This window comes from Schistocerca serialis, chromosome 4 (assembly GCF_023864345.2).
Source record: "Schistocerca serialis cubense isolate TAMUIC-IGC-003099 chromosome 4, iqSchSeri2.2, whole genome shotgun sequence".
NCBI classification, from domain to species: Eukaryota; Metazoa; Arthropoda; class Insecta; order Orthoptera; family Acrididae; genus Schistocerca; species Schistocerca serialis.
Window position 1 is genome coordinate 34,125,065 of NC_064641.1, and position 144,179 is coordinate 34,269,243.

General features: G+C 39.5%; 2 protein-coding genes across 2 annotated transcripts; one reads left to right on the plus strand and one right to left on the minus strand.

The window, feature by feature from the left end:
• Positions 1–266: 266 nt before the first annotated feature.
• LOC126473956 (E3 SUMO-protein ligase NSE2-like) lies at positions 267–57,792 on the minus strand. Its single transcript, XM_050101326.1, has 5 exons — positions 57,585–57,792; positions 49,724–49,887; positions 24,397–24,502; positions 17,711–17,870; positions 267–767 (listed from the first exon to the last, which is right to left on the minus strand). The coding sequence occupies exons 1-5, from the start codon at positions 57,688–57,690 to the stop codon at positions 653–655; spliced, it is 651 nt and encodes a 216-aa protein (XP_049957283.1). The 5' UTR covers positions 57,691–57,792; the 3' UTR covers positions 267–652.
• Positions 57,793–57,866: 74 nt separating this feature from the next.
• On the plus strand, positions 57,867–95,809 carry LOC126473957 (protein LSM12 homolog). Its single transcript, XM_050101327.1, has 5 exons — positions 57,867–58,024; positions 66,566–66,699; positions 67,347–67,456; positions 72,186–72,315; positions 95,140–95,809. Exons 1-5 carry the CDS (start codon positions 57,892–57,894, stop codon positions 95,212–95,214), a joined length of 582 nt encoding a protein of 193 aa, XP_049957284.1. The 5' UTR covers positions 57,867–57,891; the 3' UTR covers positions 95,215–95,809.
• Positions 95,810–144,179: the final 48,370 nt, after the last annotated feature.

A 144,179-nucleotide genomic window follows, 5' to 3' on the forward strand; every position in this document is an offset into this window, starting at 1 on the left:
ATCTGCAGTGAGGATAAAATATGAAAATCTCTTCACTATTGCTAGTATCTTCATCTGTAGCAGAGTTTTATATAGCAGTGGTCACAGTTCTCCATATGACACTATAAAAAAGTCTAGCTTTTGTAAAATCATGTGTTCAACCACCACCATTCTAGGAGACACTGCTAATTTTACAGTATAGCCCACAGCAAGACTGAATGAAATATTGAACAGGACTGAAAGAATGTAAATAGGTTGAAGGGACAAGGGTTGTAATGGATAGTAGACTTATTCAAACATTTTATGGAAACTCAAACACACATCATGTTTACAACCTGGTGCATATTCACATCAGTTATTTTAAAACAATATGTCACACTGAACTCAATCTCACTATGTACACTGATCTGTAGTCACTTCTGATGACTATTTCATCTATTTTAATGAAAGTTTAATCTTTATTAATAAATATGCAACTGAAAAATAAACACCAGTACAAAAATAGATACTTATGAAAGTCACAAAGACTTAACAAATTTGTGATCAGCTGCATCCACTTTCGTGCACTGCACAGCCACTTGGAAATACTGATCACTATATTAGGCCTATGAAATAAGTAAATGTGGGCACAGAATTTACAGAAAACAGCCAACATGGATAGTCCAGAAAAACATCATTTTTTTCCACCAGCAGACTTAATCTTGTTGATATGCTCCTCTAACTCATGATCAGACTCCAAATCATCCATGGTGAATGTTGTTCTGATAGGGCACCCTACCACTGGACACCTATAAAGGCACATATTTGTAATATTAGGCTGAGTCTATAATGTTATTACAAATTAAAAGTACTAATTTCTTAAGCATCAGAAGTCATATTATTAAAAAGACATTTTTTATACAAATTAAAAGTACTAATTTCTTAAGCATCAGAAGAGTCATATTATTAAAGAGACACATTTTTTAAAAGTATAAGTCATCATTTTTAAAGTATAAGTGATCATCATATTTATTACATTACCAGACATGTTAATTCACTAATTCTTATGCCAAGAATGTTAACCTAACACCGAAAATTAAACATCACAAATAAAACAAACACCAGAGCTATTGCAATAATTCTGATGGACATGAACAAAAATAGCCAATCACAAAGTGGCACTTGCTAGAACTCTTCAAAAATGAAGATGCAGAAAATTTTGTGAACAGACAAATGTAATTTTTACGTAAGGCCACATAAGTTATAATGCACATGAGAGTGAATCAAAAAGCATTTCCAGGACACAGACAGCCACTACTGTTCATTGTCGTATTGCTGGGATATGAGCTGCTGCACTATAAACAGCAAATTGAGGTAGACCCAGACTGATTATGTCCCTGACCAAGAAGAATGCATTTTGTAGACCGCCGAGAAAATCCACATTGTTGTAGCACTTGATACATCTCATACTACCATATGGAGAGTACTTTATAAAAAGTTCTTGTATTTATATAATCTTCAACTACTGCGGGCCTTTCACTGGCCAATAACAGGCCATGGAATAATATTTCCCAATGGTTTGTTGCACAAATTGCCAAAGGATAGTTTGTATCTTCAGTCTTGCTTACACAAAAGACGTCATTTTCTCAAACATTCTGTGTGGGTGAGCTAGTCCTCATGCTGCCAGATTGAAAAGATGTTGGGTAGACCTACCAGTGTGTTGCAGAATGTTTTAATTCCATATCAACATACTGAGCAGTGCAGCTACCACTTTTGAATTGGAGAATATCAACTTCTACTGCAGGGAATGACATGTTTAACATTTGAAACGTGCCACAGATGAAAGTAAGATTGTTTCATAAAATGAAACTTTCAGCATGTGCCAAAATAGCTCTGCCACGTAAAACAAATCTATAGTCTGATTTAAAGTAGTTGTCACTTGACGTCTGCGCTGCGAAGTTGCGGCGTTGTCACGTCAAGCACTGGCTGGAGGCAGCCGCCTCAGCGCATCGCTACCCCCGGCGATAGAAAGTAGTTTTAAAGCCTGTATCTACTACAAAAAGTCAGTAAAAAATTTCAAACCCACATACGATGTATATCTCTACAATGTCTCTCAATCTGTCAAATATCTATTCTTAATTTTAATTAGGACAAGAGTTACGTTAATTTGTTTGAAACCATTTAAATTCTCGATTTCGCAAACAGCTTCTAACTTATCACGTCATTACTGAAAAACTATTGGTGTCACAGCAAAATATTTTTTTCCATTCATTACCAAAATAATACACTCAGCAAAGAATCCTTAAAAGTTTTCGTAGTGCATCACGTTTCCTGTATATAAATTTCTAAAAACAGCGTTTTTAAGCACCCCTGTCAGTACTGAACTCTAAACAAGTATGACTTTTAAAATCTCTTATCTCCTATAAATATTATGTAAATATTTTGAAACTTACGTACAGTATCGGTATCAGTGGTATCTATAAGCACATCAAATATATTTTCTTAATTTTAATTTGGGCCGTTAATACATTAATTATTGTTGTTGTTGTGGTCTTCAGTCCTGAGACTGGTTTGATGCAGCTCTCCATGCTACTCTATCCTGTGCAAGCTTCTTCATCTCCCAGTACTTACTGCAACCTACATCCTTCTGAGTCTGCTTAGTGTATTCATCTCTTGGTCTCCCTCTACGATTTTTACCCTCCACGCTGCCCTCCAATACTAAATTTGTGATCCCTTGATGCCTCAAAACATGTCCTACCAACCGATCCCTTCTTCTAGTCAAGCTGTGCCACAAACTTCTCTTCTCCCCAATCCTATTCAATACCTCCTCATTAGTTACGTGATCTACCCACCTTATCTTCAGCATTCTTCTGTAGCACCACATTTCGAAAGCTTCTATTCTCTTCTTGTCCAAACTGGTTATCGTCCATGTTTCACTACCATACATGGCTACACTCCATACAAATACTTTCAGAAACGACTCCCTAACACTTAAATCTATACTCGATGTTAACAAATTTCTCTTCTTCAGAAACGATTTCCTTGCCATTGCCAGTCTACATTTTATATCCTCTCTACTTCGACCATCATCAGTTATTTTACTCCCAAAATAGCAAAACTCCTTTACTACTTTAAGTGTCTCATTTCCTAATCTAATCCCCTCAGCATCACCCGATTTAATTTGACTACATTCCATTATCCTCGTTTTGCTTTTGTTGATGTTCATCTTATGTCCTCCCTTCAAGACACTGTCCATTCCGTTCAACTGCTCTTCCAAGTCCTTTGCTGTCTCTGACAGAATTACAATGTCATCGGCGAACCTCAAAGTTTTTATTTCTTCTCCATGAATTTTAATACCTACTCCAAATTTTTCTTTTGTTTCCTTTACTGCTTGCTCAATATACAGATTGAATAACATCGGGGAGAGGCTACAACCCTGTCTCACTCCTTTCCCAACCACTGCTTCCCTTTCATGCCCCTCGACTCTTATAACTGCCATCTGGTTTCTGTACAAATTGTAAATAGCCTTTCGCTCCCTGTATTTTACCCCTGCAACCTTCAGAATTTGAAAGAGAGTATTCCAGTTAACATTGTCAAAAGCTTTCTCTAAGTCTACAAATGCTAGAAACGTAGGTTTGCCTTTCCTTAATCTTTCTTCTAAGATAAGTCATGAGGTTAGTATTGCCTCACGTGTTCCAACATTTCTGCGGAATCCAAACTGATCTTCCCCGAGGTTCGCTTCTACCAGTTTTCCATTCGTCTGTAAAGAATTCGCGTTAGTATTTTGCAGCTGTGACTTATTAAACTGATAGTTCGGTAATTTTCACATCTGTCAACACCTGCTTTCTTTGGGATTGGAATTATTATATTCTTCTTGAAGTCTGTGGGTATTTCGCCTGTCTCATACATCTTGCTCACCAGATGGTAGAGTTTTGTCATGACTGGCTCTCCCAAGGCTATCAGTAGTTCTAATGGAATGTTGTCTACTCCCGGGGCCTTGTTTCGACTCAGGTCTTTCAGTGCTCTGTCAAACTCTTCACGCAGTATCTTATCTCCCATTTCATCTTCATCTACATCCTCTTCCATTTCCATAATATTGTCCTCAAGTAAATCGCCCTTGTATAAACCCTCTATATACTCCTTCCACCTTTCTGCCTTCCCTTCTTTGCTTAGAACTGGGTTGCCATCTGAGCTCTTGATATTCATACAAGTGGTTCTCTTCTCTCCAAAGGTCTCTTTAATTTTCCTGTAGGCAGTATCTATCTTACCCCTAGTGAGACAAGCCTCTACTTCCTTACATTTGTCCTCTAGCCATCCCTGCTTAGCCATTTTGCACTTCCTGTCGATCTCATTTTTCAGACGTTTGTATTCCTTTTTGCCTGCTTCATTTACTGCATTTTTATATTTTCTCCTTTCATCAATTAAATTCAATATTTCTTCTGTTACCCAAGGATTTCTATTAGCCCTCGTCTTTTTACCTACTTGATCGTCTGCTGCCTTCACTACTTCATCCCTCAGAGCTACCCATTCTTCTTCTACTGTATTTCTTTCCCCCATTCCTGTCAATTGTTCCCTTATGCTCTCCCTGAAACTCTGTACAACCTCTGGTTCTTTCAGTTTATCCAGGTCCCATCTCCTTAAATTCCCACCTTTTTGCAGTTTCTTCAGTTTCAATCTGCAGTTCATAACCAATAGGTTGTGGTCAGAATCCACATCTGCCCCTGGAAATGTCTTGCAATTTAAAACCTGGTTCCTAAATCTCTGTCTTATCATTATATAATCTATCTGATACCTTTTAGTATCTCCAGGATTGTTCCAGGTATACAACCTTCTTTTATGATTCTTGAACCAAGTGTTAGCTATGATTAAGTTATGCTCTGTGCAAAATTCTACAAGGCGGCTTCCTCTTTCATTTCTTCCCCCCAATCCATATTCACCTACTATGTTTCCTTCTCTCCCTTTTCCTACTGACGAATTCCAGTCACCCATGACTATTAAATTTTCGTCTCCCTTCACTACCTGAATAATTTCTTTTATCTCGTCATACATTTCATCAATTTCTTCATCATCTGCAGAGCTAGTTGGCATATAAACTTGTACTACTGTAGTAGGCATGGGCTTTGTGTCTATCTTGGCCACAATAATGCGTTCACTATGCTGTTTGTAGTAGCTAACCCGCACTCCTATTTTTTTATTCATTATTAAACCTACTCCTGCATTACCCCTATTTGATTTTGTATTTATAACCCTGTAATCACCTGACCAGAAGTCTTGTTCCTCCTGCCACCGAACTTCACTAATTCCCACTATATCTAACTTTAACCTATCCATTTCCCTTTTTAAATTTTCTAACCTACCTGCCCGATTAAGGGATCTGACATTCCACGCTCCGATCCATAGAACGCCAGTTTTCTTTCTCCTGATAACAACGTCCTCTTGAGTAGTCCCCGCCCGGAGATCCGAATGGGGAACTATTTTACCTCCGGAATATTTTACCCACGAGGACACCATCATTTAATCATACAGTAAAGTAACGATTGAAGTGTGAGAAATTTTCGCGTCCGGAAAAGTTTTCTTCTTTAGATTGCAAATCTCGAAAACTATTACACACATTGAATAACATCTTGGTGTATATACAAAATGAAATAGAATTAAAATTCAGTCTAACTTACCGTAAGGAGATGATGAGAGCTGGCCAAACAATGTTTCTTAGTCTCACAACAAAAATAAGAATTAATCGAAATAAATTCACAAACACAATATTTAATGGCAGTAAGTACACTACACACTAATCAGACAATGCGAAAACACCGCTTAATTCAGAGTCAGAGTCAGTGGAACTATCCGTCTCGCTGCTCGTATTGACAGATATAATCAAGTCTTCGACACTTTGTTGTAAGATAACTTCATTGTTCCATGCATCCTGTATCACTCCTTTCATGTGATGTACTGCCTTCTGCCAGTCTTCCGAGGTCACAATTTCAACTGCCTCTTTTAAAAGGCGTTCCACTTCGGTTAAGGTGAATTTCTTATTTTCTGCAGCAATATGCCGTTTAACCTTAGCCCAAATCAGCTATATTGCGCTGAAATGGCAATGGTAAGGAGGCAATCTGAGCACTTGATGCCCATATTTTTTTGCTACTTCATCCACAATGTAAATCGGGTTCTTTGGCTTGTGTTGCGATACAAGTTCTAATAATTCTGCCCTTGTAAAATTACTGTCGAACTGCACCTTATGTTTCTGTAACCAGCTAACAATGTCGTTTTTCCTCGTTGCCTTTGTGGGTGCTTTGTCTTGTATTACTGAATGATAAGGAGCGTTATCCATAACAATGATAGAGTTTTTTGTTAAGTTCTGGAGCACACAGTCTTCAAACCATTTCACAAAAGTATTGTGGTTCATCTCTTCGTGGTAGTTGGAGGTCTTATTTGAACTGAATAGCAGCAGACAATTTGGAATGAAACGTTTTGAATTTCCGGCATGTGCTACAATTATCCTTTTTCCTCTGCCGATTGGAGCTGCCATACTTCTGCTGATGGTACAGTCTGTCCAGCCTTTTTTTAAACTGTGTCCTGCATTCACCCATGTTTCATCAACCCAAACGATATCATCAAAATTTGTCCCCACTAATTCTCTAAGAAAGCGGCATTGCCAGGCTGCAATATCTTGGCGTTCCATTAGTAACTTTCTGCCAGAGATGGATTTATAGCGGAATCCTAACATTTTCACGACTCGTAACAAAGACGATTTACTACCCCGAAACAGGTCAGCTGCTGTGAGGGTAGCATGTAGTTTTTCGAGTGTTGGATACTCCTTCCTCGAATAAAATGCGTATATTTGACGATGAATGGCATCTTCCTGAAAAGAGTCAAGTTTTGTGACCCTCTTCTCTAGTCGCCTCTTTTTCCCAGGTGTATCCAATTTAGATGATTCACTTGAGCCTTCTTTCGTAAATTTCTCCTTGCAGATTCTTATTACTGATCGCTCGCTAACTTGTAGAGCAGCTGCGGTTCGCTCCACCACCTTATCCAAAGGAACGAGAGGCCCTCCTGCATCCCTCTCTCTCTCAAAATACTCCCTTAAGGAACACACGTATTCACGCGCGTAACTGCGTATAACGACGCCATGTCTGCCACTTTTTGGAGCTTTCCGAGGAGTGTGCAGCCTCGGCCTCCCTCTCTTGTGACTGCTTTCATCAGACATCGTAAGCACGTGAAGCTAGAAATCACTCAAATCTCTCACCCGCACGTCTACAACGGCTCGCTGAGGACTGGCTGGCACAATGCCTTAGTCGGCTCAGCAGAGCAAAGTGGCAACGCAGTGGCAGCCGACAGCGCCGGCTGCCAATGGTTTATTGGTGGCGGGAGACCCGCAGCCCGTTGCCTGTCAAGTGACAACTACTTTAAATCAGACTATAGTCTCAAGCATCCCTCTCTCTCTCAAAATACCCCCTCCCCATGAACCATGGACCTTGCCGTTGGTGGGGAGGCTTGCGTGCCTCAGCGATACAGATAGCCGTACCGTAGGTACAACCACAACGGAGGGGTATCTGTTGAGAGGCCAGACAAACGTGTGGTTCCTGAAGAGGGGCAGCAGCCTTTTCAGTAGTTGCAAGGGCAACAGTCTGGATGATTGACTGATCTGGCCTTGTAACAATGACCAAAACGGCCTTGCTGTGCTGGTACTGCGAACGGCTGAAAGCAAGGGGAAACTACGGCCGTAATTTTTCCCGAGGGCATGCAGCTTTACTGTATGATTAAATGATGATGGCGTCCTCTTGGGTAAAATATTCCGGAGGTAAAATAGTCCCCCATTCGGATCTCCGGGCGGGGACTACTCAAGAGGATGTCGTTATCAGGAGAAAGAAAACTGGCGTTCTACGGATCGGAGCGTGGAATGTCAGATCCCTTAATCGGGCAGGTAGGTTAGAAAATTTAAAAAGGGAAATGGATAGGTTAAAGTTAGATATAGTGGGAATTAGTGAAGTTCGGTGGCTGGAGGAACAAGACTTTTGGTCAGGTGACTACAGGGTTATAAACACAAAGTCAAATAGGGGTAATGCAGGAGTAGGTTTAATAATGAATAGCAAAATAGGAATGCGGGTAAGCTACTACAAACAGTATAGTGAACGCATTATTGTGGCCAAGATAGATACGAAGCCCACACCTACTACAGTAGTACAAGTTTATATGCCAACTAGCTCTGCAGATGACGAAGAAAATGAAGAAATGTATGATGAAATAAAAGAAATTATTCAGATAGTGAAGGGAGACGAAAATTTAATAGTCATGGGTGACTGGAATTCGAGTGTAGGAAAAGGGAGAGAAGGAAACGTAGTACGTGAATATGGATTGGGTCTAAGGAATGAAAGAGGAAGCCGCCTGATAGAATTTTGCACAGAGCACAACTTAATCATAGCTAACACTTGGTTTAAGAATCATGATAGAAGGTTGTATACATGGAAGAACCCTGGAGATACTAAAAGGTATCAGATAGATTATATAATGGTAAGACAGAGATTTAGGAACCAGGTTTTAAATTGTAAGACATTTCCAGGGGCAGATGTGGACTCTGACCACAATCTATTGGTTATGACCTGTAGATTAAAACTGAAGAAACTGCAAAAAGGTGGGATTTTAAGGAGATGGGACCTGGATAAACTGAAAGAACCAGAGGATGTACAGAGTTTCAGGGAGAGCATAAGGGAACAATTGAAAGGAATGGGGGAAAGAAATACAGTAGAAGAAGAATGGGTAGCTCTGAGGGATGAAGTAGTGAAGGCAGCAGACGATCAAGTAGGTAAAAAGAAGAGGGTTAGTAGAAATCCTTGGGTAACAGAAGAAATATTGAATTTAATTGATGAAAGGAGAAAATATAAAAATGCAGTAAATGAAGCAGGCAAAAAGGAATACAAACGTCTGAAAAATGAGATCGACAGGAAGTGCAAAATGGCTAAGCAGGGATGGCTAGAGGACAAATGTAAGGATGTAGAGGCTTATCTCACTAGGGGTAAGATAGATACTGCCTACAGGAAAATTAAAGAGACCTTTGGAGATGAGAGAACCACATGTATGAACATCAAGAGCTCAGATGGAAACCCAGTTCTAAGCAAAGAAGGGAAAGCAGAAAGGTGGAAGGAGTATATAGAGGGTCTATACAAGGGCGATGCACTTGAGGACAATATTATGGAAATGGAAGAGGATGTAGATGAAGATGAAATGGGAGATACGATACTGCGTGAAGAGTTTGACGGAGCACTGAAGGACCTGAGTCAAAACAAGGCCTCGGAGTAGACAAAATTCCATTAGAACTACTGACGGCCTTGGGAGAGCCAGTCCTGACAAAACTCTACCATCTGGTGAGCAAGATGTATGAGACAGGCGAAATACCCTCAGACTTCAAGAAGAATATAATAATTCCAATCCCAAAGAAAGCAGGTGTTGACAGATGTGAAAATTACCGAACCATCAGTTTAATAAGCCACAGCTGCAAAGTACTAACACGAATTCTTTACAGACGAATGGAAAAACTAGTAGAAGCCGACCTCGGGGAAGATCAGTTGGATTCTGTAGAAATACTGGAACACGTGAGGCAATACTGACCTTACGACTTATCTTAGAAGAAAGATTAAGGAAAGGCAAACCTACGTTTCTAGCATTTGTAGACTTAAAGAAAGCTTTTGACAATGTTGACTGGAATACTCTCTTTCAAATTCTAAAGGTGGCAGGGGTAAAATACAGGGAGCGAAAGGCTATTTACAACTTGTACAGAAACCAGATGGCAGTTATAAGAGTTGATGGACATGAAAGGGAAGCAGTGGTTGGGAAGGGAGTAAGACAGGGTTGTAGCCTCTCCCCGATGTTATTCAATCTCTATATTGAGCAAGCAGTAAAGGAAACAAAAGAAAAATTTGGAGTAGGTATTAAAATCCATGGAGAAGAAATAAAAACTTTGAGGTTCGCCGATGACATTGTAATTCTGTCAGAGACAGCAAAGGACTTGGAAGAGCAGTTGAACGGAATGGATGGTGTCTTGAAGGGAGGATATAAGATGAACATCAACAAAAGCAAAACGAGGAGAATGGAATGTAGTCGAGTTAAGTCGGGTGGTGCTGAGGGTATTAGATTAGGAAATGAGACACTTAAAGTAGTAAAGGAGTTTCGCTATTTGGGGAGCAAAATAACTGATGATGGACGAAGTAGAGAGGATATAAAATGTAGACTGGCAATGGCAAGGAAAGCGTTTCTGAAGAAGAGAAATTTGTTAACATCGAGTATAGATTTAAGTGTCAGGAAGTCGTTTCTGAAAGTATTTGTATGGAGTGTAGCCATGTATGGAAGTGAAACATGGACGATAAATAGTTTGGACAAGAAGAGAATAGAAGCTTTTGAAATGTGGTGCTACAGAAGAATGCTGAAGATTAGATGGGTAGATCACGTAACTAATGAGGAAGTATTGAATAGGATTGGGGAGAAGAGAAGTTTGTGGCACAACTTGACCAGAAGAAGGGATCGGTTGGTAGGACATGTTCTGAGGCATCAAGGGATCACCAATTTAGTATTGGAGGGCAGCGTGGAGGGTAAAAATCATAGGGGGAGACCAAGAGATGAATACACTAAGCAGATTCAGAAGGATGTAAGTTGCAGTAGGTACTGGGAGATGAAGAAGCTTGCACAGGATAGAGTAGCATGGAGAGCTGCATCAAACCAGTCTCAGGACTGAAGACCACAACAACAACAACAACAACAATAGTCTCAAGCAAGCTGCAACACATCTAAGAAAGTGTATGGACAAAAGTTAAACTGCTGCGCTGATTAGCACGTGCAGAATGGGTGTGGATGCCCTTTTAAGGGATATGGCAGTGGATATCATTGACCTATACTACGGCCATACTTATGTTGGGCTGTTGAGGAAAGAGAGAGGTCCGAAGGGAATTGGTGACTATTTTCAGGAGTCAGCTTGATAAGGCCGTGTAAAAGGCAGTGACAGAGCAGTCCACACCTGACTTCACTGTAGGGTGGCACTGACATCACTGTTAAGCCAAAGGAAATGGCAGAGTTTGCACTGACTTCAAGACCAGTAACAAACTTTCAATGACTACAAAGAACACTATATTTTCCAATCACTGCGGGTATACCCTAAAGCTGCAGTATTATTTAATTGGATAGATAAAAAAATCTATTCACCAAGTGGTGGCAGAACACACACTTACAACACTGTTGTGATAGGCAAGCTTTCGGAGCCAGTGGCTCCTTCTTCAGGTAGAAGGGTTGAAGGGGAAAGAAGAAGGGTGAAGGAAAAGGACTGAAGAGGTCTAGGAAAAGGGTTAGATTTTGTGAAAGTCACCCAGAACTGCGGATCAGGGGAGTCTTACTGTACGGGATGAGAAGGAAAGACACTTTCCGCTTAGTGGGTAGATTTTTTTATCTATACAATTAAATAATTTTATCAATAATTGATTGGTTTTGTTGTTACCTGAAGTATGGTAGAATCACAGATCATCATTTCAACAATTTTATTCTATAAATGAATCATAAGTGTATGTTCCATTCTATGTGCACAGATACTTATGTGTATTATCCAACTTGCATGACACAAAAGTACTAATACAACTGCAACCTAGTAAGAGTACAAACTTGCCATTGTTTCTCTTCTCAGATAGTGTTTTGCATCAATGTGAGCTCATTTGCAGTGGACCACAAGATCAGTTGCACAAGGACTACAAAAGAAACTGCGTATGATTTTGTTGAAAAAATCTTGGCACCTGGTTCACAAGTGGTGCTGAAAACATGCATCAAATCTAATAAAAACAGCCAGCCAGAGATTTAAATTCCATCTTTCCCAAATAAACTGGGAGCTGATTCCATTAATCCTCACTAACATGTGATTTGGGGCTCTCTCCTAGTTCTTAGTAGTCATCTTATTACTAATACAGGGCGTATACATGGACAAGGAAAAAAAATTCCTGGATTTCCCGGTTAAAAAAAAAAATACAATTTCTCCTGGGTGAAAATACACAAAAAAAGGGGTTTTGGAAGGATCTTTCATTTACAGCAACATGTACACTGCATATTTTCGTATTACAAAAGTATATAGTCGAACCACCAAACAAAGAACGTTAAATTTCTGAAGCATTGAAATCATGATCATCATGCGCTTTTGTAAGCCTAGTCATAGCTCATGTCACGTTATATCGCGAGCCGATGATAGCAGGTATTCATTGTGTTTACATGGGGCTCCCAAAACCGGATTCTGTAAGCCGATGTCTCAATACCTCTCCTGGGTGGTCACGTAAACACTTCAAAATCGATTCTGGAAATACGTTTCTGGTTGCCAGTTTTCCAGTCCCTCAATCGATTTTCGCTGCATGTAAACACAGCTGGTATTGAAACGTGCTTGGGCTGTCATGTTTCGTCTTGTTTTTAAAAATTTCAGCTAGTACTGACGGAGTGGCTTTATGTACAGCGAAGGATACGTAGAAATATTAGACTGAAGCTGTTTGCACCTCGTCTAACTACAGAGAAATAGCGATTGTGTTGACTAAATCAAATTACATCTGCTGTTTTCCAGGCGCCGTAGTTAACTGGGCTAGCAAATCCGCTTCAGACCTTGACCTGTAAACATGACAGCGAAAAACTTTTTCAGGAATTCAGTTTCCGTCTTTCGGAAAGATGTGTCGCATGTAAAAGTAGTGATTCAGAGCATAGGGCACATGATGTAGTCAGCCTATAATAACATCACTGTTATGTAGCACAAACACACAAATAGGAAAATTAATGTACGAGGGTCACTCCAAAAGAAATGCACACCTTTTTTTAAAAATCCGTCTTTTATTCTACATGTTTGAAAGTTTTACAGTGTGTAGATACATCCTTTAGGAACAATGTTTTCATTTCTCCACATAATTTCCATCCCTCTCAACTGCCTTACGCCATCTTGGAGCTACGAGTACGGGGCGTGAGTCGTGCTTGGGTAGCTCAGTTGATAGACCACTTGCCCGCGAAAGGCAAAGGTCCCGAATTCGAGTCTCACACTCCACTGCAGAATGAAAATCTCATTCTGGTATTCAAAACTTGTTTGGCTCATCTTTTTACCCATCCCCCAATGACTTTTAAACAACAAATGTTGAAATCAGTGGGCACATCTACCAAGGCAGTGGCACTCGTAATGTTCTTGAGCACCTAGAGCACCGTTCCTGTTCAGACTGCTGCCTGGCGGAGCTCCTCCGTGAGCAACAGCCATGTACGCTCCTCCACCTCCTGGTACCACCACAGCCCTTGGAACGTAGGATCCGACATGCTGGAAAATACTCCCCAGGCTCAGTGGTCCGGGCATGTTCCTATGGAGCAAAACTTTCATGGATGCTGGCTATGATGGTGGCCATCCATGGGCGGCATCTTATGACAGTTGATACTCCTCGGAGTTTGTAGCATCAACACACCTATCAACTCCGCTTGTATCTACAGACAGGAGTGCCAACCCTTGCAAACCCCTCAACCACATGGGAGGGGGAGGGGGGGGAATCTGGTATACCCTTCTCCAACAAGTTCAAAAGCCATCGGGATGCATGGGCCTGGATGACAGCTGCTAGGCAGTGCTACCAATACTTGCAAATGCTGCTATCACTGCTTCAGCACTATGCGTGGGCCATACCCCAATCGCCATCTGATCGGTGCCCGCAGCCACACTGTAAAACTAGCACTGCAGAGGTGCAAACCTCAGTCGTGTTTCTACTACACTCTCATATCATTCCTTGTACAAATTAGTATCAGATTTCAGCCAGATTTCTGTCTTAATATTATGTGCGCATTGTTAATACTTATAAGTGAGACTAGTTCTGGGACATTTCCTGCAGTTAACTAATACTGTATAAACATTTTCTTTCTCTGATCTACTATGATGAATGCTACCCTGTCTGTAATCAGGAAGTATCTTATCAGGCTTGTGGGGAGATGTCTGTATTCTAAAAAACACACACATGAACACCACATGTACTCCGCGACCCTAGTAGATACTTCCTGTGTGAAGTGCATTTGTGACCTATTAACAGTGGGGAGGAGTCCTACATTTCTCCACCCGATAGCGGAGATAGAGAAATCTGTGTCCAAGATCATCACAGAATCATCTGAGCTTCCAGTTTAGTGCTTCCACTCAGCTCCAAATTAGAGGACTGTGATCGATTCTGGGAACAATGTTTCAAGATACTAGTTCTGGTTCCACCCTGTGAACACAGCTAGCAGTCTTCACCAAATCAGCCAGTTGCTTACAGGATGTGAGAGTGGCATCTGTAACCAGGTAGCAGGCATCATCTGTGCCAACATGAGCTATGATTTTCAGCTAGATGCAGCCAGTGTGCTCAATCGCTGCCGAAAGAGCCCCCTCCACATCTCAGATGAGATGCCCCTGACAAGCAAACGGAGTGGACATTGCCCTTCTTTCCCGACCTACCCGCCATTTCCCTGTGGGGTTGCAGTAATTTTGGAGGTCCTAATGTCAAGTAATCATATCCTCTGTGTTCGGCTGGCCTTCTCAGACGATCAGCCACAGCCCCCAAAGGAGAGTCTGGCTCGTGTGAACTATCAGCAGTATGTAATACCTCAATCCTGTTTTTGAGGAGTAAGGAGGAGCCATGTGGTTGATACCCACCTTTGCCTACTACCCAGAGATCCACGAACCCACCACTGTTCCCCAATCACAGTCAGGTAAGTGTCAATCGACCGAGTACTGATGGACTAAAAATGTCACAAAAAACTTAAAAGTAAGTTAGTAAATACTAGACTACATAGAAAAATACATACAAAAAATTCACTTCTTTGCATTACATGAAAAAAAAATTAAACTGAATTATTGCGTATAAAAAGAAACTGCTACAGCTCCAGATGTATTCACTAGGCTATGTAACAGGTGCCATGCATATACAGTAATATACAGTGCAATTCTTAGTTAGTTATTAACATTTAAACCCCAGAACCATTTAAAAATCTATCTCCGAAGTAATGTAGATGATGATGAAACAATTAATTTAATGAAAGACACATGGGGCCATAAATGTTGGGAAATACTCCAATATTGGATGATGAATACTGAACATGTGCAGCAGTTGGACTTGTTGATCCTTTCGTGCCAGTAGGGGAAGTAATGCACATTGCTTCTGTTAGGGTGTAGTGCTCAAGGTAGTGGCAATACAAGACTATGATGAATCTGTTTACATTTGCAAAAGCGGAGTAGCTAGCAGAGCGATGTGTAGCACTACCCCTTACCAGCGAGAGTAGGATTGACAAGCCCAGCTGCTGCATGCGCAACGAGGTACGTCATCTGCTGATGTCACAGGTTCAACATTTGTCATTCACTTTTGCAGTATCTCCCAACATTTGTGGCCCCATGTATCTTATATTAAAATTACATGTCTCAGTGTCATCTACGTCACTTTGGAGTTTTTTTAAAAATGTTAATAAGAATCATCCTGTAGATTACAACCCACAAATATGAAAAAGGGTGATGGCACAATGTAGAGTTTTGTGAAAGTAGGGCAAAGAAAATATAGCAGATGCAGATGATTGTCACCAGGAGAGAAAGACACTTGTTGACATCCATGTCCAGGTATGGTTTGATCAAGGAATGACAAAATAAAGTTCATCAAAATACGGCTTTGAAACTCATTTTGCAACATACACATTCTCGTCAACAACAGTTGAGTTTTTCGGGTGTGTCATACAATGTGATAAAAGCCTTTCAAAACTTTCCAGGACAAATTTACTACACCCATACAAAGTTTCCTAGGGTACTTTAACAAGCTTATATTATATTACTCTACAATTACAAAACTAAGTGATTAACTGAGGGATAATCAGGAGCATAAATTTGAAGAAGTGCAGAAGCAAAACTTCAAGATCTACAAATATATCTCTTCCTCAGATCCTGTTTCAAAAACCTAGCATAAAAGATAGAAGGCTGAATTAACACAAAGATGCAAGCAAAGAGAGCTTTGAAACTGTGTTATTACAAAAATCATCAGATGATGGCAAGTTACATCCAGTCTGTTACATAGGTAAAGAAATAACATCTCAAGAAGAAAACTGCAGTAGTTTCAACTGATGTTGGAGGAAGGCTTTCATGTACAGAGATGATGATCTTGAGGCAATAAAATGAACACAAACTGAATCAAAATTAAAGCTGAAGACCAAGAATCTTGGTATCTACCAAGTTTGAAAGTTAAAACTAATGATATGTATGACATTTACTGAGAAGGTGATAAACATGAGGATCCCAGAACTATGAGAATGTGTTCCAAATTTATGCAATCCTTGCCAAGTGACCATGCCTACTCATCATTCAAGCTAGATGATTGTCAGGACAGCTGGATGTGGGATTTGGAGGGCGGATTTGAATGTTTTTCTGTCAAAAAGAATAGTGAGACACCAAAGAAGCCAAATACTGCTGAGTAGTTTTTGTACATGCTTAAAAAAGTTATGTTAATGGAGAAGAGACAAGCTGTATTGTTATATACTGGTACTACATACAAAATTCTGACACTTTTCCTGCATTTGCATTGAAGTAATGGAAAGTGGACCTGCAAGCCCAGAAACCACTACGCAATGATGAAGAACTCCAAGGTTGACTAGTGTGCTGCAGGCATTCCCTTGTGTGATGACTTACAAATAGTTGTTCTCCAAAGCAGAATTTTGTGGAGTGAACTGTAACAAAATAACTCAATACATATCAATCTTACCCAACAAACAATTGAAAATCCCATGCAGACTTTTAGGCGTCTCTGAGACTTCCTAGCCATTTCAAGTAACTTACATTTCTCAACACTGTTGAAAGATTTTTCACAGGAATAAATGAAGATAGAAGTGAACAGATGAAAGATAGAATGCAAGATAAATTGCTACGAAACATCATGACCACTGTTGCCCCCAATAAGGATTATAGTGATGCTCTAAGAGAAGAAAGAATAAATATGTATACTGAAGTTCATGGTGGAAATTTCTTGTGAACTGTTTAAAACTGGTAACTGCTGTAAATTTATTGTCAACTGCTGTAAATATAATGCACAGATTTCAAAAAGTATTACGAACTGCTCTGAATTTGAAATATGTCAAACAATTAGTAACAACATACAAACCTATGTGAGAAAATAAATTCATAATGACATTACACACCTGCAAATGCTTATCTATGTAATCATTAGAAATGCAACATTCGAAACTCCAGGTAGGAATATCAACAATGTAGGAAACACAGAGTGCTACTTACTGTAAAGAACACAAATTATGTTGCAGGAAGGCACAATTAAGGCATGTTTTTGCTTCAATCAACAATTTTTATAATTTCCTACAATAATGATCTTTCTTTCAATAGCTATTTTAAAAATTGAATGGACCAATGCAGTAAGAAACATAGATGTGCTAGAAAGAATAAGGATGACCTACAGTCTATGGAAAAGCATTACCAGAAGAAGGGCTAAATTAGTGGAAGATCTTCTGCAGCTTCCAGAAACCACAAACCTGAATTAGCAAATTGTAGAGAGGAAAGAAGAAAGCATTGCAAGAGCAGAAATGGATTAAAATAAGCAAATAGATTATGCAGAATGTTGGGTGTAATCGGTATGCACAGGTGAAAAGATCAGCACAGAATAGAAGAGATGAAGGATTGCACCCATTCATTTTGAAGTAGCAGAAATAATATTTCATCCACTTGTAGAATAAGTACTTCTAGTGACAATATAAATGAGCTGTGCAGCACACTTACTTGAGTTGTTTGGGTTTTTTCAACAAACTTTGGATGCTCTTCTTACTATATACATGATTACACAGACGGTTGCGAACTGGATTCTCAAGCACTGTCATTGTTATAGGATCTATGATGTTGATCTGTGCATCTGTCATGACTATATCATCCTTTTCACTCACTGAAAGGAAAAAAAGAAAGGAAATTTAACAGTGATAAGAATTCCTAACTGCAGTATGATATACTATATCAATTATGAAATAGTCCATACATTGTGTACAATCTACTGCTGAGCATTTAGAAGTTTGGTGATATCTTGTGGTAAGAACAACCTACTAACTACAATTTACATAAAATTTCACATTTGACGCTTTCAGATCATCATCCAGAAAAAAACACAGATGTGGTCAGCCTTTCTGGAAGCTCACTGCAATGTGATTTCACAGGCCATTACCTTAATGTTTATTCTGTGTGTATTATAATGCTTCAAACACAACAGTGACTCTTAGTACACACTGTATTGCAAGTATAGATCACTGGAAGGTGCGAGCACGTTTAAGAGGTGCGTGTATTTTTTCTTTTTGTGGATCTTTGGAGTGCACTGTTTCTGTCATGAAATTAATCAGAGTCATATCTTGATTTAGAGTATTTTGCCACTGATTTTTCAGAATATGATGTTGTAGACGACTCTGGGGATGATGTGAACTATAAATAAATTCCAGAGAGTTGTTGCAAAGAATGTTTGGAATGAAGCACATGGCATGCTTTTTCAGATTTCAGTTAAAGGTACTTTCAGAATGTAATTCCAACATGGTTTTATTTATAAGTGAGGATTTTTGTGGTAGAATCATTTGATAAATATGGACATCATGCCACATCAAGGGTAAGCGGTGGCATTATTCCCCTGGATATCATACCTCAAGAGAGCAGAAGACAAAAGTGAGGACAGGATATGAAGAAATTTGGAAACTGCCACTGATTCAGGACAATAAGGACAGTGTAAAATAAAGATTTTTTTGTGAATTCTAATAAATGCTTTGGCAAAACAGGAAGAAACCAACTAATTTGCATGCCCCACAGAGTGCAAGGAAGTTATAAAACATGAACTCCTTTTCTTCTTTCAGTGTGCTATCAAAATAGAAGTGTGTGATCTGAGGTTTTCCCAGCATACAGAAATCTTGAAAATTTCTCAGGTATTCAGCCGGGTAGCGTCATCCAAAAGGCCCGATATTTCGGCAAGCCGACTTCTTGCCATCTTCAGGCATTCTCGGTGTCTGATTGATCTCTGATGGATGCCGACTTTATATAATCTCCACCCCTCTCCCGCAGCCTCCGTCTGGGCAGTTCCGAGTGGTCCGCAGCTGGTGGTGGGGGAAGGGCGGCACTGTTCATGTCATGTCCATGTGAGATGCAGTGCTCTGCCACAGCAGATTTGGTCGGCTGTGCGATTTTTTTTTTAAGTGGCGTTTTAGCGTGCAGAACATCTAAGGTCATAACGCCCAGTACAGAACCATAGAATGCTGGGACTGCGAGGGCAAAAAGCCTTTTCGAGGTCCAATACAGAAAGGAAGAAAAAACAAATCTAAAATGGCAATGTTGTAACTGCGACCGGGATGGTCGCGGGACTGAAATGACGGAAAGCACGGCGGGACCCGCGGAGACGCCCGCGAACAACAAGACAACGGGAGAGGACGGACACGACCGACGAACGACAGAACAAACAACAACAAGTTTGAACAATGGAGTCACAGGAAACCTAACAAACACGTCCACTCGTACAGAACAAGTAAGTAAGCTGTCTAACACGAGGCGATGTGTCCACAGACGTACACGAGATTAGACTGACTGGCTGAGCGAGAGGCAGGCGCTTAAGTACTCTATTGGGGGCGCCACTATTGGCCGCTGGAACCACGTGTTCCACTGTGGAAGCGGGCCAGGAGGTGCACGTCGCCACAGCTTACGGCGCAATGGTGCAGAGACCTCTAGGGTCTTTGACGTCTGTGACGTCTGGCGCGGATTCAAATTCTGTGGCGCGTGGTACCAGAGGCAAAACATTAAGAAAGAGTATCTAAAAGACAGCGACAAGACACTGGAGTCACCAGGTAGAATTCAAATCTCTTTGTCATATTACTGCTTTTAAAAAAACTTAAAACGCGAGCCACAGCTCTCATGTCATCCGCTAAAATGTCAAAGCGGCTAAAATAGGGGCAGAGGATCAGGAAATGCCTGACTGTTCATGGCTGGCTACAGTAAGGACAGCTGGGTGCAGGGTTACCATTCAACAAGTGGCGGTGACTGAAGCGTCAGTGCCCTATTCGCAAACGAGCTAACATTACTTCCTCACGGTGAGACGGCTGGGAGGAAGTCGACCAGGCTGTGGGGAGAGGTTTGACTTCTCTGAGTTTGTTCCCATGAAGGGAGCACCATCATCACGCCAAAGTGATGTAATATGATGATAGAGAAAAGTACGAATATCTTGCAAGGGAATAGAAGACTGAGATGGACTGCGGCCTTGGCTGCAGCATCATTCCCAGGCACACCAACATGGCCAGGAACCCACATGAACATCACTTGGGCTCCCCCATCCATGAACAAATGGAGGCAGTCCTGGATCTGTCAAATGATGGGGTGGACTGGATCTGGATCATTCAGACGTTGAAGGGCACTGAGGGAGTCAGAGCTTATCACACAGCGAGTGAGCTGGTGCCTCCGGATGTAGTGAATAGCCTGATAGAGTGCATAAAGCCCTGCGGTAAAAAGTGTGCACTGGTCGAAAAGCCGGTATTGAAACTTATCATCCCCGGCGACAAAAGCACAGCCAACACTGTGGGCGGACTTGGAACCCATCAGTTTACAAAAATATGCTATCGGCAAGTTGTGAGCAAAGTTCGAGAAATTTGCAGTGATAGGTCAGCTCGGGAGTCAAATCCTTCAGGAACGAGCTGAGGTCAAAATGAACACAAACCTGTGCCAGAAGCCAAGGTGGTGAAGGGCTTTCACCCATTCGGAAAATGGCAGGAAGTGTGAACTGCAGCTGCTGAAGCAGGTGACGAAACGGATGCTGGGAGGCCACAGAGAAGAAACGTACATCTCGTATTGGCAGTCAAGAATGTCATCAAGAAAAGGGTGGCCTGGCATGGAAGAATGCCGTCATGCATACCTACCGAGTAGGATGTCGTGCCAGTATGACTGTCGTAGTTCACCGGTTTCTGTGTAGAGACTCTGAACTGGGCTAGTATGGAAGGCACCAGTGGCGAGACGGATCCCCAAATGGTGTATTGAATTTAGACAGCATAAGATAGACCGCTGTGCAGAGGAGTAGACAATTCAGCTTGGGGCGTACAAGAGATAGATAGAGGCAGAGGACAGTCCAGTCAGACCCCAGAGGTACCACTCAATACACGAAGGACATTGAGGGACCGGGTGCAGCGTGCAGCCGGGTAGGACACGTGGGGAGACCAACTGAGTTTCCTATCGAACGTAAGCTCTAAGAACTTCGTTGCATCCACGAATGGGAGTGCATTTTGGCCCAATCACAAGGATGGTGGAAGAAATGCCTTGTACTGTTAGAAGTTGACACAAATGGATTTGGTAGCAGAAAAGCGTAAACCTTTTGTGACACTCCACGAACAGAGACGATCCAGACAATGCTGAAGACAGTGTTGCAGGAGACACATCTGCTGGGAGCTGCAATAAATAGCAAAGTTGTCAACTAAAAGAGAGCCCGAAATGCCAGCTGGAAGGCAGTCCATAATTGGGTTGATGGCTATGGCGAAGAGGATGACACTCACTACGGAGCCCTGAGGCACCCCGTTCTCCTGTGAAAAGGTGTGGGATAAGGAGGAACCCACACATACCTGGAAAACTCGGTCTGTTAAAAATTCCTGGATGAAAGTGGGAAGAAGACCGCGAAGGCCCCATGTGTGCATAGTACGCAGAATGTCTGCCAACAGATATCATAGGCTTTGTCCACATCAAAAAGGCCGGCCACTTTTTGTCGCTTCTGCAGAAAATTATTCATGATGAACATCGACAGGGTGACGAGATGATCAACCGCTGAGCAGTGCGTTCGGAACCCACACTGACCATTAGTGAGAAGATGGTGTAACTCCAGCCACCACAATAATCGGCCATTAATCATGCATTCCATCACCTTACAAACGGCGCTGGTAAGGGAAATTGGATGATAGTTGAAAGTAAAAGATTTATCTTTACCAGGCTTAGGTGGGGAACAATAATAGGTTCACGTCAAAGCGTGGGAAACACACCGTCAGTCCAAATATGGGTGTAGGTATCAAGGAGAAAGCGTTTTCCCACAGGAGGAAGTTTCTGCAGCATGAGGATGTTGACTGTATTGGACCCAGGAGCAGATGACTTGGATGAGGAGAGCTCCCTCATAGTAAAAGGAGTATTCTAGCATTCTCGATTCAATGAGAGAAAAGAAATCGCACGAGGAAAGAGGGCAGGATGGTAGTGGGTGGAGCCTGAAACCTCAGCAAAGTACTGGCCCAAAGCGTTGGAAACATCGACAGGGTCGACTATGATGTTTCCTGCCACAGTCAGACCAGGGATCGGGGAGTGGGCGGTAGTTCCGGAAATCCGGTGCAGGCCAAATGAGAGAGGACAGAGTAAAAGTGTTGAACGAGCTGATGAAGGGAACCCAGTACGCTTTCTTGCTTTCCTTAATAGTGCGAAGATCACAGAAGGAATTCTGTTGTTAAACACAGAGGAGAGGGTAGATAGGTGGAAAGAATACTCTGAACATCACTACAAGGGGGAGGAACAGTCTTCAGACTTGATAGAAGAGGTAATGGGAGGTGACACGGAAGACATAGGGGAACTAATATTACAGTCACAGTTCAACAAAGCTTTGGAAGACTTGAAATAAAATAAGGCAGAAAGCATAGATAACATTCCTCTGGAATTTCTACTATCGCTGGGAGGGGGGGATGGCAACTATATGATTATTCAAGTTGTTGTATAGAATCTGTGAGAGTGGAACGTGCCATTGGACTTTTGCAAAAATATCATCCACACAATTCTGCAGATACTAAGGCCAGGTAAGAATTATTGCATAATCAGCCTTACAGTTCAAGCACTCATGCTGCTGACAAAAACAATATACAAAGCAATGGAAAAGAAAACTGAAGATCTCTTAGGTGTTGATCAGTGTGGTTTTAGGAATGTTAAAGGCACCAAAGAGGCAGTTCTGATGTTGCATTTGATAATGAAAGCAGATGTGATCTTTCTCAAGACGCCTCATTGGATCCATCGACCCAGAAAAAGTGTTCAACAATGTAAAATTATGCAAGATGTTAAAAATTATTACGTACGAAAATAGTTGTGAGTTATAGGGAAAGATGAGAGGTCTACAATATGTATATAAATCAAGAAACAGCAATAAGAATGAAAGATCAAGAACAAAGTACTTGGATTAAAAAGGGTGTAAGACAGCGATGTAGTCTTTCACCCGTAACGTTCAATCTGTACATCAAAGAAACAATGACAAAAATAAAGGAAAGGTTTAGGAGTGGAGTTAAAATTCAGGGTGAATGAATGTCAACAATAAGATTCTCCGATAACACTGCTATCCTCAGAGAAATTGAGGAAGAATTAAAGAACATACTGAATAGAATGAACAGTCTACTGAGCACAGAATATGGATTGAGGATAAATTGATCGAAGACAAAAGTAATGAGGGCTACCTTGTATGAGATTGTGATAAACTTACCATCAAAACTGGAAACCATGAAATAGAAGAAAAGAAGAAATTCTGCTACCTTGGGAGCAAAATAAAGCATCAAGGACGAAGCATGGAGGTGATAAAAAGCAACTAGCGCTGGAAAAAGAGGACATTCTGGGTCAAAAGAAGTCTACTAATGTAAAACACCAGCCTTCATTTGAGGAAGTAATTTCTGAGAATGTATGTTTTGAGTACAGCATTGTACGGAAGTGAATCATGGACTGTGGGAAACTGAAGAGCAAGATAAGCGAAGCATTTGAGATGTGATATTATAGAAGACTGTTGAAAGTTAGGTGGAAGTGTTTGAGGCATGATATTATAGAAGGATGCTGAAAACTGGGTGGACTGACAAGATAGGAAATAAGGAGGTTCTCCACAGAATCGGTGTGGAAAACACCGACAAAAAGGAGGAACAGGATGATACAACAAGTGTTAAGACATCAGGAAATAACTTACATGGTATTACAGGAAGCTGTAGAGGTTAAAGACTGTTCAGTAAGACAGAGACTGGAAAATATGCAATAAATAATGAAGAATGTTTGGTGCAAGTGATACTCTGATATGAAGTGGTTGGCACAAGAGGGAAAATCATACTGGGCCATATCAGACCTGTCAGTGGGCTGGTGGTGGTGGTGGTGGTGGTGGTGGTGGTGGTGAAGAGGGAGGATGAGGAAAAAAAGACCATGTTGTGAATCAGAATAATATATATAGGACTTATTAATCTTCCAGATTAAATTAACACTTAATGTACAGAATGAAATACACAGTTATATTCAAGCCTTCTGCATCATAAATAGTTACACAAAAGTATATCAGTTTCTATTGCACGAACTTAAAAAATTACATATTTACATCAAAATATGAAGTCACAAGGAAACTGATCTGCTCTTATTAATACATTCAATTTGACACAACTACAATGAAATACACACATAAAAATAAAAAATATAAATTAGTTACATGCCTCTGTCCACAGAATCCTTAATGGTTTTTTCTAACCTGGAATACATCTGATGTCTTTTAGGATTTTGTCTGTTAGCTGCTTCTTCATTTAGAAGTCTTTCATACAACTGGAAACAAAATCAGAATATTTTATTTTTCTGTGTTAACTAGTAACACTTATACCACAGAGATAGTCACTTTGTAAATTGAATTTATTTTCCAATCACATCACATCATCAAATGCTCAAATAGTGAGCAGAGTAAAGTAAGTGGAAGGGGGTGTGTCATGTGTTTGGAAAAGGGGGAGGGGCAAGAACAACGGAAAAAGAAGCCTATGGCTTGCTATAATGGTGCCACTTTATCAAATTAAGCTATTGCTCGACATCAAAAAAGTTGAAAGTGCTCATTTCTAGGCCATCTCACCCTATACAAAACAGAGGATGAGTGATATCAAGTTGAAGATTTATAACAATTCTCAAGGATGTAAAGGAAATTAAAAAAAGAGACAGTTACTATGACTGTAAATGTTTTACTGAAGATTACATTTACCTATGAAAGTAATGTTTGTCTAGCTCCTAAAATCACATAATTTGTCCGTCTCCTACAAGATGTGTTAGAGGAAACTTCACTGTAGTTCAAAATGTATCGGAGTGGTACAGAGTATGATCAATACTGATCTGATACTTGCAAACAGTCAGGATACTCTATGGTTAAAAATGTGCAAACTGGCATGAATGGTAAAACAATATTTTTTAAATTCAAGCTCATATTGTAGTGAATGTTCTATCTTTGTTTCCATATGACAATGCATGAGCTACTTTTGAAGCACTGGAGGAACTGTGTAACTTCAACTGTCACTGGTAAACCTAAGTGTCTTAATTTGCAAAGATTTCAGTGCCTTGCCAGAGTCCAGTCAGTGCTTGTGGCAATAAAATAATGCTGGTTGAAAAATAGACTATATTATTTGGCAACAGTAAACAGCACATTACTGCACCAATAGTGTAATGATGATGACATCAATATGATAGACATAAAAGCCTCAATAGTTATCATGCACCCTTCTCTCCGAAGCAAACCACAAAGACTCAATAATATTGAGATCTCAATGATACTGAGATTGTGGTGGCAAGGAGAGATGTGACAATTCATTATCATGCTCAAAAAACTAGCCCTGGACAATGGGAGCTGTGTGAACACGGATACTGGTCATCTTGGAACACACCATCACAACTGGGAAACAAACATTGAACCATGGGTGCACCCGATCAGCTTAAAATGGTCACATTGGGAATAATGTGACATTACAGAGTAACCATTTGGCCCACAGAATGCTATGGTACAGCTGCCCAAACCATCACCAAACACCTGTCATATTTCATTCTTAGAATGTAAATGCGGCCAGAAGTTAGAAACAGTGTGAACAAGACTCATCCAATCAAATTCTTCCACTGCTCCATAGTCCAGGTTTTATGGCTTTGGCACCATGTTTTCCAGTTCTCCAATTATGAACATTTGCAACACTCATGGGTGGTTTTGGAATTCCAGCGCACCCTGTAATTCCCTGCTTGTGGAACTCTCTTTATGCTGCTCTGGTGTTGACAGGGTTAGTAAATGTCACATTCAGGTCTGCAGTGACTTTTGCAACTGTTGTCCCCTTTATTTTCTGTCACAATACTCTTCAATAACTGTCCACCACAATCACTCCACACAAACTTTCATCCGGGTTGTAACTGTGCAGATGATGTTTTTCCACTTTCCCAGTACGTGGTATAAATCTTTGATAGGTGCCTCTTGAAACACCAAACACTTCAACTCCCTTGGTTATGTAAGCACCCACCATACAGGCACCATCAATTTGCCCACATTTGAATTCATTTAGCTTTGATACAATGCTCTCACAACCACACAGAATACTATTTGGACCGAACAGACACTTGCAATGTATTGAGGACATTGTGAAAGTGCCATTTGTGGTTAAATACAACAGTGCAACCTGTAGGCTTGGCTAGCATCAACATTTATGTTCAAGCATGCACATTTTGTGGTGTTTCCACATTTGTGCCCAGACCTTGTAAGTAAGTCCGGTAAACAATATGATTCAAGCAAAACTGAAGTTAAGCCTTTGTCTAAAGGAGGAGATAAAGATATGCTGGCAAATTTTACTTTTGCTGGCGAAAATTTTAGTGAAGGGAAATATACAATTGGTTTATTAATAATATCATTGGAAATAATATGTTACCAAAGTCACAGTTCAGACCTCTAGGGTTCTGATATTGAGGAGCCTTATAATGTATGCAGCAAGAACTTATTTAATTCATTACATAACAAGTTACACACTATTTGTATATTCTGTGGCCTGTCAAGGGCAATTTACTTTGTAAATCACAACATCCTTTTAACTAAATTAGATGAAACAATGATAATGATTAGTGGTTTAGAGTACTAGGCCGCGAGGTCATAGGCACCCGAGTAAAATTAGAATATTAAGGTACTTTTATGATGCACCCTCGCTCCTCGCCAGGAGTAATTACCCTGCAACTGTTACATGGCACTGTTTCAGTGACCTTGAAGCAGCCAATCAAGATTCAAGTCTCAGGAGATATGGTGATGGTCAGGGTACAAAAAACAAACAAGACAGAGATAATCATCTAGCGAGGATCGGAGCAAGCAACAGGGGAAGCAGTGATGGTGCAGGTTAAATGGTCCAGTAAGACTCAGTGGCTTTGTTTCATCACTGCTCGGCCATGGTGGTGAGAAGAGAGCAGTGAGGTAGCAGCACAAATGCACCCTGTATCACTTTTCCCCCATAACGTTACCAGAAGCCAGGATTGTTTTGTCTGCAGGTGATACAAACATCGGAATAAATAGCAAATCCAGTATAGTTTTAGAAAGAGTAGTTACTGAAATTTTCTTTGACTTTAATAAATGGTTGCTAACCAATTCCTTGATTTAAACTTTGAAAATATGCATCTGCATACATGCTCCACAAGACATTGTATGGTGCATGGCAGAGAGTTTTGTATGCTTGCTGTAGTGTCCGTTCTTGTCACACAACTGAATATTAGCATCCCAGCAGAGCTTGTTCTTGAAAAAACTTGTTCTTTAGTTGAAGTCTCGATAATCGCAATATAATCCGAAATTTTGCGTGACATAAACACAAAAAATTCTAATCAGGTTTTCTTGATAGTGTAAAATTTGTTTAAAAAAAGACAGCTAAAAGTTTCATCAGTGTCTACTGTTGCAATAAAAGTGTAATTAAAAGTTTCTAAATTGTATTTAACTAACACATTTCGTATTGTTTACTAGTTAGATATGTGTGATCTAGGCTTAAATTTTCCGAGTTATAAACATTTAAAAACTTGACCAAATACTGCTGATAACATAAATTGTCTAAAAGCAAAGAGAACCCCTTGCTGAGACAGCAAATGAAACTCTCAAGGAAGTAGCTCTAAAACAGTACAAAAACAACAACCACCGCACATAAGGCCTTTGTGTCGTTTTTTGTTTACACACAGCCAATCTTGCTTCCTTGACAAATTTAAAACATTCTTTAAACTTAATTATTCCTTCCAAACTGATCATGAGTGAGAAATGTGGGAGCTGTTATAGAGTAGTGAGTAGAGGGGAACATTTTCACTGGGAGGGGGGGGGGGAGGGGGGGGGATGCAGTGGGGAGAATGTTGGGAGAACAGAAGAGGCTCTCTCCTGGAACTGCAAAGTAATATGCAGTAGGAACATTTTGATTGGGGAACAGGAAAGGAAAATCTGTACTCTTCAGGCACAGTTGGAGGAAGCAAGGAAGGAATTCATAAGGATCAAGGGAAATAGGGGGGGAGGAGGTGGCTGGGAACTGGCAGCTCATAAGAGGATAGGAAGAAAGAGAATGCGATCTGACAGTTTTATCATCAACACCAAAAACAGGTATCTACCACTGCCAGAGTTAAGTGCAGAAGAGCTTCAGGTAGAATGAGGAGCAGGAAATGCGCAGCACACTTCAACCACGGCCAAGAAGCCTAGGAATGTACAAAGTGTTAGGAAGAAGAAAGTGCTGCTGCTAGGTAGTAGCCATGGGCGAGGTGTAGGCCCACAGTTACAGGAAAGTTTAGGGGCAGCATACCAGACCACCAGTATCTTCAAGCCAAATGCAGGGCTAAGTCATGTGATAGAGGACCTAGGGTCTTTATGTAAGGACTTTACAAAAGAAGACCATGTAGTGATAGTGGGTGGGGCAGGAAACAGTTTGGACACGGATGGGGCATATGATATAGGTGGTGACGTGGACAAGATAGCTTTCCTGACTCATGGCACCAACGTACACTTTGTTGAGCTGTTCCGGCGTCATTATCGACCACAACTTGATGGAGCTGTGAGGCAAATCAATGTGGGGTTAGGGGTTGGTCTGAGGATAGCCAACTTTGCTCATGTTTATCTTGTGCCCGTCGGGACTATCAACAGATGACATGGACAAGATAGCTTTCCTGACTCATGGCACCAGCGTACACTTTGTTGAGCTGTTCCGGCGTCATTATCGACCACAACTTGATGGAGCTGTGAGGCAAATCAATGTGGGGTTAGGGATTGGTCTGAGGATAGCCAACTTTGCTCATGTTTATCTGGTGCCCGTCGGGACTATCAACAGATGGGGTTTCACTAGGCATGGCCTACACCTACACAGGACTAGGATGGGAAGACTGGTACAGCTGATTCATGAAAGTATAGGGGGTGGATCTCGGGCCACACATGGTCAAATACCTGTTGTCATATGTAGGTAAAGTACGTCTTTTTTGGGATAAATCCAGACAACAGGTTCCCCTACTTAAAGAGTATCTCCAGTAGTTTAAAAAATACTGAAACAATCACTCACAAGACAGATTTTAACACTGCAGATATCACACATACCAGATGCCACTAAGAAAAACAAACCATTGGAAAGAGTAACATGGGACATTTCACAACAGAGTTAACAATCCTCCCTCAAAACATGCAATCAATAAAAAATAAAATACAACTATTAGAAGTTGAGCTCCATTCTTTGAACCGCACAGTAGTTTGTATTACTGAGCACTGGTGTAGAGACACAGAAATCCAACATATAGTATTATCATTATATGAAAGGGCAAACTCTTACTGCAGAACTACTTCAAGGGGTGGAGGACCATGCATTTATTTCAGAAAAGGAACACAGTTCAAATCAAGACATGACCTCAGTTCAGTAAGTGAAGACAAACACTTTGAAATATCAGCTATTGAATTAACAGGGCTTGATATCACCAAGAAATTAATCATTTTGTGTGTGTATAGATCTCCCAGTGGTAGTGTGGGCACTTTTTGCAATAAATTAACAGAAGTTTTAGATAAAGTCTCAAGTACAAAGGTCAACATAATTCTGTGTGGGGACATTAACATCAACACTAATATCATAAATGAATCCAGCAGCACCTTCATAAACATCCTTCAAAGTTTTGTCATGTCCCTACTGGTCAATAGCGCAACAAGGGTTACTACAATGACTGCATCAGTAATTGACCATGTGGCCACAAATATGGACAGGCAAAAATATGATGTAGCTGTAAAAGATCTCGGACTATCAGACCATCTCTGTCAAATAACAAAAGTAAAATCAGGCACTGAATCATTCCCTAAACTACAAGCCTTCAAACGACACCTATCAGAAATGAAAATAAAAGATTTTTCAAAATAACTAGAATAACAAAGCTTGGATGAAGTGTATAAGGAAATCAATGAGAATATGAAATTCTCTAAATTCTCCACATTGTTTAAATTGAACTTCAAAAAGGCATTTCCAAAAGCATGCATGTCTGTATCAACATCTCACAAAAACAGATGGATAACAGCAGGTATTAAGAAGTCCTCCCAAACACTTAAACACTTCAGTTCCATGAAAAAGATTCGTAATGATCCACAATTCTTAAATTTCTATCATAGATCCAAAAAGATCTATAGGAAGGTGCTGATTGCTGCAAAAAAGTCATTTAATGACAAAATAATATATAATGCAGACAATAAAAGCAAAGCAGTCTGGTACGTTATACAAAAGGAAACGGCGAGAGACAAACACAGAATAACATACTGCTAAGGGGGAGGGGGATCAGGAAATAAATGATCCTCAACACTTAGCAAACTATGTAAACGAGCATTTTTCAAGTATTGCAGAGAAGTTACAGCAAAAATTCCCCCAAACAAATATAACACCTATAAATAATGTTGCACTAAATACAATGATGTTACTTCCAATCACAGAGAATGAAGTCAATAAAAATGTTCAAAATCTAAAAAATAAAAAGTCAGTAGGCTTAGATGAAGTACTGTGTGTACTGAATCAATGCATAAGGATTATACAAGCCCCCTTAACAAATATAATAAATTAATCCTTCACATAGGTGACATTTCAAGAGCAGTTAAAACAGGCAAGAGTTGTACCTTTGTTTAAGAAAGGTAATGCAAAAGATATAGAAAATTACCAGCCCATTTCCCTGCTGTCACCATTCTCAAACATAATAGAAGCAATTATGAAAGACAGATTAACAAATTAACTGAATAAATACAATCTTTTAAGCGAATCACAGTTCAGTTTCCAAAGTGGCAGAAATACGGAATCAGCCACAGTAGAATTCACAAAAGTTGTACTTGATGCTCTTGATAAAGATGAGTGTGTCACAGGCATACTTTTAGATCTTTCTAAGGCCTTTGATACAGTTGACCACATGATTCTATTAAATAAATTAGAAGCATTACGAATAAGAGGGGTAGCTAATGACTGGTTTCAATCATACCTAGCAGATAGGGTACAAACAGTAGAGATAACACATACTTCAAATAGATCTAAACATTTAGTAAAACACTTATCAGAACCAAAATACATCAATATAGGGGATCCGCAACGTCGCATATTAGGACCAATACTATTCCTGATATACATCAATGACTTTCCCAGTAATGTTACTCATGGTGAAAAAATTCTCTTCGCTGATGACAGCAATATTATAGTCCCTGAGGAAACAAGAGAACCCCTTGCTGAGACAGCAAATGAAACTCTCAAGGAAGTTTATGATTGGTCAATAAGCAATAAAGTGACATTGAATATAAAGAAACCTGATGCCACGAATTTCAGTTTGAAGAGTAAAAATGACAATGTTAAATTAAATGTAGATGACACCTCTATAGGCAGTATAACAAATGCAAAATTTCTAGGAATGAACATTGTTTCTCAGCTGAAGTGGTGTGAACACACAAAGGTACGTGCAAACAGAATGTCATCACCATGTTATGCCCTTAGAATCCTATCATCAGTGTGTAACATGCAATGTCTTTTAGTTACATATTATTCATATGTACACTCAAATTCTTAGCTATGGCATTCTTTTTGGGGAACAAACGCACAAAATATGAACACAATTTTCAAACTCCAGGAAAGAGCCTTAAGAATAATAACCAAAAATACTAGTCGAGCTCATTGTAAAGATCTGTTCAGAACACTGGGGATTTTAACTGCTCCATGTGAATACATTTACCAGTCAGTTGTACACACCAAAAATAACACTGGTAATTACTACACAAACAGCTCTGTCCATGACCATGCAACAAGAGAGAGACTCAACTTACATTTACCAAGAAAAAATAAACATAAAACTCAAAACAGCATTTTCTACCACAGAATAAAACTGTACAATAAATTACCACAAGAGATTAAAGAAATTGCAAAAATACACTTATTTAAAAAGGCAGCTAAAAAGTACCTGTTATGCAATACATTTTATACAATGATGTATTACTTAGATAAAACAGAGTAGGGGTTTGATAAAAAAATGTTATACAAATAAATAATAATAATAATAATAATAATAATAATAATGATTATAAAACATCCAACATTCCACATAACACCTTCACTTTATGTTTTTTTCCTTTTTAGAAATACTTACCCCCAAGCTACGCGTAGCACAATACTAACACCTCTTCCACTTTCTGAGCTCAACAACTCACTCATTATGGAGGAATGCTGACTCAGTTTTTCAGGATGGCAAGTGGGAAGTTGCGGTACAGAAAATGGCCCAGAGATCACCAGTGTGTGTGTGTGTGTGTGTGTGTGTGTGTGTGTGTGTGTGTGTGCAGTGACTGATAGTGAGATATGAGTGAAAAGTGTGGCAATACATTATTTAATAAGTTATCTGTAAAAAAAGTATTGTATACCAGGAGTAAATCTAATGATTGTCTCTAACTCGAAGTCTGTAAATAAATGTGTATACAAATTAGGTTATTTTAAATTGGTCTAAATTTGTAAATACTTTGAAATGTCCTATATCCTTGTAAAAAGAGATCTACGGATGAATAAAGTTGTTGCTGCTGCTGCTACAACTACTACTATCAGTGCAACAATCTTTGCTTCCTCAGCATTTTCTGAATTTTGTTATCAAACCATGGTGGATCTTTTCCAGTCTTAATCCATTGACTCGGTACATACTGCTCCTGAGCAGGGTTCACAATCTGTTTAAATTTTTTCCACAATTCCTCTACTTTCATCCCACTGGAACTTCATGATGTCCATTCATTGTCAAAGTGGGATGCTTGCACCTGCTTATTTGCTCTTTGAGCAAAAATACTCTCCTAACCTTCTTGACCGATTTGCTAACTTTAGTACCCATTGTCACTATAAAGACATCATGCTCACTCATTCCTGTCGCTATACTGATACCATCAGCAAGGTCAGGACTGTTTGTAGCTAGAAGGTCTAAAATATTTGCACTGCATGTGCATTGTTGACTTAGGTGCCAAGACAGTTTTCAGACAACTGTGTTCAGAAGCACTTCGCAAGACTGCCTGTCCATACCTGCTGCAATGAATCCATTGATGTCTCAGTCTATAATCAGTAGGTTAATGTCAGCTCCAACTAATATTGCATGATCTGGATATTTCCACACTACTGAGTATAGACTTTCTTCGAATGACTTTAAAACTGTCATGGAAGAATTGTTATACATGCCCAGTGGCATTCTACGGATCGGAGGGTGGAATGTCAGAGCCCTTAATCGGGCAGGTAGGTTAGAAAATTTAAAAAGGGAAATGGATAGGTTAAAGTTAGATATAGTGGGAATTAGGGAAGTTCGGTGGCAGGAGGAACAAGACTTCTGGTCAGGTGAATACAGGGTTATAAATACAAAATCAAATAGGGGTAATGCAGGAGTAGGTTTAACAATGAATAAAAAAATAGGAGTGCGGGTAAGCTACTACAAACAGCATAATGAACACATTATTGTGGCCAAGATAGACACGAAGCCCACGCCTACTACAGTAGTACAAGTTTATATGCCAACTAGCTCTGCAGATGACGAAGAAATTGAAGAAATGTATGATGAGATAAAAGAAATTATTCAGGTAGTGAAGGGAGACGAAAATTTAATACTCATGGGTGACTGGAATTCGACAGTAGGAAAAGGGAGAGAAGGAAACATAGTAGGTGAATATGGATTGGGGCTAAGAAATGAAAGAGGAAGCCGTCTGGTAGAATTTTGCACAGAGCATAACTTAATCATAGCTAACACTTGGTTCAAGAATCATAAAAGAAGGTTGTATACATGGAAGAATCCTGGAGATACTAAAAGGTATCACATAGATTATATAATGGTAAGACAGAGATTTAGGAACCAGGTTTTAAATTGTAGGACATTTCCAGGGGCAGATGTGGACTCTGACCACAATCTATTGGTTATGAACTGTAGATTAAAACTGAAGAAATTGCAAAAAGGTGGGAATTTAAGGAGATGGGACCTGGATAAACTGACTAAACCAGAGGTTGTACAGAGTTTCAGGGACGGTATAAGGGAACAATTGACAGGAATGGGGGAAAGAAATACAGTAGAAGACGAATGGGTAGCTCTGAGGGATGAAGTAGTGAAGGCAGGTAAAAAGACGAGGGCTAGTAGAAATCCTTGGGTAACAGAAGAAATATTGAATTTAATTGATGAAAGGAGAAAATATAAAAATGCAGTAAATGAAGCAGGCAAAAAGGAATACAAACGTCTCAAAAATGATATCGACAGGAAGTGCAAAATGGCTAAGCAGGCATGGCTAGAGGACAAATGTAAGGATGTAGAGGCTTATCTCACTAGGGGTAAGATAGATACAGCCTACAGGAAAATTAAAGAGACCTTTGGAGAAAAGAGAGTCACTTGTATAAATATCAAGAGCTCAGATGGAAACCCAGTTCTGAGCAAAGAGGGAAAAGCAGAAAGGTGGAAGGAGTATATAGAGGGTCTATACAAGGGTGATGTACTTGAGGACAATATTATTGAAATGGAAGAGGATGTAGATGAAGATGAAATGGGACATACGATACTGCGTGAAGAGTTTGACTGAGCACTGAATGACCTGAGTCAAAACAAGGCCCCGGGAGTAGACAACATTCCGTTAGAACAACTGACGGCCTTGAGAGAGCCAATCCTGACAAAACTCTACCATCTGGTGAGCAAGATGTACGAGACAGGCGAAATACCCTCCGACTTCAAGAAGAATATAATAATTCCAATCCCAAAGAAAACAGGTGTTGACAGATGTGAAAATTACCGAACAATCAGTTTAATAATTCACAGCTGTAAAATACTAACGCGAATTATTTACAGACAAATGGAAAAACTGGTAGAAGCCGACCTCGGGGAAGATCAGTTTGGATTGCGTAGAAATGTTGGAACACGTGAGGCAATACTGATGTTACGACTTATCTTAGAAGAAAGATTAAGGAAAGGCAAACCTACGTTTCTAGCATTTGTAGACTTAGAGAAAGCTTTTGACAATGTTGACTGGAATACTCTCTTTCAAATTCTAAAGGTGGCAGGGGTAAAATACAGGAAGCGAAAGGCTATTTACAATTTGTACAGAAACCAGATGGTAGTTATAAGAGTCGAGGGACATGAATGGGAAGCAGTGGTTGTGAAGGGAGTGAGACAGGGTTGTAGCCTCTCCCCGATGTTATTCAATCTGTATATTGAGCAAGCAGTTAAGGAAGCAAAAGAAAAATTCTGAGTAGGTATTAAAATCCAGGGAGAAGAAATAAAAACTTTGAGGTCCGCTGATGACATTGTAATTCTGTCAGAGACAGCAAAGCACTTGGAAGAGCAGTTGAACGGAATGGACAGTGTCTTGAAAGGAGGATATAAGATGAACATCAACAAAAGCAAACAGAGGATAATGGAATGTAGTTGAATTAAGTCGGGTGATGCTGAGGGAATTAGATTAGGAAATGAGACACTTAAAGTAGTAAAGGAGTTTGCTATTTTGGGAGCAAAATAACTGATGATGGTCGAAGTAGAGAGGATATAAAATGTAGACTGGCAATGGCAAGGAAAGCGTTTCTGAAGAAGAGAAACTTGTTAACATCGAGTATAGATTTAAGTGTCAGGAAGTCGTTTCTGAAGGTATTTGTATGGAGTGTAGCCATGTATGGAAGTGAAACATGGATAATAAATAGTTTGGACAAGAAGATAATAGAAGCTTTCAAAACGTGGTGCTACAGAAGAATGCTGAAGATTAGATGGGTAGATCACACAACTAATGAGGAAGTATTGAATAGGATTGGGGAGAAGATGGGTTTGTGGCACAACTTAACTAGAAGAGGGGATCGGTTGGTAGGACATGTCCTGAGGCATCAAGGGATCACAAATTTAGTATTGGAGGGCAGCGTGGAGGGTAAAACTCGTAGAGGGAGACCAAGAGATGAATACACTAAGCAGATTCAGAAGGACACTCTGATTCTTCCTTGTTTACATTGTGTACTGAGTGTTTAAGATGCCTCCAGTAATTGTGAGTCCCGCCGACTGTGAAGTATGGGCTGTTATTAGATTTCTTAGTGCTAAAGGCCTAAAAGCGATCAACATTCATCGTGAGATGTGTGCAGTTTACGGAAAAAAACATTATGAGTGATGGAATGGTAAGAAGTGGGTGAGAGGATTTAAAGATGGCCGCACAAATGTGCACGATGAACGACGGAGTGGGTGTCCTTCGGTCGTTAATGAAAGTTTGGTGCAGGAAGTGGACAATAAGGTGAAAGAAAACAGACGTTTTACGATTTCCTCTTTACAGGATAACTTTCCTAATGTTCCTCGTAGTGTTTTGTATGGCTCTGTGACTGAGCACTTGAATGACCAAAAATTGTGCGCACGTTGGGTACCGAAAATGTTGACGAATGTGCACCAAACCAAACATTTAGACAGTGCATTGACTTTCCTTGAGCAGTACCACAACGACGGTGATGATTTCTTATGCCAAATTGCTACGGGCGATGAAACATGGGTGGCCTACGTGACACCAGAATCAAAGCAACAGTCCACGGAAGTTGAGCAAGGGCATCATTTTGCTGCAAGACAATGCCCGTCCGCATGTGGCGAATCAGACCAAAGATCTCATCACATCTTTTCCATGGGAAACTGATCTTGCGTCCAGTGACTACCATCTGTTCCTGCACTTGGAGAAACACCTGGGCGGTCAGCGTCTTCAAGACGATGATGAAGTCAAAAAAGTGGTGATGCAGTGGTTAACAAGTCAGGCGCCAGACTTCTACGAGGAGGGTATTCAAAAACTGGTACAACGTTATGACAAGTGCCTCAATATTGACAGAAATTATGTATGAAAGTAGATTAAGGTACAGGCTTTCATGTAAAAATAAAATTATTGAGATATCTTAGCACGTCTTTTTTTAATTTCAAAACGGTACTTACTTAAAAAACACGCCTCGTATTAAGAATCGTCCTGTATATTTGAGCTAATCTCAAGTACTAATGTGAAGATTTTGATATGGATTTCACAAATAGATGGACTCATTCATGAGGCAGGTTCGTGTATATAATTTGTAAATATTTCATGCAAATTGGCTGAACTGTGATGAATGTCATGTCGGGCTGGCACAAGCTACCCCAACCTGGAAGCTGGTGTAAGTTACCACTGGCTTCTAAAAGGACATGTGATACAAGACATATAAGTGGCACATATACAAAATCCACTATATGCACTATTAAGAAAGTTTTGGGTGCTGATTAAAAACTTGCACAAACTATCAGAAACGTAGTTGACAACTGATTACTTTTAATAAAAATAGTTTATTAATCTATGTGGCAGCCCATAATCACATGAACATTGGTAATCAAACACTGGAAAATCCAGGACAGTGAGTAACATTGGTAATCAGCTATTCAAACATTTCTTGAACACATAGTGGGTTTTGTTAATGCACAATGCATTTACTGGGTTTTGCTTGACAATGGGTAGCCATTTTTTTGTTTTTATTTTTACTATTATTTTAATGAAATGTTCCTGCCAGCTTAACATCCATCTATAGGTAAACTACTAACAGTTCACAAGTACTAACTGAAAAATCAAATAATATTGTCCTATTATAGTATGACCCACCAACGTGGAGACATGTAAGTCACCTGATATCCTTCAGTTTTGGTGTCCTTATTTGAAACCCCTTTTCAACACTTTCAATGCAACTATTTTGCCCAAAGGAGATGCTTAGTCACAGATAGGCACAGAAAAAAGGCTGTCACAAAAAAGCTTCCAGAGAGTGTGGTTTCAGTTGCCTGAGACTGCAGTCGTGTGTGTGAGTTGTGTTTGCATGAGTGTGTCTGTCTGTGTCTGTGTTCCGTATTTTTGATGAAGGCCGTACTGGCCTAAAGTTTTTTTGAGACAGTGTTTTTGTTGTGCCTATGTGCAGCTCAGTGTCTCCACTGTATGACGAGTAGTAACTTTCCTTTTCATAACAATGTTACATTCCATCCTGGATTTTCCATAGTGTGATTGTTCTGCCCAAAGGTTTTGTTTCTTTTATTGAACAGACTTTTAGGTTCACTTATGCCAATGTTGATCACCTCGAACTAAAGTCACCTCCTTGTTATTGCTACACCTGATTGTAGCTTTCTTTGACTTCTGGAATTTGACATGCCATTGGCCTGGCTGTTTGAGGACTCCATTGGAACAGGATTTCTTGGCTGCACAGCTTTGCACAAGTAGATTACCATACTGTACCTTTATATCAGATTTCTGTACTCTTCTGGGCACTCAATCAGATCCCTGTGCTTGAACTGTCTTTCCAGTTTACCGAAAATGCTGTCTGGTGGAATGAATGAGTGTCCTACAATGGGAAACCACATTTCAACAGTTTTAACATTTTGAGTAGCTTCGGAAAATAGCCAGTGAGACAATGTTCCCAACATGCCTTCTTTATTCTTACTCTGACCACCAAAACATTCTAAAAGAAACATACTATTAACAGATCCTCTAAAGCAAATCTGCATAACTGTTACTGCACCCTATGGTACACTAAATTTTTCTTCTTCTAATACTACTGAAGGTTCTTCTGCTTCTGCAAGTGGCTTTTCATTCTACCACAAACCATATCTCTAGCAAATAAAATCAGATAAACAACTCTATCAACACCAGAGCAGAATGGCTGCATTGTCAAGCATGTGTATTGGTGGACTCTGCAGAAAACAAATTACAACCTGACAAGCTATTTCCTTGACAGAGTAAAGAAAAATTCCATCTTCTCTCCCTGCCTACTGCCCTTGCTGACTGCAGCATAAAGATTAATTTTTATTTCCAGATAGAAGAGATCAATAGAGTGATAGGAAAATTAGCTGATTTTGCATCTGTTAAACTCAGTGACAAGGCTGTGGCAATATAGGTACGGTAAATACAATGGATTTTGCACTTCTGCAGGAATATAGCAGGCTTTGCAACTGCATGACTGAGCCACATAGCACACTTAAACTCAGATTACAGCAAAATCTGTTGGTCAAAGGTAAAGAAGGCTGCGGGATGAAAACCCTAAAATAGAATTTTCTATCATATAGTGTGTTTTGCGAATGGGCTACTCATGTCAGGTATTAACCTGACAAGAAAATTTTTTGTATAGAATTAATGTTTAAATGATGTGAAAGGAAAAGTAGGCAAAGGACACACAGAAAACGTGGCTTGCGCAATCTAGTGCTGGAGTTGGAAGGCCAACCTAGGCAGTATGACATATTGCAGCCCCCGTCACTGCCACAAAATGTCACTTCAGTGCAACTTAAATATGGAACAGATAACATTCGTCCCACCTGAAAAAATTTCTGGAGTGTGCTGCTTAAATTGTTTAAGTTAACTGGAAGTGATTATAAAATTACAATAACTATTGAGATTTAAACTATTCTATTTTATCAATGGCACTTTCTTATCAGAAACCCAGGTCATTCCAATGCTTCAGTGGTAAGGTCATGGACATCTTGTAACCTCTTTGGCTTCACACTGGGTGCACTCTAAATCTCTCCACTGAGTGAGACTCTCATTGCAGGTACTGTGGTTTGTGAGAAACCTATTGATGTTGCACCACTGTCTTCTGGGAAGAGAAAATCCTTGTATCTTGAAAGTTAGATTTGTCATGAGGTTCGTGACATTCTGATCTTGCCAATGGAATGTACAGTGATTGCTGATATTGAAACTGTTGAGTTAGTTGGCAATTGCTACTGGTTGATGTCTTGACTTCACTCTCTGTTGCTGCCATTTAACACTTCTGAGGCCACGCCCAAGCATAGCTTAACTACAGGTCGGGCCGTGATTTTCTCAGCACATGAGCCACCTGTCACTCAACAACTGGATTCATTTCATACGAGAACAACATACGCGTGTCTTGCTATCGAATGGTTGAACCAATATGATCACACTGGCAATTTTGTGTGTGTACTCCTTAATTTTGCAGTTTTCTGTGATTCTGCAACAAATACATCACGTTTTTTGTGAGCAAGAAATTGCTCAGCAACTCATATCACACTTTTTTCTTGGAAGGATAATTATACTTTCTGTAATCATTATTTTAAAATTTGTTATCTATCAAAGAACTACAGAAAATATGAAAAATAAATCTTGAACCTTGGTCCTATTTTAGTATGTATTGCCCTGGAAGATATATCAATTAAATATGTGCTACTAATACTTTAAATAATGGCATAAATGTAGTTTTCCTAGGTGTGATATACTTCTAAGTGGACAGTTTCCAAAGTCTTAAGGAACTGTGCATTGACATGTGTAGGAAGGGGTGGGATGGCATAACATTTCTCCAATTTTGATTTGAGGGTTGCCAGTCATCTAGTTTGGGAAGGTGTTATATTACTCAGTACTAGAAATACTGCAGTGGAGTTTTTCCAATAATTCCAGTTAAGGTTTGCATTGCTGGTTTAGCTGTGTGTGTGTTTTTTGGTACACACACACACACACACACACACACACACACACACACACACACATATACACTCTTTTTACAGTATTTATTTATAGACTAAGGATTTTGTGCGATACTACAGTTGCTTCGCAATTGCTAAGTATATACTGGAATTGGACATACATCCTAAACTCCTCCACCTCCCTCTCTGACCATCTCTTCCACCTTTCTCCTCCCTCTCTGTTCATCATCATCTTTACCCCTCTCTCAGCCCTTGAGCTTTGTTTATTGTTACTGCAAACAGAACTGAAGTCGCTTAAAATGAATAGGTAAGTTTGTTGGGATAATTGGTACATAGGGTATGACTGAGACCTCTCATGCTGATGCATCTGTGAGGCTAGTAGCTTCAATAAAAGTATTTTGCATAGTTTTATTCTGTGAATGTGAAGGATTACAAAGTTTTGGATGATTCAGATTCTGTAGTAGTATTCTAATCATAACCAAACGTAAGTAAATAAGCCATAAATACACCATTCCTGTTTTCTGTAAAACTGACAGCAAGGAAGAAAACAAAGCAGCCATTTTTGCCAAATAGGGTCATGCGTAACAACTTCAATTCCTCTTCTTTCCTTGTTGTTTTTCTATTTTTCCAGCACACTTTCATCTTCTCCCTGTGCTGTCTTTTCCTTTCTTCTGTTCATGTTGTTCGCAATTTCTTATTTCTTTTACACTGAAAGCCTTCTAAATTTAATATTTTATTCTTCAAAAGATTTCTGTCTGTTATTTCTGATTCGTTGATGTTGTTTCTTGCGAGACCTTTCCTTATTTCTGTAATCCAAGCTATTGTCGAGTTCTTCTTCGAGAAGTACAGAAATATTTGCTTTATGAGCCTTTTATCATTCATTCGGCAGAGGAGTTCAAAAAAATATTAAGCTTTTTTAAGTGATTACTTCTGATATTTTCGTAGATCCCCTCATTACTTCTCATTTTCCAACCATCTGTAGTTTGCATTTAACCATCTGTAGTTTGCATCGCACCCATTATTTTTCTAACTATCCATCCTTCAAGTATCTCTATTCTGTCCAGCTTATACTTCATTGTTAGGCATTCACATGCACGTAAAAGTTCTGGTCATACCGCTGTGGTATAGTGTTTCAGTTTGGTTTTTCTAGATATGCATTTCTTGTTGTAAATACTCTTTTTTTCAAATTATATGCTCTCTCTATTTTGATAAATCTTACATCTACTGCAAATTTTTCTAGTCCACTCTGTTGTATAGTTTCTATAAGATATCTGAATTTACTTACTCACTCTATTTTTACCTATTTGTGTTTCTATGAATTTTGGTGCAATTTTTATATTTGCCATTTTTTTTTCAGCTGAAATTTTGAGACTAGTTCTATATGCCATTTCTTTGAGAAGATTTATTTGAATAACTGCTGTCAGATTTTCCAAAAGTACTGATTCCAAAATAGTCTGCAAAAGCCAGGCAGTTTACCTTAATTCCATTTGCTTTCCTCCCTAGAATTATTGGTTCAAGTTTGTGATTCTTTAGCTGCAAATTACACCATCCCCTTGTCTAACACCAGTTTTTATTTAAAATGCCTGAGACAGTTCTCTGATAAATTTAACTTTAGATATTGTCTTTGTTAGAGTTTCATGAATTATATTTGCTAATTTTGCTTTAACACCAAATTCTCTAATGATTTTATCTACTGCCTCTCTGTCTACCTCATCAAATGCTTTTTGAAATCAATAAACGATACCTACTGTAGTGAATTATTGATTTTAGGTTAAAAACTGTTCTGTGCAGGATCTTCCCTTTAGAAAACCTCTGTGATATTCTCCCAACTGGTTGTCTAAAGTTTCTACCTCTCTGACCAGGAGAATTTCTGGCAATGTTTTGCATGCCGCTTGGAGAAGTGACGCTCCTCCGTAACTGTTAACACTTTGTTTGTCTCCCTTTTTGTATAGTGGGTGGTAATGCTAGTTTCCACTCTGCTGGAATCTTTTCAGTTTTCAAAGTGTTCTCAAAAAGTAGTTGTAGACCTATAGTTCTGACTAATTTAATAATTTGCAGTAATGGAGTCTCCACCATTTGATTTGTTGTTTTTGAGTGATTTTATGAATTTCTTGCTTTGTTGGTGGTAAATCTTCCTCCAAATTTTGTGGTATTGCTTGAAATTTCAATTTAAATGTTGCAACTGGACAGTTAAGAGCCTGTAAAAAAATTTTGCTAGTATTTCTCAATTGTCTTTGTTATTTAATTTTATTTTGGCATTTTCATCTTTGAAACAAGTACTTGCTCCTTGATACACTTAAGTACATGTTTAAAAGTCTGATAAAAATTTCTAGGGTTATGTTTGGTAAAATTTTCTTGTATTTCTATAAGCTAAGTTTTTCAAATGTTCTTTTGATTTTCCAGATTATTTTTGATGTTTCTTACATATTATGTGTGAACAATTTCTGTTTGAAATTATATATAAGGAGAAACAATAAATATATCTGAGAAACAATTTGTCTAATGATTCGCGTCTTGCTGTTGTAGCCGAAAGTGACTGCGAGGAAAACAAAAAACTGCACATTTTCACAATGCAGTGTTTTCTTTCTTACAGTCGGTATTAACAGAAAATCCACGTTGTTGTTTAAAAAAGCTACAGCCTTTGTCCATCTGAATTTTTATTACTGTACCACGTAAAAATCTGAAGCAAATAGGCCAAAAACTTTTTGAGACTTGTGGTAACAACATTTCTCTGTTGTATATTGCACATATATTTATTTATTACATTTATTTAAAAAAATATATGGCCTTTGTGTGTCTGAATGTTCATTATTGTGTAAAAATCTGTAGAAAAATGGTAAATCGCTTTCCGAGATTTTTGGTAACAATTTTAAACAATGACCTGTCTTTATACAGTAGTATAGATACTGATACACAGATACTTTGCTTTGTTTTTTGTGTGAACAGTAATACTTCCTAAGGCTTTTGGGATGATTTACCACAATCTATGAATATTTACAAATTATGTAACTAACTATTCTGAAAGTCTAGAAGAATATTTTTGGTTTTCTATTTTTAAATATATTTTATACCAAAAAATGAGGAGGTATTGAATAGGATTGGGGAGAAGAGAAGTTTGTGGCACAGCTTGACTAGAAGAAGGGATCGGTTGGTAGGACATGTTTTGAGGCATCAAGGGATCACAAATTTAGCATTGGAGGGCAGCATGGAGGGTAAAAATCGTAGAGGGAGACCAAAAGATGAATACACTAAGCAGATTCAGAAGGATGTAGGTTGCAGTAGGTACTGGGAGATGAAGAAGCTTGCACAGGATAGAGTAGCATGGAGAGCTGCATCAAACCAGTCTCAGGACTGAAGACCACAACAACAACCAAAAAATTAAAATTTCTGCTAGGGGAGATGTAAAATATGTAATATCCATAATTGTAATATAGCACTGGACAGCATGTTCACTTGTATCAACAATGTAAGAAGTAACTGTTGCATGTCAACAAAGCAAGAGTTTGTAGGTGGCAAGTGGCACTGCATGTCAGCGTCACTTCTCTTTGGGCTGCCTTATGTGAATTTCTGCTGACTGTTGTCTTGGGCTGGCACGCTCGAGTTCTAGCGTTAGAATCACTCTCCCTCTAGTGTTCTCCTTCTAAATATACATAGAAAAGTTGCTTTGCTTTAAGCATTTGTTTAGAGGCACACAATGTGGAACTGTGTGATGAAAAAGTGCTAATAAATATAACAAGTTTTTGCAGTTGTTGGTCAACCAAGGAGTCCTCAAAATTCAAGTGATAGATACTACACATCAACTTGCTGTGGTATACTACAGATCATCTTGCTGTGGTACCCCTCTCAATGTGCTCAATATATTTTGTAGGATAAGGATGTGTTGTATTGTCAACAACTTTTCTGGAGTCATCTAAGTTTACATCAAAATACAGCAATCTTCTCCTCCTGTGACATTATCATGGTATCTATTACACTGGCAAATGGCCTTGATGCAGTGATAACACTGGTTCTCATCAGATCATTGAAGATAACTGTTATCAGGTTTGGCTTGCACTTGGATGGGTGACCGTTTGGGTCTACTGAGTGCTGTTGGAAACTGGTGTTTACTCAGCCCTTGTGAAGTCAACTGAGGAGCTATGTGACTGAGTAGTAGTGGCTCCATTCATAAAACCTGGCAGCAGCTGGGAGAACAGTGTGCTGACCATACGCACCTCCCTATCCTCGCCCAATGACACCTACTGGCTGAGGATGACAAGGCGGTCGGTCTGTACTGTGGGTCTTCCACGGCCTGTTTGGATGGAGCATATCACACGAGCTTCATTTTTCTTTCTCCCATTATCCAACCCTACACACACACACACACACACACACACACACACACACACACACACACACACACACCTCAATTAAAAAAAAAACACCTATAATAACTATCACATCAAAAGTAGAGCCCAGTATCTTACAATAAGTCAAGCACTTCCCATTCATAGTACACTATAGTAATGTCCAATAATAAATTAATGAATTACTGCCTAAATAAAAGAACTTGCTTTCAAAATTATGCCTAAACTCCTGAGCAAATTTGTTGAATCAGAAGAATGATACCTCTTGGCAGATTAAAACTGTGTGCCGGACCAAGACTCGAACTCGGGACCTTTAACTTTCGTGGGCAAGTGCTCTACCAGGTAGAGCAGTTGCCCGCGAAAGGCAAAGGTCCCAAGTTCGAGTCTCGGTCTGGCACACAGTTTTAATCTGCCACGAAGTTTCATACCAGCGCACACTCCGCTGCAGAGAGAAAATTTCATTCCAGAAAAATGATGTTCACATTATCTCCTGTAAATATGTACAAGATAATATAGGAATATACAGCATGACTACCTTGATCCTAAGCTTTCAATATGTCATGTGAGAAGAGTGCGAGTTAGGTTTCACATGATCGATGCTTCCAGAATTCATGCTGGTTGGCATGGGGAAAGTCATTCTGTTTGAGATATCTCATGATGTTTGAGCTCAGAATACAAGGTGTGATTCAGAAATTTCAAGACCGATTCATTTCTGAGTAGGGGAGCGCGCGCGGACCGGTTCCGCCAGGTGGGGGACGTAGTGGGGGGTCTCAGGGTATGAACTGACACTGCGGCAGTTGCCTCCGGAATCCTGGAGAGTGCGCATCCCTTGCAGCATGAGTGCACGTCATTGACCTCGGTCGAAAAGTGGGAGAGGCGAAAATGGAGCAGCACTTGGAGCAGTATTATGTGATTAAGTTTTGCATGCGACTGAACAAAACCACCACGGAGACTTTCGGTATGATTCAAGAGGCCTTTAAGGAAGAAACCATGTCCTGTGTAATGGTTTTCATGTGGCACAAACGTTTCAAAGATGGACATGGAAATGTTGAAGATGACGACCGCTCTGGGAGACCATCATCAAGCCACATGAATCAAAATGTGGCGAGAGTGCGGGAACTTTTAAACAACGACCGACGTCTTAGTAATAGATTAACTGCCGATGAACTGGGACTCAGTCAGAGTATGGTGTGGAGGACTGTGATGGAGAATTTGATGATGCGAAAAGTGTGTGCCAAACTGGTGCGAAAAGTTTTGTAGGTGGATCAGAAGAAACGGCATATGACTGTTTGCCAGGAAATGCTCCAACGGTTGAATGTTGATCCGAACCTTCTGGAGAAAGTGGTTACTGGTGATGAGACCTGGGTCTACAAATATGACCCTGAGTCGAAGCGTCAAAGCTCAGAATGGCACACTGCTTCATCGCCGAAGCTCAAGAAGGCTTGCATGAGCAAGTCGTGTGTGAAACGCATGCTGGTTTTTTCTTTTTTTTTTTTTATGGTAAAGGAGTGATTCACAAGAAGTTTGTTGCTTGTGGACAGACTGTCAGAGGTGACTTTTATGCTGGAGTGCTCTGCCGCTTGAGGGATCGAGTTCGCCGCGTCCGCCCGGCGATCGAGGGCGATTGGATTCTCCATCACGACAACGCGCCCGCTCACACGTCGCGCACCACCGCCAAAGATTTGGTCAAGTTCAACGTGACAACACTGCCGCAGCCACCCTACAGCCCCGACTTGGCTACAAGTGACTTTTTCCTCTTCTCCCGAATTAAGTCAGGCCTAAAAGGGAAGCAATTCGACTCTATCGATACCATCCACCAGGCTTCGACAGCATGACGCCAGAGGCCTTCCAGAAGGGCTATGAACGCTGGAAGACACACTAGCAGCACTTTATTGATGCTGAAGGATCATATTTTGAAGAATTTTAGTCTGTTGTACTTAAAAGTCCAATAAATTTCTAGTTCTGAGTTAAGTGTTGAAACTTTTGAATCACACCCGGTATGTCCTAAGATTCTACAATAAATTGATGTCAAGGATATTAGATAGTACTTTTGTGAATCACTTCCACTACCCTTCTTGTAGATGGGTGTGACCTGTGCTTTCTTCCAAGAACTGGGCATGGTTTTTTGTTTGAAGGCTCTATGATAGATTATAGTTAGAAGTGGGGCCGCAAATTTAGTACAGAATCTGATAGGGTTTCCATCAGGTCTTGGAGCTTTGTTCAATTTCAATGATTTCACCTGTTTCTCAATACCACTGACACTAATACTCATTTCTCTCGTTGGGGCAATTCTCCTACGTTTTCTTTTGTAAAGGAACATTTCAAAATGGAATTAAGTATTTCAGCTTTTGCTTTGCTACCCTCAATTCAGTTCCTGTCTCATTCGCTAGAGACTGGACACTAACTTTGATGTCACTACCAGCCTTAACATAAGACCAGAATTTCTTTGGGTTTTGTGAATGATCATTTGACAATATTCTGCTATGAATGTCACTGCCCTCTTGACTGCCAAACTCAGCATCTCTCTGTCAATAGTCCTACACTTGGTTTTACACCTATTACGCAATAATCTCTATTTCTTTTCTGTGACTGTGTACCATGGAGGGTCCCTCCCATTATGAACTGTTCTATCGGGTAAGATATCAATCCATGGTCAACTATTCTTTTAAATTTCAGCCATAGTTCCTCTACATGCTCCTGCCCTGTGCTGAAGGTTTCAAGTTCCTCACTGAGATATGACTCTACTGATTTTTTTATCTAGTTTACTGAACATATATATTTTTTTCTCGTTTTAGTTGTCCTTTGTATTTTGGTAATCACTGTTGCCACAACTGCATTATGGCCACTGTCACTAGTTTCGATGTTGAGATCCTCAAAGAGGTTAGGTCTCTTTGTTGCCATTAGGTTCAATATATTTCTACCACGAGTGGGGTTTGGAACTATCTGATCTACGTAGATAGTTTTCAGCGAAGGCATTTCGTAATGTTTCACAGGATGTCTTATCACACTCAACACTAACAAAAATGTAATTTTCACAATTGATTGTTGGATGATTAAACTCTCCACTGATGGTTACAGTATGATTGGGGATCATACGTACAAGTGAACTGAAAGGTTATTTAAGGTTTTCAGTTACATTGGAGACGAGTCTGGTGCATGACAGAAGGACCCAGTTATCATTCTATGTCCACCCCTGGTACTGTGTCTTGCCCAAACAGTCTCACATGCAACTTCATTCAAACTCTGGTTCTTCGTTGCAAATGTTTCAGCAATTAACTACTAGTGGGAGGCACTTCTTTTGATCATACACCGATACTTCTGGGTTTCCTAAAGCTATTGTTACCTGGACTGGATGGAGAGTCGCCTAATATAAAAAGCCCTTGTGTGCACCCCACAATCACAGTCAGCTACCTGATTAGCAGCCTCTTACATATAGTGCACACCTATGGTTCTCAACCCTATGGCGTAAGTTCAGGAACTTGCAGGCTAGCTTGTCACAGAACCTTCGAAGTCTCTGGTTCAATCCTTCCACTGAACTCAGAACCAAAGGGCCACGATTCGTTCTGGGGAAATATTGCAAATTGTGGGCTTGGTTCAAACTCCACATGCAAGGCTGGTCTTCTCTGCCTTCTCTGCCAATTGCTGGAATGACCCTACTATGACATTGGAGTGCAAACAACAGACATCATTTGTTCCAGCATGTGCCACAATCTGCAGCTGGTTGCAACTCATTTCCTCAATGGTTGCTGGAGTAGCTTCTTCAATATGTTGAATAAGGCCCCGAGGCATACACACTGAGTACACCTGGTGTCCTTTCCTGTTACTTGCTGCCATTTCCCTAAGGGCATCATCCACTGTATGTTTAACTTGTCGACGATTAATAGACCCCTACCTGTTTGAGTTTACCTTCTCTTGACACCGGACAAAACGGTTTCCCCCAAAATAGGGGAAGTGAGTCCCACTGGCTTAGTTTCAGGTTCAGTGAAAGACAGCACCTCGAACTTCTGGTATAGGAAGATCAGTATAATACCCCAAGTCCTCCCCAGTCCCTGACGACCCTGTAAAGGATACCTAACTCTTCCACTGAAATGCCACTCACAGTCAAGTGAACGTGTAGCAACAGATCTCATACTTTCTGCAGAGGAGTTAGGTTTACAGGAGCAGATAGTACTCGAGGTACCTTTGGTACCAGTACCACAGGTACATGACTCTCAGTAGCTCTTCCAACACGATGACTTGCAGCAGCTGACAATCATTTGACAGCAGTCAGGGTGATTTCCAGCTGCTTACAAATGTCGACCAATTCATTCCGTGTTTTCGAGAACAGAATTCACATTGGGGCTGCATTTTAGCTTGTGTGATGTAATTCCATCAATGATTTACAATAAATAACTTCTCTCTCTCTCTCTCTCTCTCTCTCTCTCTCTCTCTCTCTCTCTCTGTGTGTGTGTGTGTGTGTGTGTGTGTGTGTGTGTGTGTGTGTGAGACAGAGAGAGGGGGGGCGCACACACACACACACACACACACACACACACACACACACACACACACACACAGACACAGAGAGAGAGAGAGAGAGAGAGAGAGAGAGAGAGGAGGGGGGGGGGGGGGGGGGGGGAGGTCAAAAAATACAATTACTGCAGTGAAACAGTTAGCCAGTAAACAACAATAATTAGGCACAAGCTAGAAAATTATTAAGTCAGTAAGACAAAACAGCAAAATATAAGAATTATACAAATGAATTTACAAGGAGACCATATACTTAATTTGAAATACTGACTTTCTTGAAAGATTCTACTTCAGAAGAGTCTCCTGTAGTAGCTTTCTTCTTCTTACTTTCAATTCTCTTAGTAGTTCGAATCATTTCATCATGCCTTATATCTAATTCGCAAGTGTCCTCCACCATTTGTCGCATTTTATTCAGTAGTTCATCTCTCTCTTCCCCTGTAAGTAGATTTGAGTTTATGTTTAAACAGGTTACTTGAGAAGTTTTACATATTAGAGAAATTTAAGTACTTAATAATGTAACTGGATAGTTTTAAAAAATCTTTTAACCAAGCAGCGGCAGGAACAAACACATAGAAAAGTTAAGGAAATGTGCAAGCTTTTGTAGTTCGTGACTTATTCTTTTACCAGAAAGGTCTAAGTGAAGGAAAAGGGATGAAAGAAGTGACCTGGTGAGGTTTAGGAAATAAGGAGATTGATGGAAAAGTTGCCTACAGCCCCGAGTCAGGGAAGACTTAATGGACAGATTGAGAAGGACAGACTGATTGTTGGGACTGCACAAAAGCTAAGTACATTATACGTGGTAGAGGTAGGGGGGGGGGGGGGATAGACAGGTGAAAAAATAAGGATGTAGAAAACTAAGAGAGATTGAAGAAAGGAACAGCTACAGAGAAGGAATGCTGAGTGCGAAGAAATTAACATAAACTTAGGCCAGGTGGGTGGTGAGAACAGAGGACATGTAACGCCAGTTCACACTTGTGGAGTTCTGGGAAACTGGAGTCAGGTAGGAGAATCTAGAATTCATGTGTGGTGAAAAAAGCACTGAGATCAAGACTAATGTTACAGAGCATGCACATTTTACCACTAAGTTAGTTAGGATGAATGGACAGAGTGTACACTGGCAACACAATATCCCGTTGTACCACATGCTCTACCACAAGACATTTGTGACCTCAATGCCCATTTCACCACACGTGCTATCTGGATTCTTCCTCCTGACACAAGTTTCTCAGAACTCTGCAGGTGAGAACTAGCATTACAACATGTCCTTGGTTCTTGCCACCTACGTGGTCTTAATTTATATTATTTTCTTCAGACTCAGGACTTCTTCTCAGTGACTGGTCCTTTCACTGCTCCCTTTCAATTTTCTATATCTTTTATTTTCTTGCCTCTCTCTCTTTTCTCATCCCCTATCCCTACCATGAATAATGTACTTAGCTTTCCACTCTTATTGACTGTTGCACGATGCTTGGTCAGTAATCTCTGTCTTGCTTATTACCCTATCTTCCACCTTTAAGATATAGGGTTTTCAAATTTCTTCCAGTCCAGTCTCCAACAATCTGCTTTCCTTCTCATCCTGTCCAGTAAGTCTTCCCTATCACTGGGTTGTGGGTAACTTTTCCATAAATTTCCCCATTTCCTAAACCTCACCAATCCTTTTCCTTCACCCCTCTTTCTAATACCTTCCGCCGCGGAAGTCGAACACACACCAGAACAAATGTCAGCCCATAGAGGGCTCCGCCTCCGCTATTCCGCGCAGCAGCTCTCGGGCAGCGAGGGCGCCACCGCTACGCCACGTGCAGACAGCGGCCAATAGCCACTCCCTCTGGTTTCGTATATAGGGACCCGCTCTGCCCTAGTCCAGTCAGTCTGGTACTCACTCTGGATTTCATTTCTATATCGGCGGTACTGCGTTCTGGTCGTTGCTCGTTGTTGACATATGCCTGGCTCTGGTTTCGAATGGATTTACTGTTGGTGTTTGGTGTTGTGGTTTCCACAAGCCTCCGTTGTTTATCTCTTCCTTGTTGTGTCAGTCATAGTCGGTCGTGGTCGGCTGTTGTCAGTTGTTGTTGGTCTGTCGCCCGACTCGTCCTGTGTTTACCCGGTGGTGCGTGCTCCACCGCCGGCGGCTTCCCCGCCTGGCGGCTCCGATCCGCAGCCCAAGGCGTTCCCGCAGCTGGTTTGGTTACTACACTCTTATTCCCTTCCACTCTTCTGGTAGAAGAAGGAGCCACCGACTCCGAAAGCTTGCATAGTTCCTTAACTCTGTTCATCCTATCATTGCTTGGTGAGTAGATTTTTTATCTATCCCATTATATTATATTTAGAAAAACTGATTACTTTATATATATATATCCACCAGCTTAGAAACTATGCTATGAACAGAGTGACAGAGATTGTAATTCAGCTTCTGGAGTATTTGAAAATTTGCTTTTAGGTATGGTACTGTTCGAAGTTTCTACCTGCTCACTGCCACTAGTGTAGTTTTCGTGTAACCCAATCCCTATAACTCACATTAGGCACATCCATCACTCATCCATAAACACTGTTCTGCAGGTATCATTATGAAGGAGAATTCTCAGGGATGTGAAAGACTACACATACACTCAGTCCTTTTAAAAAAAAAAAAAAAAAAAAAAAAAAAAAAACTGAAGTCCCATAGTTGCTGCTCACTGTTATTTAAACAGATTTATTAGGTTTGATATGTGCAGATTTCTATTTTGGTCAATACCAATGTTAAAATTTTAACATTTCTATTTTGTTACAGTGAAGCTGTATGATCAGACATACAAAGGTGTAAGCGCAGCTTTGTGCTCCTGTCATCCATTCTCAGTATTCTAAGCATAAATGAACAAATGTTTCATTCGTTGATGACAAGTACGAAGAAAAAGTTGGAGGATAAAGGCTGGGACAGATAGCACCAAAGTATAAAATATTTTCCGTTCTTGCTACATCACATTAGAGATTTTGACAGTCACCCCCACTGGCTTTATCAAAAACAGTTGGCCGCTGTCATGCTGCCCAAGATCATCTTGATACCTGTTGGACATGTGAATTTTCCTGTTGTTTCTTAAAGCTGAGAGCTCAATTTGTGAGGCTGTGGTTAGCAACCATAGATTTTTCTAAATTATGATTTTTAATGCACAGTTGGTGTTCTGCACAATGTTAGGGAACTGTACAGACAATGTGAACAATGTAGTCACTTCTGGACTGAGAAGGGATTATGTAAATTCTGTGGACCCTGAAGTAAAGATTGCCTTTAACAAGGTGCAGGTCCTCTTTAACCTTCTTTGGTGGTAGTAAAATAGGAATAATGTCTTGTCTGCCCAGCAACGTATCTATTTTGCTAGAGGCAATCCACAGAGAGGAAGAAGTGGTGGATATTTTTGTAATTTCTGAAGATCTTCATGTGTGTTTCTTGAAAAGGATTAACTTAGTACCTTGATCTCTTCAGTGGTATTTTATGATAGCATACTTTAATTATTTTATCTCATAATCCACATTGTCTTTCTCAGAATTAGTTATAGATCGCCCTTTTCTGAGATGTATGGTTGGAAGCTCTGGGCACTGAGATATAAGTCAGTGTTCACTGACTTATGGTATACCGAGTGGCCGAGTTGCCTGGATCTGGTTTATATTCTACCAAAATCTCTAATTGCAGCAGCTTGCCTTCTGTCTCCATTACAAAGTGAAGTGGATGTTAGTGTGCATGCTACTCATATGAGTGAGAAACTGAAGAGCTTTAACAGCGTGTGGCGATCAACAGAATTATACAATGAAGACGAGCAAAGGGGACCAGAATTAGGTCACATTCCTCAAAATGTTCCATAACGAGAATAGACACTTTTGAAAACACTGTAGGGCCCGTGGGCATTTCATAATTCATTTCATAAAATTTAGCACTACACAGATAGCAAACCAGGTTGGATCCTAGGCAGATAAAAGATAAAACTTGCTTCCCATTTACCCAAGAAGAAAGACATTCTGCATCTGATTGTCTTTTATTGGTTACGCACAGTCTTGAAAGCAGCGTTCCTTAAAAAGGGTAGAAACAATAATAATGAATCAATGCATACCGTTTCTTAACTTTATGTAGAGTACCAATGGCACATTAATAAAAATCCTGATACAGAAAAATACTTGGTTGCTGAAATCAGCCTATTAAATAAACATAAAACTACATTTGATGAAACAAAAAAATAGTGTTCCATGTAGAAATCTGAATGCATGATAACAACTTTAAATGGGGCAGGTGCACAGAATGGCTCTCAACTGTTCTGATGCCAGACAAATTAAAGGAAACAGATCACTTAGGAAGAAAATGTGGCAAAAAAAAAATAATGACACTTCAAGGAGTTGCTGGCATGGGAAACTAATAGAATAACCTCAAAAGAGGTGTAGTAAATGCAGCAGAAAAAGTATAAGGACCAATAAGGAAAGCCATTCAAAGTAGATGCCAACAAGGAATTAACAAACAACTAAAATTCAATAATGCTGTAAGTGAACAGCAATAACATAAATCACGAGAAGTGAAATTATTGAGAAATAAATATTGTGCACATTGTGTCAGAATCATGGCCAGTGACTGACATGTGTTCCCTTTGCTAAAGTGGAAACAAAACAGCAGTGAATGGTTAGGGTTGTACTACCTTAATATATCACAGAAGTATGCCAAAATCTGCCAACCATAAAGGTTGGCAACTATTTTTTGGGACAATAAGGGAACCTTGTTTGTGGGTGTTGTGCTGCGGAAGGATAATTAATTCTCAAGCCTACTATGAGACATTCAGAAAAAAGAGAGGATCCATTCAAAACAAGTGCCATGGTTTCTCAACTACTGGTGGGTTGTTTTGCAAGACACTATCTGGCGAACACTAAAGTATTGTGCCAGTTCAAATGACATGTTTTTGGACGTATGCCCTACAGATCCTAGTTGGCTCCCAGTGATTTCCACTTTCTTATGCGCATGAGAAAATGGCTTGGCTCTTAACACTTTGGCTCCGAGGAACAATTCCTAGGTTTTTCATGGGTTGGCTGCAATTTCAAGTGGCACAATTTTATGCAGAGAAAATTTGTCAACTAATTAAAAAGGTATAGCAAAAGTTTAAATCCAAATGGTGACATTGTACTAAAATGATATACAGAAATAAAGGCATTGTTTTCAGATTTTTACAATACATTTCCTTCAACTATTGTTATTTTTCATTCACAGCCTAACAAAGATTACTTTCTGGATGGCCTCCCTAGAATAGCTAATAATGAAAAGCTGGAAATACATCATGAGATGAAAAAAAAATTGAAACACAGTAACCCAGATGCTGTACACAGACTTATGAACAAACATTTTTAGAAGCACAGCAATTAAAAATAAGAAAGATGAAACAGAAACAAAATAGCATAAAGTGTGAGAAAATGGAAAAAGTGTCCACAAAAGATTCATAGTTGCCCAGGGGAAATTATTACACTGCACTAGAGGATGACAGAGGCAGTGAATTCATATTTATGAATTTCAAAAATCTTTGCACTAAATATGAAGTTATAGAGCTTCAAGTTTTGATGAACCACAATCTGCACTCTCATGGACACTAGAGCAAGAATTACACAAGCTCATGAAGGGAAGAGTTCCAGCATGTTTTGGGGGAGTAGAGGCTTAATACACTTCCTAAGAAAGCAAGAGCAGATATATGCGAAAACTATCCCAGAATTAATCTGGTACAACATGCGTCAAGAACGATTACCAGAGTACTTTATCAAAGACAGCAATATGATACTGAAAGTAGATAAAGAGGGGAATAACTTTGTTCCAGTAGAAGTAGGAGCATTCAAGATATAATTTCAGTACTATGGCTAACAATAACGGGCAGATTTAGAGAAACACAGAAACAAACACTGTATTCATATATATGGAGCTGGCTTTTGAAAATGTGGACTGGAATAAAACGATTCCCATTCTTGGGCACTGCAGCATCAACTACAGAGAAAGAAGGTGGATCCATCCTCTGCGAATGGAGCAAATCAAAATAGTATCTCCGAGATGGTCAAGAGACCTATTCAATTCTAGTCATCGGCTTTGGCCACTGATGTTAATGGCTGCTTTGATGTCACCTGTTGATACATATTTTCAGTCTGGTTGTTAGTTGGCGAAGCCATTAAATATAAAAGGAAAAAAACCTTGTGGTGAGAGACTTATCTGTAATTAACCCTTAAGTCTATTTTAGGTAGGAAAGTGCCTGTTTGGCAGTGAATTGGCAAAGCTAATGGACGCGAAAGCAAAAAGCCTGTTGCGGTGATAGGCTGATTTGTACCTTAGCCCAATATCAATATTGGGTTGAGGGTGAAAATTTCATTGCAAGTTGGCGAAACCAACAAAAAGCAGACAACTTGGTTCTTGTGACAGACTGATCTGTAGCTTAGCCTGCTTGGGGAGGGAGGGGGATCACCTTTTAATCACATTATAGTCCCCACTTTCTTTACAATGTTTGTCATGTTGCTTTGTCACTGGTCAAAGCCAACGACTAGTACTAAATAATCCTCTTTATCTCTCTAACAAAGGGGTGCAACATGACACTATTAGGGAAGGAGTAAGGCTGGAGCACTTAACACCACCACTGATATTTAACTTGCATACTGAAGAAGCAACAACTGAAGAACTAATTCAATTAAAGAATTGTTTGTCACAGGCAGCAAAACTGCACGACATAACGGACTGATAATGTGACATGTTCAAAAGTGAAAAGGAATCAAGTTGATTGGTTGACTTAAATCGAATGTGTGCTAGCAGAAGTTTATAATACGCACATAAAGAAAAGGCAAACTACTCTCATGGTGCACTCTGCAGATGGACATGCCGAATGGCTAAATGTTAAATTTATGCACAAGAGGATACACGAAAGATGTAATAGCTAGGTTTTCCTCAAACGAAACCAGTTGCTAAAATCCAATAATGCTGCTTGTCCACCAATAAAATGGGGGCACAAAAGAAAATGATGCAGCATTGTGGATTATTAATATTTTTGAAGACAGCAGGTGCTTTAAAGAAATACATAATGACTACACCTATTATCAAAATGACAAATCCTAATTTTACTGAGAGAGTCAGAAGGGAGGAGGAAGATGTATATATTTTAATAAGTTTATGTGAGACGCTTCTATGATTTCAGAAGTTGTTAACTTTTAACTGGAAACATGTACCATATAATGATGAGTGAATGTAAAAAAAACTTACTTTACACATACCTATTTGAGAAGGTGTGAAAGAGGAAAATTACAGGGCAGAACTTGTTGACAAGTTAGTAAACAGGTTGTATGCCATTGCCACTAAAAAAATGAATATGTGACATGAGAATTTAACCTTCTTAAGCTGTTACTAATCTGAGAGAAGAGATTTGTTAACACTTTTATGGAATCATTGACTTGGAATGTATGTTTTACAGCAACTATTGAGTTAACTTGAAAAATAGTACCCAACAGAGCTTGCAAAAGGGATACTGAATATGGATGGGAACTACTGATGGTATATAAAAAAAATAAAAAAAAAACACATGGAACGGAATGTTATGTGCATGGTGATACAAAAATCATAACACTTAAATCTTATGCCGTCACAGAATGTGTTGTGTGATTTCATCAATGATTTTCGCTGCTAATTACACCTAATACAAAAACTGACGCGTATAAAGATGTAGAACTATACCATATTGGTCTGATGATTGCTGACTTTTATTTTTGTTGTTGGTCTTCCACTTAAACATACGCAACCTACATAGTGTATGTGGAGAGGGGGGGGGGGGGGGGGGGGGGCGCTAGTTCGTTAACTCGCATTTGGACTGGTATAATTTTCAAGAACGCAGGAGGAATTGCGAAAATGTTCCACGACTACGTTTCGACTGGTATTTTAACCTATGTGAAGATCTGAGTTCCTGAGACGAATCTACTAGCATGATTATCTCGACTAAAACCGTGTATTGGAGCAATACACTGTGCCGGTGTCATACATTTAGGGCAGACCGTAAACACAAGGTATAATTAGCAACTGACAGCCCACATGCTTGTTTCACACCAGATTCTCAATTTTATATACCGCAAGGGCTTATGACACTTGAAACAATGGGTTTCCGAAAAATGAGTAACATTACCTTGAAAGTAAACAGGGACGGGTTCGCTTAAAGTAATCAAATATTCCATAAACCGATTCTTGTGTGTCTGCCATTCTTCTTCGAATTCCTTCAAGTATGCCGCCATTATTAGCTTATGCCTTATTGCTTCCTTATCCTTTGTTTACATACTGAGCGCTTGCATTCAAAACACGAAACTCGCCATAGATATTGCACCAAATCGTAACATCATCTTCCGTATTTGTAGATTCGTAATGGTAGCCCTGGAAAGCTTTCTAGTACTCAACAGTTAACAACACTGTAGCGACGTGATAGCAAACAAGAGAAGATGAGACAGAATATGGCAGGAGTGAATGAATGGTTCGGTATTGGGAGTATAGTGGTCTGTAAAACATGTTACAACAAAGAAATAGAAGGAGAAGTGCTGGCATTTGATCCAACAACAAAAATGTTAATTCTGAGTATCCTTTTAGTGATTTAAGAGCGCGTTAATTGAGAATGATAGTTTTTCTCATACTGTTACTGTTCTCTGCAGTTGATCGCGCGTGTTTATTGAATGTTTGTAGGCTAGTTTGTATTGTACACAAAACGGAAATGTTTGTTACTGTGCGCCAGATAGTTGTGCTGTGGATAGTGTCGAAATCTGTGGGTTCCCTCTTTTGTTGCTTGCTGCTGCTGTGTTTATTACGGTGCGATTTAATCAGAGTAATAGCAGAAGATAATATTCTCGAATAACAAAAGAAATAAAATCAGCCCTGCAGCAAAATCACTGGTAAATACAGACATAGTAACAGGATTTGATAAAAGAATATGTTTTTGTTTGTCTGCTGATGCTTTACGAACCACTTTATATGTTGATTTGCATTTTTTCCTTGTGTCTTTAAAGGAGGTCATATGAAACATTAATTTTTATCGTTAATCATACAGTAACTCATCAGAGACACGACACGCGTCGTTCCTGTAGTCGCTTCAGAATAATACAAGTCAAGGTTTAGTTTGTATTTGGCTAGAGTGCTGTGTAAACACGGATGCCTTTTATGTATGGATGAATTGAAATGGAAATTACTTTTCTGTAAACTCTGGTAAACTGCTGTAAGCTGTTGGTAGTGGTACCTGTAGGTGTTCAGATGTTGCAGAGTAATGTTTCAATAGAAATAGTAGTGTTTTTATCTTAGTACATACATCTTTCGGGCTACTTTAAAGCATTTGATTTAATGACTTCATAATTAAGTCCTAGATAATAGAATTAGGCAAATTATATTACGACCTCTGTCGTTTTAACATCTCACAGAATAATATTATAATAGTTAGAAGTGGGTGTATATTCTCATTTTCTGAATGTAGTATTATTTCATTTACATTCTTACTTTGATTGGTGAAATGTATACTGTTATCAAGCTTTCAAGTTTACCTGTACATTATCTCAGTAACATTTAATACTGATAATGTTCTGCTGTCTTAATATGGGGTCAGTTCATCCCCATACTTTTATTCTGCATTCCTCATATCCTACCCAGTGATCTCTGTCATTATTTTAGACCATTTCCTCCCTCAGTCTTATGTTGCCATGGATTTCATTCTTATTTCTGTACTTTGTGTGTACATTGTATTTGTATACACACACACATATTGGCTATATATATGAGATGGCTTCTGTGTTTAGTCTGTACTTTTTATTTTTGTTGTGATCTTCTCATTTGTATGCCTGTTGGGCTATATTTTTTGCTATTTTGACAAGCAGTTAGGTGACTGTGTGTAAGCCTACCTTGAATCCACATACTATTATGATGTGGAACATGCCAGTTGAGTCACAAAAACTACATATTTTTGTAATCTTTATGTGGCAGTGAGTATGGGTTCCAACTCTAATCCATATTTGGATTGCAGGTAACATTTTCATGTGATACATTTGCTTTCCCTCAAGCCATTTTCTCAGTATATGAAACAGAACTATATCAACATGAGAGGAAATAGTGGCTGGTGAAATGTTTAGGAGTACTTACAAAGCACTTTTACTTTGCATTAGTCTTTATGTGAGAGGTATAGTGTCATGTGTAAGAACACAGGTTTTTTTTTTACATTCATCTTCAGCAACAGCACACAATGCGAGTGGTACTGTAATATTGTCTTATAAGACTTTATTGTATTGCCACTATTCAAATAGTAAAATATGATGAAACACTTATCTGACTTATCAGCTATCAACACTATTCCTCTTAGCAAAATAGTTTTGGTACTGTATATGTGCACTCCCTGTGTTGCCGCCATTCTGCTTTAACTGCAGTTGTGTTTCTCAATGGGAAGGTTATTTTTGAATTATTTATTTGCACAGTAAAATAGCATTGCTGGAGAAACACTATTTAATGAGTGCACAGCTGAACAAATATTTTTGTTTGCTGACAGCAATCTTGAACACACCACCACTTCAAAGCACTATGCATGGAACTTTATTTTGTTAAGTCATTCAGTTTCTGGAATTTATTTTTAATGAGAGACTTGTTCGATAAACATTTATTCAGTACACAAATAGTTTACCGTAATGTCCTCTTGTTTTATATGGTACCTAATAAAATGGTGCCTCATATTAATGAACTTGGATTGCACACTTGTTATTTGGTTCTGAGCTGATTTCGTAGTGCTCTTGTTGTTGTAAAATACATGGGTCAGCACAATAATTGTATGTGGCTCAGTTTCACCTATTGGAGTCCTTGAAAATAGCACTTTTTGTATGGTGAAAGACAATGCATATACTCAGTGTCATCAGGAATCAAAGGCACTATTCTTTGCTCCTTGCAAGACTAGGGTATTGGTATTCCCATCAACTTGAAACAGGTATTTGTAATAGAATGCCAGTTATACAGTTAATTTCCCAATCTGCACCACTGTAACACTCCAGATTCTAGGTTCTTGTCTTACATTACCTTAATTTGTAATCAACAATTTTTTTTAAATATCTGAATGTTCTTTTAACAGCAACCCAATGTTTAATTTTAGGGTCTTTGTAAAATTTGCTGACAATATTAGTTGCAAAGGCAGTATCTGACCTGGAAGTTTGAGCTAATTATAAAAGACTTCTCACTGCCTCCAAGTAAGATACTGGACTTCCTTTGTGCACCTTTTATCATCTCTACTACTAACATCTTCACTGTCAGTTCCACAGGTGTGGAAACTGGCTTACAATTCTTCATTCCAAATTTTTGTCACGTAGTCTCTTTGTGTAGGCTACATTGATTGGTCAATTGACAATACTTCTCCATTGTCACTTCTAATGGTCTTCATAGAGAGATACTGTTTCACTTCACCTAAAACATGCATATCGAATTCAGACTGAAGTTGTTTCTGGAAACAGTTTATTGAGCTTCCACTTTTTGTCAGAATAAAAATATCATGAACCAATATGGCCAAAATTACAGTTTGTTTTCCATTTCTTCTGTGATACGCACCAGGATCAGCTGCTCACTGATTGTTGTTCATCGTTGCTAATGTTTTATGTAAGCACTGATTGCAACAGTATTCTCTCTGTTGAAGATCTTACATGCTCCTTTTCAGACGCCAAATTTTATTCTCTTCTTGAGGAGTTTTCTTGGCTTCCTCAGGTGGAATCATAAAAAATGTCTTCCTCCAGTTCTCCATCAAGAAATGCGGTCTTGGCGTCCATGTGGTGGATTAATAAATTTTATTTTACAGCAGCAGGAGATATGTTACAAAGCATATTTCACTGCGAGTGAGAATGTTTCTTTATAGCCTATGCCTTCTGTCTGAGACTAGCATTAAACTAACAGATGAGCTTTAAAATGTGGTTTTACTTCTGGGATTTTAGTACTAAAGACCCATCTCACACAGAATGGTTTCTTTCCTTGTGGTGCATCAATCAATTCAGAAATATCATTTTGGGAAAAAGAGTTTAATTCCTTTTCTATGGCTTTCTTCCAGTTACGTGCATTTGGGCAGGCCAAGGCTTCTTCAACAGTAAGAGGTTCATTGTTGAATGTTTTAGCGGCCTTGTACATCTCATAACCTGAATACAGCTTAAGTTTTATTATTTGTGATAAAGACCATAAAGTTACCTCCTCTGCTGCTGGAGTTTCCTGGATCTCATTATCCATTTCAGTGTTGATAAACATATCTAATAGTTCTTGAACAACTTCTTCAGTTTCTCCAGTTTCTAAATTTAGTGGTTCCTTTGCATGTCCATGCATGGCTTCATCTGTAACCTTTGGAAACTTCACAGTGTCCAAAATATATGATTTAGAGACTTTTTCTTCCAAGTTTTACAGCAACTTGTATATGGCCATATATCATAAAAATCCTTTAGATTGTCAAGGTCAGGGTTCTTTCCAGTCCAAACTTCGTATGGAGTCTAGTTTGGAACAGCTTTAGCAGATGATCTGTTACTTAGAAACACTGCAGTTGATACTGCTTCTGCCCAAGAACATTTTGGTAAAGCTGCATCCTTTAACACACTCTTTGCTCCCTCTGCAGTTGTTCTGTTATCCTGTTCTGCTACTCTGTTTTGAGCAGAATTACAGCAAATTATAGATTGCTGTCAGATTTCATATTCATTCAATTGTTGCCTGAACTGTTTATTGACATGTTCGGTATCAGTGACTGATCTGATAACTTTTATCTTCTTACCAGTCTGTCTTTCAACCATAGTGCAAAAACCGGCAAATATTTTGCTCAATTTGTGGTTCTAAGAATATGAGTGTGGGTGTATCTCAAAAAGTTGCCAATCAAGGTAAGGAAATAAAAACTGTATCCTATAGATTCTTCTTCCATGTGCCCACAAACGTCTGTCTGTATTAGCTGTTAAAGCTTGGCAGATCTATTTTTAATTATTTTTAAACAGTAATCTTACTTGAAGCCATGTCTCCGCAATATTCTTTCTTTCAGGAGTGCTAGTTCTGCAAGGTTCGCAGGAGAGCTTCTGTAAAGTTTGGAGGGTAGGAGACGAGGTACTGGCAGAAGTAAAGCTGTGAGGACGGGGTGTGAGTCGTGCTTGGGTAGCTCAGTTGTTAGAGCAGTTCCCCGCGAAAGGCAAAGGTCCCGAGTTCGAGTCTCAGTCCGGCACACAGTTTTAATCTGCCAGGAAGTTTCAGTAATCTTACTTGTTTTCCTTGTACGCAAATTTCACAAGGTAAGTTAACAACTGTTACATTCCTTTACCCCCATTGCCATACTTTTTAACAAGGTCATACTTTTCCCATTAAGATGTCGGAGTCTTCAGTGCCATAAAAAGTTTTTGTTGAATATACTGAATAACTATTTCCAACTCGAAGAATGTTTAATTTATGTATACCCCTTTCTTTACTTGCTGTGGCTATCCTGCTGCTGCTCTGATCGATTATTTTTGCACCATTTAAATCAGACGTTACCTTGTTGCCCTTATTCACTATTTCACTAACTGAAAGCAAATTTGTAGCAACATATTTCACATAATGTGCATCAAGTGCTGTAACATCTTGTGATTCTCCTTTGACTTTTCAGTTAAAGTTTACCTTTCCTGCCAGTTTACATTGTAACAGAGAACCATCCACTGCTGAAACACCAATATTTGTTTTTGGGAATCCAGGGACCAGACTGTACTCTTAATTTCAGTTTTACCATAAGAAAAATATGCAGTACGTGCCTTACCTTTATTGCTTGGATTGCTTGCCTTCCCTTCTGGGTTTTTTGAAAACTCACTTTTTTCTTGTGTAGCCTACTTATTTTTTCTATGCAGTACAATGCAAAATGTCCCATTCCTTGGCATTTATAACATCAAGTACATATATTCTGTTTGTACTTTCAACATAAAGTGGTTTCCTTGTCCTGGATAGGATATTCTTGTACATTTGTAACTTCTTGTAATTCTTGACTATTATACTGTCACCTGTATTTGGTAGCCCTGAACTGTCTAAGCCCATTATCATGGGGGAATGCATATCAGTTAATCCCACTAGAAACAAGGTACTAGTCTTTTTTTAGCAATATCGAATCCAATATTTCTTACACTACTTGAAGAATAGATTATTTTGCTTACGTAATCAACAACATTTTTATATTCATCTAAATGTGTGGTAGTGAGCTCTCTTAGCAAACCCACTGTCCTAATTAAACCTCAGCCTTCAAAAGCTCTTCTTAGATTGTCTCACACTTCCTCTGCTGTGCTGTCCATTTCCATATGAACGTAATTTACAGGATCGACTAGAATAATTAATTTGCATTTTGCCTCGTGATCTTTGTCTGGAAATCTAAATCTGTGACTTTAAGGATTCATCAATGATATCTCAAAGATCATCCAACTGTAGGTAAGCTTCTACTGCGCAAACATCCAAATTGCATAATTCTCTCAACCCATGAGCTTCTCAATCTGCGGTATTTGGGCATAAGCCATGTATGCAGTTGCAATATAATTACTGTAAATTACAAGCTACTCACAAACAATATTAAGTTTTCACCATTTACTAGTCAAACTTTTTCAACTCAATCTTTCCGGACCCATAACTTGTTGGATTTGATCAGTAACATAATGTTGATCAAGAAAAACTATTCAGGAACATATCTTTTATAATATTTAATGTGTTCTCAGCAGTACTCAAAGGCATATTACACAGAACATGTAGCATATATATCTGAGAATGCATGTAATAGGTGAAGAGATTGTACACGATAGCTCATTGCTGACATAACAAGTATTTCACTATTAAGTGCCAACATTTGTGCTTCAACTTTTTAAAACCTGGGTTCGCAGATTCCTCAAAGGTAAACACCCACTGTGTACTCAATTTTTTTTATAATGTGCGGAAGGTAAATCAGAATATAAGTTATCCAATTATATAACTTGCCTACCATTTCACCAATCCTTTGAATCTTAACGTGAGTGTCTTCTGACAAAATGCTATTGATTATTATCAACAATTTCGTCAGAAAAAAATATACATGGGTATCAAGCAACCCAAATCAGCAGTGCTCATACAGCCACACTTACATTTATTTTGTTGAACAGAAAGGTCTTGAGTGTGGGTGCAATACCCCCCCACCCTGAATTAACTTGTTACATATCAGTTTGCATCTCGGACACACTGTAATATTTTTTAAAATACAATTGCTTTTCTCATTTCATAGTACTAGTCTGTATCCATCTCAGTTACCTATGTGACACTGACAACCTGATTCAGCCATTATAAGTATTTTATTCTTTGTAAGGTGGATTGGGGTTGAGGAATTTGATAAGAGTTATCATCTGTGATCACTGACACAATGTTAATGGCTGCTGTGACATCACTTTTTGGTTGTTTATATTCACAGTTTTGTTGTTACTTGACAAAGCCAATAGGGGGGGGGGGCTGACTCATCAGTAGCTTAGCCCATTTGAAAAAATTTGCACCAATATAGCATTGTAATCACCACGTTGTTTATGACGTTCTTCGCGTGTTTCCTACGGCAGTTGTCAGCGGTGATGACTTATATCGAATATTGCTGTTTATCTTCAGTTTGAGTGTTAGTTTCTGTTCATGCTGTGATTAGGTCAGTAAACAGTGATGTGGAAATGGAACAGCTGGTAAACATTCTGCGGGTGATGTAGGCAATAACGTAGTGATTAGAAATATGTACATTTAGTATTAAGATTTAGAAGTACAAAATAAAATGTGAAGTGAGAAAAAATTTTGAAATAAAATAAGAGCATAGGCGTCAAAGTAAAATTAAAAGAGAGGAAGGAAAAAAGAAAAGAAAAGAAAGGGCCAACAAATAATGATAAATATATTGTTAGTTAGCTAACTTTTTTATTTATTACAAATGGTTCAAATGGCTCTGAGCACTATGGGACTTAACATCTGAGGTCATCAGTCCCCTAGACTTCGAACTACTTAAACCTAACTACCCTAAAGACATCACACACATCCATGCCCGAGGCAGGATTCGAACCTGCGACCGTAGCAGCAGCGCGGTTCCGGACTGAAGCACCTAGAACGGCTCGGCAACAGAGGCCAGCTATTACAAATGGAGCATAAAGACTGTGATGCGTAGTATCTACAGTACAGAGGATAAATTTATATAAAAAATTTTGGGCTGTGCATTTAATAATATTACTTTTGTTTTCACTGTGTCATAAAGTAGCAGTACGCTTGATTTTTTAGAATTTACCTGCCCACACATTCTTTCTCCCCATAATATTAGTTTTCTTCTTTGAATTTTCCTTTTGGAACAAAAGTTATTTGAATGCCAAAAGTGAAATTAGGGTGTCAAAAGATATTGCATCATGTGCCAATGTTTGTAACATCATGCATGTTGAACAATGGGAACTGAATACAGTGAATTGTGAGGTGGTTGTCGGTAGCCAATCAGAATGCTCATTCACAATTTCCTGTGGTTTGTAAATAAATTTAGCTGGTGTTGTGTTCCATTAGGTTACAATTTAACCAGTTTGTTGAAATTTTTGGTAAAATTGCAAATAAGACGCACAGGTAAGTATAGCAACGATGAATGTATGTCTTGCGGCTGTACTACACATCATTTTGTTATGGCAGTAGTATTTTTATGTTGAGATTTGTTGGCTGTGCCATCTCCCAACCAAACTGTCACATTCCAACCTAACGCAGGGCTCAGTCTTCATTACATGTCAGTTGTCCCAGCTCATCTAGTTTTCTTCCAGTCAGCAATAAAATATGAAAATAAGTAACCAACTTTAACATGTATAATAACCAGATCAGTGTTCTGGCACCCTCCATATCATAAACAGATATAATCAACTCGTTATCTTCTGTCGAAAGGAATCATTAGATTCAACGATTCTTATTGACTAGTGTATACCATCACCTGATTGACTATGACCAGCGTCGGTGAATTGCCATCAGAACCCCACGCAAGAGCTGCTAACACCGTAATTGCACTTTAACCATGTAAAATCTCACATGAAAGAAATGTAGGTAAATTTCAGTAGAATATACATTATAGATGAGCATGCAAACTCAGTTAATTTTATACTAAACAGTTTTAGTTTTCCTTAACACAGTATTTAGAATGTCCTGCTTCAAGTGGACGTGCGTCATTGAATGATGTTCATATTGTGAACTTGGCTCTTGTCAGTGATGTTCAAGTGAAGAAAGAAGTGAACTCGGTACCAGAAGCTCCAGCTTCACTTAATTTGCAAAGAGTAAGTGTTTTTGTTAAATTAATATAACTATATTTTTACAGAATGAGATTTTCACTCTGCAGCGGAGTGTGCGCTGATATGAAACTTCCTGGCAGATTAAAACTGTGTGCCCGACCGAGACTCGAACTCGGGACCTTTGCCTTTCGCGGGCAAGTGCTCTACCAACTGAGCTACCGAAGCACGACTCACGCCCGGTACTCACAGCTTTACTTCTGCCAGTACCTCGTCTCCTACCTTCCAAACTTTACAGAAGCTCTCCTGCGAACCTTGCAGTTCTGCAAGGTTCGCAGGAGAGCTTCTGTAAAGTTTGGAAGGTAGGAGACGAGGTACTGGCAGAAGTAAAGCTGTGAGTACCGGGCGTGAGTCGTGCTTCGGTAGCTCAGTTGGTAGAGCACTTGCCCGCGAAAGGCAAAGGTCCCGAGTTCGAGTCTCGGTCGGGCACACAGTTTTAATCTGCCAGGAAGTTTTATATTTTTACAGCTTGTTGAATGAAAACAAGTATCTAATTAAGAAGTACCTTTTTTCTTCTATTAATAAACTAAAATTTGGTTTGTTTAATAATCTAAATATGGCTTAAATTGATACATACTGTTTTAAGCTGCTTTTCACACTAGATCATCAGTACTCAAATATGTGATTTTACCTAGCTAAATTCGAGGGTACGGAAGCAGATAGAAGAGAAGAGAAGGCTTGTAGCATCACTAGCAGCAGGTGTATCTCCAGAGGGACAAAAGCTTTTTCTGGCAATCTCAAGGACGTAAGTTTTAGAAGTATAAAATGAAACAATGGAAAGTCCAGTAAATAGAAGTATAAGATGAATATTTAAGTACTAATGATGAGCTACCTTCATTTTTTAAAAGTTTAAAATAATCAAGCTGTGTTAAGATGGAGATCTTAGAATACACAAAATGTAGTATTTGCAACACTGAATAATTTTGACCGCTGGTATCCTTTAATTAAATGATTAAAACGAGAGAAATTCACCAGTACCTTAAATTTTATAAGTAGCAATCACAATAAGAGCTACATAGTGACATCCCCACCCCAAACTCAGCTGTCTTGCATTTTTCATATTTGATGTACGATATTTTTAGATAATATGCACCAAAATATCTGTTGGAACTTTGTCCGTTAAGTAAAAAAGCTTTTTGAATTTACCTCACAGTTTATCAGATATGGAGCAAACATAGATCTCAGGCTGTGCTATAGACAAATATTTCTCCGCAGCCTAAATGGGCAAAAACATCTGACATTGTTGACAGTTAGATCACTGATCTATCATGGGATATAGTCTTACCCATCATATGTAAAGCACTGATTGAGAAGGATTTAGGACAGAGAGACAATATAATTGTGGGCATGGCAAATAGCAGATTGTGATTCATTGAAAGAAATAAGGACATGGAAGTCTTCCATGAAGGTGATAATATACAAAATTGTCACCTAATGGCTTTGTGTGTATTGTGGCACCTGAGTTTCTCTTAATGTGTACAGGTTACAGTTATTGAACTATATGAAAAAAAGTAAATTAATTACAAACTACAGCATGCACACACTCTATTCAACATGTAAACATCACTACAGATACTCGGATTTAGGTTATGACATGTTCTATCTGCATGGCCCTCTGAAGTGTCAAAACATTGATGCTGTTGATGACCTGAGTGGCTGTTTTCAGCTCAGCAGTAGTTTTGTGGTTATTGCTGTACTCATTGCTTTAATATAGCCCCACAAAAAGAAGTTGTATGTGTTTAGATCTGGAGAATGTGGCATCCCATCAAGGCCCATGCCAGTGGCCCTTAGGTACCCAAGAGCCAGAATATGGTCCCTAAAGTGCTCCTCCAGGACCTCAAACATTCTCCTGCTTCAATGGGCTCAAGCTCCGCCTTGCATGAACCACATCATGTCAAAATCATGGTCACTTTGGATAATGGGTATGAAATCGTATTCCAGAACCTTCATGTCCCGTTCGGTAGTCACTGTGCCATCAAGGAACCTCACACAGATTATTACATGACTGGAAATTGCACACCACACAGTCACTCATTGAGGTGAAGAGACTTCTTGGTGACAAAATGCAGGTTCTCAGTCCCCAAATGCTCCAATTTTGCTTATTGATGAACCCATCCAAATGAAAGTGGGCTTCATCTCTAAACCATGGTGAAACACAACCACTGTTCTATGGCCTTGGGACTGTACAAATTGCAAATAGCCTTTCACTCCCTGTATTTTACCCCTGCCACCTTCAGAATTTGAAAGAGAACATTCCACTCAACATTGTCAAAAGCTTTCTCTAAGAAACGTGGGTTTGCTTTTCCTTAATCTATTTTCTAAGGTAAGTCGTAGGGTCAGTATTGTCTCACGTGTTCCAACATTTCTGCGGAATCCAAACTGATCTTCCCCGAGCTCGGCTTCTACCAGTTTTTCCATTCGTCTGTAAAGGATTTGTGTTAGTATTTTGCAGCTGTGGCTTATTAAACTGATAGTTCGGCAATTTTCGCATCTGTCAACACCTGCTTACTTTGGGATTGGAATTATTATATTCTTCTTGAAGTCTGAGGGTATTTTGCCTGTCTTATACATCTTGCTCACTAAATGGTAGAGTTTTGTTAGGCATGGTTCTCCCAAGGCAGTCATTAGTTCTAACGGGATCTTGTCTACTCCTGGGGCCTTGTTTCGACTTAGATCTTTCAGTGCTTTGTCAAACTCTTCAAGCAGTATCATATCTCCCATTTCATCTTCATCTACATTCTCTTCCACTTCTATAATAGTGTCCTCAAGAACATCACCCTTGTATAGACCCTCTATATACTCCTTCCACCTTTCTGCTTTCCCTTCTTTGCTTAGAACTGGGTTCCATCAAAGCTCTTGATATTCATGCAAGTGGTTCTCCTTTCTCCAAATGTCTCTTTAATTTTCTTGTAGGCAGTACCTATCTTACCCTTAGTGATATGTGCGTCTACATCCTTACGTTTGTCTTCTAGCCATCCTTTTGAGACGTTTGTATTCCTTTTTGCCTGCTTCATTTAGTGCATTTTTGTATTTTCTCCTTTTATCAGTTAAATTCATTATCTCTTCTGTTACCCAAAGATTTTTGTTAGCCCTCGTCTTTTTACCTACTTGATCCTCTGCTCACTATTTCATCTCTCAAAGCTACCCATTCTTCTTCTACTGTATTTCTTTCCCCCATTCTTGTCAATCGTTCCCCAATGCTCTCCCTGAAGCTCTCTACAACTTCTGGTTCTTTCAGTTTATCCAGGTCCCATCTCCTCAATTTCCAACCTTTTTGCAAATTCTTCAGTTTTAATCTACAGTTCATAACCAATAGATTGTGGTCAGAGTCCACATCTGCCCCTGGAAATGTCTTACAATTTAAAACCTGGTTCCTGAATCTCGGTCTTATTATATAATCTATCTGATACCTTCCAGTATCTCCAGGCTTCTTCCATGTATACAACCTTCTTTTATGATTCTTGAACGAAGTGTTAGCTATGATTAACTTATGCTCATTCTACCAGGCGGCTTCCTCTTTCATTTCTTAGCCCAATCCATATTCACCTACTATATTTCCTTCTCTCCCTTCTCCTACAACGAATTCCAGTCAACCATGACTATTAAATTTTCGTCTCCCTTCACTATCTGAATAATTTCTTTTATCTCTTCATACATTTCATCAATTTCATCATCATCTGCAGAGCTAGTTGGCATATAAACTTGTACTATTGTGGTAGGTGTGGGCTTCGTATCTATCTTGCCCACAATAATGCGTTCACTGTGCGGTTTGTAGTAGCTTACCCTCATTCCTATTTTCCTATTCATTATTAAACCTACTCCTGCATTACCCCTATTGGATTTTGTATTTATAACCCTGTATTCACCTGACCAAAAGTCTTGTTACTCCTGCCACCGAACTTCACTAATTCCCACTATATCTAACTTTAACCTATCCACTTCCCTTTTTAAATTTTCTAACCTACCTGCCCGATTAATGGATCTGACATTCCACGCTCCGATCCGTAGAACACCAGTTTTCTTTCTCCTGATAATAACGTCCTCCTGAATAGTCCCCACCCGGAGATCCAAATGGGGGCTATTTTACCTCCGGAATATTTTACCCAAGAGGATGCCATCATCATTTAACCGTACAGTAAAGCTGCGTGCCTTCGGGAAAAAATTACGGGCGTAGTTTCCCCTTGCTTTCAGCCATTTGCAGTACCAGCACAGCAAGACCGTTTTGGTTAGTGTTACAAGGCCAGATCTGTCAATCATCCAGACTGTTGCCCCTGCAACTACTGAAAAGGCTGCTGCCCCTCTTCAGGAACCACACGTTTGTCTGGCCTCTCAACAGATACCCCTCCGTTGTGGTTGCACCTATGGTACGGCTATCTGTATCGCTGAGGCATGCAAGCCTCCCCACCACTGGCAAGGTCCGTGGTTCATGGGGGGAAATTATACTAGCAAGTGATTTTATACATAGAGATGGAGGTTTCGCTTGCTTATTCTCTGTGGAATTCTGCTCTCTCATTGTCAGAGGGATGGAGTTAATGCTATTTCATCTTCTGGCTATTAATTTTCAATATTGATAACATCTGACATTAGTCATCTTTGGTTTGGGGTGGCACTATTGTTTACAGTGTGTGTGTGTGTGTGTGTGTGTGTGTGTGTGTGTGTGTGTGTGTGTTTGTATGCACTTGTCCTCATCATTTCATCATCATTCATGAAAGTGGCGATATTGGACTGAGCAAAGGTTGGGAATTTGTACGGGTGCTGATAACCGAGCTGTTGAGTGCCCCACAAACCATTAGTCATCGTCATCATCATCATCAATTATACTACATGTTGGAAAATATTGTTGCAACTTCTCCGTAATAACAGATAAGTGACCTTTTACAAAATTTACCAGTTCCTGCTGATACCTACGCATGGGCAACGTGCACTGCACATTTCCTGGTCCTACGCCATCTTGAGACTTGTTTCCCTTCAACTCTGGCAGCTGGAACCTGTTGTTAATAGCGTTCCTGCCAGGTGCGAACCATTCTTCCTCATCATTGCCTTCTCTTGTCATCACTAGCTCTCTCCAACCTGCCTACAGATGTGTCTGAAGGGCACAAATCTCTTTCCTGATTCGCTGTTTGCCTTTTTTGCTGCAGATTTTACATTATTATTTGTATTAGTAACACTGTCACAGGAGTATTCCACAAACTACATTGGGAAACTCTACAAGCAAGACATTACACATTCTTATTTGAATGTGTACTGGTGTGCCGGTGGGGCATTAATGTCTGGCAATATTCTTTACATACTTTGTACAGTTTGTCGGTTTCCAGTATATCAGGTGATTTTATTTTTGATCTCTCAGATGTTGACTGAAGTTACTGTTGTGTTTCATGGAACAATTTAGCTCTGCCCAGCATTTTTAACTCATGTATTTGCAGAAAATTTTGTTAAATAAAGTGTTTAATACAGCTTTTTGGATATATTTTCAGAATTAAGGATGTTACCTGGCAAGGCCCCAATATTTTGGTGTTTGAGCAAATAACCATCACTCCACCATATAAATTAGAAAATATTCGGGGTGATTCAGAGAGTAAAGCTTTTCTCCATATCCGAAAAGTGGTAAGCAAATGCATAATAACATTATAGTTGCTTAAGCTAGGTGCCTTTGCTTCTTTGTTATTATTTACTTCTTTAGGAAAGTATTGATAACCTAAAATGAATAATACTTATTTTGTATGAATGGTTTATATTTACGCATAAGTTTGATACATGTTTTCTATGTGAATATATAGTAGCTGAATGAAATTTGTTAAATGAAGCCATCAACATCCAGTTTTTTAAGCTCTCAGTTTTAGTATGTATGTCTCTTTATCATCATTTCTCTAGCTAAATGTGAAACGGGAAGTAATTTCAGTATTTTTCCTCTCTTGCATTTTGAAAAACAAGTAGCTTTCGTTGGTGGTATTGGCAACTAAGAATAGTGAGTTTGGAAACACAAGTTTTGGGAAGTCCAGGTCTTTATTGTTGAAACATAAATTTTTATTTATGCACTGTCAGTGCATGGACACTGAATGGCGTGTGAGAATTACCTTAAAATATGGCTACTATTTGAAGAATAAATCTGCATCTACATCTACATGGATACTCTGCAAATCACATTCAAGGGCCTGGCAGCGGGTTCATTGAACCACCTTCACAATTCTCTATTATTCCAATCTCGTATAGTGTGCAGAAAGAATGAACACCTATTTCTTCCCGTACAAGCTCTGATTTCCCTTATTTTATCTTAGCGATCATTCCTCCCTATGTAGGTTCATGTCAACAAAATATTTTCGCATTCGGAGGAGGAAGTTGGTGATTTGAATTTCATGAGAAGATTCCATAGCAACGAAAAATGCCTTTCTTTTACTTATTTCCAGCCCAAATCCTGTATCATTTCTGTGACTCTCTCTCCCATATTTCACGATAATATAAAAGATGCTGCCTTTCTTTGAACTTTTTCGATTTACTCCGTCAGTCCTATCTGGTAAGGATCCCACACCGCGCAGCAGTATTCTAAAAGAGGACAGACAAGCATAGTGTAGGCAGTCTCCTTAGTAGGTCTGTTACATTTTCTAAGTGTTCTGCCAATAAAATGCATTCTTTGATTAGCCTTCCCCACAACATTTTCTGTGTTCCTTCCAATTTAAGTTGTTCGTAATTGTAATACATAGGTATTTAGTTGAATTTACGGCTTTTAGATTAGACTGATTTATTGTGTAACTGAAATTTAACGAGTTCCTTTTAGCACTCATGTGGATGACCTCACACTTTTCATTATTTAGGGTCAACTGCCACTTTTTGCATCATTCAGATATCTTTTCTAAATCATTTTGCAGTTTGTTTTGATCTTCTGATGACTTTATTAGTCGATAAACGACAGCATCATCTGCAAACAACTGAAGATGGCTGCTCAGATTGTCTCCAAAATCGTTAATATAGATTAGGAACAGCAAAAGGCCTATAACACTACCTTGGGGAACGCCAGAAATCACTTCTGTTTTACTCGATGACTTTCTGTCAATTACTACGAACTGTGTCCTCTCTGACAGGAAATCACAAATCCAGTCACATAACTGAGACAATATTCCATAAGCATGCAATTTCACTACGAGCCGCTTGTGTGGTACAGTGTCAAAAGCCTTCCAGAAATACGGAATTGATCTGAAATCCCTTGTCAATAGCAGAAGTGAACATTGATTACAGAGCTTCCAAAAATTTTGTCTCACTGCATTTGACACTCCTGAAGCAGGAAAAAAGGAAACGGGTTGTGGCAACATTAGCTGCATACCCATTAATAAACCTACAAAGAGCACCAGGGAAAAATTCTTGATGCACACAGTACATATTTTTGTCCTTTGAAACCAGTTCTCATATTGTTTTTGCAAGTTTTTTGAAAAAGCATATCTGTGACATTAGCTGTGCAATTGTATATTTATTCTCTGCTGCTTTCTGTTGTAACAACCATCTTCACAGGAAAAAAATAGTGTGCATCAGTTGGTCAAAAACACGTTTTCGTCAAGTGCGATGTGTGCTTGATATGTTGATGTATACTGCTTTTCTGCTATGAAGATGGTTGTTATGACTGAAACCAGCCTCAGCTTATACATATTTCCTTTGGACAATAAAATCTGTGTGTGGAATGAAACTTCTTGAAGGTCATTGCATATAAACTTCTGCAGCATTATTGGTCCTTCTCCTCATACTTGCAGTTTGTGATTTGTCATGATGAAACATCATCCATCAGCAGTTCACCTTCATGAAAAGACAAGAATTGACTGCAACATCTCAGATTGATACTTAAAATGCTGTGCTCTCCTCAGAATTACACAAGGGTCACTCCAAAAGAAATGCACACTATTTTTGTAAAAATACAGTTTTCATTCAGCATGTGTGAAAGTTTTACAATGTGTAGATACATCCTTCCCGCTTGTTTTCAAACTTAGTTCAACTTGTTCCCGTTAGTGGCACCGTCAGAGCATGTCTTCAAGATGGCTGCTACACTTGTGACTTTCATCAGAAGCAATGTGCTGTTGTAGAATTCCTGTGCTGTGAAAACGAGACAGTGGGAAACATCCACAAGAGGTTGAAAAAGGTGTATGGATATGCTGCTGTCGATCGCAGTACAGTTAGTCGGTGGGCAAGCGGGTTACGTGATGAAAGCGGGCACGGCAATATTGAGGATTGTCCTCGCAGCAGCAGGCCTCGTACTGCACACACTCCAGACATTGTGCAGAGAGTTAACGAATTGGTGACTGCTGACAGACGCATCACAGTGAACGAATTGTCACGCTACGTTGGGACAGGGGAAGGAAGTGTTTGCAGAATACTGAAAGTGCTGGCGTTAAAAAAGTTTTGTGCCAGGTGGGTTCCCAGGATGTTAACAGTGGCTCACAAAGAAACAAGAAAAACGGTATGCAGCGATCTTTTGGGACAGTACGAGAATGGTGGAGATGAATTTCTTGGAAGAATTGTGACAGGTGATGAAACATGGCTCCATCATTTTTCACCAGAGACGAAGAGGCAATCAGTGGAGCGGCATCATGCAAATTCACCCAAGGAAAAAAATTCATGAACCACACCTTCTGCTGGAAAAGTTATGGCTACGGTGTTTTCCGATTCCGAAGGACTCTTGCTTGTGGACATTATGCCAAGTGGAACCACCATAAATTCTGATGCATATGTGATGACACTGAAGAAACTTAAAGCTCGACTGAGTCGTGTTTGACTACCGTATTTACTCGAATCTAAGCCGCACTTTTTTTCCGGTTTTTGTAATCCAAAAAACCACCTGCGGCTTAGAATCGAGTGCAAAGCAAGCGGAAGTTCTTAAAAATGTCAGTGGGTGCCGCCACAACTTAGTTCTGCCGTCGAATATATGTAGCGCTACACAGGCATGCTTTGTAGGCACAAAGATAAATACTGGCGCCAAAACCTCTGCGTCAGTAAATAAATAAAAAAAAAAAAAAAAAAAAAAAGGTGGAAGACAAGCTTTTTTTTCTCCGCGCCGAGTTTCGACCACTGCATTTTCATACATTATCCAACAAAGTAAATACAAATTCCGTATTGTTCATCTTCGAATGTAGCAGCATTTCAATGTACTACGAAAACCCGACTGGCAAGAATGTTTAGGATGTTTGTCAATATGGCCGACTCTACGTTCTGAATTTTTTCCTATCTGTGAGAAGAGATGGTTGCTAATAGGAACTTTTATAAATTGTGAATCACATGCAGTATTCTCATCACCATAAGAATAATATGAATATGAGCATTTTGTCATGAATTGTTTCGTGTTTGCTGCTATCTCATTTAAATCCTGTGTGCGTAATAAACCACAAAACTAGAATGAGACAACAGCAAACACGGAAGAATATACATATTATGTCATGAGACCTGAGTTTCTCCTGGCGTATACAACTTTCAAATAACTTCCGGGAATTCAGCCAGGTAACACTTTCAGCGACTGCCGATATTTCGGCGGGAGAACACCCCGCCATTTTCAAGGCAAACTGCAACGGACAGGCGGCGTACATGCAAATTTAATACCTCGGTTCTCGGACCCAAGCAGGAAAGATAACACACACACACTGAACACTAGTGCCACCAAAGATGGCCAAAGTCAGAGCTATCGATAGTGAGACTATGAATTCGCAGGTGAGGTAGCGTTGAGTCTGTCCCTCTGTTTCTTGACAAGGGAGAGAGCCGGATTCCAAACAGAGTTTAAACAGAAACCTCCATCCCTGTTAACAAGGTTGCTCGCTAATTTAATCTCAACTGCCTCCCGAATCACACTGTCCCAATAGCTGGACGTGCATGCCAATATCTCGGTGTTATTATATAACATGGGGTGACCAGTATCCAAGTAATGTTCGGCAATAGCAGATCTATTTGGCTGCTGTAATCGTGTGTGCCGTTTATGCTCAGTACATCTGTCCTCCACGGTCCTGATAGTTTGACCAATATATGCCATGCCGCAGCTACAAGGGACACGATATACACCCGCCTTACGCAGTCCAAGATCATCCTTAACGGAACTCAAAAGTGCTCTAATTTTAGATGGAGGTCGGAAAACACATTTCACATCGTATTTCCGTAAAATACGACCGATCTTATTGGACGTGTTTCCTACGTAAGGCAAGAAGGCAGTAGACTTAGGTGTTGACTCAGAATTATCATCAATCACCTGATGTACAGTTGGTCGATAGCGCAACGCACGTTCAATCTGTCTATCACTGTAACCATTTTGACGAAATGTAACTTCAAGATGGGACAGCTCAGCTGGCAAAGTCTCAGCGTCAGAAACGATATGTGCCCTGTGTACCAAGGTACGAAGTACCCCTTCACGCTGAGCCGGATGGTGACAACTATTAGCTTGTAAGTACAAGTCGGTGTGAGTACGTTTCCTGTAGACTGCATGTCCCAATGATCCATCATCCTTCCTCCTAACCAACACGTCGAGAAAGGGAAGGCAACCATCCTTTTCCACCTCCATCGTAAAACGAATGTTCGGGTGGATCGAGTTCAGATGTTCTAGAAAGACATTCAAATTCTCCCTACCGTGAGGCCAAACAACGAAGGTATCGTCAACGTATCTATAGAAACAGGCTATTGGGACAGTGTGATTCGGGAGGCAGTTGAGATTAAATTAGCGAGCAACCTTGTTAACAGGGATGGAGGTTTCTGTTTAAACTCTGTTTGGAATCCGGCTCTCTCCCTTGTCAAGAAACAGAGGGACAGACTCAACGCTACCTCACCTGCGAATTCATAGTCTCACTATCGATAGCTCTGACTTTGGCCACCTTTGGTGGCACTAGTGTTCAGTGTGTGTGTGTTATCTTTCCTGCTTGGGTCCGAGAACCGAGGTATTAAATTTGCATGTACGCCGCCTGTCCATTGCAGTTTGCCTTGAAAATGGCGGGGTGTTCTCCCGCCGAAATATCGGCGGTCGCGAAAGTGTTACCTGGCTGAATTCCCGGAAGTTATTTGAAATATTATGTCATGTTTGTATTCGTATTATTCTTATGCTAAACAGTGGTACAGTCAGAAATGAAGCACGACAAGTCACTAGATTTTTAAATCTAAAATGACTTTAATTTCTGTGCAGAATGTAATGTACTCTTTAGTACATTACAGGCGTCTGCAAAGATTTTCAAACGAAGAAAAATTTTCGCTAAACTCTCATTCACAACATCTTCTATCACACGCAGTCTATTATTTGGTTCTTGTTGATTATTATCAAAGAAAGCAGCAGTGTAAGTAACAACAAATAGCAGTCTCTTGCCATTGTTTCGCTAATGAGACGATTCCTCTTTTTTTTTTTTTAATTGGAAGCGGCGGTAGCTCGCACAAAAGCAAGACATGCCGCGAGCGGCGACAGGTCGTAAACACTCATTATCAAAATGCGACAAACAACGCATGACATAGTACAATAATGCATTTTCAGCTTAGAGTGACGTTAACACCTATAACAAAGAGAACGGCACTTATCAGATCAAAGAAAAACAAGCAATCAATTCAAACCAGACGAAGCACGTGAAAAAGGAAGGGTACCCATATAAATACGGACGGAGCGACTGACGCATAGCAATGGCTACCTGGTAAAGCTTAACTGCTAAGCTTACGACTCGAACCAAACTACTGTAGCTGTATCGTCATTCATTCGACCTAAATTGTCTCATATTACAGTGGACCAACTTTGTTTCGATTTGGAGATGCGGCCTAAAACTTTTCTCTCCCCTTGAAATTCGAGTCTCAAATTTCAGGTGCGGCTTAGTTTCGGGAAATTTTTTTTCCTTGATTTCGAGCCTCATTTTTCAGGTGCGGCTTAGATTCGAGTGCGACTTAGTCTCGAGTAAATACGGTACATCTGCAAAAGCAGGACGTTTTGCTGTTGCACGACAATGCACGGCCACATGTCAGTCAAAAAACCATGGAAGCGATCACAAAACTCAGATGGACAACACTGAAACACCCGCCTTACAGTCCTGACCTGGCTCCATGTAACTATCATCTCTTTGGGAAACTGAAAGACTCTCTTCGTGGAACAAGGTTTGAAGATTATGACTCCCTTGTGCACGCTGCCAAACAGTGGCTCCAACAGGTTGGTCCAGAATTTTACTGTGCGGGTATACAGGCGCTGGTTGCAAGACGGCGTAATACAGTTGAGAGGGATGGAAATTATGTGGAGAAATGAAAATATTGTTCATAAAGGATGTATCTACACACTGTAAAACTTTCAAACATGTAGAATAAAAGATGGATTTAAAAAAAATAGTGTGCATTTCTTTTCGAGTGACCCTCGTACCATAAACATCTGCCCAAAAGGTCATCTACATCCTTAATCGTAATTCACTTTTGATTCATTGGTCTTTTACACCAGGCCTGCTCAGGAGGCAGGTTGTGTAAGCCGAAAACACTTGTTTGTAGTTTGGTAACAAGAAACTTGTCTTGTAATCTCTGATCATGTGTTCCTGTTGTTGTAACCAGTATAAAAAGAAAGCCTATTCTCAGTGCAGTGATGGAAGCACAAATTTTCTATTTTATGTTAAGGACAAGTGACACAATTCCTCTGTCAGACAACTCATTGGAAAGGTTCGTATCCATTAATGACATGACTTTTGAAGATACATATCAGGTTTCAAAATTTTAAGTATCACACATTTCAGTTTTCATTGGCTTTAAAAATTCTTATAATTAGATTACTAGTCCTTAGAGCGTGAAGAGCAGGATGCTGGTATGGAGACATTAAATAAAACTTCGTTCAGCAACATCAATATGTAAAAGATGCATTGAGAGGCAGACAGGCACAATGAAAACCAAGACTGATAGACATTATTAGCTATCAGACTAAGTCCAAAACATACACACACACACACACACACACACACACACACACACACACACACACACACACACACACACACACCAAACACAAATGCGCATGTCGTGTGGGGCAGCTAAGACAGGCCACCCAAAATATACCCATAATGAGTAAATGTACTGAGGTGCAGTTTTCACTAAGTCTTAACAGGCAGTGTGACTAATTTTCTGATACATATAGCTGCTGAATTATGACACTAATTTTTTTTATGAAACTAATTAATTTTTTATGTGAAATTCGAAAGAGTCTACAGAGGACATGTTTGTGTAGTTTCATACACGAAGTGCAAGTTTGTGTGGCAGGGATGTGAGCCAGACCTGGATTAAATCCAACAGTCATTGGTCTGTTATATCGTCCATTCTGAATGTAAATTTTAGGTTATTTCCCATGCTTGTTTTGGCAAATGCTGGAATGGTCCGCTATTTCTGCCTTAGGAAATACACTGTGTGAACTGTTAAAACAAGAGTACACAAAGAACTAAGTTCCCATGATTCATAAATGGATGACACAACCTCTCTCCTTAATTTAATTGGTAAGAGTGGTGACAAGAAGAGTATCTGGCCACAAAATTGAAATAAAAATTAGCCATATCATTAAAAGCATCATACATTGCAAATGAATATGAGGAAAGAGAGTTTGGAAAGAGACTTCAAAGAGTACTTCTCCAATGTAATATGGGTGGAACTTGATAAAATAGTAACAAGGTAACAGTACCTCAAATCACTGTTCCGCTCTCAGGAGAAGAGGTTCCTGATTAACCTATCTGTATGGAATGGACCTGACATCTGCCGTGCTGATAGCACATTGATTGCTTTACTTACAGCACACTGTCTTTCAACAACTATGGCAAGATGTGTCAGAAGCTGTTGGTATTTGTGGTTTCACGAGTCCCAGCAGTAAAATGGGTAGCCATGGTGAGCCTTGAAAACTCCGCAGTACTTGTTGCAGAAAATGATCTGTGTTTATCCAGTTCTCTTTGATTTTCAACTGAATAGTAGTGCATATTTTGAAAATTGATTATACACTTCTCCCTACCAGAATGGGTTTTCAACTGATTAGTACTGCGTATTTTGAAGATTGATTTTGTAAATGATGCTTCTCCCATAAACAAAACCTGATGTAGAAATACCATTTACCTTTGCAGTTTTTGTAGGTGTTAATTGGAGATCTGCAATCAGTGTTGTATGTCATTGTCATCAAGTTATTGGAGTAACATATGTATAGAATGAAATATGTGGGAATGTAGTGCTCACAAAACACTACTTTGATTGATTCCACCTGCACATCTGCCTTGTAATGAAATAGGGGTTGTTTTTTTATTACTGTTAAAACATTAGCTACATTTCTCTCATCATTTGCTGTTCTTTTTCATTGGCTTATTTTATTGTTCACATTTCCAGTTTCTTGAAAATTTTTTGTAGTGTTTACAAAGACAGAGTGTGAGTACTTGGTACAATCTGGACACCTTTCATTGTACAACCCCACCGCTACTCTAACAGTTTGGCAACATTTCCCCAAAACAAAAACCACATCAGCGAATTCATCTGTTTCTGTTTTTTATATTATAAAAGTGTGATTGCTCCAACTTCCGAGAAAATACTGATGGAGTTCAGTCGCACAGGTGAATAGTGCTATAGTTACTTGATTCCTTACTTTTACTATAGTACAGCAAATGTTTGTGGGATTCATTTTCTTCACAGCGGAACACTAGTTTGTGAGGCTGTTAACTTATTATTTTGTCTAGTTCCGTGTACGTTTTGTCATTGAAATCCTCTTCAAATTTTTGTTTCAGTGCCACAGAAAAATTACATAATTCGATTTAAAACAAACACAGTCAGTATCATTAGAAATTATTTTCATGTGAGGTGCGTTAAAAAAAAACACAATTTTTTGTTATGAATTTTATTTACTTGCCTACATCAAGAGTATCCCCTTCAAATTAGTTCTCATTAGATATTATACATTAATTTTCCAATCTCAGAACCACTCTTGAACTCAATCTGTGAGATGGCTTTTAGCCACAAATCTGTTTCCACAATTCCATCAGTTGATGACGTGCTGGGGAATGCAGGGTGCTGATATCTTCAAATTCATCATGGCCTTCTTCAAAATACTTATAACAATCCCAAATCCTATAGTTTTAATCATAGTGGGCTCACCAAAAGCAGTATGTAACTTTTCTAAAAATTTGCGCTGATCTTTATATTGTTCTTACAGCAAAATATACTAAAAATTCTCTGATCCATTTTTATATGCAATACCAAAAGATAAGTAATCTTTTTGATAATTTATGATGGACTACATGTTTGCTAATGCTGTACATATACTTCCCAGACATGTTACGAACTCAACAATGAAAAAATCACGCCAATTAGACTAATATGTAGGCAGTATTACAAAATTCCCGTTACTATCTGAACACATCTCGTATGTCAGATTATTTGTCACATTGTCCGCTATAACTTAGCAAAAAATGTACCTCTGTATAATTACTTTTTCTTGATATATTTGTAGTGATTGTGTGTGTGTGTGTGTGTGTGTGTGTGTGTGTGTGAGAGAGAGAGAGAGAGAGAGAGAGAGAGAGAGTGAGTGTTTGTGTCCATAAACCAGCTGTTGGTTTGCCACTGTAGATGTGTGAGCCAGCTGGCATGAGCAGATCAGTGTCTGCTTCCCAAAGCTTCATAGGTGAATTTACTTCTTTTACGTCTGAGTCACACAAGGTAACCTTAATTGCACTAACACTAACAAAATATCCTAACTTCACACTACTTAATCTTTCTTGCATCTGTTCTCATGTTACTGCCTCTTCCTTGCACTTCCAGTTCCTTGGATTTCCATTTCCTTTCATCTGTTCCAGTGCAAAGATTTTTCTAGAATTAGGTAACACATGCTGTCACCTGATAAATAAATGAACTATTAGCTCGGTGCTCTCAAAACATTATGCAATAACTGCAGGCAGTAAAACACATAAACATTACTATCTCTTCACATACACATGTAGAAAACAGACTGCTGCTTTCTTTTTCTTTTTTGATACCTTGTAATATTGCTTCCAACAACCTTTTACTTTTTCTTTCATTATAATACCAGCAAATTACTTGGTGTTGCCAAGTTAAAATCTCATATCGTCTTTTCACCCTCCAGTGGTTTTCCAACAGTAACATTTGAACCAAGTGTGTTTGAAATTGCACAATACATATCTAATTATACTTTCTATTTCACCCTGTGCTCACACATACCCCTAGGGGTCAATTGTTTTCAGGGTTGTTGGTAATCAGCTTAGCAACACGGAATTCAGTAATAACAATCTTGTTTGATTGTTCTTAAATCATCTCCTTTCATCCCGTGTTCCCCTTCCTCTCACCGTACTCTGCAGAACAATTCTGCTGCAACCATCATACATTTTGCTTAAGGACCACAAAGGCAAGATTAGAGAAATTAGCACTTGTATGGAGGCTTAGAGAGAGTTTTTTTCCCTTGCACCAATTGTGAGGGAAACAGGAAAGGGAATTACTGGTAGTGGTACCAAGTACCCTCCGCCATGCAACTTATGGTGGCTTGCCAGGACTGTTATGAATCATCTTAACAGTGGCAAAAACTGGTTATTTGACACTAATATTTTTAAATTATTAACTTGTGTCTTCTTCTCATGCCCACAAATAACGAGTGCTAGCAGTGTCTTACACACTGTATTTTTTCCTAGATAGTAAGCTGCATTTGTATTAAGTTTGGTTGAAATTTCTCGTTGTGTTCTGGGATTATGTTTCAGATCAAGTCACTCCCTCCTCACAACCAAATCCACAACTAGGGATTATATATGATTGGAGCTCTCTCCATTCACCCTGGCATCTCTAGAAGATGTGGATTCAGCATTGATATAGTTTGCTTTCAAATAGCGTATAATCCAGGATGAATTAACAGTAATATGACAGGGGTTAGGTTCCTAATAGCTACATACAGAAGGCATTGAATGGCAGACTGACACATTTAATGTACATTTAAGAGTGGGCTAAGCTACTGGACAAAATCCTCCTCCTTAGGACACACACACACACACACACACACACACACACACACACACACACACACACATCTCCTGATATTAGGGCCTAACTGCGGTGAGCTGAGGAATCTCTGTTGGGATGGGTGGTTATGGTATAGATGATGTGTGAGGAAGGGATCGGGAGGGTAGGAGTGGTGGAAAATACTGTAGTACTGCTTGTGGGGGGTGTGGCTGGACGTCGTGAGGGTGGATAATGTTTTTTTTTTCCCAGGGTTAATTTCAGTCATCAGTTGCAAATAACTTTTATTACCTTTACCAGTATCAACAAATTAATTTGTCCTCCTCAAAATCTTACTTTAGGAGTCAGTCAATATTTTCTTCATGTACGTGTTACTGTTGTTGTTGTCTTCAGTCCTGAGACTGGTTTGATGCAGCTGTCCATGCTACTCTATCCTGTGCGAGCTTCTTCATCTGCCAATACGTACTGCAGCCTACATCCTTCTGAATCTGTTTAGTGTATTCATCTCTTGGTCTCCCTCTACGATTTTTACCCTCCACGCTGCCCTTCAATACTAAATTGGTGATCCCTTGATGCCTCAGAACATGTCCTACCAACCGATCCCTTCTTCTTGTCAAGTTGTGCTACAAACTCCTCTTCTCCCCAATCCTATTCAATACCTCCTTATTAGTTATGTGACCTACCCATTTAATCTTCAGCATTCTTCTGTAGCACCACATTTCTGAAGCTTCTATTCTCTTCTTGTCTAAACTATTTATCGCCTATGTTTCACTTCCGTACATGGCTACACTCCCTACAAATACTTTCAGAAACGACTTCCTGACACCTAAGTCTATACTCGATGTTAACAAGTTTCTCTTCTTAAGAAACGCTTTCCTTATCATTGCCAGTCTACATTTTATATCCTCCCTACTTCGACCATCGTCAGTTATTTTGCTCCCCAAATAGCAAAACTCATTTACTACTTTAAGTGTCTCATTTCCTAATCTAATTCCCTCAGCATCACCCGACTTAATTCAACTACATTCCATTATCCTTGTTTTGCTTTTGTTCATTTATCCTCCCTTCAAGACACTAAAACTGACATTTTACAATAACTGAATCACATCTATGTATCTGTTGTACTAGCACAACAGATATGTGGATGTGCTTCAGTTACCGCAAATTGTCGAATTGTTGAATTGAACTAGCACAGCAGATACATTGATGTGATTCAGTTATTGTAAATTGTCAAATAGTGTTTAAAATAACCACATACAATATGTAAATTTCTGAACATACCATAGTATTATCCTTTTATGAAGATGTTGACTGTCTACTAAACTAAGCTTCTGAAAATGAGAAATTAATGTGTCGAAACTGATAAAGATAATAAAATTTATTTGCAACTGATCACTGAAATTAATCCTGTAAAAGGTGATATTAAAGTTGCTGAAAATTACAGCCATGAATAAAGTGATAGGTAGCAGCTATGTGTGAGGCTGCAATGGTATATTCATTTTATTCATGGCTGTAATTTTCAGCAACTGTAATATTACCTGCATAGTCCTATTTCTTTCTGTGCTTCTTTCTTCTCCATGGCCCCCCCCCCCCACCCCACCTCACCCCACCCATCCCGCCCCCTTTCCCTGAGCACAGTTTGCTGCTCCTAACAGCTCACTATCTTATTCCCATTCCCACAGGCAGTACTACAGAATATTCTCCTACACACCCCATGCTATCCCTTTCCCTCCCCACTCCACTCCATACTTCTTCTGTACCTCCACTACCCATCTCAGCCAAGATCACTGCTCACAGCAGTTGGGCCTTTGTGTCCAGAAAACAGTGGCTGCTTGTTGTGTTTGTGAGTTGTACTTTTTTTGCTTTTGTGTGTGTGTGTGTGTGTGTGTGTGTGTGTGTGTGTGTGTGAGTGTGAATTTGGGGTGGGGGGGGGGGAGGGGGGGGTGCTTCTGCCTCTAGAGAAGTACTTTTTCCAGTAGCTTAGTCTACTTTTAAATGTGCCTGTATGCCCCTTGATGCTTCCTCTATGTGGTGAATAGAAATTCGTCTCATTTAATATTATAGCTAGTTTTCATTTGTTTTGGTGTTCCCTCTTTGGATCCACTATCTGTACCTATTGTGTTTTGGATTGTCATTCCAAAACTATAGATATATATATATATATATATATATATATATATATATATATATATATATATATATATAGTTAAGTGAGTCCTGTATGTACAGAGTTTGATTGAAATTGTTCTGGGAACTAATCATAAATACGAGGTGCATTCAAGTTCTAAGGCCTCCGATTTTTTTTTCTCCGGATTGGAAAGAGATAGAAACATGCGCATTGTTTTAAAATGAGGCCGCGTTCATTGTCAATACGTCCCAGAGATGGCAGCACCATACGGCAGATGGAATTTTACCGCCAGCGGCGAGAATGAGAACTGTTTTAAATCCTTAAAATGGCGACGTTTTCCTTGCTTGAACAGCGTGCAATCATTCGTTTTCTGAATTTGCGTGGTGTGAAACCAATTGAAATTCATCGACAGTTGGAGATATGTGGTGATGGAGTTATGTATGTGTCGAAAGTGCGTTCGTGGGTGCGACAGTTTAATAAAGGGAGAACATCATGTGACAACAAACCGAAACAACCTCGGGCTGGCACAAGCCGGTCTGACGACATGATCAAGAAAGTGGAGAGAATTGTTTTGGGGGATTGCCGAATGACTGTTGAACAGATCGTCTCCAGAGTTGGCATTTCTGTGGGTTCTGTGCACACAATCCTGCATGACGACCTGAAAATGCGAAAAGTGTCATCCAGGTGGGTGCCACGAATGCTGACGGGCGACCACATGGCTGCCCGTGTGGCATGTTGCCAAGCAATGTTGACGCGCAACGACCGCATGAATGGGACTTTCTTTTCTTCGGTTGTGACAATGGATGAGACGTGGATGCCATTTTTCAATCCAGAAACAAAGCGCCAGTCAGCTCAATGGAAGCACACAGATTCACCGCCACCAAAAAAATTTCGGGTAACCGCCAGTGCTGAAAAAATGATGGTGTCCATGTTCTGGGACAGCGAGGGTGTAATCCTTACCCATTGCATTCCAAAGGGCACTACGGTAACAGGTGCATCCTACGAAAATGTTTTGAAGAACAAATTCCTTCCTGCACTGCAACAAAAACGTCTGGGAAGGGCTGCGCGTGTGCTGTTTCACCAAGACAACGCACCCGCACATCGAGCTAACGTTATGCAACAGTTTCTTCGTGATAACAACTTTGAAGTGATTCCTCATGCTTCCTACTCACCTGACCTGGCTCCTAGTGACTTTTGGCTTTTTCCAACAATGAAAGACTCTCGATGGTCGCACATTCACTAGCCGTGCTGCTATTGCCTCAGTGATTTTCCAGTGGTCAAAACAGACTCCTAAAGAAGCCTTCGCCGCTGGCATGGAATCATGGCGTCAGCGTTGTGAAAAATGTGTACGTCTGCAGGACGATTATGTTGAGAAGTAACGCCAGTTTCATTGATTTCAGGTGAGTAGTTAATTAAAAAAAAATCGGAGGCCTTGGAACTTGAATGCACCTCGTATTACCACATTCTTACCTCCCACGTCTGCCACAGTCATATTCATGAAAAAGTTCAACTGAAATTGCTCCAGGTGTTTCAGAATTATTGCAATACTATAAACCTTAACAGCTGAACCAAGCAAAGAAAATGTCCTTAAACAGCATGCACTGTTCCTTCAGAAGAGGGAAAAAAAGTTAATTTTCTCTCGAGTTATAGTATCTCAGTATATCACTCTCACACCTCTGCTGGGTGTCACTTTTCGATGACTAATCAGTGGAACTATTGTTACTTTTCCTCCTATTACGTAGACATTTCCATTCCTTTCTTCTGTGTCAGTAAACATCACTGATGTGATAAAAACCAAAATAATGTTTACGCAGACCTTAATACATTGCTCAAAATAATTAGGGGAGCATGACTTTGAGTGTCTACCATACTCCATTGAGCAATAATTGAGGAATGGATATATTAGCAAATTATGCCTCCATGTTTCACAAATTAAGCACACAAAAAACATTATATCCTCATTCATTTACATAACAAGGACTGAAATGTCTGACAGGTGTCGAAAAAAGAAAAGTGAAAACATTCGTCCTGTCATCCTGGGTGGTTTTCATTGGACTTGGGAGTTTCAATAATGTGTATGCTCTCCATGAACGAACGTTTTATCACCACCTGAGACCTATGTGGCATGCTCCATAGGTCTACAAAGGTCACCCAGTGGCATCTGTTTCTATTCCTCAGATCTGTGGAGAGTTCTTGAAGAGTCTGTGGTGGAATTGGATGACCACGAACACATCTGTGAAGCATGTCCCACACATTTGATGTGGTTTAGGTCGGGACACACTGCTGGCCACTTCATTACATCAGCATCCACACCCCTTGTACATGAGATGGGATTCAGGGCCACCATCATATGCAGCAGCCACCATGTGGTCCAACAGGATCTGTACCATGTACTTCCTGGCAGTAAGATGACAGAATCTGTACGGCTACCTACGCAGATGTCTCCCTACACCACCACAGAATGTGGGTTGAATCTGTCAATTTCCTTTACAACAGTTGGCAGACAGTGCTCACTGTGGCATCTTTGCATCCAAACATGGCTGTCAGCTTTCATCAGAGTAAGTCTGGACTTGTTTTGCCAGCGATGAAGTTGCCAATTGACATGGGAACTGCAGACTTGAAGGTGAACTGCGAGGTGTTTTCGTATCAGGTGGTGTACTCAAACTGGGGCTTCTAGGCTCATCTCTGTCCATTACTAGAAAACACTGGTACACAAGTACTCACTTCCTTCTGAAGGGTCATAGTACAACCGATAGATGGCGAATGATTTTAGTTGTTGCATACATTTAAAGTGAAGATCTCAAGCTGCTCAGTCAGAAGGTATTGTACGTATCAAAATAGATTTAGCATACTAGATGTGATACACTTGTGCAGTATCATATAAGCCTTTCTCATGTTCCACCTACTGTACATTATGCCATTAGCTACTTGATATATAACTAATTACTGATAATGCCACAAGTAATCCCCCTGTAGAAAATATGACCAATGTAACATTGTAAATACCAGGTGATCAAAAATCAGTATAAATTTGGAAACTTAATAAACCAAGGAATAATGTAGATAGAGAGGTAAAAATTGACACACATGCTTGGAATGAAATGGGGTTTTATTAGAACAAAAAACAAAACAAAAAAAAATTCACAAAATGTCCAACAGATGGCACTGGACAGCAAAACGTCAGTGACTGCCCATGAAAATCATGTATAAAAGAAGCTGTAAAGAGAGAGAGAATCAGATGTGCCAGCAGTCGCAGCATGTTGACATTACCTGAAAAGGCACTTTTAGTGAAGCTGTATTATCAGAATGGGGAATGTGCTAGTTCAGTGTTACGATCCTATCGCCATAGGAAGGGGATTCGAACGGGTAAAGGTCTGTTAACAAATGCAGCTGTGGCGAGAATGATTTCGAAGTTCGAAGCCACGGGTTGTTTAGACGATGGACCCTGTAGTGGCCGACCGAGCACAAGGCGTAATGCTGCTGAGACAGTTCAGAAAGAAATGGAGACTGTAGTGGGTTCGTCTATACACGGGGAAGTCAGCGCTCGTGCAGTCGCATGTCGCACAGGCATTCCATACACTACTGTTTGGTTGGCAGTTAGGCGTACCGTCCAATGCTATCTGTACAAAATCCATCGGCATCGTGAACTGTTACATGGCGATTTAGTGAAGGGGAGGGCATTTGCGATGTGGGCGTTTCAAAAGATGGCGGAAGATGACGATTGGTTGAGTAACCTTTTGTGGACTGACAAAGCTCATTTCACTCTCCGAGGGTCTGTCAATGCCCACAACTGCAGAATTAAGGCTACTGAAAATCCTAGAACTGTTGTGGAAACTCCATTGCACGACAACAAAGTCACGGTGTGGATTGGATTTACCACATCTACCATTATCGGGCCTTTTTTCTTCGAGGAAATGCGTGATTCTGGTTTTGTAACTGCTGCCGTGACAGGTGAGAGGTACGCCGATATGTTACAGAATCGCATGGTCCCCAGCCTGGCTGATAAACACCTGCTGGAACGTACGATGTTTATGCAGGATGGCGCTCTACCCCATATTTCTAGACGCATGAAAGATCTCTTGTGCGCGTCGTTTGGTGATGATTGTGTGCTTAGCGGCCACTTTTGTAATGCTTGGCCTCCCTGGTCCCCAGACCTCAGTCCGTGCGATTATTGGCTTTGGGGTTACCTGAAGTCGCATGTGTATCATGATCGACCGACATCTCTATGGATGCTGAAAGACAACATTTGACGCCAATGCCTCACCATAACTTTGGAACATGCTTTACAGTGCTGTTCACAACATTATTCCTCGACTACAGCTATTGTTGAGGAATAATGGTGGACATATTGAGCATTTCCTGTAAAGAACATCATCTTTGCTTTGTCTTACTTTGTTATGCTAATTATTGCTATTCTGATCAGATGAAGTGCCATCTGTCAAACATTTTTTGAAGTTTTTTTTTTTTTTTTTTTTTTTTTTTTTTTTGTTGTAATAAAACCCCATGTCATTCCAAGCATGTGTGTCAATTTGTACCTCTCTATCTACATTATTCCATGATTTATTCAATTTTCAAATTTATACCAACTTTTTGATCACCCGGTACTTATAAATTTACGGTACACCTTCCTTGCCTCCTCTGGCAACCACAAATTGTGAGTTGAAATTTCTCAGTTGTTAGTTAACTGCTTCCTGCTGCAGATTGTTGTGATTACTGGCCAATTGCTCATGGGATGTTTTCTATTCTTCATTATTCATTTGTGTCTCTGTTTCCATTTCATCATGTGTGCTGTTATTGTGACTATCTGGAGTAGTAATAAACTTCTTTACAAGGTTCTTTGTGTACACTCATAACATGAAAATTAGCCACCATTTCCATGTACAAAACCGCAGTCTTTACCTGTTATTTTATTTGTTGTTATTGGGATTGTTGTATGCTCTACCAAATTGCTCATGCTGTATTGTTCATGATATAGGGTGAAATGGTCCTCTGCAGAATGATTGTATGTACTTTCCTCACTGACATTACTGAACTGAAAGCAGTTTATTCCCAGTATATCTTTTCTATTCTGCTGCTGCACTAACTCGTTATAGATGATGTCGGTCTAGCTTTTCCTCTGCTAACCTTAACAGGGGTACACATCTACACTTAAAATATTTTCTCCTCAGTCTCAAACTAATTTATCCATAACCCCCCTTAAAAGCATGACTTGTGTAATTAAATAACGATTCCATATGGATGCTCAAAGCATTGTTTGTGTCACGTTTAATCCATAGTGTACCTTAATAGTACTGCTTTTAATGAATCAAAATTAAATGTAGATGATAAAAAAAATATGGACATGGTTGCCTTTGGATAAGATGTCAGTCTCCACTACAGTCACTGCTTTGAAAATTAATTATTAAGGAAAATCTTCTTTTTGTTGTAAGCAAAAAGAAATTCTGGAAAAATTATTTCTTTTTACACTATCTATCCAGAGTCATGACTTGAAATCCACCACCTCCTTAATTATACACCAGACAAACTGCATCCTTACACAAACTGCTGCTCCTTTGAGAGGAAGATGTACAAACAAATCTGTTTCATGGTCAAGGGGACCTACATGACACCTTCCTAAGTGGCTGTTTATGGGTCAACTCGAGGAAACTTTGCTGGGCACCCAAGATTTCAAACCTTGTCTTGTGTTTTTGTAATCTAATTGCTGGGCCAAAAGTACACTGCTGAAAGCTTAGCAACATTTTGAGTCTTCTTTATGCTCATATTGACTAGTTAACACTTCAACCATACAATGTTTTGATACCTTTGCTGTTCTTACTCAGTTTGGTACGACCTGGTGTCTTACCTGTTCCCCAATAATTTTATTCTTCAAGCCTGTAATCTTCTTCTTCCTTCCTACTTAAGCTATTGTCCACAATTAGTAAAGTCTTTTCTGAAGATTTGAGAAGAGTGAAGATTATAATATACTTTCTGGTTTACTTAGCTTCTTATGTAGAGTAGTCTCCAGGTCTTCTTGTCTAGGGGGTCTGAGTCTTGAAGCTGAAAATGTAACATTTTAGGTCCTCACTGTTGGATTGATCTAAATAAATTTGGAGATTGTTGTTGCAGAATTTTAGTTTTTACATTAATATATTTTATCACATTTTAGTATATCATACAGCTTTTTGATTTCTCACATTAACAAAGCCAAAATTACATTGTTCGCACAAAATGCAAAAAATATCCAGTCACATCGAGGGAATGCCTACTACTGGCTCACTCAGCAAAAATAACAATATCCCAAAGGGCTTATCAATTTTTCTTGACAAATGAATTTCTATTAGTTTCTGTTACATTAATATTTTTGATTATTATTTCATAAGTGAAGTCAGAAATAAACATAGTAACCAGACAGTATTGCGTAACTAATAGTAGAAATTTTAAATGTGCCAGTAGTCTGCAATTTCAAATGTTTCTGAAAAATAATTTTAACTGTACATTCAGAACTAGTGCTTATTGATTGTAACATTGAAAATAAAGTAATTCCTTTTCATAAATTTTGTTGAGGAAAAGTAATGTTAGAGGAAGATATCCCGGTACAAGCTGCATACATAAACCTACTTTAGCAGTAATTTGACAACCATACTTCCAACGACCTTCTCCAAAGTTAAAATAAATAAATAAATAAAAAATGAAATTCAATACACTCACTAATTGTGGCATTACTGGCTTGCTGTTGTTTACTGGATGTGGCTGTGTGATGTGAATGCGGAGGAGGAGCAATATGAATGTGAATGTTGTTTGTGGGTAAACTCAGTTACAGTGGCTTCAGTCTTGGACAACATTCCTTCTGGAAGATTACTGGTCCTTATTCTTCAGACAAGTGACCGTACATTTCAGTACACTACTTCGCTGTCTTTGGGATGTTTATATGCTGACTGAAGTGATGAATGAAAATTTGTACCAAAGCTGGTATTGAAACCCGGATCTCCTTCTCACTATGCAGATGCGCTAACTAGTAAGCCACCCTGGCGCAGTAGCTTTGCACAACTGCGTGGACTATCCAAGCACACCTCCCTCCTCAATCCAAATTTCCATTCATGCCTCACCCCACTTGGTATTCCCCCTAAACTCGAACAGCATTGCCGGGACTCTCCAACTGTATTCAGGGTGTATACGACCCGGGACATCCGGGAGATCTGGGAAAAACCCGGGAATTTTTTCGTCCGGGAGAAAACCGGGAATTTTTTAGAATTCTGGGAACTTTTCCTTGTCTTAGTTACCAGTTAATTTTTTGTGATTTTGACCGATAAGAACCAATACTATAATGAAGGATATTACTGTATCCCACTTTTGCATAATAATGTTGCAGCAAAAAAACATGAACGAGAGAAAAAAAACGAAAATAAAACTTAAGTCGCAAAGGAAATGCGCCATATACAACAACAAAACACAGTGCTCATACAAGCGTCTGCCAACCAAAGTGTGTCAAAGGCTGTGGGAAGAATATGCAGTGCTTCCTAACAACAAATTGCCTCCGATGAGCGTGACATGTCAGCTGTTTACATTTGATTCATTTGAGCAGTTGCGGGCGGGCTCTTGCGCATCCGCAGTTGAGTCGCCTATGAGTAGTACCTTCTCCCGTTTCTGACTACAGATGTGTGGCTGGGTGCCACTATCTAAATTGCTCCGGTTCGTAAATGTCGTAGATCCAGGGCTGATGCACAGAGCAGTCTGAGTTGTAGTGGGGAGTTGGTTAGTCTCCATGTGACCTGTGCTTACGTTTAGTGATTTTGCTGTTTCCTCTTCATTTATTGCTCTCACATTAAATGAAAACAAAATGGATTTCTGTGGCCGGGAGCTACCAAATGAATTAAAATACGTTCGCATAATTACGGAAGGCTAAAATATGTTGTTAGTTTCAGGTTTTATTTCCACCTTTCTGACAGTCAAGCATTAATCACCTTGCAGAATGATGAAGTTATTTTTGTCGGTTTGCTAAAGAGATTTGGCTTTTATTAATATTTTGCGCTGAGGCAGTCAATTTTTTTGAAACGAAGTGTTTAATTTCACACTGTTGGCTAGTTTACACTGTTCGCAGCATTTCAAGTGCACGTTTTCCATCTTCTAGCTTGTATGGCATTATGCCATAATAAAGAACCAAACATGAGACAATACAGTACTGGTACTCAAGAAAACTTACATCCGAATCTGGACATACGATTGTGCACTTTAAGCCGAGTTATGCATTTTAGTATAGTTCACGAAATTCCGATGCTCCTGAAGTATCCTTTGATGTCTTGTTTCTTTTACGACAAAATGAAAGATCTTTTAATATTTTACACGTACGAACTTACGGGCCTCCTGCGTCATCGTAGCTGCGCAGGCGCAGTGACATCTGTTATGTGGCGCTATCTGGCAACTGCTGAAACGAACCAATTTCTAATGCGAGAATGTACGATGAATTTCTCAAATCACAGAGCGTTTGACTCTTATTTAAAAATCAACTCTTTGAGGACGACCATCTAGAAGAATTTCGAGCCCATAAGATTAGACGTTTACGTTGTTATTAAAAATTTTAGTGGCACATTTGTGTGATGTATCTTAAAGTGTAACACGTGCAAAATGATCAGCATTATATGTGAAAGCTTAGCTTCTCTTGCAGCTTATGTCAGTTACTGATGGGAAAAATTTTTGTATACGAACTTAAGAGTTATAAAAGCTATTCTGTACAAATTTGTAAGGTATATGGTATTCAAATTCTCAGTAATTCTAATTGTAAAACATGCTATAAACACAGACACACCACCACCACCATCACCCAAATGCTTGTTAGAGCTATGAATTCATCTCCAGCATGTATAATTTTTGTGGTAAGACTGCTGTTGTGAGCAGGAAACATGCACACGCCCAACTATGTGCATGCATGCCCACCCCCACCCCATTCCTCGTTCTCTCTCTCTCTCTCTCTCTCTCTCTCTCTCTCTCTCTCTCACACACACACACACACACACACACACACACACACAAACTGCACACATGCATATGGGGAGAAGGGGGTTGGGGTTCTATAAAATGGAGCAAATCAATTATGGGATGTTACTTGTTTATGCTAATCTCATGCTTTCATATGTTTCATCGCCATGTTTTTCTCTGTTTGTTGGCGAAGTATCTTGATTTACTTACAGTTCAGGTGCTTGAATCTATGGAAAGCCGAATATGTTACAAGTAATATAAACTACTTCGTTTACGTGCTAGTTGATCATTGGTTTGGGAACCTGCACAATGACTTGTTGGGTAGGTAATCACTCAGAGTGTGCATTAATTTAACATCCTTTCCCCAACAGTAGGATTGTAATTTTAAGTGTTCTGTATTACAGATTTCTTTCTTGTTTCAGATGGAGAAACATGCGAAAGACCAGGCAGCTGTTGCAGCAGCCGAAGCTGCGGGGGCTCACTCGTCACCGCAGTAGCAACTATTGGCGTACTGCAGAAAAACACACACACACACACACACACACACACACACACACACACACACACACACACACACACACACACTTGTTTACCTGTTTCTGTGTTTTGAGTCCCTCCTCAGCTGGCACAAATCATTCTTTCATTTCTTTTGCATCATTTTGTGAACTGTTTTTTGTTTTTTCTTTACTGCCGAGGAACAGTGGAGAAGAAATGCCTTTCTCCCATGAATGATGTGTACAATCCGGTAAATGTATTACATTCAGTGTTCCCTACAATAAGCGTAAGCATTTTTGTCAAAAAGTGCAACTTGTTTATTGAATTTTACACTACTTTTACAGTGGCAAACATGTTTGAAAGTTGAATATTCAGTTTTTTACAATTTTTGAAATTGTCATATTGAAGAAGTCAGTTTACAGTTGTACACGGTGGACGCCAAATAGTATCTGAAAGTACCGAGTACCAAATGTATTTAGTTTCGAAATATATAATATATTGCTGTATGATCCTGTTATGTACTAAATTTGTTGTAGTTTTCTCATATAACATTCCATTAGTGAATGTACAGCAATACACCATTCTTGTTATGTTGTCTGGCTGCCTTTATTTTTTCTATCCCTCCCATTTTCCATGCCAGATTAAATCAGGCAGTTTAACAAACCATGTTGAACATTAATGACATAGAAAAGATTTTGATATGCAGTAGCTTTTCATACCAAATTCTTGTATTACACAAAAGTGCGTTTGTCTTTAAAAGCTTAAGACATTGATAATTTTACCTTGCTCAGGGAGAATGTACAGTATGGTGGAAAAGAGAGAAGAAAGAAACTGTGAATAGGGGTTTTTTAGTAAGAATTTTTTATGGTTAATAAATTTGAAAAGAAATGCACAATAATATTAGGGTATGTTTCTTTTGTTTTAATAACTCTAGAATTTGCAGAACTTCTATATGACTTGAAAGTAAATCACAGATTCGTGGGTCACCATAGATCAGTTACTGCTGCTATAATGGCAGTTTATCGAGATTTAAGTTAGTTTGAACATGGTGCTATAGTCGGCACATGAGCGATGGGACACAGAGTCTCCGAGGTAGCGATGAAGGGGGGCTTTCCTATATGATCATCTAGCGTGTGTATCGTGAGTATCAGGAATCTGGCAAAATATCAAATCTCCAACATTGCTGTGGCCAGAAAAAGATCTTACAAGAATGGTACCAATGAAAACTGAAGAGAAATGCTCAACGTGACTGAAGTGCAACCCGTCTTCAAATTGCTGCAGATTTCAGTGCTGCACCATCAACAAGTATCAGTGTGTGAACAATTCAACAAAACATCATCAATATGGGCTTTCGGAGTTGAAGGCCCGCTCATGTACCCTTAATCACTGCATGACACCCAGTTTTGTGCCTCACCAGAATCCATCAGCACTGACATTGGACTGTTGATGCCTGGAAACATGTTACTTGCTCGGATGAATCACATTTAAAATTGTATCGAGCAGATGGACCTGTACAGATATGAGACAGCCTCATGAATCCATGTACCCTGTATGTCAGCAGGGGACTGTTCAAGCCAGTGAAAGCTCTGTAATGGTGTGGGCCATGAGCAATTGGAGTGATATGGGACTCCTGATACGTCTAGATTCAACTCTGACATGTGACACGTACGTAAGCATCCTTTCTGATCACCTGCATCCATTCATGTCCATTGTGCATTTCGACGGACTTTGGCAATTCCAGCAGGACCAAGTGATACCTAACACATCCAGAATTGTTATAGAGTGGCTCCAGGAACACTGGTCTGAGTTTAAACACTTCCGCCGCTGGCCACCAAACTCCCCAGTCATGAACATTATTCAGCATATATGTGATGCATGGCAACATAATGTTCAGAAGACATCTCCCCCCCCCCCCCCCTTCATACTCTTACGGATTTATAGATGACCCTGCAGGATTAATGGCGTCAATTCCCTCCAGAACTACTTGAGACATTAGTCAAGTCCATGCCACGTTGTGTTGCGGCATTTCTGCATGCTCGCGGAGCCCTACACGATATTAGGCAGGTGTACCAGTTTCTTTGCCTCTTCAGTGTATAACCTGATAGAAAGAAGATAAAAAGTCTGAAGACCTCCTGCTTTTGACTTTCATAATCCACTATGGCACATGGATTGCAATCTTAATTGATTTGGGAGATGTGCTTAAATGGAGTGGGGATGAGGGACACTCAGATTATTACTACCTAGTTCATGGTGTGCTTGTGGCATAAGTGTGTGTGATCTATTCCAGATCTATTGGGTAAAAGAGTAATAGTAATTTACCAAGAATGTGGTTATTTCTACATTTGTATTTGCAATTAACTAATTGGTAGCAGTGTTCACTGATCAGGTTCATGCAAGAAGCAAGATATTCTCATTTTGCATTACGCCATAGATACCTCATTCCATTAGGCTATCACAGTAATGGTCATGAATGGGCTTGTTACACATTGTTAGTTTGTTGTAAATGTACTGATTACGTGAGCCAATAAATTACTATTACTCTTCCACCTAGAAGATTTGAGAGGGGATCACATATCATTATGTGTGCATTTGTAGTACAGATATTACACATCTTTAGACAGGAGGTTGCTATCAGATTGTTATTTAACTAGCACACACTAATTTCCAGGGAGTTTTTGAAAGGAATTGAAAAAAAAAAATCTTTTGTCTCTTAATAAAGTATTTAGTAATGTATATATTGGCAGAGAAGAATCTATGTTTCAGCTTCAGAAACAGGAACTGCTGCAATATATTTAAAACCATAGTTGAATTTTATACTTACATACTTCTGGAATTTTTATGTGGCTATAGAGATGTAGAGGCCACCTCAGTGGTTGAATGGCCAGCATAGGTGGCTGCCATGTGAAGACCCTGGGGTCGAGTCCTGGTAACGCTAAGGATTTTTCCGTGGTGAGAGGACTGGTGTAAGTGCGCTCAACCTCATGGAGCTAGTTGGAGATGGTAGTTCATGGCTGGAGATGCAACCCTCAGTGTTAGTTAAGGCCTGAAGATGCTGCACTGAAGCACTGAAACTAATAGCCGTATAATAAATAACATTGTAAGGACAGCTATAGGTGTTCTGTTTTCTTACATAAGGGGTAAGGGCCCCAAAGTCTGCAAAGCCAGCCCAACACGTGGCCGAGCAGTGTGCTGACCACGTACCTCCGCATACCGCATCGCCATGATGCTGAATGGTGAGGCCAGGACAAGGAGCTCTGTACGGAGATGTAGCAAAGCTGATCTCTTTAACGTAAAATTATGTTGTGACAGCTTATCAAATAGTAAGGCCAATTCAAGAAGCTTCAATAGAGTCGAATGAGTGTTGGAATGTTTCTTCAGACAATAGTTCAAAATGTGACTTGCTGACGTAGCTTTCTTGAATTTAAAATTTTGAGGATAAATGGAATTAGAATTGTTTTGTATGGGAGTTGTTGTTATTTGAAAGAGGAATTGGAATATGTTCCAAAATTTAGATTAATGAAGGTGTGCAAGTACAGAAGGACATTAGGAACGGTTGCAGTAATAGTACATATTAGACATTTAAATATTTTGCCGTCTGTTAACCCTTTGTAAGTTTTTCTATGGTTCTTAGAGAGAAAACTGTATGCTTTGACACTGAGTTTCAGTAATATATTACTTCTTCTTGTCTTGAAGTTGTGCTTCAGTATTGACTTTATGAACTGCACATTGAAACCTGTACAGTGATAGTCATTGTGAAGAGCATGAGGGAGGACACTTTTGTAGTGTGAAATGGGCTTTGAGGTTGTGCTTAAATTAAAAATGTGTATGTGTAAAACAAGTGAAGGCAGCTACTTGCCTGTAGTGGACTGCTGTGTCAAGAACAGAATCTTGTAACGGGAAGTGGTATTTACACTAGCTTTTGAGCTCTTGTTCTTTATCTTGTAAAAGTACAGACATTCACATACACAACCACACCGGCATAAAAACACACACACACACACACACACACACACACACACACGCCTGCAATGGTGTGTGTGTGTGTGTGTGTGTTTTATTACTAGAACAAGATCAAGAACTTGGAAGTTAGTATACACACTGTCTTGTGTTACGTATTTCTGTGCTCCACAAATCAGTCTGCTATGGATGAGTTTGCTTATTCCTTATTTTATGTTTTGTTTCATCCAGGAATTTCCATTATTTTTAATACCAAGTTTTTAAATTTCCGATTTAAAATGTTATTTGAGTACTGCCTGAGCTGTGTTGAGATGAAAGCTGAGCTTGAATAATCTTTATGTTGGCAGAATGAATCCCTCAGAGACTGAAATGAAAGAGAGCTTTGTATCCATTACAAACCATACCTGTTGAAGTTTCTAAAAATATTTCATAACGTTTCATTTGACCTTAAAGAAGCATCCCACAGTGTGGAAGAGTTCTTAAAGCATACTTCACTACTGATTGTGATTGAAGGTTGAGTATCCATGTGGTATGAGGGTATCAGACTCGTTGTTTTTGGAAAATGTACTCACTGATGGTAACGTAATGACTGGTTAATTGAGCTCTTATGCCACAGCATCATTGGAAGAAATACAAGGTAAGGAAGACAATTTGTGTGTTTGATTAACTTGGAAAGCTGTTTTTCTTATCCTACATCTAGATGTAGACAAAAATAAAGAAACTTTCAATTTTTTGTCTGCTCTATGCTATATCATGGTTAGTAGCACTGTTACAGATTTGGTACAAAGATTAGGTCTCAGCAGTATTAACAATGGAAAATGAGGTGTCAGATTCATCACCACTTTAACTCCTCTGCCAGGTTTACAAATTATAGAAGAGGTTGATCTGTTGTTGTATCTCTAAACATGATGAGCAGACTATTATAAAGTAATAGTATAGGTTTCGTCAAGGGAGATTCTGTTTGTGTCATATCATTGAGCTGACCCAGGGTGTTGGATAAACTTGAAACAGGCTATAATATGCTAGTGATCAAAGGGCAGTGTGTGACACATTCAGCCATAGAACGTTAGTTAGAAAATACTGTACCACAAGAAAGAAACTGTAAATTAAGTGATTCTGCATCACATGGTACAAAAAAGGAGGCAATGCATATACCGGAAAAATGACTTTTCCCAGAGAAGTGTGCTGTGTGCTGGCACTGTACTTGTACAACGTGGAAATGGATAACCAACCAGTTAGACACAATATAAGAATTTAGATTGATATAGATGATGCAGGACTTGCTGTCAAAGCTGAAACTTTTTAAGTGAAATTGAAGCAGTAAACAGTACTAGAAGTCAAGCCAAACTGAGGTGGAACTTTATCAAAAGTGAAGAGTATTGCTGATATAAGCAAACTAATAAAATCTCTAGAAAACTGAATTGAAAAAGTAAGTAATTTTAACCTTTGCATTAATTAAGACCATTAAATCTTTAAATAAGTTAATTTTTAAGCTGTTCAAAATCAAAGAAGAATCAGACGTCAGTATTTTCTTGCTTTACTTGTAAATCAGAAGGTGTTGAGCATGAAGGTAGGATGTTATATCCTGGATAGTCATTTTCAGAAGTGAAGATTGATGAAGTCTGCAGTGTATTATCTGTAAATAATGGGATGAAAAATAAAATGTGTACTGAAATTTATCCATTAGCTAATTTAATTAACTTGTGTAGAAGACTGGATGATGATGATGTAGATGATGATGACAATGACAATGACAATGACGATGATGATGATGATGACGATGATGTAGAACCTTAAGTGTGTTCTCCAAAAGAGTAATGATAAACATTGAAGAGATAAAAATTGAAGATTCTAACTAAAAAAAAGGGGGGGGATCAAAGTGAAGCATAATTCTGACAACATTCACTTGATCAATGTAAATTTTCCCTGCCATTTTTTGACACTTAAGTCATTTAGTGATACCAGTGGATACTGACTTAGAAGGTGAATCTCAGACTTAAGGAGACAGGATTTGTGACCAATTGCAAATACTTGTTTTTGCAAAAAAATTAACACCTTGGCAAGATTTTGTATTCAACTTGATAAAGGGCTTATGAGGGGAGGGGGGGGGGGGGGAGGGTAGTCATAAAGTTGTAATTAGCTTCTATTATCCCCTCCTCCCCCTCTGGGCACACGCACATGCGCGCACGTCACTCACTCACTCACTTACTTTCAAAACCCATGAGACTTGGCGGAGGTATTGGTTCATATTTAGAAATTCATTTTTCAGTGTGGCATATTTCTCCTAAAGGTGAATGATTCGGTGGAGACCTCGGTTGTAGAAGGCAGCACTTTGGCCTCTCAGGAGATGTTCCGCCTTGAAAATAACCATTGTTCCTATGAAAATCCCCCCCCCCCTCCCCCGCCCATGAACCATGGACCTCTAGATACTCCATGCTTACAGGTAATACACTTTTTAAACTCCTCTCTGTCGAACACCAGCATCTCGTCAGTAGAGGTGAAATAGTCCCCCATTCGGATCTCCGGGCGGGGACTTCTCAAGAGGACGTCGTTATCAGGAGAAAGAAAAGTGGCATTCTACGTATCAGAGCGTGGAATGTCAGATCGCTTAATCAGGCAGGTAGGTTAGAAAATTTAAAAAGGGAAGTGAATAGGTTAAAGTTAGATATAGTGGGAATTAGTGAAGTTCGGTGGCAGGAGGAACAAGACTTTTGGTCAGGTGAATACAGGGTTATAAATACAAAATCCAATAGGGGTAATGCAGGAGTAGGTTTAATAATGAATAGGAATGAGGGTAAGCTACTACAAACAGCACAGTGAACGCATTATTGTGGCCAAGATAGATACAAAGCCCACACCTACCACAATAGTACAAGTTTATATGCCAACTAGCTCTGCAGATGACGAAGAAATTGATGAAATGTATGAAGAGATAAAAGAAATTATTCAGATAGTGAAGGGAGATGAAAATTTAATAGTCATGGTTGACTGGAATTCGTTGTAGGAGAAGGGAGAGAAGGAAATATAGTAGGTGAATATGGATTGGGGCTAAGAAATGAAAGAGGAAGCCGCTTGGTAGAATGAGCATAACTTAATCATAGCTAACACTTAGTTCAAGAATCATAAAAGAAGGTTGTATACATGGAAGAAGCCTGGAGATACTGGAAGGTATCAGATAGATTATATAATAAGACAGAGATTCAGGAACCAGGTTTTAAATTGTAAGACATTTCCAGGGCCAGATGTGGACTCTGACCCCAATCTATTGGTTCTGAACTGTAGGTTAAAACTGAAGAAACTGCAAAAAAGGTGGGAATTTGAGGAGATGGACCTGGATAAACTGACAGAATCAGAGGTTGTAGAGAGTTTCAGGGAGAGCATTAGGGAACGATTGACAAGAATGGGGAAAGAAATACAGGAGGAGAAGAATGGGTAGCTTTGAGGGATGAAATAGTGAAGGCAGCAGAGGATCAAGTAGGTAAAAAGAAGAGGGCTAGTAGAAATCCTTGGGTAACAGAAGAAATATTAAATTTAATGGATGAAAGGAGAAAATATAAAAATGCAGTAAATGAAGCAGGCAAAAAGGAATAAATGTCTCAAAAATGAGATCGACAGGAAGTGCAAAATGGCTAACAGGGATGGATAGAGGACAAATGTAAGGATGTAGAGGCATATATCACTAGGGGTGAGATAGATACTGCCCACAGGGAAACCTATGAGGGTGTATTATTGTTGTATGCTTTCAGCAGCTCAGCATGGATTATTGCAGCTTTGTTCCATTTCAAATGCAGGAAACAAAGTAACACTTTGACAGTGGACTGCACCATATTGTTTTATGTCACTAGTGGTGTGATGAAGTATTATGACTGGAAGATTTCTGTGTGTACCATGGAAAAAAGAAAAAGGCACTACAGGAACATTTCATTTAGTAAGCATTAGAGAATCGTGGATGTGCTCCTCAAACACCAATGAAAGGGACTACAAGAGAAGGTTTGTGCATCAGGGAGAAATTTTCTTTTTATGTTCTGAAAGTGAACATTGCAAGAAGAGTGAGGTAACATAATGCATGTCTCAAAATGATTTACAGGACAACTGGAGAAATTAGAGCTCATACATAGTCCTCTAAGCAGTCATTCTTTCCTTGCAGTGTTCGTTGTTCGAACAGGAAAGGGAGTAAAGGATAGAGGTTTCCAAAGTTCCCTCCTCCATACACTGTAAGCTGGCTTGCGGAATGTGTATGTATCTCCTTGGGATGTATACCGTAAAAGAGTTATGCACAAGTTTAAGTGGTTGTGGCCTTGCAGAATAAAATGCCTGCTACACCTAAAAATTAATAAATTCTTTGACTGATAGTGTTTTCTTCCATCTATGTCCGTGGTTCCTAATCCTGTTTGCTTTCTTGCTTATGCTATCATTACTATTATAATGGAAATTAGTGGATAATCTACTTGAATGTGAACATTTTGTGACAAATGAAATTAGTAGTCTTAAGGCTTTTGTGATAATGTAATCTTGTCCACAATCATTCACAAGCTGTAAATATGCCATGATGATGGCTATTACTAGTGAATTTTCCAAAATGTTTGCCTATAGAATTTGCTACTTCCCAAAAATACCAACTGCTATAACTGGAAGGACAGTTAAAGAAATGTAAAGGATAAAAATAGCCAGCGATGTTTTTGGTGAACTGAATGAAGTCTTCGAAACATACCTTACAATGTGTGTGGAACTGAAAGTTTCACTATCAGTCGGTATTACTAATTTTTTCTTATATCAGCGAGACATGGACTTCAAATAAACTTGAAAACCATTCAAAAATGTATATGGATCAGCAGGCAATGGTGAGACGTGTGCTGTTAGCTACTAGAAGAAACAAAAAAATAAATAAGGGAGAGATTTGAATTTAAGACTTATTTATGATTGTAATGAAAATGAAAGGGATGTGAGCAAGACAATTAGTCAGGTGATGAGCTGAGGAAGTTCTTTGCTGAATTCCAAGAGATAAGAAATGACTGGGACAACAGCACTATGGAAGATGTATAGATCACAGTAAAAAAAATATACAAGGACACCATGGGTGCATATCAGTGAAGTTTGGAAAAGTCTAGTAGAGTCAGTTACGTAGCAGTGGAGGTCATGTATATGTTTATTGGCAGGTCTAATAAATATTTGTCATTACAGAAAGACTGGATTTTAAAAATAATTTAAAGTGATGACTAAACCACGATGAAGCTATTTTTCTCTTTACCCTTCAGAAATTTTCATTTGACCCACAATGAGTAATTAGCCCCAGGTTGGTAACCACTACTCTAAGTGATTTTTGCACTGTCATTCTTGTGTTCTGTGGTTTCTGAACTGGCCATTCTTTCACTGACTGCTGTGATGACAGTTGTTTGTGATATTCACTGAGAATGTCCAACAGTTGCTTTGTACAGCACACTTTATTGATTGTTGATCCTTATTGGCAAAATTCTTAGCCCTACCACAGTGACAATTAGGTCTGGATACTCCCGTAACATTAACATTGCTGAAATGGATAAGAGTATGTTGAATTGTGTTGATATCTGTAAGAGAGTTTATGAACTTTGAACTGCTGCAGTCCTGGCTCACTTGAAATCAACTGGAGCCCAGTAATCCTGTTTAAATTCTCCTGTTCTCTTGACCACTGCAGATAGAAAACTTACTACATCTCTGTCAACACCATGACCAATTGGCATCACCATTTTTTCTTTGTGCTGTGTCCTTCCTAATTCAGCTGGGCATGATGGCCTAAATATTAATGTTTTGAAATCCTGTAGCCAAAATGTCTCTGTACCTCTGTCTGTGGCAGTCAAAAATATAATAGAATCAGGTGCCTTTCCAGACAGACTAAAAATAGCACAGGTAACACCCATTTTTAAGAAAGGTGACAACAACAAAATAGAAAACTACAGACGAGTCTCAATCCTTCCTGTCTTTTCCAAAATATTTGAAAAGTTGTATACAACAGGATTATACATTTTCTTAACAAACACAACCTGATGTTTGAAAATCAAAATGGATTCCTAAAAGGTAAATCAACTAGCACTGCAGCTGCTCAACTAATTGAAGATGTGTTAGGGGGTATAAAAAGCAAGGAACATGTGGCAGGTGTATAACTAGACCTGGAAAAAGCCTTTGATTGTGTGAATGTTGACATCCTATGAGACAAGCTATGGAACATGGGCATTAGAGGCTCTGCTTATGACCTAATAAAGTGCTATATGAGCAATAGAAAGCAGTTTGTTCTTCTTAAAATGGAAAGTGGTGTCTACAAATCAGATATCACTTGCTTAAAATATGGTGTGCCCCAGGGCACGGTGTTGGGCACCCTTCTGTTCTTGATCTATGTAAATAATATTAAATACTGTACTATAAATTCCAAAATTGTTCTGTATGCCAATGACACGTCCATTGTGTGTAAAAAGCAATCATGTAATGAACTAGAGGCTGAGTGTAATAATGTGACAAAACAAATTGTTCAGTTTTTTAATGAAAGCCACTTAAATGTAAGCACCAGTTAAACATGTTTGATGGAGTTTAACAAAAGTAGTTTGAATAATTAAATTAAATTATATATTGGCAACGAGTTGGTAAAGAAAGAGTCTAGTGTAAAATTCCTTGGCATAACAATCCAAAACAACCTGAAATGGGACACACATATTGACTCCCTAGCAACTAAGTTGTCAAAAAATATATTTGAAATCAGCACTATTAGTAAGTTCTGTAAAGCACTGTAGTCCTAAAGACTGCATACTATGCTCTTCTCTCCTCTCAAACAACTTGAACTACAGTATAGAAATTGGGGTGGGGGGGCAACAACCAAAACTAATCTAGATAAGCTACTCATTCTTCAAAAAGGGGGTGTGAGAATAATCTGTGGAGCAAAATATAGGGAATCTTGTTGCAACTTGTTTCCAAAAACATAGGTGTTAACTGTTATAAACACATACATTCTAAAAGCCATATTGCTTGTAAAAAGATTGCACCCAAACACTTATTCAGATTTCCACCAGTACAATACTAGAAATAAAGAAAGATTTTACATTGGCAGCCACAGAACAGCACTTTACGAAAAGGGGCCTCAGTACGCAGGTATAAAACTAGCTAATGCACTGCCTAGTGGAATCATGGCTCTTCCTACAATTAAACTGAAACATCAGCTTAAGAAATTTTTAGTAAAACACCCTTTCTACATATTAGAGGAGTACCATACTTATATGAAGAACAACAAATGCTTTGTGAAATTATATGAATAGAAATCAGTAAACATCGTATTGTAATTTTGTTGTAAATTAATGACATATTCAGAAGAATGTGTCTTGCGTATTGTACAAATAACTTTAATCATTACTGTTTCTTTGTACATGTGCAGTGTACCATTCGTTGTTGAATAAAGCTATTATTATTATTATTATTATTATTATTATTATTATTACTATTACTGACTGACTTGATGTTTTGTTGCTGATGCACTAGATGCTCACAATAGGTTGAAAATAACCTGCCCTCACAAGTAGTAGCAGTAGCAGCAGCAGTAGTGTATTTGTCCAAGAAGTATATGTCACATCTGTCACATCAGAAACACAATCATACCCAAATCCGAAGGGAGGATCATCAATGAAGTACAGCACTTAACAACTGAAAGCACCAACACACAGGCAGAACAGAACTGACCTCCTGGATGGAGAGTACAGCTATTTACTTAGATGTCAACTATTACAGATCATATTTATAAACGCCGAATATTCCAGAATATACAAACATAAAATATTTCAAGAACGTCCCAGAACTGATAAATACTAAACGACAAATAACTACTAGTGATCAGGTTTGAATTGGCAATGTATCGGTGCCAAGCAGTGGTTATAACATCTGTGCTACTCTGCGTGCACCATTGCTTGTGTTATTGTCCCCTCTCTTGGAGAAACAGTGACATGCTGAAATTCTCATTGTAGCCAACTACAGCTCCCTGGATTTAGGTCTTGACAGTAGTTTTCTGTATGGTGGCTGTTCATATCGTTCCATCTTCTTCAGTATGACTAGCATTGAAGGTATCTCCTCATGCCGGAGCTTTGCAATTATTGAGTGTGTCTTCAGTTTCTTTGAACTTCCCATCATCAATGTGCGTCTCTAGACTGCAGCAGGACTTCTGCGGAGGACATGGACAACATCTGTGTTTTTGGCTTTCTGATGAAGGATCATAATTCTCAACATCATATGCAATAAAGGATATAAAATGGTCCAAAGTAGTAAGTTTTTGTGTAGTCCTACTTTTCTTAAGGGCATACAAATTTATACAAAGTCTCCTAGACTGTATCTCACTGGTCAGTGCTTGGCTTTGTAGCAGTCTTAGTCCTTCTACTGGGCATCCAGAGTGTGGTATGTGAGCAAGGTGTCTTGCATATTTGGTCCTGGCGATGAAGTCTTTCACATAATCAGCACAAGTATCGTCTGGTTGAAGTGGGAACAGTGTATTGGAGTGTAACAGCCAAGTCTGTAACTGGACTGAGCCAGAGTGAGCTGTCACCGTATGGACCTGCTGTGCAGGGCCACAAGCTGCAATGCCAAAGTCTAAGTGACCCTGCCACTGAAGATGGAGACGCTCGATCACCATCACTCCTTGATAATGTTCTGTGGTCGCACTTCTTGCGCATCAGCTGTACATACATTAAAGCACAGCCCTCACAGAGGGAAGTTCTTTTCTTAAATAGTACATAAACAGAGTTTTTACATGCACATCTTTTGTCAGCTTGAGAGGAAGAAGTGTAACATGTTGTTCTGAATGATCAACATGTCCCACTGCAGAATCCATTTTCATTTCGTTTTCACAACTGTGGAACAGAAAATGTGAAGCTTGTCATGTCTTGCTTCGCTATCTTGTAACCCAGTCCCCCTGTTCAATATCAGTATACATTGAGAGCATATGTACCAGAATCTTCTTAAGGTGTTCTGTGAGGCTATTCGTCTACAACTGGCAGGCAATTGTCATCGTGTCGGTGATGCCACAGTGTGAAATTATGTCTGCTACTAGTCTCACCTGGAAAACTTTTCCATTATCAGAGATCATTGCATGAGATGTTCTGTACTTCAAGATGATATCTTCTGCAAAAAACTTTGAAATTTCTTTAGTTTTGGCAGTTAACACAGCTTCAATGCCAGCATAGCAGGTGGGGTAGTCAGTGCAGACTATTATTCACTGGTTTCCATTTGTCAGCTGTGCAAACCTCCCCAAGAGGTCTATATCAGTTCAGTGTAAAGGCGCTGCTGCAGGTAGGATTGGTACTAGATGCCCCGGAGGTAATTGGAGCATATGGTTCTGATGTTGGCATTTCTTACGGTGACCACATAGTGTCTTAACAGATCATTAGAGAACTTGCATCTGATTGGTTCTAGAGTTTTCACAAATCCCAGGTGACCAAATGGTGGAATGTTGTGGAAAACCTTCAAGATAGATGGGATGGGATGACAAGCAATGACTTTTGCCCCGTTGGATCATAGTTCCTCTTATACATTGCTCTGTTAATTAACTGGAGTTCTCCTTTGGTCAGTTCCTCGTTCTTCAAGGGTTCTATGGTTTTACAGCAATGCTGGACCTTCCGTCTTTTCAGCAACAATGTCATGTAATATAGCAATAACTGAGATTTCATACACATTGCTATGTTCTGCAAAAGGCTAAAAGGATCTGGTCGTAAATTAAACCGAAATAAACACATCTCTCATGCATTGTTCGTGTACATAAGGAGGCTAGGCCAAGTGCCTGTTTGTTTACATAAGGAGAACAATGGACCCACTAAGATAGTATGCCTGTAAATATAATATACTTGCTGCTTTTCAAAGACTGTAAAATTTAAACAGGTTTGTGTACACAGGTGTGATTTGAACTTACATACCTGGTAACATAATTTTCTGGAAAATATATTTAGCTTCCACACATATAAATTGCTGAATGAGTATTTAATAAATGCTAGATTCAAATCATTTGTAATTAATGGGCATTATTATCACACCTTTTCAGTAAAATGAATGCAATAAGTTGCTAAAATTTGGCAATGTTCCTTTCTTCTTCACATATCCCTAAGAGAACAGTTATGCTCAACTTTGTACGTCCAACAATACATCAGCTTAATTAGTTTTATGTTAACTGTGTCTGGTTGAACATAGTCCACAGCAGTATAATAGTCAGTTTTAAATTATGGGAAGACTGGTTTTGCTTATAAGAATGAGTGGATAGTTCAGTCAACTGAAACACTACAGTTGGTTCCGGTTGAAAAAATGAATACATAGAAAAACCACAGACTGGTTACACTTGAAAAGAATGAATGAGTAATTCAGTCAATAAGCGAAATGACAACATACTTAATCGACTATTTTCATTTGATTGTCACCATCCCTACAATTGACATCAGCTGCTACATAAAAGCTTCACTAGACTTTTCCATGCATTGTGGTCTTCAACAGTACATACACATACCATGGCCTATTTTTTAATGTTACCCACCCAATTTCCATAGGTCATTGTGTTGATCAGTTCTTGTCTTCTGAAATCCACTAAAGAACTTCTATGGTCCATCCACTACCAATTTGCCTTTTCTAAATACGTGCCACCTCCACTTTATTTTCATTAGGATCATAGTTACATCTTCCACTTCAATCTGCTGGTCCATGTGTTTGTAACCCTGTTTCTCCTTGTAGCGAACAGCAATCTTATTGTTTGCGGAGTAACCCTATGTTTTTGTATGGTACTTCTGCTGTAAAGCTCGATATCTCATTGTAATAAGTCAAAGCCAGCATTTTGCGTTTATTGTAAACTTTCCTTTACAGGCCCATCAGAAGCTAAGTTTTGAGAAATCCTATTTACACTGCTGGCCGTTAAAATTGCTACACCAAGAATAAATGCAAATGATAAACGGGTATTCATTGGACAAATATATTATACTAGAACGGACATGTGATTACATTTTCACGCAATTTGGGTGCATAGATCCTGAGAAATCAGTACCCAGAACAACCACCTCTGGCCGTAATAACGGCCTTGATACGCCTGGGCATTGAGTCAAACAGAGCTTGGATGGTGTGTACAGGTACAGCTGTCCATGCAGCTTCAACACAGTACCACAGTTCTCAAGAGTAGTGACTGGCGTATTGCGACGAGCCAATTGCTCGACCACCATTGACCAGCCATTTTCAATTGGTGAGAGATCTGGAGAATGTGCTGGCCAGGGCAGCAGTTGAACATCTTCTGTATCCAGATAGGCCCCTACAGAACCTGCAACATGCGGTCGTGCATTATCCTGCTGAAATGTAGGGTAGAGCCACGGGTCGTAACACATCTGAAATGTAACGTCCACTGTTCAAAGTGCTGTCAATGCAAACAAGAGATGACGGAGACCTGTAACCAAAGGCACCCCATACCATCACGCCGGGTGATACGCCAGTATGGTGATGACGAATACATGCTACCAATGTGCGTTCACCACGATGTCGCCAAACACAGATGCGACCATCATGATGTTGTAAACAGAACCTGGATTCATCCAAAAAAATGATGTTTTGCCATTCGTGCACCCAGGTTCGTCGTTGAGTGCACCATATCATGCGCTCCTGTCTGTGATGCAGCGTCAAGGGTAGTCACAGCCATGGTCTCTGAGCTGATAGTCCATGCTGCTGCAAACATCGTCGTACTGTTGGTGCAGATGGTTGTTGTCTTGCAAACGTCCCCATCTGTGGACTCAGGGATCGAGACGTGGCTGCACGATCTGTTACAGCCATGCGGATAAGATGCTTGTCATCTCGACTGCTAGTGATACGAGGCCGTTTAGATCCAGCACAGCGTTCCGTATTACCCTCCTGAACCCACTGATTCCATATTCTGCTAACAGTCATTGGATCTCAACCAACGCGAACAGCAATGTCGCGATACGATAAACCGCAATCGCAATAGGCTACAATCCAACATTTATCGAAGTCGGAAACGTGATGGTATGCATTGACCTTCCTTACACGAAGCGTCATAACAACTTTTCAACAGGTAATGCCGGTCACCTGCTGTTTGTGCATGAGAAATCGGTTGGAAACTTTCCTCATGTCAGCATGTTGTAGTTGTCACCACCGGCACCAACCTTGTGTGAATGCTCTGAGAAGCTAATCATTTGCATATCACAGCATATTCTTCCTATCGGTTAAATTTCGCGTCTGTAGCATGTCATCTTCGTGGTGTAGCAATTTTAATGGCCAGTAGTGTAGTTAAATATTTATTTTTATTTATTTATTTATTTATTTCTTGTTCCGTAGATCCAGTTAGTGAGTCAATCACAAGGATATGGAACGTGTCAAATTGTACAGGTTTCAATTTAAACTTACAATAAATACAAGGGCAATTCAATGGCAAATTGTACATAGTTTAAGTAAGACATACTATAAATACAGTAACAGATACAATGTCAGCTAGATAACATAACTACCATTTGACAGAAAAAGGAGTTTCAAATAAAGGTTAAAGATAAGAGCACAAAGTTAAATCAGATATTAGGCCTACAAGAGTAAATACATGTACAGCCAATCTGTTGTTACAAAAAGTGCGCTAATGACCAAATGCCCAATAAAATCAATTGAACTAATTCTAGACACAATAAGTTTAGTGCTGGTATACATTTTCTTTCAGGTATTCATCCACAGTATAATAAGATTTCTCTGTCAGGTAATCATTGAGAAGTTGTTTAAATTTTGGCAGTTCTGTATGAACACATTTGATATGTAGTGGTAGAGCATTGAACAGCTTAATGCTGGAGTAGTAAACTCCTTTTTGTACCAGAGTGAGACGTTTCATTTCTAAATGTAGATTGTTTTTGTTTCTGGTGTTATAACCATGGAATTTACTGTTGTCTTGGTAGATGGAATAATTTTTGCACACAAAGGTCAGCAAGGAAAAAATATACTGTGAGGCAGTTGTTAGGATACCTATCTTCCGAAACTAGTGCCTGCAAGAGTGTCTTTGATGGACCCCACACATTATTCTGATTGCTTTTTTTTGCAAGTGGTTGGTTCCCCCAGAATATGATAGCATATGACATCAATGAGTGGAAGTAGCCAAAGTAGGCAACCTTAATAGTGTCAACTTCAGCCACTGAAGAAATTACCCGTAATGCAAATGTTGCCGAGCTAAGTTTTTTACATAGATGAAGAATGTGAACTGGCCAATTACATTTACTGTCTATGTAAGCACCCAGGAATTTTGTGTCTTCAACTTTCTGTATTGGTTGATCTCTACATTTTATGTTAATTTCATCGGGATTACTTTGTGATGTATGGAACCTCATATAATGAGTTTTATCTGCATTGAGCGAGAGACCATGTGAGGAGAACCAATTTAAGATGTCATTAAAAACAGTATTTGTAGTTTTTTCAAGATCATGATCAATCAAATCGTCAATTAGAATTGTGGTATCATCGGCAAACAGGGTAAATTTGCTGTTTGTCTCAGAACAAAGAGGAAGATCATTAATAAAGATGAGGAAAAGCAGTGGGCCCAAAACGGAATAATAAATGGACTTTAGCTCATTTCTATTGTCCTGTTTATGTTGACTTAATCTCCTGCCCTCTTGCCATCCCACCCATGCAGTCATCTCCCCTTAATGGTCTTAATATGAATACTTCATTGTCAATTTGTACTTCTTTTTTAGGGATGCTGTAAGGGGGAGGGGGCTGCGGCAAAGGGACAATAAAGAAAAGAAAAACTAATACGCTAATTTTCCTTTCGTTACATATGTTATACATGAAAATTTAGGGAACAGAAATTTTATAATTGAATGCTTTGTATTGAAACTGTGTCCAATCACTTTATACTGCTTTTTTAAAATCACTGTTATTCCTTCTATAACTTGTTTTCTGATTGTGAATATGTACATGCTCTTTATGTTTTATGCCAGGTGCAAATGCCTACTATCTTAACATGAACCTGCTGTAGCTCAAAATCTGGCTGATAGAATAATTAAAAAAAATATAAAGTCACTGGTCACAGTACCAGTACAAAGCATTCAATATTTTACCCATGGTCAGAGGTTCAGCACCCATAATGGATGAGATTAATCAAATAATCAAAGAACTCTCTCTCTCTCTCTCTCTCTCTATATATATATATATATATATATATATATATAATAGAGGGAAACATTCCACGTAGGAAATATATATCTAAAAACAAAGATGATGTGACTTACCAAATGAAAGTGCTGGCAGGTCGACAGACACACAAACAAACACAAACATACACACAAAATTCAAGCTTTCACAACAAACTGTTGCCTCATCAGGAAAGAGGGAAGGAGAGGGAAAGACGAAAGGATGTGGGTTTTAAGGGAGAGGGTAAGGAGTCATTCCAATCCCGGGAGCGGAAAGACTTACCTTAGGGGGAAAAAAGGACGGGTATACACTCGCACACACACACACACATATCCATCCACACATATACAGACACAAGCAGACATATTTAAAGACAAAGAGTTTGGGCAGAGATTGGGAGTTTAAAGACAAAGAGTTATTTAAAGACAAAGAGTTTGGGCAGACTCTTTGTCTTTAAATATGTCTGCTTGTGTCTGTATATGTGTGGATGGATATGTGTGTGTGTGCGAGTGTATACCCGTCCTTTTTTCCCCCTAAGGTAAGTCTTTCCGCTCCCGGGATTGGAATGACTCCTTACCCTCTTCCTTAAAACCCACATCCTTTCGTCTTTCCCTCTCCTTCCCTCTTTCCTGATGAGGCAACAGTTTGTTGCGAAAGCTTGAATTTTGTGTGTATGTTTGTGTTTGTTTGTGTGTCTGTCGACCTGCCAGCACTTTCATTTGGTAAGTCACATCATCTTTGTTTTTATATATATATATAACACAGATCATACTGAAAATAATGATGTTTAGGAAATTACGCCAGATGTGATGAACAAAATCAGTCAAAGTGTGAAGAAAGAAAAGGTGCCTAGAAATTATTGTGTTTAGTATGTTTGGTAAAGATAGAAGGCAAAGTAACTCAAAAGGAACTTATAAATTTACTTATAGAGTGTCTACAATTTAAAAAGAAGCTTCCCCCAAACTAGAACAATGCTGTAATTTGCCCAAAAAATGAAGAAGATAGACATGACAACCTCCTCTCAATAATGTACAAGACGTTTCTTAACATTAAACTGGCCAAATAGAATAATCATTGGTCAGGCAAAGGAATAAACTGGCTTTAGAAGTGGGTACAACACAAAGGAAGAGTTACAAGTCGCGAAAGGAATCGTAGAATGAAAAGAAAAAAGAGTCGGGCGGGGTTTGTAGATTCTGACACAGCATACTAACTGATAGTACTTGAGAAAACAGAATCGGTTCAAATTTTTGTTGTGGTCTTCACTATGGGACTGATTTGACACACCTCTATGCTATCCCATACAAACATCTTCTTCTTGGCATTGTGTACTGTAGTGAAGTCCTGGTCCCCCTTCTACCATTTTTATCCCCAAGCATTTTTCTCTGGAATCCAATTGATGATTCCATGATGCTTCAGGACAGATACTTCATATAGTCTACATGTACTTGTACCTGTTCTCTCCACAAACCACCATACAATGCATAACAGAATGTACCTAGTACCATTCCAGTCATCCCCTTTCCTGTTCCACGAGGGTTGGAACTTAAATAGTGGCAACTATTTATTCACAACCGATACAAAACAGTTACATGTTTGCACCTGTTACTGTCCTTCAGAGTAGTCACCAGCATTGTGTAGAACCCATAGTCAGTGATGTGGAAGGTGTAGTATACTGTTAGCAGAGCCTGTTCTGTTGATGATGTGAATGGAGCGGTCTACTGCATGTCGAAACTCTGGAACAGTTCTGAAGTGAATGCCACGAAGTGGTTCCTTCATCTTTGGAATCAAGTCAAAGTCACGAGGACTTAAGTCTAGGGAGTATGGTGGATAGTACAGTATTCCCCAGTTCCATCGACCGAACAGAGCAGCCAGAGCTTGTGCTGTATGCACCTGCGCATTGTTGTGCAAAATGATGGGTAGGTTGTGCAGAAAGTGTCGCCGCTTCTTTCGCAAAGCTGGTCGCAGGTGATGCTCCAAAAATGAACAGTAATACTATGCATTGATGGTCTGCCGTGGAGGAACGTAATGTATTAGGCTAACACCATCGCAGTCGTACACGAGAATCACTGTAACTTTAGACCGCACCATCAACAGAATAGGCTCTACTAACGGTATACTACACCTTCCACATCGCTGGCAACGGGTTCTACACAACACTGGTGACTGCATTGAAGGACAGTAACAGGTGCAAACATGTAACTCTTTTGTATTAATTGTGAATGAATAGTTGCCACTATTTAAGTTCCAACCCTTGTACACTGAAACACGTATGTATTCAGTAGCAGCGATGGCGAGGCATGACAGAATCTCTGACCAGAGAGTCATTTATCGTTGCTAGTCTGCGCTTGACCGCACGAGAGTTCAGTTCTATTGCGAGATTCTGTTGCGAGACAGTTGTTGTACGTAGCGAGTCGCGAGAGCATGTAGTTCGTTCGTGCCAGTAGCGCGCGCGAGATAGTCGGAGTTGTGTGTGAGGAGTTGGCGGGCGTCGACATGGGTCTCTGGTCAAGGTTCGGAACGAAGTATATTTTTTAAATAAGGTAATGAAGCAGCATTGCGCAAATCAGATAATGTAATGTATGTTAACTGTAATTAATTTGTTCAAGAATTGCCCCAATAATAATTTTGTTCTGAAATCAATCTTTTAAGAAAATAATCATTATAATTGAAACAATATTTCCTTTGCTTTTCCTCCCAGAATCAATTTATCAGGTTGATTTTTAACGTTAATTTTGTGTGAACTTAACATTTTTTCACATTTTTATTGTCATTGACCTTATTACTGGGGGAAGTTAACATTTGGCTCCAATTGCATTTTCATTCAATTCATATCATTTAATAATAATTACGGGGAGGTTAGACTTAGCAGAATGAATATTCACATTTGAGTATTATCTTTTATTTTTGCGGGGAGGTTACACTTAGCTCTATGTCTATTCTCATTTAAAATATTATCTTAGATTTTTGCGGGAAGGTTACACTTGGTTCTATTCCCATTAACATTTGATTATTGTCATTTTTACAAAATTCTCCGGGGAGGTTACACTTGGCGACATCCGGTCCAGGATCGTATTTCTTTGAGAATCTTCTGAAAAGTAGTCAGGTATCTGCTCTTATTTACTTAATATAATTAGCATTTGGCGCAACGCTTTTACTAATTTTATGACTTTCTTTCCTCAAATCATCGGCAATTCGTTGCTCTGTTGTATTTTTGTTTGTTGCTTTTTGCATTGTGCTTATTTCTTTTGTGAATAATAGTGACTATTGTAAAAATCCCCCCCCATGAACCATGGACCTTGCCGTTGGTGGGGAGGCTTGCGTGCCTCAGCGATACAGATAGCCGTACCGTAGGTGCAACCACAACGGAGGGGTATCTGTTGAGAGGCCAGACAAACGTGTGGTTCCTGAAGAGGGGCAGCAGCCTTTTCAGTAGTTGCAAGGGCAACAGTCTGGATGATTGACTGAGCTGGCCTTGTAACAATAACCAAAACGGCATTGCCGTGCCGGTACTGCGAACGGCTGAAAGCAAGGGGAAACTACAGCCGTAATTTTTCCCGAGGGCATGCAGCTTTACTGTATGATTACATGATGATGGCGTCCTCTTGGGTAAAATATTCCGGAGGTAAAATAGTCCCCCATTCGGATCTCCGGGTGGGGACTACTCAAGAGGATGTTATCAGGAGAAAGAAAACTGGCGTTCTACAGATCGGAGCGTGGAATGTCAGATCCCTTAATCGGGCAGGTAGGTTAGAAAATTTAAAAAGGGAAATGGATAGGTTGAAGTTAGATATAGTGGGAATTAGTGAAGTTCGGTGGCAGGAGGAACAAGACTTCTGGTCAGGTGACTACAGGGTTATAAACACAAAATCAAATAGGGGTAATGCAGGAGTAGGTTTAATAATGAATAGGAAAATAGGAATGCGGGTAAGCTACTACAAACAGCATAGTGAACGCATTATTGTGGCCAAGATAGATACGAAGCCCACACCTACTACAGTAGTACAAGTTTATATGCCAACTAGCTCTGCAGATGACGAAGAAATTGAAGAAATGTGTGATGAAATAAAAGAAATTATTCAGATTGTGAAGGGAGACGAAAATTTAATAGTCATGGGTGACTGGAATTCGAGTGTAGGAAAAGGGAGAGAAGGAAACATAGTAGGTGAATATGGATTGGGGGACAGAAATGAAAGAGGAAGCCGCCTGGTAGAATTTTGCACAGAGCATAACATAATCATAACTAACACTTGGTTTAAGAATCATGAAAGAAGGTTGTATACATGGAAGAACCCTGGAGATACTAAAAGGTATCAGATAGATTATATAATGGTAAGACAGAGATTTAGGAACCAGGTTTTAAATTGTAAGACATTTCCAGGGGCAGATGTGGACTCTGACCACAGTCTATTGGTTATGACCTGTAGACTAAAACTGAAGAAACTGCAAAAAGGTGGGAATTTAAGGAGATGGGACCTGGATAAACTAAAAGAACCAGAGGTTGTACAGAGATTCAGGGAGAGCATAAGGGAGCAATTGACAGGAATGGGGGAAATAAATACAGTAGAAGAAGAATGGGTAGCTTTGAGGGATGAAGTAGTGAAGGCAGCAGAGGATCAAGTAGGTAAAAAGACGAGGGCTAGTAGAAATCCTTGGGTAACAGAAGAAATATTGAATTTAATTGATGAAAGGAGAAAATATAAAAATGCAGTAAGTGAAACAGGCAAAAAGGAATACAAACGTCTCAAAAATGAGATCGACAGGAAGTGCAAAATGGCTAAGCAGGGATGGCTAGAGGACAAATGTAAGGATGTAGAGGCCTATCTCACTAGGGGTAAGATAGATACCGCCTACAGGAAAATTAAAGAGACCTTTGGAGATAAGAGAACGACTTGTATGAATATCAAGAGCTCAGATGGAAACCCAGTTCTAAGCAAAGAAGGGAAAGCAGAAAGGTGGAAGGAGTATATAGAGGGTCTATACAAGGGCGATGTACTTGAGGACAATATTATGGAAATGGAAGAGGATGTAGATGAAGATGAAATGGGAGATATGATACTGCGTGAAGAGTTTGACAGAGCACTGAAAGACCTGAGTCGAAACAAAGCCCCCGGAGTAGACAATATTCCATTGGAACTACTGACGGCCGTGGGAGAGCCAGTCCTGACAAAACTCTACCATCTGGTGAGGAAGATGTATGAGACAGGCGAAATACCCTCAGACTTCAAGAAGAATATAATAATTCCAATCCCAAAGAAAGCAGGTGTTGACAGATGTGAAAATTACCGAACTATCAGCTTAATAAGTCACAGCTGCAAAATACTAACACGAATTCTTTACAGACGAATGGAAAAACTAGTAGAAGCCAACCTCGGGGAAGATCAGTTTGGATTCCGTAGAAACACTGTAACATGTGAGGCAATACTGACCTTACGACTTATCTTAGAAGAAAGATTAAGGAAAGGCAAACCTACGTTTCTAGCATTTGTAGACTTAGAGAAAGCTTTTGACAATGTTGACTGGAATACTCTCTTTCAAATTCTAAAGGTGGCAGGGGTAAAATACAGGGAGCGAAAGGCTATTTACAATTTGTACAGAAACCAGATGGCAGTTATAAGAGTCGAGGGACATGAAAGGGAAGCAGTGGTTGGGAAGGGAGTAAGACAGGGTTGTAGCCTCTCCCCGATGTTGTTCAATCTGTATATTGAGCAAGCAGTAAAGGAAACAAAAGAAAAATTCAGAGTAGGTATTAAAATTCATGGAGAAGAAATAAAAACTTTGAGGTTCGCCGATGACATTGTAATTCTGTCAGAGACAGCAAAGGACTTGGAAGAGCAGTTGAATGGAATGGACAGTGTCTTGAAAGGAAGATATAAGATGAACATCAACAGAAGCAAAACAAGGATAATGGAATGTAGTCTAATTAAGTCGGGTGATGCTGAGGGAATTAGATTAGGAAATGAGGCACTTAAAGTAGTGAAGGAGTTTTGCTATTTGGGGAGCAAAATAACTGATGATGGTCGAAGTAGAGAGGATATAAAATGTAGGCTGGCAATGGCAAGGAAAGTGTTTCTGAAGAAGAGAAATTTGTTAACATCCAGTATTGATTTAAGTGTCAGGAAGTCATTTCTGAAAGTATTTGTATGGAGTGTAGCCATGTATGGAAGTGAAACATGGACGATAAATAGTTTGGACAAGAAGAGAATAGAAGCTTTCGAAATGTGGTGCTACAGAAGAATGCTGAAGATTAGATGGGTAGATCACATAACTAATGAGGAAGTATTGAATAGGATTGGGGAGAAGATAAGTTTGTGGCGCAACTTGACCAGAAGAAGGGATCGGTTGGTAGGACATGTTCTGAGGCATCAAGGGATCACCAATTTAGTATTGGAGGGCAGCGTGGAGGGTAAAAATCGTAGAGGGAGACCAAGAGATGAATACACTAAGCAGATTCAGAAGGATGTAGGTTGCAGTAGGTACTGGGAGATGAAAAAGCTTGCACAGGATAGAGTAGCATGGAGAGCTGCATCAAACCAGTCTCAGGACTGAAGACCACAACAACAACATTGTAAAAATGCCGCGAAAGACTGTGAATAGTATATCGCGAGGTATTATGAACGAAATAACCGAATTAAATAACTTCACCAATAGTACTAGTGACACGCAGTGTAATGATGACAATCCTGCGTTCACTGACAATCAGTGCGTTCCAACCACCCATGATGATTTTTATCTTACTGATGAACAAACGAACTCAATTGTCTCCTCTGTTAATTTGACAACTGATGACGCGGGGCGCACTATTGTAATGAGCGCTGCCCAGCTTAACACACCCGGTTTGGAAAATTCAAATAACGTACAGACAAATTTCTCTAATGAAAATGGACAGTGTACTGAAACTACGATGGATCCATTTAATTCCGAAATAGTGACTGACAGTGTACATTTGACTGGCAAACCTTTTTGTAAATCTCAGAATAACCAAATGGTTACAGAAAGCGAGATAATTCCAGATCCATCATTAAACAGCACAGAGAATAGAAATGCTAATTTTGGGTTGGATCAATTTATGGCATTTTTTAAACAACTTGATAAAAAACTAGACAATAATAAAGAAGATCTCAAACAACACTTTAATAAAAAACCTTAATGAAGATAACAAACAATTCAAAGAAGATTTCAAACAACTTAGTGAACAGGTCAAACAACAGAACGAAAAACAAGACAAGCTTAATGAAAAATTAGACAACAATTCCAGGCAGCTTAGTGAACAAATTAGAGCCGTTGCCGCGCAGTGTCATGACACTAAGGAACAGTTACGCGAGGAAATTGAGGCTTGTTCAAAGAAAAGTAGTGAAGAAATTAGGTCTGTTGCTCAGGAATTAAGGGAAATGCAAACAGCTGCAACAGAAACACTTAGAGACGAAATTAGCGGAGTCGCTAAACAATGCTCTGAAAAAGCTACACAATTACTCGACGAGTTTAAAGCAATGACAGCAGAACTTTCGCGGACAAAGGATGCAAAGATCGACGCGAAATTCGACCAACAGAACACTCAGATTGATGAACGTTTTAATCACCACATACAAAACAGTGATACGCGTTTCCGCAAATTTATACAGGATCAGAATAAAGTAAAACGACAAGTAATGGAAACAATCACAGCACAAAGACAAGAGGACAAACGTAAATTGTTCGCAAAAGCAAAGACATACGTAGACAACAATATTGCTACATTGTCCGACGAAATTAATACCATCAAACAGTCAAACACAGAATTACGTGACGAAATTTCCGATCTTAAATCGAAAACAGACACATACACAACAGATTTTCAAACAGTGACCGACAGACTCGACAATTAGAACTAACACAGGATTCCGATGTCGTCAAAGCTGATGTTAAAAAACTGAACGAAACTACACGTAAATTGCAAAAACAGATTAATGCCGCTGACACTAAAACCGATGATCAGGTAAAAATACTGACTGAAAAATATGATGAATTGGCCAGTCGTATTGATGTTATCGAAAGTACTAATGACAATAAATCAGGCGACACTTCACCACTTTCATTTAATCAAACACCTGAATTCCAAAATTTACAGCAGACAATTAATGAGATCGATTCATCTAATAACACCTTACGTAGAAAATTGTCAAGTTTACAGCAAGAGGTAACAGAAATAAAAAATGTTTCAGCGTTTAACACATCGCAGCAGACGCCACTTGTGAACATTTGTCAGACTCACGCAGCACGTTATAATTTGGGTAATCTACAGAGAGCACGGGACTTAATAGATTCTCTTACAATACTGAACCTGTTCCGTCGTACAGAGACGATAATTTCGATTACAAACATTTTCTGTCAGTGAGAAAATTTAAAGTGTTTAAAAATGACAGAACACAGATTCATCCGCTAGATTGGATACAACAATTTAGCTTTGCTTTTCCACCGACTTGGCCCGTAACACATAAACTTGAATTTATTTGCAGTTTTTTGGAAGGCGAACCGGCAACTCGTATGAGACCGATCGCGAGACAATGCTATTCGGTAGAAGAGTTTCAGAATGCTTTTCTGTCAGCGTATTGGTCGAAGACGACACAGCGTAGACTTAAAGATCAACTAATTAGTTTGTCAAATTATGAGAATTCAAATTTTCCCAGTGTCACGCAATTTTTTGAGCACATGGTGCAACAAAACCAGTACCTAAGTGAACCATACAGTGAATCTGCACTTATACAATTATGCATTTCTAAATTACCACGGTCATTAAGAGTGTCACTTCTAACAGGTCAGCAAAAAGAAGAAAATATTTCGGCATTCAGGGATCTGCTGCAGCTTTTAGAAGTGCAGCAATCAGATTATTCTTTCGTAAACAAAAATTTTTCATATAATAACCAAGGTCAACAAACTTACAGTAATTACGATCAGTCACGTAATTTCAATAGTAAAAGTAACAGACGCTTTAGGAACGACAACCACCAGAACTTTAATAACAAGCAAAATTCTAATTATCAATATCGTCAAAATTTTCAGCAACAGGAACCACCTTTTAGTAACAATAGACGTTTTCCACTACAACAGCATGAAAGTCAGCCGGTTAGCATACCTAACCAACAATGTAATGCACAAGGTCAGCCAAGCTTTAATGTTTCGCCGCGTGCACGTTTAGTCCCAGATCCAACAAATAGTAGCGCACGGCAGCAAGGAAATAACTACGTACAGAGAAGACAGTATTTCAATTCCTATCGCAATGCACCGTATAGGAATGACTATTACGACAGGCGTAAAAATAATGAGGACAATTTTCAGCGTACATCTAACAACAGTCGGTCATACCAACAGCAAAATTATCCACAAGAACATATTCTCATGAATGAACCCGACAGTAGGTATCATCCAGTGCGTAATACGTCTGGAAGAAGTAATAGAACAGTTCAAATAGTCGAAATGCCACAGCATCCTCCTGAAAATAATAACACGTCAGATAGAATCTGACTAGAAACTGTACAGGTCGCATCTTCCAGTAACACAAGCACTACTTTTGACACGCAAAATGTTGTTCACGAAAATGTTATTACTTTTGACGACATCCGAGACACTCTTTTGCAGGAAAGACCAGTTGTTCAGAAAACCATTTCACATCCTGTCATCTAAATTAAAATTGGTTCATCGAAATTTTCAGCAGTAATCGATTCTGGATCTCCTATGTCAATAATAAATAAAGAAACTTTCAACAAATGTAACAAAGAGAATACGTATCCTACATTACCATTAGGCAAAACGAAAGTAAAGGGAGCAGTATCGAGTAAAGGAGTAGACGTTAAATTACAGACACATTTATCATTTTGTATTGCAGGTCATACTTTTCACTCAAATTTTTGGATTGTTCCTGTATTGACAACAGACGTTATTTTAGGTACTAATTTTCTGGTACAACGCGACGCAGTGGTTGATTTTCAGAATTCCTATTTAATGTTGAAGGATGAAAATGTACAACTGGCTTTAGAATTTCAGCACTCATTATCTGCAGAAGAACAAACAATTAATCGCACAGAGGTCATTTCCGTATCACTGTAATTCCACATTGTTCACGGATACGTACGTACATAACTATAACACTCCAGACGAAGCTGACTACGACGTAATGCAGATGATTTCTGATAAAGTTAAACAAAGCAGTGCAAATACAGACGACGAACGCACGCAACTACATAAAATTCTTTTACAGCAGGCTCCAGTTTTTGACAACATTCCTGGTACTATGTCCGGATTTATGTATGAATTTCAAGTCAAACAGCACGACACATTTAAAGCAAAGCATTATCCCATTCCATATATCCACAGAGAACAAGTTAAAAAAGAATTGCAGGATATGCTTGACCAACGAATTATTGAACCAGCAGTTAGTTCGTACATAAACCCGTTACATATTGTTAAGAAAAAAGATGGCTCACTGCGCCTTGTACTTGATTCGCGTCACATTAATGACATTATTATTAATGAAACCGATCGACCACAGACACTAGAAGAACTTCTACAGAAATTTCATGGTACTGATATTTATTCTACATTAGATCTGAAATCGGGATTTTGGCAAATTCAACTTCATCCGAATTGCAGAAAGTATACAGCTTTTCTCTGTTTTGGTGACTGTTATAAATTTTGTAAATTACCGTTCGGATTAACTATTTCTTCAGCAGCTTTTATTCGCGGTTTGAACACAGTACTTCCGACAGAACTTAAGGACAGAATTACGACGTACGTAGATGACATTCTTACTGCAGAAGCTAACTGGTGTGAACACAATCTGATTCTTGAACAACTGTTGCAAACTTTTCGTGCACAAGGACTTACAGTTAATCTTAGTAAATCTCACTTTGGCAAAACTTCTATAAAATTTCTTGGACACGTAATTTCAGCAGAAGGCATTGCGCCTGATCCGGAAAAACTTCAAGCTTTACGTGACATTACTGTTCCAACGACGAAGAAACAATTACGCAGCTTTTTGGGCTTAATTAACTTTTTTCGTAAATTTATTCATCACTCTGCTTTAGACACACCTAGATTATGCCAACTGACAGGTAAAAACACTATTTGGTCTTGGGATAAGCAAGCACATTCTGAATTTATGAACCTGAAACATGCTCTGTTGAATGCACCACTTTTATCGCACCCAGACCTTACCAGAAATTTTTCCGTTGCCACCGATAGTTCTAATACCGCTTTAGGCGTACACATTTTTCAGGGAATTGAAGAAGATGGCTCTACAGTAATCAAAAACATCGCATTTGCAAGCCGCATTTTGTCGCCTGCTGAACGAAATTATTCCGTTACAGAACTGGAAACATTATGTGTTGTAGGGGCTTTTACAAGATTTCGGCACTTTCTTTATGGCAGACATACCACCATATACACAGATCACAGAGCGATACAATTTTTACTTTCAGCTAAATTTACTCATGACAGATTAAGCAGATGGAAGCTTTATTTACAGGAATTTAATTTTACAGTTGTTCACATTCCCGGCACACAAAATGTTATAGCAGACGCACTATCTCGTTCTCTCAGCAACAATCAGCATGACATCGCAACCAACTTCTGCAAAGCAAATTTCAGCGTAATGTACATTCAACAAGTTGCATCTGAAAATTTTATTTCATCGTCATTACAGGACATAGCACAAGAGCAAAGTAAAGACAATATGTGGAAAGAAATTAAACACCTTTGGCAAGATAAGAATAATGTTACGATTAGGAATTATTACACTGTACGCAATGACATTCTATTTCGCCGCTCTCATCCTGACAGCAACAATTGGTTATTATGCATTCCTGACGAACTTGTTAACAAATTAATCTGGTATACTCATGTAAGTTACGCACATTACGGAGCCAGAAAATGTTTTCTTATACTGAGACAGAACTGTTATTTTTCCAACATGGAGAAACGTATACGACGAGTTTTAGCGTCATGTAAAATTTGCCAGAAAGCTAAGTCAGACACCACTTCACATATTCCTCCATTATATCCCATTGTACCTGTTAAATTAAGACATATGGCCGCAGTAGACATTTTTGGTCCGATTCCGAGAACTAACAGAGGTTTTTGCTACATCTTTGTCGCTGTTGAACTCACTTCAAAATTTGTTACTTTCACTCCGTTACGCAAAGCTACTGCTAAAACTGTTTCGAAAGCATTTGTAAAACAATTTTCTATTTCATGTAGGGCATGTGTTGAAAGTAATTTCTGACAATGGATCACAATTTCGTTCTGTCATATGGACACGTATGTTACGAGCTAGAAACATTTCTCCGATCTATATATCAAAGTACCATGCTTCTTCGAACCCCTGTGAACGATTAATGAAAGAAATTGGTAAACTGGGCAGAATATACTGCCACAAAAGACATATTGATTGGGACACACATATATTCGCATTCCAAGATGTAATTAATTCCATTCCAAATGAATCCACTATGCTATCTCCGTCTGTTATACTGAAAAACGTTGAACCACCGAACAAAATTACAGAATTAGTAAATTTTCCTACATCTCGTCGATTACGACACCACGAAATAATTGACATTGCGCTGAACAACATCAAACGCGCCGCAGAGCGCCGGAGAAGACAGCAAAAACAGGTTTGTACACGCCGAGACTTTCACATTGGACAGAAGATATTAGTACGTACGCACTATTTATCCAGCAGAATAAAAGGTAAGTGCAGTAAATTTGAACTTCTATACGCAGGTCCATATCGGATTCGCAGCATTCCTCACCCCAATGTTGTACACGTAGAAACTCTGAGAACCAGAAAAAGTAAAGGCAACCACCATGTCTCTAACATTAAACCCTTTATTGAATGAAGACACTTTATGATTTAACATGCTATGATGCCATTTACACATTTTATGACTATTTCTGCAATTATATTCACATGACTACCTATTGATGATTATCGTATTTTTTTCTTGGCAAGTTGTCGTCATTTGTTTATGTATGTACGATTGTTTTCATGTTTTGTTTGTATGCACTATGAAATGGTTAAGATATAGCAAACACCAGTTGACTTTGACATTTTTTTTTTTGCCCTATGATATCTCAACATCGTGACTGTTTTACATTTTTTTTGCTGCTGCATTGTGATATTCTGTGTACACTGTTTGCATCTGAACACTGTCAATGTCTTTGACATATTACGTTTTTCTGTCATGTTATGCTGTATGCTTAGTTATGTTACCATAAACCAGTCATTATTTAGTGAGTATATGATGTAAATGCACGACATTAATCTTTGTTCATCATTTTCAGAAAGAAATAACGTGTAGAGGAAATAAACAGAAATGGGAATTTCACATACGGAATAAACGAAAGAAGATGCAAAAACCCTATGAGGAAGAGTAAATGGATCAGAATTAACAAGCATTAACAAGAATATACTATATACATCGTAGAATAGCAGTCTTAACTAATTTTTTCATTCAGAATACGAAGCGATTGATGCAGGCTGTCAGACAGAACTACACATCTTAGTTTTAGTGATGGAATATGCTAAAGATAAGGAATAGTTGTGTAATGAGTAATGAAGTGATTTTTTGCAGATGATAATGAATGCTGATGAATAATGATGAAGAATATGCTACTATGAATAATGAAGTTTTTCTTTACAGGTGATGATGATAATGGAGTTATGATGATATGGATAATGAAGTTTTCTTTGCAGATGAGGATAATATTGAAGTTATGTATTTATGCTATGTAGTTATTTAAGTATTTGTTGCAGTTCGCTTTGACAGCAGGTGCATAGTATAATGACTGAAGGTTTTGGAAAGGACAGCTATGGAACAGATTTTTTTATACACATTTCACTACCTGTTAATTCGAAGTTCACTATTTTTCAGCACAAAATGCATTTCTTCTTTCAGCTTAATAATCCATTTTTATATATTTCTGCAGGAGACATTATTTGTGAAATTAATGTGCTATAAGCAGTTGTTCATTAAATCTATGTCATTACATATACTCTACTTGTTTCATAACCTTGTTACCGCTGACTCATGACGAATGAAGTTACACATTTTCATTTACAGGAACAACCCAGAAGCAAATTTTTTTTCTTTTTCTCTTCTTGCTTTCCCTTATAATTACCCAAAGCAATGCATTGCTAACAAAAAAAATTTATCACCAGTTCCAAATAATGCTACCCCTTTAAGAGAGTTCTGAATAATACTGAATGATGAAAAATGTTTTGTACTATTCAATACTTGCTGGCCAATGATTGCCAATAATTAGTATAACTAAATGAATTATGTTAATACTATGCCATTCATTAGCTCCTGTTTTCAATGATGACTTCTCATGTTTTGTAACTGGCCAATGACTGCCAATAATTAAAAATGTTTTGTACTGTTCAATACTTGCTGACCAATGATTGCCAATAATTAGTATAACTAAATGAATTATGTTAATACTATGCCATTCATTAGCTCCTGTTTTCAATGATGACTTCTCATGTTTTGTAACTGGCCAATGACTGCCAATAATTAAAAATGTTTTGTACTGTTCAATACTTGCTGGCCAATGATTGCCAATAATTAGTATAACTAAATGAATTATGTTAATACTATGCCATTCATTAGCTCCTGTTTTCAATGATGACTTCTCATGTTTTGTAACTGGCCAATGACTGCCAATAATTAAAAATGTTTTGTACTGTTCAATACTTGCTGACCAATGAGTGCCAATAATTAGTATAACTAAATGAATTATGTTAATACTATGCCATTCATTAGCTCCTGTTTTCAGTGATGACTTCTCATGTTTTGTAACTGGCCAATGAGTGCCAATAATTAAAAATGTTTTGTACTATTCAATACTTGCTGGCCAATGAGAGCCAATAATTAGTATAACTAAATTAATTATGCCAATAATTGACTCTCATTTTCAATGATGACTTCTGATGTTCAATATAATCAGATGATTTATGAACATTATTCTGTAATACTTCATACATGGTACAGAAATGTTCAGTAACTGGGCGATGAGTTCCACTAATTACTTAAATCAGCTGTTAGACAAATGTAATTCTCAATGAAGACTAGTATGTGACTTAATGTCCTTCACCTACTGACCTCACTACCCTGAATTACTGCAATGTCCATTTGTCCTGTACATCCTCCTGATCACGGAGCACTATATTTGGTTTTTGCACTAATTCTACGTTGGTATGCCTTGTAAGAGCGTGGTGTTGACACGACATGCTGTCCACCACTGTGAGCGATAGAGACGTTATTATGGTCCCACTGTTTGGTGTACCTAATGTACTGCCAAAATGAAAACATGGAATATTACTACGACATTTCAGTGTCTTGGCTACGCTGATAAATACTTCTGGGAAAAGAACTGCAAATTGTCTCACTTGGTGTTGTACTTCTGTGGAAAGATATGGACTTTCAGTGTAGCTGCGTGCAACCTAAAGTGCTACAACCATGATGCAATCCTTCCCTTTCCTATCCTAATTCTTGTAACATAGTGACAATCATTTTTTTGCTAACAGCATTTATATTCATGGCCTATACATTTTTTTCGATTTGCTGAACTGCAGTACATGTGCACTTATGTCACTTATCAACATGATTTTTTGCCATTATGTTTATTTGTTGTGAAAATGCTAAAGAGTTTTTCAGTGCGTGTGCACTTATGTCATTTGTTTTGTACTCACATTTTGTCTTTGTCTAATATGTTTTGTACTTGATGCATGTGCACCATATTTCCTTCTTGTTGTATATCTGTATATATTCTGTAATTGTAAAGTTAATTAGTTAAGAAAAAATTTGTTGCTCATGGCAAGTCCAAATGACTCACCATCGCTGCCAAATTTTTGCCCCCCCAGTGGAGGGTTATGAAACACGTATGTATTCAGTAGCAGCGATGGCGAGGCATGACAGAATCTCTGACCAGAGAGTCATTTATCATTGCTAGTCTGCGCTTGACCGCGTGAGAGTTCAGTTCTGTTGTGAGACATTTCTTGTACATAGCGAGTCGTGAGAGCATGTAGTTCGTTCGTGCTAGTAGCGCGCGCGAGATAGTCGGAGTTGTGTGTGAGGAGTCGGCGGGCGTCGACATGGGCCTCTGGTCAAGGTTCGGAACGTAGTATATTTTTTAAATAAGGTAATGAAGCAGCATTGCGCAAATCAGATAATGTAATGTATGTTAACTGTAATTAATTTGTTCAAGAATTGCCCCAATAATAATTTTGTTCTGAAATCAATCTTTTAAGAAAATAATCATTATAATTGAAACAATATTTCCTTTGCTTTTCCTCCCAGAATCAATTTATCAGGTTGATTTTTAACGTTAATTTTGTGGGAACTTAACATTTTTTCACATTTTTATTATCATTGACCTTATCACTGTGGGAAGTTAACATTTGGCTCCAATTGCATTTTCATTCAATTCATATCATTTAATAATAATTACGGAGAGGTTAGACTTAGTAGAATGAATATTCACATTTGAGTATTATCTTTTATTTTTGCGGGGAGGTTACACTTAGCTCTATGTCTATTCTCATTCAAGATATTATCTTAGATTTTTGCGGGAAGGTTACACTTGGTTCTATTCCCATTAACATTTGACTATTGTCATTTTTACAAAATTCTCCGGGGAGGTTACAACACACAAATGGAGGGAGCAAAAATGACAGACTGTATACTTCTGCACAAGCCCTGACTACTCTTACCTTGTCTTTGCGGTCCTTATGTGGAATGTATATTGGTGGCAGCAGGCTTGCTGTGCGATCTTTTGCAAATCCCAGTTCTCTAAACTTTCTCAATAGAGTTTTGTGCAAATAATGCCTTCTTCCCTCCAGGGATTCCCATTTGAGTTCATAGAGCATTCTCAATGTATCAAAAGCAACTGTTGCTGGGTGATCTTTGTTCAACAGAAACAAAAGTAACATCAACTTTTGACATCGCAAGTTGTTAAAGGATAACAATTATTGCAGTAAGATACCTAGATGTGGAGCCCGGTGAACATACAGGAGGCTGCAAACTGGTGTCTTAGCCATGACTCATAGCGCATCTGTTGTTACTACCCAGTGTGAGAACGGGCTTCTGTGTCACTTAGAACGACCGTATATTCATACCCCCTTAATATTAACCGATTATTTTCAAACTTGGTATACTATTTTTTAGTATTCAGAAGAAGATCTCCTCCAAATTTCAAATCTGTACATATAATAGTTTCGGAGATTCAGAAAATTACCTAAACCCCACCAAACCGACACTCAAGGTGAAAAATTCTATTAGGAAATATTACAATTTGTCTTTTGTTACCATTTGAAATAATTCACAGAGTTCTCAATATATCAAATCAATTAGTTTGGATTTTTATTTCCAACTTGTAGTGTGGACACCACTCCTAACATCCCACATATGATTCAGTGTGACATGCGAAGAAGCTACTCTACTAGCACTCAGAGGAAGCATAGTCATAACTTTATTTGTCGATCGATAATTTGAAGCTTTGAAGCAGTGACATTATTGTTTTAATTATAGCCAACGGTGGGGTTGGTGTGGGGCGGTTGCATTAGTCTGGGTGGCTGAGGGGTCAGACTGGATGGCAGGCCGAGTCTCAGGAAGAAATGGCTGTCAAAATTAACATATTATTTCCAACTTATACCTTGGTTCTTTGGTGTAGTGGGGAGGCATTCACACCCCTGCATCATAGGAGTGGGGCAGTAGTTGGTTAGCTGGTGGATAGAGTCCACCTACCTGGCTGCAACAAGTGCTGGAGCCTTGCTTTTGTAACGTCTGCATTTGGTACTGGGCGCACCACTGTTGTGTGATCCACAGCACCAACATCAGTGGCACGTAGTGGAATCTTGCAGAGATGGCCTATCTTTGATGAATGACCACCCAGCCAGTGGTCCAGCCAATTGGCAAGAGATTGACCCACTGCACTGTTGGAAGGACACTGCCGTGGTACCCCACCATTGTCCAGGCTGTCTCCAGACATGTCTTCACCCTGGAATCTGATTGACTGGAGTAGAATTGTCTTCAGTGATGAGCCCTACTTAAAATTGTCTGGAAACACCCCGGATGCCAATCTGACTGTCGCCCATCATTGTAGCTCGACGACCAGGTGTGATGGTCTGCGGTCCAATTGCGTTTCATAGTAGGATGCCTTTGGCTATCTGTGGCTCCTTTTCAGCACAGCAGTATGTCAATGATATTCTACATCCAGTTTTTGTTGTCCTTCAAGGCAAGCCATCCTAGGCTTACCCTTTAGCAAGGTAATACACACCCACATGGGGCGAAAGTTTCTACTGCTTGTCTTTGTGTGTGCCAAACCCTACCGTGCCCAGCAGAGTGACTGGATCTCTCCCAAATTAAGAGTGTTTGGAGTTTTATGGACAGGGCCTCCAACCAGCTGGGGATTTTTATGATCTGATGCACCGACTGGACAAAATTGGCATGGTATTCCTCAGGAAGATATCCAACAAATCTATCAATCACTGCCTGCTTGCATAAGGGCCAGATGTGAAGAGGTGAGCAATGCAGTATTGGCTTTCTCAGTTCATGAAGGGCTTTCACTTGAATAAATCATCCAGTTTTTCTGAAATAATCATGTTTCCAGAATTAGATGTATATCACATCTACAAAAATTTCATCTAATTCGGATAATTCCTTTGTAGTGCCTCATTTATTTTATTTTATTTTTTTGTCATAGAGTGTACTTTCAATGAGGTCCTTCACAGACATAGAGGGTGTCCATAATCAAAGTTCCAGTTTCAAAATGATGTAGAAAGAGAATTTGAGCAGTATGTTATTGACGCATGGGGATGCGTCGTGGAAAAAATAATAACAAAACTTCTACCAATAGATGGCGCTGTAAGCATCTTAATGTAAATGGGGTCAGCTACAAATGACTGATGAATCACAATGCAATGGTTACAGTTTGAGTTGCACATTACACCATCCACATTGTTCATTGTGCATGACTGCACAAGTCTGGCAGTCAACAGGTGTGGTTCTGTTAGTTAGGTAACCCCCATCTTCCATGGCTTGGTCGTATCACATTGATGGGGAAAAATCGGTTTTTAGTTGTCCTGATGCCAAAACCACTTAAAAAGCAAAATGAAACCGGTTTTCAAGTGCCCTGGGGCCAAAAACCATATAAAAAGCAGCAGTTTCTAATTGTGAGACTGATGTAAGGCATCTCAATATGCCGTCCACCCTTTCCTGTCAAAAGTTGAAATCAAGAAACAGATCAGAATGTCTCGGGTGTCACGTTCAGAATGTGTATGCAATGCATGGCTTCATTTCATAATTGGCGCACTGAACTATCTGTATGGCCAGGCTGTAAGGAAATGACGACTGATAATTCTAGAATTTCCGAAATGCCTTTGCAGCAGCTGCTTCACTAATTGTGCAATGCACGGAGGAGCGTCATCTTGCATAAAATTGACCCTACCCACATGTCCATGCAGTAGAAGGGATGGAATGACATTGGTGCGCAAAGACTCTCATAGCATTTACCAGTGATGGTACAGGTAACAGGATGCACAGGACTCATCTCCTCGAAAAATATACGAACCTACGATACATGATGGAACCAACCTGCACCAGATAGTTCACCTGTGCAGAATGATGTGGTACCAATTGATGCGCGTACGGATTTACCGTCGAGGGTATTCTGCATATTGACATGTCCTTGAAAATGGAAATAGTGTTCGCCTCTCCACAGAATGGTCCATGACCAGTCACTTCGCGCTTCCATTTGAGCAAGGTGTTATAATAATAATAATAATGGTTTATTTGTCCATAATAACTTTTGCAGTCGTGGATATAGTCAGTCAGTACATACAGGAACAATAATAATAGTTTAGTAGTAGAAATAAAGTACATACAACATTAAAAATCCTTGATGGAGTACCAACATTTGGCAATTAACAGCTGCTTTAATTTAATTGTATATATGTTTCCTTTCAACATTTTTATGGTATTTGGCAGTCTGTTGTAAAAAAACCTTCCAGCAGAAAATGGATTATGATCGGTTGCTTTTTTATTTCTGAATTTTATGTGGTAATCCTCTTTCTTCCTTGTATTATAGCTATGGATATCACTATTTATTATTCTGTGCTCCATATATTCTTTTAGAAACAGTATAGTCCTTAGAACATATAATAAATACACTGTTAGTATGTTATACTTAATGAAGTATCCTCTACAGGATTGACGTTTACTAGTATTCGCATTGCTCTCTTCTGGGCTCTAAAAGCCCTGTCCATGTATACCGTTGGTGCCCCATCCCAAATCTCAATACCGTATTGTAGATGGGAGTGTATAATACCAAAATAGATTTGTCTTAAGACTGGTGACGCTATTATGCTAGAAAGGCGTTTTAGCAGGTAAGTATTACACGAGATTTTTTTACGCATGTAGCTGATGTGCTCCTTCCATGTAAGATGTGCATCAACTATAATACCCAGGAATTTATGTTTATCAATTGTTTCAGTTGATAACTCTGGCTCAGTATCCACTTGTCTTGATTTGTAATTTAGCATAAACTCCATTAGAATTGTCTTTTCATTATTTAATGCCAATTTATTTTTAGGCATATATTCTGTGATGAGGCTAGTGTTCTTCATATTATTTTGCACTGCTAGTTGTTTTGTAGGACCCCAGCTTATGAAGGAGGTGTCATCAGCATAATTCACAAGGTCTGCATTTTTTTGGAATTATTATATCATTGATGTACACAATGAACAGAAAAGGCCCAATAATACTTCCCTGAGGGACTCCACAGTTAAGAATTTTAAAAGATGATTTTACTGTTTGTGTAAGTCCCCCGGTTGTATGATACAACTTAACACATTGTCTCCTGTCAGCAAGGTATGATCTTAACAAATCTAATGCCACTCCTCTGACCCCATAGGTTTCTAACTTATGTAGAAGAATGGAGTGATTTACAGTATCAAAAGATAGGTCTAGAAAGGTGCCAATAACTTTGTTTCCATCATCAAGTTTATTCAATACTGCTTGAATAAATGTGGCTATGGCTGTTATTGTAGACCTGCCCTTCCTGAAACCATGTTGAGAACTTTTTAATATATTGTACTTAGAGAAAAATGATTCCATTTGATCAAGAAATAGCCGTTCCAACAACTTACTAAGTTCTGATGTCAATTTATTTATTTATTGTATCCAAAACATCACCATTTTGCAAAAAAATTATATTACAATGCAAGAGAAGCAGTTATAATACAATAATACATGGTTATAAGGTAAATTAACTACAATAATACAGAAAAGGATGTAACATATAATGATAAGCGCTAAGGATGCGAAACAGAGCGATTTTCATATCCCACGTGAAGCCCAATACACCGCAGCTTGAATAGCCTTGTCATTTGCTTCAAATAGGTCTTGAGTCGAACACGGGTTGTTTAGTTTCCTGCAGACCAGTAGCTGTTGTGGGTCTTGCTGTTCTCCACACTCGCAGGGCTCGTCTGCACTGATGTAGCCCCATTTTTCCAAGTTTGCTCTGCATCTTGATACGCCCGTTCGTTGTCTATTCAGGGCTTTCCAGGTCGTATATGGGAGTTCAGAGCCAGCTGTGGGTTCTTCCCTGGGGCTATTCCCTGGTCTTCCTGGGTCCACATTGTACCACAGCTCTTCTCGTCGTGCTCTAGGCGATAAAAGAGTTGCTTCAGTTGTTCGTAGGAAACTCTTCCTTGATTTAAGTCGGCGAGGTTGAAGATTGTATTCGAACATTGGATGCCTGGGATCTGTCTCCTGTCTATGTTTCTCGATTTCTGCGGCATTCTTCTGATGTCTGGCGGGGCTATGCCCATGAGGTGGTACAGCTGCTTTATGGGAGTCGGGTGGAGGCATCCTGTCACGATGCGTCCAGTCTCATTCAATGCTATATTTACTTGTTCAGCGTGGGTGGAATTTTGCCGAACGGGTGCAGAGTACTCCGCAGTGGAGAAACATAAAGCTAAAGCTGACGTGCGGAGAACTGTAGGTTGCGCTCCCCATCTGCTATTTGTTAGCTGATGTCAGTGAAATAGGCCTATAATTTTTTACATCAGTAGTTTTTCCCTTTTTATGCACTGGTCTTATTTCAGTGACATTTAACAAGTCAGTATGTTCCTGAATGAACGTTTGTCTTGGTGGTAGTTCAGCATGAAGTTGCTTCTGAACATGGGTGATTTTATGGATAGCAGTGCAGTATGATTCGTAGGATTTTACGCATCGTGCTTGTAGGTATGTTCAATGTTTGGCAATTCCCTGTGCACACCACAGCTCGACCTCTCCTGCAATACTGTGATCACGTCTTCAGTAGACATCGGATCAACTGCTTTCGTCCCTCTGTCGCGTTGCAATTCAGTAGACCGTGTCTTATAGAATTTTGTTATCATTTTCTTCGGACTCTGAGCAGACTTCGGGGCCAAAGCCTTTTTTTATACCTTTGAGTGTCCGGAACTTCTGGAGACACAATGGCTAACAGTCACGTTCTCGTTAAAGAGCTGTGATTCTTCATGGACACATTCATGTTGGGCGTCTAAGAAGCAAACCGAGGAACAGCCTTTGTGACACGTGGTTGTTGGTGTGCATATTCTGACGCTCACAGCGCTATCTATTGGTCAAATCTTCGTTTTATTTTTTATTTATTTTTCCCATGACGTTTTCCCCTGCACCAACAACTTGCTGCTCAATGTTTACGTCATTCTGAGCAGTGGTTCTGTTTCTACTACGTTTTGAAACTGGAACTTTAATTTATGTGGACTCTGCACGAGTAGATCTGAAATGTGAGGCCCTGGTCCGCTGGCATAGACGCATTTTCATCTGACACCACTGTACTCTTTCCCCAGATAACGTTTTTCACGTCTCGAGAGATCAGATTGTATTTTATGGCGCTGGGTCAAGGGTGACGTTCACATGTAAAACTCATCTTCTGTAGTGTGGACACTATTTCTATTCCAGAAGCGACAGCTCATAGTCACTACCAAGCATCTTGCGAAGTCAGTAAAAGAAACCTGCCTTGAAAACTCCTATCACACCAGCAACAGAATACCCATATTGCAGTTAGTCAGAATATTAAAATAGCTCTTTATTTTTGGTAATTTCTATCATGAAACTTCCTGGCAGGTTAAAACTGTGTGTCGGATCGAGACTCGGGCTCGTGACCTTTGTCTTTCGTGGGCAAGTGCTCTACCGACCCAAGCACGGTTCACGACCCGATCTCACAGCTTTAATTCTGCCAGTACCTCGTCTCCTACCTTTCAAACTTCACAGAAGCTCTTCTGCGAACCTTGCAGAAATATCACTCCTGGTAGAAAGGATATTGCAGAGACATGGCTTAGCCACAGCCTGGGGGATGTTTCCAGAATTAGATTTTCGTTCTACAGCGGAGTGTGTGTTCATATTTCATATGAAACTTCATATCGACGCACACTCTGCTGCAGAATGAAAATCTAATTCTGCAATTTCTATCGTATTTCATGCATGCTGCATTTTTTTTTTTTACCAAAACTACCTTGTGGAAAATTGAACATTCATATGACTGCTTTTATTTACAACAGTCATTATCAGAAAGCCATACTTTATATCAGCAGAAAAATGCTCCTGTCTGAGTGCGAGAAAGGCTAAATGTTGCTGTTTAAAAGACTGACTCCTCATACCATCTTCCTCACCAAAAAGTTTGGGATGCGAACATACTTGCGCTCTTTTTAACACAGAACATTCTAAATACTTTTACCCAGTCTTTCTTTGTAGTTAAGCCTTTATACTCAGCATCTGCCTCTCACACCCACTATCTATATACACTGACGTGACAAAAGTCATGGGATAGGGACATGCACATATAAGAGATGGCAACAGTGTCGCGTGCACAAGGTATAAAAGGGCGGTCCACTGGCAAAGCTGCCATTTGTCCTCAGTTGACTCATGTGAAAAGGTGTCCGACGTGATTACGGCCGTACGGCGGGAATTAACAAACTCTGAACGCGGAATGGTAGTTGGAGTTAGATGCATGGGACATTCCATTTCGGAAATCATTAGTGAATTCTGTAGTGGCAAGCAACAAGTAACCGGAGGAATGAATGTTGGTCTTACGATGAACATATCTGTTAGGACAGTGTGGGGAAATTTGGCTTCCGTGGGCTATGGCAGCAGACGACTGACACGAGTGTCTGTGCTAACAGAATGACAACACCTGCATCGCCTCTCCTGCGCTGGTGACCATATTGATTGGACCCTAGACGACTGGAAAACTTTGGCGTGGTCAGATGAATCCCGATTTCAGTTGGTAAGAGCTGATGATGGGGTCTGCACTGCACTCGAACCCTATGAAGCCATGGATCCAGTTGTCAACAAGGCACTGTACAAGTTGGTAGTGGATCCATAACGCTGTGGGCTATGTTTACATGGAATGGACTGAATCCTCCGGTACAACTGAACCGATCGTTGGCTGGAAATGGTTATGTTCAGTTCTCTGGTGACCACCTGGAGCCATTCATCGACTTTGTGTTCCCAAACAACAACGGAGTTTTTATGGACAGTTTGCTATGTCACCAGGCCGCAACTGTTGGCGATTGGTTTGAAGAACATTCTGAACAGTTCTACATCTACATCTACATTTATACTCCGCAAGCCACCCAACGGTGTGTGGCGGAGGGCACTTTACGTGCCACTGTCATTACCTCCCTTTCCTGTTCCAGTCGCGTATGGTTCTCGCGAAGAATGACTGTCTGAAAGCCTCCGTGCGCGCTCTAATCTCTCTAATTTTACATTCGTGATCTCCTCTGGAGGTATAAGTAGGGGGAAGCAATATATTCGATACCTCATCCAGAAACGCACCCTCTCGAAACCTGGCGAGCAAGCTACACCGCTATGCAGAGCGCCTCTCTTGCAGAGTCTGCCACTTGAGTTTGTTAAACATCTCCGTAGCGCTATCACGGTTACCAAATAACCCTGTGACGAAACGCGCCGCTCTTCTTTGGATCTTCTCTATCTCCTCCGTCAACCCGATCTGGTACGGATCCCACACTGATGAGCAATACTCAAGTATAGGTCGAACGAGTGTTTTGTAAGCCACCTCCTTTGTTGATGGACTACATTTTCTAAGCACTCTCCCAATGAATCTCAACCTGGTACCCGCCTTACCAACAATTAATTTTATATGATCATTCCACTTCAAATCGTTCCGCACGCATACTCCCAGATATTTTACAGAAGTAACTGCCACCAGCGTTTGTTCCGCTATCATGTAATCATACAATAAAGGATCCTTCCTTCTATGTATTCGCAATACATTACATTTGTCTATGTTAAGGGTCAGTTGCCACTCCCTGCACCAAATGCCTATCCGCTGCAGATCTTCCTGCATTTCGCTACAATTTTCTAATGCTGCAACTTCTCTGTATACTTACAGCATCATCCGCGAAAAGCCGCATGGAACTTCCGACACTATATACTAGGTCATTTATATATATTGTGAAAAGCAATGGTCCCATAACACTCCCCTGTGGCACGCCAGAGGTTACTTTAACGTCTGTAGACGTCTCTCCATTGGTAACAACATGCTGTGTACTGTTTGCTAAAAACTCTTCAATCCAGCCACACAGCTGGTCTGATATTCCGTAGGCTCTTACTTTGTTTATCAGGCGACAGTGCGGAACTGTATCGAACGCCTTCCGGAAGTCAAGAAAAATAGCATCTACCTGGGAGCCTGTATCTAATATTTTCTGGGTCTCATGAACAAATAAGGCGAGTTGGGTCTCACACGATCGCTGTTTCCGGAATACATGTTGATTCCTACATAGTAGATTCTGAGTTTCCAAAAACGACATGATACTCGAGCAAAAAACATGTTCTAAAATTCTACAACAGATCGACGTCAGAGATATAGGTCTATAGTTTTGCGCATCTGCTCGACGACCCTTCTTGAAGACTGGGTCTACCTGTGCTCTTTTCCAATCATTTGAAACCTTCCGTTCCTCTAGAGACTTGCGGTACACGGCTGTTAGAAGGGGGGCAAGTTCTTTCGCGTAGTCTGTGTAGAATCGAATTGGTATCCCGTCAGGTCCAGTGGACTTTCCTCTGTTGAGTGATTCCAGTTGCTTTTCTATTCCTTGAACACTTATTTCGATGTCAGCCATTTTTTCGTTTGTGCGAGGATTTAGAGAAGGAACTGCAGTGCGGTCTTCCTCTGTGAAACAGCTTTGGAAAAAGGTGTTTAGTATTTCAGCTTTACGCTTGTCATCCTCTGTTTCAATGCCATCATCATCCCGGAGTGTCTGGACATGCTGTTTCGAGCCACTTACTGATTTAACGTAAGACCAGAACTTCCTAGGATTTTCTGTCAAGTCGGTACCTAGTATTTTACTTTCGAATTCACTGAACGCTTCACGCATAGCCCTCCTTACGCTAACTTTGACATCGTTTAGCTTCTGTTTGTCTGAGAGGTTTTGGCTGCGTTTAAACTTGGAGTGAAGCTCTCTTTGCTTTCGCAGTAGTTTCCTAACTTTGTTGTTGTACCACGGTGGGTTTTTCCCGTCCCTCACAGTTTTACTCGGCACCTACCTGTCTAAAACGTATTTTACGATTGCCTTGAACTTTTTCCATAAACACTCAACATTGTCAGTGTCGGAATGCTTTGGCCATCTAGATCGCCCAACGTGAATCCCGTCGAACACTTATGGGACACAACTGAGAGGTCAGTTCATGCACAAAATCCTACACCAGCGACATTCCGCGATTCTGGATGGCTACAGAGGCAGCATGGCACAATATTTCTGCAGTCGACCTCTGACGACTTCCTGAGTCCATGCCATATCGATTTGCTGCACTAGTCTGGGTAAAAGGAGGTCTGATACGATAATGGGAAGTCTCCCATGATTTTTGTCACATCAGTGTATGTCTCCCTCCCATTGTCTCCTTCTTCTCCCATTGATTCCCACTGCCACTGTGTCTTCTCTCACTTACACTGTCTCCTTTTGTCTTTATTTCTCACTGCCAGTTTCTCCACCATACATCGGCAGCTTAAAAATTCTGCGGGGATGGGGGGGTCCGACTTACTTTTTCTCTTATACCCACATGTTCAAAATTTCGGTCCAAAATTCACCTTTTTCTATACCTACGTGTTAAAGTTCTCCAGTCTGGTATGGTCCACACTTCCAGGGCTATGTATGGTCTCCACTCATCTGTATTTTACATTTTCACAGTCCCTGTATCTTTTGTTCCTACTGGTTCTACCTCCATCGATCCCTCTATCTCTTTTAGTCGCTGTCTCTCACTGACTATCGACATCTCCTCTCTCTACAGCATCCACTGCCATTGCCTTCATCCATCTCTCTTTCTCTTTCACTACCACTTTCTCTCTACTGTCATTACTGTCTTGTTACTCTTTTTCTCCCATTGCCATTGTCACATACCTCTTCCACCCTTACCGTCTCTGTGCTGCTCTCTTTCAGCACAAAAAAGCGCGAATATATTTGCAAGCCAAAATTATGGACACGAAGGCGGAATGGGGGTTGAGCCAGCTTATTTCCCACTTCTCTCTCTCTGAGTCCTTTAAAAAGAAACCATTCACATTTTTTGTGCTTCATCAGGAGCATTTTTTCGCTGGTTGCCTCCTTCTCCCTGCTATAGCAGGGTGTGCTGCTTACATGAAACGAATTCCATAGCTCAGTAAAATTTTGTCGGTTTATTTACACTACTGGCCATTAAAATTGCTACACCAAGAATAAATGCAGATGATAAACGGGTATTCATTGGACAGATATATTATACTAAAACTGACATTTTCACGCAATTTGGGTGCAGAGATCCTGAGAAATCAGTACACAGAACAACCACCTCTGGCCGTAATAACGGCCTTGATAGCCTGGGTATTGAGTCAAGCCGGCCGGAGTGGCCGAGCGGTTAAAGGCGCTACAGTCAGGAACCGCACGACCGCTACGGTCGCAGCTTCGAATCCTGCCTCGGGCATGGATGTGTGTGATGTCTTTAGGTTAGTTAGGTTGAAGTAGTTCTAAGTTCTAGGGGACTTATGACCACAGCAGTTGAGTCCCATAGTGCTCAGAACCAAGCCAAGTATTGAGTCAAACAGAGCTTGGATGGTGTGTACAGGTACAGCTGCCCATGCAGCTTCAACACGATTTTACAGTTCAGCAAGAGTAGTGACTGGCGTATTGTGACGAGCCAGCTGCTCGGCCACCATTGACCAGACGTTTCCAATCGGTGAGAGATCTGGAGAATGTGCTGGCCAAGCAACAGCTGAATATTTTCTGTATCCAGAAAGGCCCGTACAGGACCTACAACATGCGATCGTGCATTTTCCTGCTGAAATGTAGTGTTTCACAGGGATCAAATGAAGGGTAGAGCCACGGGTCGTAAGACATCTGAAATATAACGTCCACTGTTCAAAGTGCCGTCAGTGTGAACAAGAGGTGACTGAGACATGTAACCAATGGCACCCCATACCATCACGCTGGGTGATACGCCAGTACAGTGATGACGAATACACGCTTCCAATGTGCGTTCACCACGATGTCGCCAAACATGGATGCGCCCATCATGATGCTGTAAACATAACTTGGATTCATCCGAAAAAATGACGTTTTGCCATTCGTGCACCCAGGTTCGTCGTTGAGTACACCATCACAGGCGCTCCTGTCTGTGATGCAGCGTCAAGGGTAGTCACAGCCATGGTCTCTGAGCTGATAGTCCATGCTGCTGCAAACATCGTCGTACTGTTGGTGCAGATGGTTTTTGTCTTGCAAACGTCCCCATCTGTTGACTCAGGGATCAAGATGTGGCTGCACGATCTGTTTCAGCCATGCGGATCAGATGCCTGTCATCTCAACTGCTAGTGTTACGAGGTTGTTGGGATCCAGCACGGCATTCCGTATTACCCTCCTGAACCCACCGATTCCATATTCTGCTAATAGTCATTGGATCTCGATCAACGCGAGCAGCAATGTCGCGATACGAGGCTCTCAGTGATGCCCACAACTGATCATTAAAAAATAAAGTAAACTAACTATACGAGGTGCATTCAAGTTCTAAGGCCTCCGATTTTTTTTCTCCGGACTGGAAAGAGATAGAAACATGCGCATTGTTTTAAAATGAGGCCGTGTTCATTGTCAATACGTCCCAGAGATGGCAGCACCGTACGGCAGATGGAATTTTACCACCGGTGGTGAGAATGAGAACTGTTTTAAATACTTAAAATGGCGACGTTTTCCTTACTTGAACAGCGTGCAATCATTCGTTTTCTGAATTTTCGTAGTGTCCAACCAATTGAAATTCATCGACAGTTGAAGGAGACATGTGGGTATGAAGTTATGGATGTGTCGAAAGTGCGTTCGTGGGTGCGACAGTTTAATGAAGGCAGAACATCGTGTGACAACAAACCGAAACAACCTCGGGCTTGCACAAGCCGGTCTGACGACATGATCGAGAATGTTGAGAGAATTGTTTTGGGGGATTGCCGAATGACTGTTGAACAGATCGCCTCCAGAGTTGGCATTTCTGTGGGTTCTGTGCACACAATCCTGCACGACGATCTGAAAATGCGAAAAATGTTATCCAGGTGGGTGCCACGAATGCTGACGGACGACCACATGGCTGCCCGTGTGGCATGTTGCCGAGCAATGTTGACACGCAACGACAGCACGAATGGGACTTTCTTTTCGGCCGTTGTGACAATGGATGAGACGTGGATGCCATTTTTCAATCCAGAAACAAAGCGCCAGTCAGCTCAATGGAAGACCTCAGATTCACTGCCACCAAAAAAATTTCGGGTAACCGCCAGTGCTGAAAAAATGATGGTGTCCATGTTCTGGGACAGTGAGGGTGTAATCCTTACCCATTGCGTTCCAAAGGGCACTACGGTAACAGGTGCATCCTACGAAAATGTTTTGAAGAACAAATTCCTTCCTGCACTGCAACAAAAACGTCCGGGAAGGGCTGTGCGTGTGCTGTTTCACCAAGACAACGCACCCGCACATCGAGCTAACGTTACGCAACAGTTTCTTCGTGATAACAACTTTGAAGTGATTCCTCATGCTCCCTACTCACCTGACCTGGCTCCTAGTGACTTTTGGCTTTTTCCAACAATGAAAGACACTCTCCGTGGCCGCACATTCACCAGCCGTGCTGCTATTGCCTCAGCGATTTTCCAGTGGTCAAAACAGACTCCTAAAGAAGCCTTCGCCGCTGGTATGGAATCATGGCGTCAGCGTTGTGAAAAATGTGTACGTCTGCAGGGTGATTACGTCGAGAAGTAACGCCAGTTTCATCGATTTCGGGTGAGTAGTTAATTAGAAAAAAAATCGGAGGCCTTGGAACTTGAATGCACCTCGTATTAACTTCCAATTGAACAAAAAACACAATGCCACTAGAATAAAAGTTAATAATAATGAATTAGAATGTGTAACAAGTACCAAATTCTTAGGGATGGATGTAGACAGCCAACTGAAATGGACAAACCATGTCAACATTTTGCCAAAGAAATTATCCACAGCATGCTATGCTCTTAGAATCCTTGCACCGGTATGCAATAATACCTGTCTTAAAATAACATATTACGGATATCTACACTCAGTCCTCAGCTATGAGACCATGTTTTGGGGAACAAGTGCCAGTAACATAAAAACTGTGTTCAAAGTACAAAAAAGAGCCATAAGGATAATAACAAACAGCAACAACAGGGCCCACTGTCTAGAATTATTTAGAAAGCTAGGCATTCTAACTATATCTTGTGAGTATATCTTTCAGAACATAATGTTCATTAAGAAAAATCTCAACATATATAACACAAACAGCCTAATACACGACCATGAAACAAGATC

Bases quoted from the DNA above. Each gene is read 5' to 3' on its own strand.
- LOC126473956 (XM_050101326.1), bottom strand. From the start codon at position 57,690: ATGGCGGCATACTTGAAGGAATTCGAAGAAGAATGGCAGACACACAAG. The intron at 49,888-57,584 runs GTAATGTTACTC...ATCTACTTACAG, and splicing joins CGTCCCTGTTTACTTTCAAG to GGGAAGAGAGAGATGAACTA. The intron at 17,871-24,396 runs GCATGTAACTAA...TTTTCCTTTCAG, and splicing joins TAAGGATTCTGTGGACAGAG to TGAGTGAAAAGGATGATATA.
- LOC126473957 (XM_050101327.1), top strand. From the start codon at position 57,892: ATGAGACAGAATATGGCAGGAGTGAATGAATGGTTCGGTATTGGGAGT. The intron at 67,457-72,185 runs GTAAGTTTTAGA...ATATATTTTCAG, and splicing joins TTTCTGGCAATCTCAAGGAC to AATTAAGGATGTTACCTGGC. The intron at 72,316-95,139 runs GTAAGCAAATGC...TTCTTGTTTCAG, and splicing joins TTCTCCATATCCGAAAAGTG to ATGGAGAAACATGCGAAAGA.